The following is a 144,179-nucleotide window of genomic DNA, read 5'->3' on the forward strand; positions in this document are numbered from 1 at the left end:
CGTGTTGAATAATCAGTGCATAAACATTGCAAGGCACTGATGCATGAACTTCGGGGTGAAAAGAAAATAGCTCGATCCTCACTGATGGATGTGGAGATACCGGTGATGGACTGGGTTGGACAAATGTCAAGACTCTGATAACACCAGGTCATAGTCCAACAGCTTTATTAGAATCACAAACTTGTGATTCCAATAAAGCTTTTCGACTATAACCTAATGTTGTAAGACTCCTCACTGATTGAATCTGCGAACTCCCCACCAACAGGGAGAGCGAGATGTAACCAGACCGCTTCACGAACAGCTCAGGATCCCCACTCTCGAATCCAGCTGCTGCAAGCCGCTGTTTAACGGAGAAGCCACACGATGCCATGTCAAAAGCAACTGTTTCCGCAGTTTAGCGGTTATCACGTTCACCTCACATGTGAAAAGTCTCTGGTTTGATCGCAGGCGGGAACGTTATTTGGGAATATGCTCTTGTGAAAAGAGGGTGATAATTCGTTGTTCCTTTTAAATTTAGCAACGGCTGCACCACTTTCCTGGTGTCATAAACACTGAACATTTTAACCAGACTCTTAAAACACAGTATTTAAAATGAGAACGGATGAAAGTTCATCACATGCAAAACACAATAACTTACTCACGTGTCACTGTCCCTCGGAAACCGTGTTAGTATTTTCGTCAGCCAGTTTGCAGAACGTTATCGCTTCATTCATAGCGATTACAACAATTATTTATCTTTCACAGGGTTTCATCAGTTTCGTGCATTCATTTCATAAAGTTCATCACTGTTCTGTGAAAATTATTTTTCTGACCGGGAATCGACCCACACCGCGGCGGTAAAAGCCCCGAATCCAAACCACCAGATGCCGCGCAATGGGTCGACACGAAGAACAAATTAAAAAGCAGAAACAGAAAATGTTGAGAACTCTCAGCAGGTCAGACAGCATCTGTGGAGAGAGAAACAGAGGGAACCTTTCAGGTCGGTGACCTTTCATCAGAACTCGCACCACAGATGCTGCCTGACCGGCTGAGTGTATCCAACATTTTCTGTTTATATTTCAGATTTCCAGCACATTGCTTTTGAAATTAAAGTGTAGCCCAAGTTGATGAAAGTTGCACCAGTGAAAATCCTGGGTGGAGATTTAGAAGATGCGACATTGGGAAGGGCTGGACTGCGATTCGAACAGTCCTCCACCCAAAGCTCGGGGAAGTCATTGAAATTTCAAAGAGGACTTGGGACGGAAAGGAACGAGAGGCTCACGTGATCGGTCGTTGGTATTCGGAATGTCCAAAATGCAGTCCCCACTGCTCTGATTACCCGAATCAGACAAATAGTAATTCACAACACAGGACAAATCCATTTGATTTTAGTTTTGGAAAACATTTCACGACAGCAGCTGTCCACCATCAGTTTACTTTTCCAAACTAAAGGGTGTGAAGCTGGCACGAGTGATGATCTGTGCTGTATTATTTCTGAGCAGCAGACTCATCTTGTCCATGAATGCCTACTTGATGGAAGGCGCAGTCCCAATTGGTAGAGGGGATCGGTTTCTCGAGCTGTGATTCATCATCATCTATTTCAGTAATATTCCGGTTTGATGAAATTGAGATGAAATGAAACGAGCAGGTCCAACGAGCCCGTCTGTAACACTACACGGCATTTCGAAAGTTGTCTCTTGCACTTACAGTGAAGCGGACGGCAGTTTTCAATCTTAAACCAGCAGGTTAGGTGGCGCAGTAAATAGTGCAGATGGGAGCAGAAAGTAGTGAAGGGACATTGATGATTAAATGAGAGGGAAAAAGTATGACAGATGGAGTTCAATGTGGAGAAGTGTGATATAATCCACTTGGAATCTTAAAAAGATCTGAATCAGAGTATTTTCTATATGACGAGAAACTAGGAACTAAGGAGGGGCATAGAGGTTCAGGGGTCAATATCATTAAAGCACTAAAAACTAGCAGACAAGTACAAAAAATAATTGATGGAATGTGAGCCTTCATCTCAAGGGGCTGGAATAAAAAGCGTGGAAGTTATGCTACGGATGCATTAAGCTATGGTTAGACCACATCTGGAGTGCAGCATTCAGTTCAGGGCACCGTACCCCAGGAGGGACATATTGGCCTTGAATGGGGTGTAGAATAGATTCACCAGAATGATACTGGGGCTAAAAGGGTTAAATTATGAGGACAGGTCGTGCAGACGAGACGTGTCGTTTCTTGATTATAGGCGATTAAGGGGTGATCTAATTGTAATGTTTAAAAAGATAGGGTGGGGAGAGAGAGGCAATTTCCTTCCGTGGTGTCTAGAACAAGGGGGCTTAACCTTAAAATTAGAGCAGGGCCTTTCAGGGGTGATGTCAGTGAACACTTCTTCACAGGAAGGGTAGCGGGACTCCCACACGCTGTGCAGGGCTCAGGCTGTTTTTGGTCAGTGTGCTGAGTCCCACACACCCTGGGGGATTGGCTCAGTTACACATCTCCGAGCTCTCTGAAATGTTTCACTCATCTCAAATCTCCGCGGTCAGACTGCCGATTGTTTATTGATCAGGAAGATGGCTGGTAATAATCTGAGAGACAGTGAAGAGGTGAGAACAGAGCAGCAGGGAATGATCCCAGAACAATAGGAGCCAGCAGCTCACCGTCTGGTCCCTGTGTCAGGGACAATACACAACACCTCAGCTCCTGACCAGGAACAGAGAGCTGCTGTTAACGTGGCCCAGTCCTCGCAAACTGCTGGAATTGTCGGATGGAAAACAGGCTTTTCGTCTCGGAGGCTGCTTTTGGGGCTCAGTGGCTCATCGAAAGAATGATTTCTATTGAAGAGCAGGGCTCTTCTCCATCGCAGACTGATACTGTACAGTGCATGGCAGACTAAAGCTCCCTCTACACTGTGCCATCAAACACTCCGGGGGCAGGTGCAACAAGGGTCAGATCAAGATTAAATCTCCCTCTATACAGTCACAGAGGATGTCATTTGTGACTTTGGTAAGGGCCGTTTCAGATCTGTGGCAGGGGTGGAAACCTGATTGGACGGATGTGTGGGAAAGATGGACACGGATTTGTGAGGTGACAACACGTTCAAGGACTTGAGAGGAAAGTGAGGTTGGAGATGATGTGGTAGTTTGCATGGTCAGATGGTCAAGGTGCGTCTTTGAGAAGGAGGGTGATGACAGCAGATTTGATAGGGAGGAGGACAGTCCCTGAGGAGAGCGAACCGTTATCAGTGTCAGCTAACATGGGGCCAGGAAGGGAGGTTGGGTTTCCAACAGTTTGGTGGAAATAAGTTCGAAGCATCAGGAGGTGGGTCTCATGTTCAAAATGAGCTCAGAGAGGGCATGAGGAGAGAGAGGAGATAAACTTTGTGGGCTCGGGGAAGGGAGGGAAGTGGCAGAGGCAGCTGTACTGATGGTCTCAATCGTAGTGACAAAGAAGTCTCTGAGCTTCTCGCACTCACTTCGTTGAAGAAAATCTCTCCTCATCCCCCCGTGACTGTTTTCCAATTTATCTTAGATGTGTGTCATCTGGTTATTGAAGCTCCCATTACTGGAAACAGTTTCTCCTTATTTACTCTATCAAAACCTTTCATAGTTGTGAACAGCTCCATTAAATCGCACCATAACCTTCTTGGTATAGTCTCAGTGCCGTTCCTGGTGGCTTTTTCATCGGTTCTCATATTGTATACCGGTTCGGGCTCCTTGTTGGTATACAATTAACGCGATTTCGACTCCAGGTGTTGGATTAGTCAACTTTTCGCCTCAGCCTTCCAATTTGCCTGCAGTGTGGGCTGTGGCTGCTTTTTCCTCCCTCGCTTCTGTGTCTGTCCCACAATCACACTCAGAAATGAGGCAGACCACAGCTATTAAAGTGACCAAAAACCCAAAACCAAAAGCTGAATGAAGCATCAGTTCATGGCCAAGTGTTTGACCACAATCCTTTTATCATTTACTGTAAAATCTGAGTCTCAGTGAAACACTCTGCCAGTCGGGCCCCATCTGTGGAGAGAACGGACCAATCAACTGAGAGCCTCAATGTGACGAGGAACGAGACACGGCCCCCTGTGAGAAAAAAAGACCTTGCATTTGCACAGGACCTTTCACATCCTCAGGGCATCCCAACTCACTTCACTGGAAGTTCAATCATTATCGTTTTATAAGAGAACGCAGCAGCCTCGTTGTGTACAGCAAGATCCCATAAACCGTGATGAGATATTGAGCAGACCTCCTGTTTGTTGGGTGTTGATGGTTGAGGGAAGAATGTTGGCCAGGAAACCGGTAGAATTCTCTGATCTTCTCAAATTGACACGGGACCTTTACACCTCGGAGCAGAAAGAAGGGACCCACATTAAACACCTCATTCAAATGACAGCACCTCTCACAATGCAGCTCACTCTCAGCACGACACAGTCAGCCTGGATCACATATCCCAGAGCTGGAACTGGAGCTGGAACCCACACCCTACCAAACACCAGCCTGACTCCCTGGTATTACTCTCACCCCTGGCTAGTCATGAACCAGACTGTGCCACCCCCAGAGTAACTGATGACCACAGACTCAGCTCCGGGTCCCGGTCTGCACCATTGACGCAGCCTGTTATCGCTCATAGAAAGTGGCGTGGGATTCCTGCTTTCATTCTGTGATGTGCATTGGGGCAGTGGGACGAGGTGGATTGCTCTGGAACAGAGCCGGTGCTGACTCGATGAGCCAAATGACATCCTTCCGTGCTGTGACCCTTCTATGATTCTATGATTCCATGTGGGTGGAGAGGGATACATGGAAGTATTCAGAGATGGCCTTATCCATGATTGACACGATCAGTAGTAGAGAGGCCACGTGAGATGGCAAGGTCGAAGGGGTGGCCGCGAATATGCGTCGGGGAGTTTCTATGCAGGGAGAGATTAAGTGAGGATAAAGTATCACACAATAGACCTGTTAGCTAAATTGAAGCCCATGGGATTAATGGTCAATGGCAGCGTGGATACAAAATTGGCTAAGGGGCAGAAAACGGAGAGTAGTGGTGAACGGTTGCTTTTCAGACTGGCGGCAAGTATACAGTGGTGTCCCCCAGGGCTCGGAATTAGGACCACTGCTCTTTTTGACATATATTAAACGTGGATGATAGTGAAGGACTTCAGTAATACATGGACAGACTGGCGAAATGGGTAGACACATGGCACATGAAATTTAATGCTTAGAATTGTGAAATTATACATTATGGTAGGAAGAATGAGGGGAGGCAATATAAACTAAATGGTGCAATTTTAAAGGGAGTGCTGGAATAGCGAGACCTGGGGTGCATGTACACAAATCTTTGAAGGTGGCAGGACAAGTTGAGAAGTCTGTTAAAGAAGCAAATGGGGTCCTTCTCTTTCTTAATTGAGGCATAGGATACAAAAGCAAGGAATAATACTAAACCTTGATAAAACACTGGATAGGCCTCAGCTGGAGTATTCTATTCAATTCTGGGCACCAAACATTAGGAATGATGTCAAGGCCTTAGAGAGGATGCAGAGGAGATTTACTAGAGTGGTGCCATGGATGAGGGACTTCAGTTGTATGGAGAAACTGAAGAATTGGGGTTGTTCTCCTCAGATCAATGAAGGTTAAGGGGAGGTTTGGTCGAGGTGTTCAAAATGATGAAGCGTTTTGATAGAGTAAATAAGGAGAAACTTTCCAGTTAAAGTAGGGCAGTGACATCCAGGGTTGGATCCAGAGCAAAGCTGCTCTGCACTGTGACATCAAACGGTGCCAGTGCAGCTACAGCACAGGTTCGATACAGATTAAAGCTCCTATCAAAATGTCCCATCAAACACTCTCAGGGCAGGCACAGCACGGGATAGGTACAGATTAATTTTAACTCTGAACTGCCCCATTGAACATTCCCAGAGAAGGTACAGCACGGGTTATATGCAGAATGAAGCTCCCTCCACATTGTCAAATCAAACATTCCCAGGGCAGGTACAACACAGGTGAGATACACAAAATGCTTCCTCTCCTTGAGTGTGTGGAAGGCCCGACCAGAGAGGCGGCAAACCTTGACCTCCTCTTGGGAAATAAGGAAGAGCAGGTGACAGAAGTATTAGTAAGGGATCATTTTGGGACCAGTGCTCATAATTCCATTAGTTTTAAGATAGCTATGGAGAATGATAGGTCTGGCCCAAAAGTTAAATTCTAAATTGGGGAAAGGCCAATTTTGATGGTATTAGACAGGAACTTTCAGAAATTGATTGGGAGAGTCGGTTGGCAGGCAAAGGGACGTCTGGTAAGTGGGAGGCCTTCAAAAGTGTGTTAACCAGGGTTCAGGGTAAGCACATTCGTTATAAAGTGAAGGGCAAGGCTGGTAGAAGTAGGGAACCTTGGATGACTCGGGAGATTGAGGCCCTAGTCAGAAAGAAGAAGGAGGCATATGACATGCATAGGCAGCTGGGATCAAGTGGATCCCTTGAAGAGTATAGTGATAGCCGGATTAGAGTTAAGAGAGAAATCAGGAGGGCAAAAAAGGGACATGAGATTGCTTTGGCAGATAAGGCAATGGTGAATCCAAAGAGCTTCTACAAATACATGAAGGGCAAAAGAGTAACTAGGGAGAGAGTAGGGCCTCTTAAGGCTCAACAAGGTCATCTATGTGCGGAACCACAAGAGATGGGTGAGATCCAAAATGAATATTTCGCATCGGTATTTACGATTGAGAAAGGCATGGATGTTACGGAACTTGGGGAAATAAATAGTGATATCTTGCGGAGTGTATATATTACAGCGAGGGAGGTGCTGGAAGTCTTAATGCGCTTCAAGGTAGATAAATCTCCGGGACCTGATGAAATGTATCCCAGGACGTTATGGGAGGTTAGGGAGGAAATTGCTGGTCCCCTAGCAGAGATATTTGAATCATCGACAGCTACAGGTGAGGTGCCTGAAGATTGAGAAGATTGTTTAAGAAGAGCGGCAGGGAAAAGCCTGGGAACTACAGACCGGTGAGCCTGACATATGTAGTGGGTAAGTTGTTGGAGGGTATTCTGAGAGACAGGATCTACGGGCATTTGGAGAGGCAGGGACAGATTGGGAACAGTCAGCATGGTTTTGTGAGAGGAAAATCATGTCTCACAAATTTGATTGAGTTTCTTGAAGGGGTAACCAAGAAGATAGATGAGGGCTGTGCAGTAGACGTGGTCTACATGGACTTTAACAAAGCCTTTGAGAAGGTTGTTACATAAGGTTAGATCTCACGGGATCCAAGGTGAGGTAGCCAATTGGTTACAAAATTGGTTTGACGACAGAAGACAGAGGGTGGTTGTGGAGGGTTGTTTTTCAAACTGGAGGCCTGTGACCAGCGGTGTGCCTCAGGGATCGGTGCTCGGTCCGCTGTTATTTGTTATTTATATTAATGATTTGGATGACAATTTAGGAGGCATGTTTAGTAAGTTTGCAGATGACACCAAGATTGGTGGCATTGTGGACAGTGAAGAAGTTTATCAAGGATTGCAACGGGATCTTGATAAATTGGGCCAGTGGGCCGATGAATGGCAGATGGAGTTTAATTTAGTTAACTGTGAGGTGATGCATTTTGCTAGATCGAATCGGGCTAGGACCTACTCCGTTAATGGTAGGGCGTTGGGGAGAGTTTTCGAACAAAGAGATCTAGGAGTACAGGTTCATAGCTCCTTGAAAGTGGAGTCACAGGTGGATAGGGTGGTGAAGAAGGCATTCAGCATGCTTGGTTTCATTGGTCAGAACATTGAATACAGGAGTTGGGATGTCTTGTTGAAGTTGTACAAGACATTAGTTAGGCCACACTTGGAATACCGTGTACAGTTCTGGTCATCCTATTATAGAAAGGATATTATTAAACTAGAAAGAGTGCAGAAAAGATTTACTAGAATGCTACCGGGACTTGATGGTTTGACTTATAGGCAGAGGTTGGAGAAACTGAGACTTTTCTCCCTGGAGAGTAGGAGATTTAGGGGTGATCTTATAGAAGTCTATAAAATAATGAGGGGCATAGATAAGGTAGATAGTCAAAATCTTTTCCCAAAGTTCGGGGAGTCAATAACGAGGGGGCATAAATTTAAGGTGAGAGGGGAGAGATACAAAAGGGTCCAGAGGGGCAATTTTTTCACTCAAAGGGTGGTGAGTGTCTGGAACGAGCTGCCAGAGGCAGTAGTAGAGGCGCGTACAATTTTGTCTTTTAAAAAGCATTTGGACACTTACATTTGTAAGAGGGATATAGAGGGATATGGGCCAAGTGCAGGCAAATGGGACTAGCTTAGTGGTTGAAACTGGGCGAGATGGACATGTTGGGCCGAAGGGCCTGTTTCCATGTTGTAAACTTCTCTGATTCTATGATTCTACTTCTACTCTGTGCAGATTACATCTCGCCAAATATTCCTGATGCACGGTGGCTTTGCTGGACACTCTGCTGATGTCTCTCCATATCTCGGCATTGAGTTGGACCGCTCACAATCGCCGTATCCTGGTGTCTCTGCATCTCTGTACTCAGTTACACCGCTCTCTATCTCCCTCTGCTGGTGTCTCTCTGTGTCACGCGATCCGCTCTGTTCTGTGTGATCCAACTGGACAATGAGACGGCTGATTAATAACATGTGGGACAGTGACTCACACGGACAGAGAGAGACTGAGGCTTACTGAAGCACAGGGACATGCACACAGGCTGCAGACTGCACGGCGTTACAAGGCGACATGGGAATCGGTGGAAATCTGGGGATTTTCAAAGGAATGGGGCAGATGGGGAGAAAAGAGCAGAACAGATGGGGAGCATGGGGTGAAATCATCGGAAGACAGGTTAAAAAATAGACACGCAACTGAAATACAAACAGCAGGTTAAAATGAAGAAAATAAACTTATGAAATAGGACAATGGACGTGGTTGGATGAAAGGATGATCCGAAAGATATTGAGTTGTCTCAAAAACAGCTTTTTATTTTTTCTCGCCTTTCCGCTCAGCTCAGGTGTGTGGGATGGAAGCGCAGCCAGGTTGACACTTCACTGCCCTCTGGAGTGTCCGAAGGGCAGCCAATCGGATCAAAAGAGCGATTCTTTTAATTGGAGTCCGGTGACTGCAGGTTGTGCATAAAAGTTGCTGGTCGGAGGGTAAAGTGAGAATTGAGTTGTTTAGTATCATGGGGGATTTTGTAGTGAGAGGTTTGTTCTTGTTGCTGGTGTTAGTTGGAGCGTTTTGTTGCTCTGATATTTGGCAACACTTTCGCAGCAAGAGATGGAGGTGCAGTGCGTGGTGCAGTTGGTATGATACGCCACTTGACAGTTGCACTCACTCACCTTGCCGACTCATGTCAAAGCATTCAACTTGTTCTTGCACTACATCCAGATGCTGTGCGCTAAAATCGACTTTCTCTCCCGCTGCCTCCCACAGCCTTTGGATATGAGTGTGGAGGGCCCCGTGCTCCCCCCAAACCACTCTGCGGATATCGGTAGTGCCCCCTTCTGTCCCCCTCTTGCACCAAGGTCTGTGGTGCATCAGCAGAGAATCTTGTTGCATGCACTCTCGCAGGCCTGGTACCAACACAGATCGGCAGATTGGTGAGGTCTGGCGTGCAGATTGGAAGATGTGGGATTTAGTTGTGCGCAACCTTGATTCTATGTTTTAACATACCTCATCAATGTGTAAACAAACGGATGGGACCTGCATCTGTGTTTTAAGTGTGCGATGTCTGATCTCCATTCGCACTCCTTGCACACAGTAGACTGTTATTTTCATGAAACAACAGGGACCAGCTACCTTTAAGAGATTTCTGAGAAACATCCTCCCTTTCTGAGGTTCAGCTTTCTGCTGGTGGTGGAAAGTGTGAATTGCATTGATTCCCGGTGCAAGGCCCGGAACGGAACGTTGATTGCAGGTGAGTCCTGGGGTGGGCAGAAACTTGCATCCTGCCTGCGCAGGGCTCATTGGGCGTTGGGTAATAGCACATCACGATACCCCCGGCCAAAACCGAACCCGATCCTATTTTTCCCCCAGGTGTTTTATTCCCGCTATGCTATCTCTCTGGCAGATTGCTGATAAATGTTTAACTCGCGGCCTGTTCCCGTTTATGGTCACAAGCAGTAACAGACAGACAGAGCGTTGGATGTGGAAATGGCATCAGTTTAGGACAAATGCATCAAATCAAATGTTCATCGGGCACCGAGAGAAACAAAACTGTGAGAAAGGCAGAAAGAAACAGAGAAATAAAAGATAAATATAGACATTCTTGATGTCTCTCTATTCCATCCCCAACCGTTCAGTGTCGGGTAAAAATGTCAGTGCAAGTAAATGTTCGAGAATCGGCCAAAAGAACAAATAAAATAATCCAAAGCTGCTGAAACCCGGAATCGAACCAGAGACCTTGAAATTTTCAGACCAATGCTCTCTCAATTGAACTATTTCGGACCCAGTGGAAAGCGTATTTTTGGTCATCCTGTTGGAATAAAATATAACTCCGGGTGGACTTGCCCCTCCCGCTCATTCCTCACTTCGGGATAATGAGACCGACCATCAAGGGGAGATTTTCTGATAGTGTCGTTTAATCTCATTTATGTTAAACATTCCTTGAACTCTCTGCCGGGGGGATTCAGACCTGGGGTTCGCCATGAACCAGTTTCCTCTCAGTTCCCAGCTTTATCAGTGAATCGATCAACAAACGCTCGACAGAGCTCAGGTTATATTAATAATAAAAAACAGAAAATACGGGAAACACTCAGCAGGTCAGGTAGCATCCAGCATTTTCTGTTTTTACTTCAGATTTCCAGCATCTGCAGTATTTTGTTTTTGTTTTACAGCTTGTATTAATGTTCTCCTGATGATATCTTAATTTTTCTTGTTTTTGGGCCACTTTAATTTGGTTCATGGACAAATTCTTCCATCATCCCTTCTTCCACATCGCTTCTCACTCTCATTCATTCTTTTCTCCTTTCATTCCAGAAGAGGGCGGGAATCACAGCTCACCCCCCGAACCTTCCACACACAGACCCTCGCCTGACAGTCCGTGTGATCCAAGAGACAATTCAATACATTACACTCCATATAAACACAGGGAAGACAGCACGTTTCTGGACACGGAGTGAAATAAACTGAAATGTTTTCAAAAAGCTACAGATTACAACACGTGTCTCTCTCTCTCTCCGCCATCCCGGCCTGTGCTGAGTGAGCTGATTCAATGTGTTACTGGTAATTTTCATCAACATCTTTGAATGTGGCAGCACAATTTGGTGAAGTTGTTAAATCAGCATATGTTCTTTGGCTTAATAATACAGAAATTGAGGGCAAAAACAAGGAAGTTATGTTGAAAGTTGATAAATCATTGTTCAGGCCCCTTCTGAAGTATTGTGTTTTAATTATGGGCATTATAATTTATTAAGGAGGTCAAGGTCTTGGAGAGGATGCAGAGGAGCTTTACCAGAATTATACCAGGGATGGGTTTAGTTATGCAGAGAGACTCGAGAACCTGAGATTGTTCTGCTTCGAGCAATGAAGTTTAAGGGTAGAAGTAATCCACGTGTTCAAAATTAAGAGGGGTTTTGATAGAGTAAATAAGGAGAAACTTCACCCACTGGCGGGAGGGTCGGCAACCAACGGACGCAGATTTAAGATAATTGGCAAAAGAACTAGAAGGGAAATAAGGAGTTTATTTTAAACAGCGAATTGTTATGATCTACAACGCACTGCCTTAACGGATGGTGGAGCTCGATTCAATCGTAACTTTAAAAGGAGAATCGAATAAATATTTGAGTATCTCTCCACAGATACTGCCTGACCTGCTGAGTGTTGCCAGTCGTTTCTGGGTTTACGTTTGAGCTTTCACCATTGCAGTTTTTCGGACAACCTGAAACTTGCTTCATGGGCGCAGCTTCAAGCACAACTTTCTTGTGCTCTTATCACACACAAAATCGCACTTTACTTTCCCACACACGTGCTTCAAAGTCTGTCTTTTCTGCACACAGCGTCCTGCGCCACGAAAATTTGAAAGGCCTCCCGCTCATCGTTTGTCAGTGCTCCTTTTTCGCCACAGCCGCACTTGACTTTCATCCTCGACTCGATCCAATCACAAGTTTCAACAGACCTAACCAGCCAAATGTGCACCTTTCAACCGCCATTCGCAGCTCTGCAGCGCTGCCCGTCGCTCACGGACCTCAACTGTTCAGAGAAAAGAGCCAACAAGCATCAAAACAAAAACCAATTCTTCTGTTACCATCCCCTGGATCACAAGATTCTCCAAGTAAATTTCGTGAACAATCGGGCGGCTGTCTTTCCAGAGACCAGCCCTGCTTTCGTCGTCCTGTCTGTCGAGCGATCACGCAGATCTCAATGTATCGACTGGTTCCAAGGCACAAATAAACATTGGTGAGAATGGGACATGTGCCCAATAGAAACAGCGGTCGGAGCAGAACAAACTTAAAGGCGTGATATCGTGAAAGTGAATGTTAGAGTCGGCAATGCAGCAGGAAAGTATCCATGAAATGGAAGGAGGAAAGTAAAGGCGGCCTATTGACTGTGGAAGGAATAAAAAACCGGGAGAAGGGGCGGGTTTGAACTGTGGAACATCAAGTACAGGCATGTGAGAGTGATAGCGTTTGAAGGAATGAATAGGTTTTCGCCACCAACAAAAAAATATTTCTTGTCTATATTAAAGATTCATCTGTTGCTGCATTCTTTTCGCATGTGTGGCAGAAGACAAAGAAGATTAGAAAATCATGTCCTGATGTGGATTCGAATCGATGTTGCTGTGATAACAACGCAAAGTATTGATTACGAGACGATCTCGGCGCCACACCTTCGTTCGCAACCTTGGTCCTGGTGCATTCCGGATCCGAACCTCTCGCAGTGTAAAAACGTTTTTCCTCATGTCACCATTGGTTCTTTTGTCAATCACCTTAAATCTATGCCCTCTGGTGCTTGACCCTTCTGCCAATTGGAGCAGTTTCTCTCTATCTACTCTGTCTAGACCTGTAATGATTTTGAATAGCCCTTTCAAATCTACTCGCATTCTTCTCTGTTCCAAGCAGAACTACTCCAGCTTCTCCATTCTTTCCATGCAACTAAAGTCCCTCATCCCTGGAATCATTTTTGTAAATCTCTTTTGCACTGTCTCAAAGGCCATCCGATCTTTCCTGAAGTGCGGTGCCAGGAACTGGACACAATACTCCAGTTGTGGCCGAACGAGTGTTTTTTAAAGGTTCATCATGGCTTCCATAATGATTTACTCTCTGCACTTATTAATAAACCCCTGGATCCCGTAAGCTTTTTTATCGACTTTCTCAACCTGCCGTGTCACCTTCCACGTTTTGTGCACATATACCCACAGATATCTCTGTTCCTGTACCTCTTTTTGAGTTGTGCCCTCTGGATTATTCAGCCTTTCCTCGTTCTTCCCACCGAAATGAATCACTTCACATTTTTCTGCGTCAAATTCCATGTGCCTCCTGTCCGCCCATGCCACCAGCCTGTCTATATCCTCTTGAAGTCTGTCACTATCCTCCTCACTGTTTACCACCTTTCCACGTTTTGTGTCATCTGCAAATTTTGAAATTGTGCCCTGCACACCCAAGTCCAAGTCATTAATACATACCAAGAAAAGCAGTGGTACCAGCACCGACTACACGGCATCTACAAAGTTGTCCAACGCCCCTAGATTGAAGCGGGATCACTTATCCCTCGTAAACCAGCAACCCTGATGTTAAAATCATCTGCCAGAGAAAGCCGCGATTTCAACGCGGAGACACTGGGCCAGAGTAAAGTTCAGTTAATGTGATTTCCGAGTGGCAAGGGAGTGAAAGGAAATGGGGAAAAGGCGGAACAGTGGAGTTGAGGTAAAAATCAGATCCGCCATGATCTCATTAAATGGCGGGGCTCAAAGGGCCAAATGGCCAACTCCTGCTCCAATCTCGTATGGTCTTATCGTCGTCTGGTGGCGAGAGGGTGGATTTGGAACTCCTGTGCGGCAGCTTTGCGCAGGTAACACGACTGGTTACAAACTAAACCATTAATTCACCGAGCTGAAGTTTGAGGTTGCAGCGACAAGAACCTGATGATATTAATTACAGAAATCTAATGAAACTCTTTGAAAGATGAATAATTGTTGTAATCGCCATTGATCATCCGATAACTTTCTGCTGCAGACTGACAGAAACACTGACATGGACACTGGGTGACAGTGAAATTTTAATCAGTTTCAACAACTACAAATACAACGCGCATTTATATCGCGCATTTAATGTAGCAAAACGTCCCAAGGCGCTTCACAGGAACTTTATTAAACAACATTTGACACCGAGCCACATAAGGAGATATTAGAAGCAAAATACTGCGGATGCCGGAAATCTGAAATAAAAATAGAAAATGCTGAAAAGACTCCACAAGTCAGGCTGCGCCTGTGAAAGGAGAGAAACAGAGTTAACGTTAAGGTCGATGACCCGTCGTCAGAAATGGAAAAAGTTGAAGACTACATGGTTTCTAAGCAACTGCAGTGCCAGGAACAGGGATGGGGGTGGAGGGGGCGGGGAGGAAAGAACAAAAGGGAAGGTCCCTGATAGGGTGGAGGGCAGGGGTGATTCAAAAATAAAAGGGGTCATGGTGCAAGAAGGGTAGTATTGGGAAAATTAAAGAAACAAATGATGGGTCTCTTGGAGCTGTAAATGGGAACATTAGAACCAACACTTGCTCTCCGAAAGAAATGGGAGCAATGGTTATGATCTCAAATTATTGAAATCAGTGTTGACTTCAGAAGGTTGGAAAGAGACGAATCGAAAGGTGAGGTGCTGTTTCTCGAACTTCCGTTCAGCTTCATTGGAGTCGTGTCTGAGGCCGAGGACAGAGATGTCAGAGTGGGAGTGGGACGGAGAATTAAAATGGCAAACGACCAGCAGGTCAGGGTCTAGCTTGCGGACCGAGCAGAAGTGTTCAGCAAAACGGCCACCCAATCTGCGTTTGGTCGCCCCAATGTAGATGTGGCCGCATTGCGAGCAGCGAATACCTGATAGTAAATTGAAAGAAGTAAAAGTAAATCACTGTTTCACCTAGAAGGAATGTTTGAGGCCGTGATAGGTGGGAAAGGAGGAGGTGAACAGAAGAACATAAGAATTAGCAGCAGGAGTAGGCCAATCGGCCACTCGAGCCTGCTCCGCCATTCAATAAGATCATGGCTGATCTGATCCTAACCTCAAATTTAAATTCATGTCCAATTTCCTGCCCGCTCCCCGTAACCCCGAATTCCATTTACTTCTTGGAAACTGTCTGTTTCTGTTTTAAATTTATTTAACGATTTCGCTTCCACAACTTCCTGGGGCAGCAAATTGCACAGACCTACTACCCTCAGAGTGAAGAAGTTTCTCCTCATCTCAGTTTTGAAAGAGCAGCCCCTTATTCTAAGATTATGGCCACTGCTTCCAGTTTCACCCATCCTTGGGAACATCCTTACCGCATTCACCCGATCAAGCCCCTTCACAATCTTATATGTTTCAATAAGATCACCTCTCATTTTTCTGAACTCCAATGAGTTGAGTCCAAAATCAACTCAACCTCTCCTCATAAGTCAGCCCCCTCATGCCCGGGATTAACCGAGTGAACCTTCTTTGTACTGCCTCGAGAGCAAGTATGTCTTTTCGAAAGTATGGACACCAAAACTGTATGCAGCATTCCAGGTGCGGACTCACCAATACCTTATATAACTGCAGCAATACCTCCCTGTTTTTATATTCTATCCCCCTAGCAATAAAAGCCAACATTCCGTTGGCCATCTTGATCACCTGCTGCACCTGCATACTTACTTTTGGATTTTCTTGCACTACGACCCCCAGATCCCTTTGTACTGCAGTACTTTCAAGTTTCTTGCCATTAAGATAATAACTTGCTTTCTGATTTTTACTGCCAAAGTGCATAACCTCACATTTTCCAATATTGTATTGCATCTGCCAAATCTCCACCCACTCACCCTGCCTGTCTACATCCCCTTGTAGGTTTTTTATGTCCTCCTCACTCTCTACTTTCCCTCCCATCTATGTATCATCTGCAAACTTTGATATGTTACACTCGGCCCCCTCCTCCAAATCGTTAATATAGATTGTAAAGAGTTGGGGACCCAGCACCGACCCCTGCGGAACACCACTGGCTACTGGTTACCAGTCCGAGAATGAACCATTTATCCCAACTCTCTGCTTCCTGTTAGATAACCAATCCTCCACCCATGCCAGAATATTACCCCCAATCCAGTGATTCTTTATCTTGAGCAATAATCTTTTATGTGTCACCTTGTCGAATGCCTTCTGGAAGTCGAAATACACTACGTCCACTGGTTCCCCTTTATCAACCCTGGACGTTATGTCCTCAAAGAACTCAAGCAAATTTGTCAGACATGACTTGCCCTTCATAAAGCCATGCTGACTTTGTCCTATTAAATTATGTTTATCCAAATGTTCCGCAACTATCTCCTTAATAATAGACTCCAAAATTTTACCCACCACGGATGTGAGGCGAAATGGTCTATAATTTCCAGCCTTCTGCCTGCTACCCTTTTTAAATAAGGGAGTTACATTAGCAGTTTTCCAATCTGCCGCGACCTTTGCCGAGTGCAGAGAATTTTGGAAAATTATTACCAAAGCAGCAACAATCCCCACTGCCACTTCCCTCAAGACCCTAGGATGTAAGCTATCAGGTCCAGGGGATTTATCCGCCTTGAGTCCCATTAATTTACTGAGTAACAATTCCTTAGTGATTTTAATCGTAGTTAGCTCCTCCCCCCGAGAGCCCCCTATTTGTCCAGTGTTCGGATATTCTTTGTGTCCTCTACCGTAAAGACTGAAACAAAATATTTGTTCAGCATTTTTGCCATCTCCATGTTTCCCACCATTCATTTCTCGGTCACATCCTCTACGTTTGCCTTAGCCACCCTTTTTCTTTTCATATAACGTTAGAAACTCTTGCCATCTGTTTTTATATTATTTGCTAATTTATTTTCATAATCTATCTTCCCTTTCTTAATCAATCCTTCAATTATGTTTTGCTGTCTTTTGAAGACGTCCCAATCTTCTGTCCTCCCATTAAGTTTGGCTACCTTATATGTCCTTGTTTTTAGTCGGATACTATCCTTAATTTCTTCACTTAGCCACGGATGGCTGTTATTTCTTTTACGACCTTTTTTCCTCAGTGGAATATATTTGTTTTGAAAGTTGTAAAATAACCCCTTAAATGAACACCACTGCTCATGTACCGTCTTACCCTTTAATCTATTTTCCCACTCCACTTTAATCATTTCCGCTCTCATACCATCATAGTCTCCTTTATTCAAGATCAGTACGCTTGTTTGAGAACCAACCTTCTCAATCTAATTGGATATGGAATGTTACCATGTTATGGTCACTCATTCCAAGGGGATTCTTAACTCGGACATTATTAATTAATCCAAGCTCATTACACAGGACCAGTTCCAAGGTTGCTTGCCCACTTGTAGGATCAGTAACATACTGCTCAAGAAATCCATCCCTAATACACCCAATAAACTCTTCCTCAAGGCTGCCCTGCCCAATTAGATTTGTCCAGTTAATATGATAGTTAAAATCCCCCATAATTATAGCTGTTCCCTTATTACATGCCCCGACTATTTCCTGATTAATACTTCTTCCAGCAGAGTTGCAATTATTAGGAGGCCTATATACTACGCACAATAATGTTCTTTTCCACTTATTATTCCTTATCTCTACCCAAACAGTTTCATTGTCCGGATCCTTTGTCCCAATATCATTTCTCTGTATTACAGTATTACAGTGATTTCTTCCCTTATTAACATAGCCACCCCACCTGCCCTTCCATCCTGCCTGTCTTTCCTGATAGTTAAATCCCCTGGCATATTTGATTCCCAGTCGTTGTCACCCTGCAGCCATGTTTCTGTAATGGCCACAAGATCATACCCAAATGTAGTTATTTGTGCCGTTAACTCGTCCATTTTGTTACGAATGCTACGTGCATTCAGATAAAGAACTTTCAAATATGTTTTGTACACATAGTTCCTGCTTTTTCCTTTTTTAACACTTTACCTTTTACTCCATACCTTCTGTCCCTTCCTGACGCGATTTCCTCTGTCTCCCTGCTTAGGTTCCAACCCGCTGCCACAGCTTTGATGCTGTGTTATTCGCCTTACGCCTTCTAGTTTTCACTTTATCTGTCGTGCCTTAAGTACACTTACTTTCCGCTGCTCCACGCTTTTCCCTTTCACTTGTTCTTGAACAACTGTTTGTACTATTTGTATTGTAGATTTCCCCTGGGTCTTCCCCTCTCTTGCTGCTCTCAAATTTATTCTCTTCTGACTCCCCGCTCACGTTCCCATCCCCCTGCCACTCGAGTTTAAACCTTCCCCAACAGCACTGACAAACACCCCCGCGAGCACATTGGTCCCGGTCCTGCTCGGGTGTAACCCGTCACGCTTGTACAGGTCCCACCTTCCCCAGAACCGGCCCCAATGTCCCAGGAAACCAAATCCCTCCCTCCTACACCATCCCTGCAGCCACGCATTCATCCTGTCTATTCTCCTGTTTCTCTTCTCACTTGCACGTGGCACCGGTAACAATCCTGAGATCACGACCTTTGAAATCCTGCTTTTTAATTTATCTCCTAACTCCTTAAATTCACCTTGCAGGACCTCATCCCTTTTTTTTACAAATGTCGTTGGTACCAATATGGACCACGACTACTGTCTGTTCACCCTCCCCCTCCAGAATGCCCTGCAGCCGCTCCGTGACATCCTTGACCCTAGCACCAGAGAGGCAATATACCATCCTTCAGTCACGTTTCCGGCCTCAGAAACGCCCACCTGTTCCCCTTACAATTGAATCCCCAATCACTATAGCCCTGCCACTCTTCTTCCTCCCTTCCTGTTGCATCTCCTGCACTTGCATGGAAAGGTGCTGTGGGAGGAGAACAGGTTTTGGGGGTGATGGAAGAGTGGACCAGCGTGTCGAGGAGAGAGCAGTCGCTTGAGATTGTTGAAAGGAGAGTGGAGGAGACGATGTGGTTGGTGGTGGGATTGTGCTGCAGGTGGTTGAAATGGGGGAGGATGGTACGTTGAATGTGGAGGCTGGTGGTGTGGAAAGGAAGGACAAGAGGAACCCTATCATGGTTCTGGGAGGGAGAGGGTGAGGGCAGCAGTGGAGGAACTGGGACGGACACGGTCAAGGTCCTGTTAACTTGAGTGGAGGGGAATTATCGGTTGAGGAAAAAGGAAGGTATTTCGGAAGCACTCGTGTGGAAGGTCGCATCGTGAGAACAGATGTGAAGGAGACGGAGAAACTGGGAGAAGGGAAAAGAGTCCTTAGAGGAAGCGGGGTGGGTGGATGTGTAATCAAGGTAGCTGTGAGGGTCGGTTGGCTTTTATTTGACAGTGGTTGACAGTCTATCCCCGGAAATGTAGACAGAGAAGTCGAGGAAGGGAAGGGACGATTCTGAGATGGATCGTGAGAAGGCGAGTGAAGGGTGGAAATTGGATGCAATCTACATGACATTTCCCAGTTCGGGGTGAGAGCAGGAACCGGCATCGAAACAGTCATCAATGTACCAGAAAAAGAGGTGAGGGAGGGGACCTGAGTATCACTGTAACAAAGGATGTTCCTCATATCCAACAAAAACGGAAGGAATAGCTAGGATCCATAGGGGAGCCCATAGTAACACCTTTTATTTGGAGGAAATGAGTGGAATCAAAGGAGACGTTGTTCAACGTAAGAACAAGTTCAGCCAGGCGGAAGGTGGTGCTGGATGGGGATCGGTTGGGTCTTCGTTTATGGAAAAGGCGGACGGCCCAGAGGCCGTCCTGGTTGCAGGTGGATGTGTGAACGGACTGAACATCCATGGTAAAAAGGAGAAAGTTAGGTCTGTGGAAAAGAAACTGTTTAAGTGGTGGAGGGTGTCGGAGGAGTCGCAGATGTTGGTCGGAATAGACTGGATGAGTTGAGAGAAAATAGAATCGGAATAGGAAGAAATTGATTCCGTGGGACAAGAACCGGCTGAGACAATGGATCCACCAGGTCAGTCCTGTTTGTATATGTTCGGAAGGAGGAAGAAGTGGGCTTTGCGGGGTTGGGGGGCTGTGAGGTTGGAGGCCGTGGGGGGAAGATCTCCAGAGGAGATGAGGAAAGTGACGGTGTGGGAAACTATGGCTTGATGTTCGGTGGTGGGGTCACGGTCCAGGGGAAGGTCCGAGGAGGTATGAGAGAGTTGGCGTTCAGCCTCCGCAAGGTCGAGGTCTGTTCGCCTCATAACGAAAATAGCGCCACCCTTGTCAGCAGGTTGAATGCCAATGTCAGGGTTGGAACTGAGAGAACGGAGTGTGGCAAGTTCAGAGGGAAGTCGATCAGATTTAGTGAGGGAACCAGAGAAATTTAGACTGCCGATGTATTACCTGCAGTTCCCAATGATAAGATCAAGTGAGGGTAAGAGGATAGAGGGAGGGGACCAGGTGCACCGAGAATTCTGGAGATGGGAGCAAGGGTCCGCTGTGCGGAGGGAAGACTCCTAGCCAAAGAAATGGGCGCGTATGTGAAGGCCACCGAAGAAGAGCTCAGCATAATATCTTGCTCGAAACTCATTGAGGTGGGGGCGTATGAGGATGACGCAGAGGCTTTTACTGAGGACTGACGTTCGGTTTCAGAGAGGGGAAGATCAGAGGGAAGAATCAAAATACGACAAAGAGATTGGAGGGAGGGATGGGGTCAGAGGAAATGGAAGGGGAAGAAGAATCAGGAGGGGTGTGAATCGCATGTTTCAACAGAACTATTAAGATCAAGGCGGAACACTTCCGATCTGACTGCGCCGCCCCAACTTGCCAAATGTGCACCTCTCAACCGCCATTCACAGCTCTGTCGCGCTGCCCGTCGGTCACGCAACTCAACTGCTGAAAGAAAAAAGCCAAAAAGCATCAAAACAAAAACCAGTTCTTCAGTTACCATCACCTGGATCACAAGATTCGACAAGTAAAATTCGTAAAGAATCGGGCGGCTGTCTTTCCCGAGGCCAGCCCTGCTTTCGTCGTGTTTGTCTGTCGAGCGGTCACGCAGATCGAAATGTATCGACCGGTTTCTTGGCGCAAATGAACATTGGTGCGAATCGGACATCTGCCCAATAGAAACAGCGGTCGTCGCAGAGCAAACTTGAAGGCGTGAGATCATGAAAGTGAATGTTAGAGTCGGTAATGTGTTGGAAAGTTTCCATGAAATGGAAGGAAGAAAGAAAAGGAGGCCTATTGACTGTGGAAGGAAGAAAAAGTGGGGACAACAGGGGAGTTTGAACTGTGGAGCATCAATTACAGGCATGTGAGAGTGTTGGATTTGAAGGAATGGATAGGTTTTCGCCAGCAACAAATAATATTTTTTCTTGTGAAAAATATTGATTTCTTGCTGCATTCTATCAGTGTATGTGGCAGAGAACATAAGAGGGAAACGAAACTATACTATAGCTCGTATTCAAACCGAACTGACTGCGAACTCAACGCAGAGCATGGACCAGAACACGATCAAGGCAACGCGCATCAGGTGGGGCAGTCATGCCCGAACAACAGCAACGTCGCGCAAGGTGCTGCTTGGAAAAGAAGGATGTTTGGTCATGAGGAAAAAATAGCAATTTCTTGAAATGCTAGTAGGGGTGGAATTCGAACCTACGCTCCCACAGAAACTGGAAACCAAATCCAGTGTTATGACACCGCTCGGCCACGCTACCACCTGCCAAACGGTTCCGTTCAGAATCTGATATCTGGTGATTGAAATGTGGTTTTCTTGCATTTTGACCTTTCGCTCTTGGCCTGCAATCGCTCCTTTTTCGCCACAGGCGCTCTTTACATTTATCCTCTACTCGATTCAATCCCATGTTTAAACAGAACTATTAAGATCAAGGCGGAACACTTCCGATCTTCCTGGGCCGCCCCAACTTGCCAAATGTGCACCTCTCAAACGCCACTCGCAGCTCTGTTGCGCTGCCCGTCGGTGACGCAACTCAACTGCTGAAAGAAAAAATCCAAAAAGCATCAAAACAAAATCCAGTTCTTCAGTTACCATCACCTGGATCACAAGATTCGACAAGTAAAATTCGTGAACAATCGGGCGGCTGTCTTTCCAGAGGCCAGCCCTGCTTTCATCGTGTTTGTCTGTCGAGCGGTCACGCAGATCGAAATGTATCGACTGGTTTCAAGGCGCAAATGAACATTGGTGCGAATCGGACATCTGCCCAATAGAAACAGTGGTCGCAGCAGAACAAACTTAAAGGCGTGAGATCATGAAAGTGAATGCTGGAGTCGGCAATGCCGCAGGAAAGTTTCCATGGAGTGGAAGGAAGAAAGGAAAGGCGGCATATTGGCTGTGGAAGGAAGAAAAAGTAGGGAAAACAGGCCAGTTTGAACTGTGGAGCATCAAGTACAGGCATGTGAGAGTGCTGGATTTGAAGGAATGGTTAGGTTTTTGGCAGCAACAAAAAATATTTATTTTTTGTGCAAAAGATTGATTTCTTGCTGCATTCTATTAGTGTATGTGGGAGAGAACAAAAGAGGTAATCGAAACTATACTGCAGCTCGTATTCAAACCGAACAAACTGCGACCTCAACGCAGAGCATGGACGAGGATACGATCAAGGCGAAGCGCATCAGGTGGGGCAGTCATGCCCGAACAACAGCAATGTCGCGCCCGGTGCTGCTTCGAAAAGAAGGATGTTTGGTGATGAGGAAAAAATAGCAAGCACTTTACACGCTGGCAGCGGTGGGATTCGAACCCACGCCCCCGCAGAGACTGGAGCCTAAATCCAGCGCCTTAGACCGCTCGGCCACGCTACCACCTGCCAGAAGTTTGCGTTCAGAATCTGATATCTGGTGATTGAAATGTGGTTTTCTTGCATTTTGACCTTTGAGTCGAGGATTTTCCACTGAAAAAATCAAATAAATGGGCTTTCTGAGCAATATTCATGCGACGAGATGGCCGAGTGTTTGAGGTGATGGATTCATAATCCATTGTACTCTGCACGCATGGTTTTGTATCTCATCCGCGCCATTATTGCATTTACCGTTTGATGTGTTGGTTCCTTCCTCATATTCAACCAGAAGTCTTGCGACTCGCTCCAATCCGAAGCTACGGTGGATGAATTTTGCGTTGCTCGCTGAACTCTGTTCAAATCAGCAAGGTCCTGATTGGCACACGGAGCTGTTGCGAGTGTCAGATGTGAAGAACGTGAAGTCTCAATAAAGTGCACAACGACGCCCCGATAAATCGAATATCTGTCCACAGATAATACCTGACCTGCTGAGTGTTGCCAACAGTTTGTGGATTTATTTTTGAGCTATCAGTGTAGCCGTTTTCCTGACAACCTGAAACTTTCCTCAAGGGCTCTGCTTCAAGCACAACTTTCTTGAGCTCTTCTCACACACAACATCGCTCTTTACTTTCCGACACACTCGCTTTAAAATCTGGCTTATCCGCACACAGCTTCCTGCGCCACGAAAATTTGAAAGACCTTTTGCTCTTGGCCTGTAATCGCGACATTTTCGCCACAGGCGCTCTTTACATTTATCCTCTACTCGATTCAATCGCATGTTTCAACAGAACTATTAAGATCAAGGCGGAACACTTCCGATCTTCCTGGGCCGCCCCAACTTGCCAAATGTGCACCTCTCAACCGCCACTCGCAGCTCTGTCGCGCTGCCCGTCGCTCACGCAACTCAACTGCTGAAAGAAAAAAAGCCAAATAGCATCAAAACAAAAAACAGTTCTTCAGTTACCATCACCTGGATCACAAGATTCGACAAGTAAAATTCGTGAACAATCGGGCGGCTGTCTTTCCCGAGGCCAGCCCTGCTTTCGTCGTGTTTGTCTGTCGAGCGGTCACGCAGATCGAAATGTATCGACTGGTTTCAAGGCGCAAATGAACATTGGTGCGAATCGGACATCTGCCCAATAGAAACAGCGGTCGTCGCAGAGCAAACTTGAAGGCGTGAGATCATGAAAGTGAATGTTAGATTCGGCAATGCCGCAGGAAAGTTTCCATGAAATGGAAGGAAGAAAGGAAAGGCGGCCGATTGACTGTGGAAGGAAACAAAAGTGGGGAAAACAGGCGAGTTTGAACTGTGGAGCATCAAGTACAGGCATGTGAGAGTGCTGGATTTGAAGTAATAGACAGGTTTTTGCCAGCAACAAAAAATATTTCTTTCTTGTGCAAAAGATTGATTTCTTGCTGTATTCTATTAGTGTATGTGGCAGAGAACAAAAGAGGTAAACGAAACTATACTGTAGCTCGTATTCAAACCAAACTTGCTGCGACCACAACGCAGAGTATGGACCAGGATACGATCAAGGCGACGCGCAACAGGTGGGGCAGTCATGCCCGAACAACAGCAATCGCGCCAGGGACTGCTTGGAAAAGAAGGATGTTTGGTGCTGAGGAAAAAAATAGCAAGAACTTTAATTGCTGGCAGCGGTGGGAGCACCGACCTGTGGGGAACATTACTGCACACCTCCCTCCAATCCGAAAAACAACCGTTCATCACTCCTCTCTGGTTCCTGTTACTGAGGCAATTTTGTATTCATGTTGCTACTGCTCCTTTTATTCTATGGGTATCAACCTTGATGACAAGAATATCATAAGGCACTTTATCAAACGCCTTTTGAAAGTTTATATGCACCACATCAATCGCATTGCCCTCAGCATCCTTCTCCGTTATCTCATCAAAAATTCAATCAAGTTATTTCAAAACGGTTTGCCTTTAACAAAAGGCCAAATTTATACAAGGAGCTCGAGCCTCATTGATTGAGGCTGGGAACTGCCCACGAACAGGGATGGGATTCCAGGTGCCTTTTATTCGTTTCCCCAACAGTTACAAACGAAAGGGACAAAAGTTCGAATTCCTCCTAGATTTGAATTCGAATCGCTACATTTAAAGTCCAGAGTGCTCAACATTACAACATGGAGCCCATTGATTAAAACAAGTGGCCCCCTCCATTCAAAGATATTGGGCTCCTTTATCAGCATCGCCATGGCGCTGCATCATTGACTTCACGAGGCTAATGGCAAATCTCTGCCATCAGCAAAACTGCAAGCACTGGTCAAACCCAACCTGCCATTTTGGCTCCGCTCTTTCTCATCCACACTTTCAGCTTCCCCACGTTACCCTCTGATAAGAATAGATGATTCTCCAATCACACAGCTAATGTCAAATCCATCGGTTCCCTCGTTGCTGCTTCTGTTTCACACTGCTCTGCGCAGCTCGACTTGTTGGTTAATCAGTGCATAAACATTGCAAGGCACTGATGCATGAAGTTCGGGGTGAAATGAAAAGAGCTCGATCCTCACTGATTGAAGCTGCGAACTCCCCACCAACAGCGATTGGATTCCAAGTGCTTTTTCCTTGTTTGCCCTCAATTTGGAAATGAATTGGACAAACTTCGAGGTTTAATAGATAGTTGAATTTGGATCGCTGGAATCCAAGTCCAGAATGCTTACCATTGCACGATGGAAATTAACTCACATCTTTAATTGGAACCCACCAGTCAAAGACACTTGGCTCTTTTCTTAGCACTGCCATCATGCCACATCACTGACACCTCGAGGCTACCGACAAACCTCTCCCATCATGAAAACTGCAACTTCTTGCAAAGAAAATGTAAACATTGCCCGAGGACATGATCCAAGCAATGCCTGCCTTTCAAGAAACAATGCTTTCAATTTCGACATGCTTGACTACTGAATTCAGATCACAAAGAAAAGTACACAAAACACCATTCTTTGGTGCAGTGAAACTCAGCATTAAACAAAATACAACTTTATCTTCTGCTGATTTGCGAAAGCAAAAGTCCGGTTGAGCTTATGAAAAGAAACCGATTGAAGCAACTGGAACCTCACTGATAGAGATGCAACTTCCCACCAGCAGGGAGTGGTTTCCAGCTGCATTTTATTTTTTCGCCCTGCAGTTGCAAACGAATGGAACAAAAACGAATCAGGTTCTACCGAGATTCGAACTCGGATCACTAGATTCAGTGTCGAGAGTGCTCACCATTACAACATGGAACCAATTTGTTAATAAAAGCCGCACCCTCCATCCAAAGACATTTGGCTCTTTTCTGAGCACTGCCATGTCGCTCCATCACTGACTTCTCGAGATTGTTGCCAACTATCTCCCATCAGCAAAACTGCAAGAACTGGACAATTCCAAACTGCCACTTTGACTCGGCCCTTTCTCATCTCTTCCTTCAGTTTCGACCGTTTTCCGTCTGCTTCGTATCGATGCTCAGCCAATCACACAGCTATGAGTCAAACCTGTCGCTTCCCTCGTCACTGCTTCTCTTTCAATCTGCTCAGCGCAGCTCCTATTACAGTCTTGCCGGATAATCTGTGAATAAATATTGCAAGGCACTGATGCATGAAGATTGGCGTAAATCAAAATGTAACCTTTGGGCGAGGACACGATCCAAGCAATGCCTGCATTTCAAGAGACAGTGCTTTGAATTTCCACATTTTTCCTGCTGAATGCAGATTGCAAAGAAAAAATCAGCAAACTCCGTTTTTTGGTGCAGTGAAGCGCAGCGTTGCACATAATGCAACTTTGTCTTCTGAAGATTTAGGAAAGCAAAAGACAGGCTGAGCTTACAGACTCATAGAAAGGTGACAGCACGGAAGTCAGCCGTTCGGCCCATCGAGTCCTGCCAGCTCTGTGCAAAAGCAATCCAGCCAATCCCACAATGTTGGAGGGGAGTTCACAGATTCAATCAGTGAGGAGTCTTACAAAACCAGATTCCAGTCGAACAGCTTTATTGGATTCACAAGCTTGGTGTTGTCAGACTCCTCACATTTGTCCACCCCAGTCCATCACCGGCATCTCCACATCAATCAGTGAGGATCGAGCTATTTTCTTTTCACCCCGAACTTCATGCATCAGTGCCTTGCATTGTTTATGCACTGATTATCCAACAAGACGAGCTGCGTTGAGCAGTGTGAAACAGAAGCAGCAACGAGGGAACCGATGCATTTGACAGTAGCTGTGTGATTGGCTAATCATCGACACTTATCAGAGGGGAAAGTGGGGAACCTGAAAGTATGGATGAGAAAGGGCGGAGCCAAAATGGCAGGTTGCGATTGACCAGTGCTTGCAGTTTTGCTGATGGCAGAGGTTTGCCTGTTGCCTCGTGCAGTCAATGATGCAGCGCCATGGCGATGCTGATAAAGGATCCCAGTATCTTTGAATGGAGGGCACGCCTATTTTAATGAATGGGTTCCATGTTGTAATGGTGAGCACTTCGGACTTTTAATCCAGCGATCCGAGTTCAAATCTCGGTGGAACCTCAACTTTTGTCCCATTTGTTTGTCACTTTTGCGGAAACAAATTTCAAACACCTGGAATCCCATCCCTTTTTGTGGGCAGTTCGCAGCCTCAATCAATGAGGCTCGAGCTCCTTGTATAAATTTCGCATTTTGTTAAAGGCAAATCGTATTGAATTTACTTGATAGAGTATTTGATGAGTTGACGGAGAGGGTTGATGAGGGCAATGCGATTGATGTGATGTATATAAACTTTGAAAAGGCGTTTGATAAAGTGCCTTTTCATCGCCTTGTCATCAAGATTGATACCCATAGAATAAAAGGAGCAGTAGCAACATGGATACAAAATTGCCTCAGTAAGAGGAACCAGAGAGGAGTGATGAACGGTTGTTTTTTTCGGATTGGAGGGAGGTGTACAGTAATGTTCCCCACAGGTCGGTGCTCGCACCATTGCCCCTTTTTGATAATTATTGATGACTTGGACTTGGGTGTACAGGGAACAATTTCCAAATTTGCAGATGACACAAACCTTGGAAGTATAGTGAACATTGAGGTGGATAGTGACAGACTTCTAGAGGACGTAGAAATTTAACGCAGAAAAATGCAAGGTGATACATCTCGGTCGGAAGAACGAGGAGAAGCAATATAAATTAGAGGGCTCAATTCGAAAATGCGTGCAGGAACAGAGCGGTTTGGGGGTCTATGTGCACAAATCGTTGAATGTAAGCGAGGCATGCTGAAAACGCGGTTCAAAAAAGCATACGGAATCCTGGGCTTTATAAATAGAGACATAGTGTACTAAAGCACGGAATTCATGATGAACCTTTATAAAACATCAGTTCGACCACAACTGGAGTATTGTGTCCAGACCTGGGCACCGCACTTTTGGAAAAATGTGAAGGCCTAAGAGAGGGTGCAGAAAAGATGAACGAGAATGATTCCAGGGATGAGGGACTTTAGTTACGTGGACAGACTGGACAAGCTGGGGTTATTTTTCTTGGAACAGAGAAGATTGAGAGGAGATTTGATAGAGGTATTTAAAATCATGAGGGCTATTGACAGAATAGGTGGAGACAAACTGTTCCGATTGGCGGAAAGGTCAAGAACCAGAGGACATAGATTTAAGGTGACTGGCAAAAGAATCAAAGGTGAATTGAGGGAAAACCATTTTTTACACAGTGAGTGTTTAGGATCTGGAATGCATTGCCAGGGGTCGTGGTGGAGGCAGATTCAATCGTTGCTTTCAAGAGGGAACTGCAGAAATAATTTAAAGGAAAACATGCCGAGGGCGACGGGAATAGGGCGAGGGAGTGGGATTGGCTGGATTGCTTTTGCATAGAGCTGGCAGGACTCGAAGGGCCGAACGGCCTACTTCGGTGCCGTAACCTTTCTATGAGTCTATTTGCTCAGGCTGTCTTTTGCTTTCCTAAATCTGTAGAAGACAAAGTTGCTTTGTGTGCAATGCTGCGCTTCACTGCACCAAAAAATGGTGTTTGCTGAACATTTCTTTGCAATCTGCATACAGCAGGCAAACTTGCAGAAATCCAAAGCACTGTCTCTTGAAATGCAGGGCTTGCTTGGATCGTGCCCTCGCACAAAGTTTACATTTTGTTTTACGCCAATCTTCACGCACATACCAAGAAAAACAGTGGTACCAGCACCAACTACACGGCATCGACAACGTTGTCCAACGCCCCTCGATTAAAGCGGGATCACTTTTCCCTCGTAAACCAGCAACCCTGATGTTAAAATCATCTGCCAGAGGAAGCCGCGATTTCAACACGGAGACACTGGGCCAGAGTAAAGTTCAGTTAATGTGATTGCCGAGGGGCAACGGAGTCAAAGGAAATGGGGAAAAGGCGGAACAGTGGAGTTGAGGTAAAAATCAGATCCGCCATGATCTCATTAAATGGCGGGGCTCAAAGGGCCAAATGGCCAACTCCTGCTCCAATCTCGTATGGTCTTATCGTCGCATGGTGATGGGAGGGTGGATTTGGAACTCCTGTGCGGCTGGTTTGCGCAGGTAACACGACTGGTTACAAACTAAACCATTAATTCACCGAGCTAAAGTTTGAGGTTGCAGCGACAAGAACCTGATGACATTAATTAAAGAAAACTAATGAAACCCTGTGAAAGATGAATAATTGTTGTAATCGCCATTGATCAACCGATAACTTTCTGCTGCAGACTGACAGAAACACTGACATGGACACTGGGTGACAGTGAAATTTTAATCAGTTTCAACAACTACAAATACATCGCGCATTTATATCGCGCATTTAGTGTAGCAAAACGTCCCAAGGCGCTTCACAGGAACTTTATTGAACAACATTTGACACCGAGCCACATCAGGAGATATTAGAAGCAAAATACTGCGGATGCTGGAAATCTGAAATAAAAATAGAAAATGCTGAAAAGACTCCACATGTCAGGCAGCGTCTGTCGAGAGAGAAACAGAGTTAACGTTAAGGTCGATGACCCTTCGTCAGAAATGGAAAAAGTTGAAGATTACATCGTTTTTAAGCAACTACAGAGCCAGGAACAGGGCTGGGGGTGGAGGGAGAGGGGAGGAAAGAACATAAGGGAAGGTCCCTGATAGGGTGGAGGGCAGGGGTGATTCAAAAATAAAAGGGGTCATGGTGCAAGAAGGGTAGTATTGGGAAAATTAAAGAAACAAATGATGGGTCTCTTGGAGCTGTAAATGGCACCATTAGAAACAACACTTGCTCTGCGAAAAAAATAGGAGCAATGGTTATGAGCTCAAATTATTGAAATCAGTGTTGACTTCAGAAGGTTGTAAAGAGACTAATCGAAAGATTAGGTGCTGTTTGTCGATCTTCCGTTGAGCTTCATTGGAGCAGTGACTGAGGCCGAGGACAGAGATGTCAGAGTGGGAGTGAGACGGGGAATAAAAATGGCAAACGACCAGCAGGTGTGGGTCAAGCTTGCGGACCGAGCAGAAGTGTTCAGCAAAACGGTCAGCCAATCTGCGTTTGGTCGACCCACTGTAGAGGTGGCCGCATTGCGAGCAGCAAATACAGTATAGTAAATTGAAAGAAGTAAAAGTAAATCACTGTTTCACCGAGAAGAAATGTTTGGGGCCGTGATAGGTGGGGAAGGAGGAGGTGAACATAAGAACATAAGAAAAAGCAGCAGGAGTAGGCCAATCGGCCCCTCGAGCCTGTTCCGCCATTCAATAAGATCATGGCTGATCTGATCCTAACCTCAAATTTAAATTCATGTCCAATTTCCTGCCCGCTCCCCTTAACCCCTAATTCCCTTTACTTCTAGAAAACTGTCTATTTCTGTTTTAAATTTATTTAACGATGTAGCTTCCACAGCTTCCTGGGGCAGAAAATTCCACCGACCTACCACCCTCTGAGTGAAGAAGTTTCTCCTCATCTCAGTTTTGAAAGAGCAGCCCCTTATTCTAAGATTATGCCCACTAGTTCTAGTTTCACCCATCCTTGGGAACATCCTTACCGCATCCACCCGATCAAGCTCCTTCGCAATCTTAGATGTTTCAATAAGATCGCCTCTCATTCTTCTGAACTCCAATGAGTAGAGTCCCAATCTACTCAACCTCTCCTCATATGTTCGCCCCCTCATCCCCGGGATTAACCGAGTGAACCTTCTTTGTACTGCCTCGAGAGCAAGTATGTCTTTTCTTAAGTATGGACACCAAAACTGTATGCAGTATTCCAGGTGTGGTCTCACTAATACCTTATATAGCTGCAGCAATGCCTCCCTGTTTTTATATTCTTTCCCTCTAGCAATAAAAGCCAACATTCCGTTGGCCTTCTTGATCACCTGCTGCACCTGCATACTTACTTTTTGATTGTCTTGCACGAGGACCCCCAGATCCCTTTGTGCTGCAGTACTTTCCAGTTTATTGCCATTAAGATAATAAGTTGCTTTCTGATATTTACTGCTAAAGTGCATAACCTCACATTTTTCAAAATTGTATTGAATCTGCCAAATCTCCACCCACTCACCCAGTCTGTCTACATTGCCTTGCAGGTTTTTTTGTCCTCCTCACTCTCTACTTTAACTCCCATCTTTATATCATCTGCAAACTTTGATATGTTATACTCGGTCCCCTCCTCCAAATCGTTAATATAGATTGGATAGAGTTGGGGACCCAGCACCGACCCCTGCGGAACAACACTGGCTACTGGTTACCAGTCCGAGAATCCGCACACAGCTTCCTGCGCCACGAAAATTTGAAACACCTTTCGCTCTTTGCCTGCAATCGCTCCTTTTTCGCCACAGGCGCTCTTTACATTTATCCTCTACTCGATTCAATCCCATGTTTAAACAGAACTATTAAGATCAAGGCGGAACACTTCCGATCTTCCTGGGCCGCCCCAACTTGCCAAATGTGCACCTCTCAACCGCCACTCGCAGCTCTGCAGCGCTGCCCGTCGGTCACGCAACTCAACTGCTGAAAGAAAAAATCCAAAAAGCATCAAAACAAAATCCAGTTCTTCAGTTACCATCACCTGGATCACAAGATTCGACAAGTAAAATTCGTGAACAATCGGGCGGCTGTCTTTGCAGAGGCCAACCCTGCTTTCATCGTGTTTGTCTGTCGAGCGGTCACGCAGATCGAAATGTATCGACTGGTTTCAAGGCGCAAATGAACATTGGTGGGAATCGGACATCTGCCCAATAGAAACAGTGGTCGCAGCAGAACAAACTTAAAGGCGTGAGATCATGACAGTGAATGCTGGAGTCGGCAATCACGCAGGAAAGTTTCCATGGAGTGGAAGGAAGAAAGGAAAGGCGGCATATTGGCTGTGGAAGGAAGAAAAAGTGGGGAAAACAGACCAGTTTGAACTGTGGAGCATCAAGTACTGGCATGTGAGAGTGCTGGATTTGAAGGAATGGTTAGGTTTTTGTCAGCAACAAAAAATATTTCTTTTTTGTGCAAAAGATTGATTTCTTGCTGCATTCTATTAGTTTATGTGGTAGAGAACAAAAGAGGTAATCGAAACTATACTGTAGCTCGTATTCAAACCGAACAAACTGCGACCTCAACGCAGAGCATGGACGAGGATACGATCAAGGCGAAGCGCATCAGGTGGGGCAGTCATGCCCGAACAACAGCAATGTCGCGCCCGGTGCTGCTTGGAAAAGAAGGATGTTTGGTGATGAGGAAAAAATAGCAAGCACTTTACACGCTGGCAGCGGTGGGATTCGAACCCACGCCCCCGAAGAGACTGGAGCCTTAATCCAGCGCCTTACACCGCCCGGCCACGCTACCACCTGTCAAATTTCTGCCTTCAGAATCTGATATCTGGTGATTGAAATGTGGTTTTCTTGCATTTTGACCTTTGAGTCGAGGATTTTCCATTGAACGAATCAAATAAATGGGCTTTCTGAGCAATATTCATGCGACGAGGTGGCCGAGTGTTTGAGGTGATGGATTCCTAATCCATTGTGCTCTGCACGCATGGTTTTGTATCTCATCCGCGCCATTATTGCATTTACCGTTTGATGTGTCGGTTCCTTCCTGAAATTCAACCAGAGGTCTTGGGCCTCGCTCCAATCCGAAGCCACGGTGGATGAATTTTACATTGCTCGCTGATCACTGCTCAAATCAGCAAGGTCCTGATTGGTGCACGGAGGTGTCGCGAGTGTTCGATGTGAATAACGTGAAGTATCAAGAAAGTGCACAATGACGCCCGGGTAAAGCGAGTATCTGTCCACAGATAATACCTGACCTGCTGAGTGTTGCCAGCAGTTTCTGGATTTATTTTTGAGCTTTCACGATAGCCCTTTTCCTGACAACTTGAAACTTTCCTCAAGGGCGCAGCTTCAAGCACAACTTTCTTGAGCTCTACTCACACACAAAATCGCTCTTTACTTTCCGACACACTCGCTTTAAAATCTGGCTTATCCGCACACAGCGTCCTGCGCCACGAAAATTTGAAACACCTTTCGCTCTTGGCCTGCAATCGCTCCCTTTTCGCCACAGGCGCTCTTTACATTTATCCTCTACTCGATTCAATCCCATGTTTAAACAGAACTATTAAGATCAAGGCGGAACACTTCCGATCTTCCTGGGCCGCCCCAACTTGTCAAATGTGCACCTCTCAACCGCCACTCGCAGCTCTATAGCGCTGCCCGTCGGTCACGCAACTCAACTGCTGAAATAAAAAATCCAAAAAGCATCAAAACAAAATCCAGTTCTTCAGTTACCATCACCTGGATCACAAGATTCGACAAGTAAAATTCGTGAACAATCGGGCGGCTGTCTTTCCAGAGGCCAGCCCTGCTTTCATCGTGTTTGTCTGTCGAGCGGTCACGCGGATCGAAATGTATCGACTGGTTTCAAGGCGCAAATGAACATTGGTGCGAATCGGACATCTGCCCAATAGAAACAGTGGTCGCAGCAGAACAAACTTAAAGGCGTGAGATCATGACAGTGAATGCTGGAGTCGGCAATGCCGCAGGAAAGTTTCCATGGAGTGGAAGGAAGAAAGGAAAGGCGGCATATTGGCTGTGGAAGGAAGAAAAAGTGGGGAAAACAGGCCAGTTTGAACTGTGGAGCATCAAGTACAGGCATGTGAGAGTGCTGGATTTGAAGGAATGGTTAGGTTTTAGCCAGCAACAAAAAAATCTTTCTTTTTTGTGCAAAAGATTGATTTCTTGCTGCATTCTATTAGTGTATGTGGTAGAGAACAAAAGAGGGAATCGAAACTATACTGTAGCTCGTATTCAAACCGAACAAACTGCGACCTCAACGCAGAGCATGGACGAGGATCCGATCAAGGCGAAGCGCATCAGGTGGGGCAGTCATGCCCGAACAACAGCAATGTCGCGCCCGGTGCTGCTTGGAAAAGAAGGATGTTTGGTGATGAGGAAAAAATCGCAAGCACTTTACACGCTGGCAGCGGTGGGATTCGAACCCACGCCCCCGAAGAGACTGGAGCCTTAAACCGCTCGGCCACGCTACCACCTGTCAAAGCTCTGCCTTCACAATCTGATATCTGGTGATTGAAATGTGGTTTTCTTGCATTTTGACCTTTGAGTCGAGGATTTTCCATTGAACGAATCAAATAAATGGGCTTTCTGAGCAATATTCATGCGACGAGGTGGCCGAGTGTTTGAGGTGATGGATTCTTAATCCATTGTGCTCTGCACGCATGGTTTTGTAGCTCATCCGCGCCATTATTGCATTTACTGTTTGATGTGTCGGTTCCTTCCTGAAATTCAACCAGAAGTCTTGGGCCTCGCTTCAATCCGAAGCCACGGTGGATGAATTTTGCATTGCTCGCTGATCTCTGCTCAAATCAGCAAGGTCCTGATTGGTGCACGGAGATGTTGCGAGTGTTAGATGTGAATAACGTGAAGTATCAAGAACGTGCACAATGACGCCCCGGGAAAGCGAGTATCTGTCCACAGATAATACCTGACCTGCTGAGTGTTGCCAGCAGTTTCTGGATTTATTTTTGAGCTTTCACGATAGACCTTTTCCAGACAACTTGAAACTTTACTCAAGGGCGCAGCTTCAAGCACAACTTTCTTGAGCTCTCCTCACACACAACATCGCTCTTTACTTTCCCACACACTCGCTTTAAAATCTGGCTTATCCGCACACAGCTTCCTGCGCCACGAAAATTTGAAACACCTTTCGCTCTTGGCCTGCAATCGCTCCTTTTTCGCCACAGGCGCTCTTTACATTTATCCTCTACTCGATTCAATCCCATGTTTAAACAGAACTATTAAGATCAAGGCGGAACACTTCCGAGCTTCCTGGGCCGCCCCAACTTGCCAAATGTGCATCTCTCAACCGCCACTCGCAGCTCTGCAGCGCTGCCCGTCGGTCACGCAACTCAACTGCTGAAATAAAAAATCCAAAAAGCATCAAAACAAAATCCAGTTCTTCAGTTACCATCACCTGGATCACAAGATTCGACAAGTAAAATTCGTGAACAATCGGGCGGCTGTCTTTCCACAGGCCAGCCCTGCTTTCATCGTGTTTGTCTGTCGAGCGGTCACGCAGATCGAAATGTATCGACTGGTTTCAAGGCGCAAATGAACATTGGTGCGAATCGGACATCTGCCCAATAGAAACAGTGGTCGCAGCAGAACAAACTGAAAGGCGTGAGATCATGACAGTGAATGCTGGAGTCGGCAATGCCGCAGGAAAGTTTCCATGGAGTGGAAGGAAGAAAGGAAAGGCGGCATATTGGCTGTAGAAGGAAGAAAAAGTGGGGAAAACAGGCCAGTTTGAACTGTGGAGCATCAAGTACAGGCATGTGAGAGTGCTGGATTTGAAGGAATGGTTAGGTTTTGGCCAGCAACAAAAAAATATTTCTTTTTTGTGCAAAAGATTGATTTCTTGCTGCATTCTATTAGTGTATGCGGTAGAGAACAAAAGAGGTAATCGAAACTATACTGTAGCTCGTATTCAAACCGAACAAACTGCGACCTCAACGCAGAGCATGGACGAGGATACGATCAAGGCGAAGCGCATCAGGTGGGGCAGTCATGCCCGAACAACAGCAATGTCGCGCCCGGTGCTGCTTGGAAAAGAAGGATGTTTGGTGATGAGGAAAAAATAGCAAGCACTTTAAACGCTGGCAGCGGTGGGATTCGAACCCACGCCCCCGAAGAGACTGGAGCCTTAATCCAGCCCCTTAGACCGCTCGGCCACGCTACCACCTGTCAAAGCTCTGCCTTCACAATCTGATATCTGGTGATTTAAATGTGGTTTTCTTGCATTTTGACCTTTGAGTCGAGGATTTTCCATTGAACGAATCAAATAAATGGGCTTTCTGAGCAATATGCATGCGACGAGGTTGCCGAGTGTTTGAGGTGATGGATTCTTAATCCATTGTGCTCTGCACGCATGGTTTTGTATCTCATCCGCGCCATTATTGCATTTACCGTTTGATGTGTCGGTTCCTTCCTGAAATTCAACCAGAAGTCTTGGGCCTCGCTTCAATCCGAAGCCACGGTGGATGAATTTTGCATTGCTCGCTGATCTCTGCTCAAATCAGCAAGGTCCTGATTGGTGCACGGAGATGTTGCGAGTGTTAGATGTGAATAACGTGAAGTATCAAGAAAGTGCACAATGACGCCCCGGGAAAGCGAGTATCTGTCCACAGATAATACCTGACCTGCTGAGTGTTGCCAGCAGTTTCTGGATTTCTTTTTGAGATTTCACGATAGCCCTTTACCTGACAACTTGAAACTTTACTCAAGGGCGCAGCTTCAAGCACAACTTTCTTGAGCTCTACTCACACACAACATCGCTCTTTACTTTCCGACACACTCGCTTTAAAATCTGGCTTATCCGCACACAGCTTCCTGCGCCACGAAAATTTGAAACACCTTTCGCTCTTGGCCTGCAATCGCTCCTTTTTCGCCACAGGCGCTCTTTACATTTATCCTCTACTCGATTCAATCCCATGTTTAAACAGAACTATTAAGATCAAGGCGGAACACTTCCGAGCTTCCTGGGCCGCCCCAACTTGCCAAATGTGCATCTCTCAACCGCCACTCGCAGCTCTGCAGCGCTGCCCGTCGGTCACGCAACTCAACTGCTGAAAGAAAAAATCCAAAAAGCATCAAAACAAAATCCAGTTCTTCAGTTGCCATCACCTGGATCACAAGATTCGACAAGTAAAATTCGTGAACAATCGGGCGGCTGTCTTTCCAGAGGCCAGCCCTGCTTTCATCGTGTTTGTCTGTCGAGCGGTCACGCAGATCGAAATGTATCGACTGGTTTCAAGGCGCAAATGAACATTGGTGCGAATCGGACATCTGCCCAATAGAAACAGTGGTCGCAGCAGAACAAACTGAAAGGCGTGAGATCATGACAGTGAATGCTGGAGTCGGCAATGCCGCAGGAAAGTTTCCATGGAGTGGAAGGAAGAAAGGAAAGGCGGCATATTGGCTGTAGAAGGAAGAAAAAGTGGGGAAAACAGGCCAGTTTGAACTGTGGAGCAACAAATACAGGCATGTGAGAGTGCTGGATTTGAAGGAATGGTTAGCTTTTAGCCAGCAACAAAAAAATATTTCTTTTTTGTGCAAAAGATTGATTTCTTGCTGCATTCTATTAGTGTATGTGGTAGAGAACAAAAGAGGTAATCGAAACTATACTGTAGCTCGTATTCAAACCGAACAAACTGCGACCTCAACGCAGAGCATGGACGAGGATACGATCAAGGCGAAGCGCATCAGGTGGGGCAGTCATGCCCGAACAACAGCAATGTCGCGCCCGGTGCTGCTTGGAAAAGAATGATGTTTGGTGATGAGGAAAAAATAGCAAGCACTTTACACGCTGGCAGCGGTGGGATTCGAACCCACGCCCCCGAAGAGACTGGAGCCTTAATCCAGCGCCTTAGACCGCTCGGCCACGCTACCACCTGTCAAAGCTCTGCCTTCACAATCTGATATCTGGTGATTTAAATGTGGTTTTCTTGCATTTTGACCTTTGAGTCGAGGATTTTCCATTGAACGAATCAAATAAATGGGCTTTCTGAGTAATATTCATGCGACGAGGTTGCCGAGTGTTTGAGGTGATGGATTCTTAATCCATTGTGCTCTGCACGCATGGTTTTGTATCTCATCCGCGCCATTATTGCATTTACCGTTTGATGTGTCGGTTCCTTCCTGAAATTCAACCAGAAGTCTTGGGCCTCGCTCCAATCCGAAGCCACGGTGGATGAATTTTGCATTGCTCGCTGATCTCTGCTCAAATCAGCAAGGTCCTGATTGGTGCACGGAGGTGTTGCGAGTGTTCGATGTGAATAAGGTGAAGTATCAAGAAAGTGCACAATGACGCCCCGGTAAAGCGAGTATCTGTCCACAGATAATACCTGACCTGCTGAGTGTTGCCAGCAGTTTCTGGATTTATTTTTGAGCTTTCACGATAGACCTTTTCCAGACAACTTGAAACTTTACTCAAGGGCGCAGCTTCAAGCACAACTTTCTTGAGCTCTACTCACACACAACATCGCTCTTTACTTTCCGACACACTCGCTTTAAAATCTGGCTTATCCGCACACAGCTTCCTGCGCCACGAAAATTTGAAACACCTTTCGCTCTTGGCCTGCAATCGCTCCTTTTTCGCCACAGGCGCTCTTTACATTTATCCTCTACTCGATTCAATCCCATGTTTAAACAGAACTATTAAGATCAAGGCGGAACACTTCCGATCTTCCTGGGCCGCCCCAACTTGCCAAATGTGCACCTCTCAACCGCCACTCGCAGCTCTGTAGCGCTGCCCGTCGGTCACGCAACTCAACTGCTGAAAGAAAAAATCCAAAAAGCTTCAAAACAAAATCCAGTTCTTCAGTTACCATCACCTGGATCACAAGATTCGACAAGTAAAATTCGTGAACAATCGGGCGGCTGTCTTTCCAGAGCCCAGCCCTGCTTTCATCGTGTTTGTCTGTCGAGCGGTCACGCGGATCGAAATGTATCGACTGGTTTCAAGGCGCAAATGAACATTGGTGCGAATCGGACATCTGCCCAATAGAAACAGGGTCGCAGCAGAACAAACTTAAAGGCGTGAGATCATGACAGTGAATGCTGGAGTCGGCAATGCCGCAGGAAAGTTTCCATGGAGTGGAAGGAAGAAAGGAAAGGCGGCATATTGGCTGTGGAAGGAAGAAAAAGTGGGGAAAACAGGCCAGTTTGAACTGTGGAGCATCAAGTACAGGCATGTGAGAGTGCTGGATTTGAAGGAATGGTTAGGTTTTAGCCAGCAACAAAAAAATATTTCTTTTTTGTGCAAAAGATTGATTTCTTGCTGCATTCTATTAGTGTATGTGGTAGAGAACAAAAGAGGGAATCGAAACTATACTGTAGCTTGTATTCAAACCGAACAAACTGCGACCTCAACGCAGAGCATGGACGAGGATACGATCAAGGCGAAGCGCATCAGGTGGGGCAGTCATGCCCGAACAACAGCAATGTCGCGCCCGGTGCTGCTTGGAAAAGAAGGATGTTTGGTGATGAGGAAAAAATAGCAAGCACTTTACACGCTGGCAGCGGTGGGATTCGAACCCACGCCCCCGAAGAGACTGGAGCCTTAAACCGCTCGGCCACGCTACCACCTGTCAAAGCTCTGCCTTCACAATCTGATATCTGGTGATTGAAATGTGGTTTTCTTGCATTTTGACCTTTGAGTCGAGGATTTTCCATTGAACGAATCAAATAAATGGGCTTTCTGAGCAATATTCATGCGACGAGGTGGCCGAGTGTTTGAGGTGATGGATTCTTAATCCATTGTGCTCTGCACGCATGGTTTTGTAGCTCATCCGCGCCATTATTGCATTTACTGTTTGATGTGTCGGTTCCTTCCTGAAATTCAACCAGAAGTCTTGGGCCTCGCTTCAATCCGAAGCCACGGTGGATGAATTTTGCATTGCTCGCTGATCTCTGCTCAAATCAGCAAGGTCCTGATTGGTGCACGGAGATGTTGCGAGTGTTAGATGTGAATAACGTGAAGTATCAAGAAAGTGCACAATGACGCCCCGGGAAAGCGAGTATCTGTCCACAGATAATACCTGACCTGCTGAGTGTTGCCAGCAGTTTCTGGATTTCTTCTTGAGATTTCACGATAGCCCTTTACCTGACAACTTGAAACTTTACTCAAGGGCGCAGCTTCAAGCACAACTTTCTTGAGCTCTACTCACACACAACATCGCTCTTTACTTTCCGACACACTCGCTTTAAAATCTGGCTTATCCGCACACAGCTTCCTGCGCCACGAAAATTTGAAACACCTTTCGCTCTTGGCCTGCAATCGCTCCTTTTTCGCCACAGGCGCTCTTTACATTTATCCTCTACTCGATTCAATCCCATGTTTAAACAGAACTATTAAGATCAAGGCGGAACACTTCCGAGCTTCCTGGGCCGCCCCAACTTGCCAAATGTGCATCTCTCAACCGCCACTCGCAGCTCTGCAGCGCTGCCCGTCGGTCACGCAACTCAACTGCTGAAATAAAAAATCCAAAAAGCATCAAAACAAAATCCAGTTCTTCAGTTACCATCACCTGGATCACAAGATTCGACAAGTAAAATTCGTGAACAATCGGGCGGCTGTCTTTCCAGAGGCCAGCCCTGCTTTCATCGTGTTTGTCTGTCGAGCGGTCACGCAGATCGAAATGTATCGACTGGTTTCAAGGCGCAAATGAACATTGGTGCGAATCGGACATCTGCCCAAATAGAAACAGTGGTCGCAGCAGAACAAAAAGAAAGGCGTGAGATCATGACAGTGAATGCTGGAGTCGGCAATGCCGCAGGAAAGTTTCCATGGAGTGGAAGGAAGAAAGGAAAGGCGGCATATTGGCTGTAGAAGGAAGAAAAAGTGGGGAAAACAGGCCAGTTTGAACTGTGGAGCATCAAGTACAGGCATGTGAGAGTGCTGGATTTGAAGGAATGGTTAGGTTTTGGCCAGCAACAAAAAAATATTTCTTTTTTGTGCAAAAGATTGATTTCTTGCTGCATTCTATTAGTGTATGCGGTAGAGAACAAAAGAGGTAATCGAAACTATACTGTAGCTCGTATTCAAACCGAACAAACTGCGACCTCAACGCAGAGCATGGACGAGGATACGATCAAGGCGAAGCGCATCAGGTGGGGCAGTCATGCCCGAACAACAGCAATGTCGCGCCCGGTGCTGCTTGGAAAAGAAGGATGTTTGGTGATGAGGAAAAAATAGCAAGCACTTTACACGCTGGCAGCGGTGGGATTCGAACCCACGCCCCCGAAGAGACTGGAGCCTTAATCCAGCGCCTTAGACCGCTCGGCCACGCTACCACCTGTCAAAGCTCTGCTTTCACAATCTGATATCTGGTGATTTAAATGTGGTTTTCTTGCATTTTGACCTTTGAGTCGAGGATTTTCCATTGAACGAATCAAATAAATGGGCTTTCTGAGCAATATGCATGCGACGAGGTTGCCGAGTGTTTGAGGTGATGGATTCTTAATCCATTGTGCTCTGCACGCATGGTTTTGTATCTCATCCGCGCCATTATTGCATTTACCGTTTGATGTGTCGGTTCCTTCCTGAAATTCAACCAGAAGTCTTGGGCCTCGCTTCAATCCGAAGCCACGGTGGATGAATTTTGCATTGCTCGCTGATCTCTGCTCAAATCAGCAAGGTCCTGATTGGTGCACGGAGGTGTTGCGAGTGTTCGATGTGAATAACGTGAAGTATCAAGAAAGTGCACAATGACGCCCCGGTAAAGCGAGTATCTGTCCACAGATAATACCTGACCTGCTGAGTGTTGCCAGCAGTTTCTGGATTTATTTTTGAGCTTTCACGATAGACCTTTTCCAGACAACTTGAAACTTTACTCAAGGGCGCAGCTTCAAGCACAACTTTCTTGAGCTCTACTCACACACAACATCGCTCTTTACTTTCCGACACACTCGCTTTAAAATCTGGCTTATCCGCACACAGCTTCCTGCGCCACGAAAATTTGAAACACCTTTCGCTCTTGGCCTGCAATCGCTCCTTTTTCGCCACAGGCGCTCTTTACATTTATCCTCTACTCGATTCAATCCCATGTTTAAACAGAACTATTAAGATCAAGGCGGAACACTTCCGATCTTCCTGGGCCGCCCCAACTTGCCAAATGTGCACCTCTCAACCGCCACTCGCAGCTCTGTAGCGCTGCCCGTCGGTCACGCAACTCAACTGCTGAAAGAAAAAATCCAAAAAGCTTCAAAACAAAATCCAGTTCTTCAGTTACCATCACCTGGATCACAAGATTCGACAAGTAAAATTCGTGAACAATCGGGCGGCTGTCTTTCCAGAGCCCAGCCCTGCTTTCATCGTGTTTGTCTGTCGAGCGGTCACGCGGATCGAAATGTATCGACTGGTTTCAAGGCGCAAATGAACATTGGTGCGAATCGGACATCTGCCCAATAGAAACAGGGTCGCAGCAGAACAAACTTAAAGGCGTGAGATCATGACAGTGAATGCTGGAGTCGGCAATGCCGCAGGAAAGTTTCCATGGAGTGGAAGGAAGAAAGGAAAGGCGGCATATTGGCTGTGGAAGGAAGAAAAAGTGGGGAAAACAGGCCAGTTTGAACTGTGGAGCATCAAGTACAGGCATGTGAGAGTGCTGGATTTGAAGGAATGGTTAGGTTTTAGCCAGCAACAAAAAAATATTTCTTTTTTGTGCAAAAGATTGATTTCTTGCTGCATTCTATTAGTGTATGTGGTAGAGAACAAAAGAGGTAATCGAAACTATACTGTAGCTCGTATTCAAACCGAACAAACTGCGACCTCAACGCAGAGCATGGACGAGGATACGATCAAGGCGAAGCGCATCAGGTGGGGCAGTCATGCCCGAACAACAGCAATGTCGCGCCCGGTGCTGCTTGGAAAAGAAGGATGTTTGGTGATGAGGAAGAAATAGCAAGCACTTTACACGCTGGCAGCGGTGGGATTCGAACCCACGCCCCCGAAGAGACTGGAGCCTTAATCCAGCGCCTTAGACCGCTCGTCCACGCTACCACGTGTCAAAGCTCTGCCTTCACAATCTGATATCTGGTGATTGAAATGTGGTTTTCTTGCATTTTGACCTTTGAGTCGAGGATTTTCCATTGAACGAATCAAATAAATGGGCTTTCTGAGCAATATTCATGCGACGAGGTGGCCGAGTGTTTGAGGTGATGGATTCTTAATCCATTGTGCTCTGCACGCATGGTTTTGTAGCTCATCCGCGCCATTATTGCATTTACTGTTTGATGTGTCGGTTCCTTCCTGAAATTCAACCAGAAGTCTTGGGCCTCGCTTCAATCCGAAGCCACGGTGGATGAATTTTGCATTGCTCGCTGATCTCTGCTCAAATCAGCAAGGTCCTGATTGGTGCACGGAGATGTTGCGAGTGTTAGATGTGAATAACGTGAAGTATCAAGAAAGTGCACAATGACGCCCCGGGAAAGCGAGTATCTGTCCACAGATAATACCTGACCTGCTGAGTGTTGCCAGCAGTTTCTGGATTTCTTCTTGAGATTTCACGATAGCCCTTTACCTGACAACTTGAAACTTTACTCAAGGGCGCAGCTTCAAGCACAACTTTCTTGAGCTCTACTCACACACAACATCGCTCTTTACTTTCCGACACACTCGCTTTAAAATCTGGCTTATCCGCACACAGCTTCCTGCGCCACGAAAATTTGAAACACCTTTCGCTCTTGGCCTGCAATCGCTCCTTTTTCGCCACAGGCGCTCTTTACATTTATCCTCTACTCGATTCAATCCCATGTTTAAACAGAACTATTAAGATCAAGGCGGAACACTTCCGAGCTTCCTGGGCCGCCCCAACTTGCCAAATGTGCATCTCTCAACCGCCACTCGCAGCTCTGCAGCGCTGCCCGTCGGTCACGCAACTCAACTGCTGAAATAAAAAATCCAAAAAGCATCAAAACAAAATCCAGTTCTTCAGTTACCATCACCTGGATCACAAGATTCGACAAGTAAAATTCGTGAACAATCGGGCGGCTGTCTTTCCAGAGGCCAGCCCTGCTTTCATCGTGTTTGTCTGTCGAGCGGTCACGCAGATCGAAATGTATCGACTGGTTTCAAGGCGCAAATGAACATTGGTGCGAATCGGACATCTGCCCAATAGAAACAGTGGTCGCAGCAGAACAAAAAGAAAGGCGTGAGATCATGACAGTGAATGCTGGAGTCGGCAATGCCGCAGGAAAGTTTCCATGGAGTGGAAGGAAGAAAGGAAAGGCGGCATATTGGCTGTAGAAGGAAGAAAAAGTGGGGAAAACAGGCCAGTTTGAACTGTGGAGCATCAAGTACAGGCATGTGAGAGTGCTGGATTTGAAGGAATGGTTAGGTTTTGGCCAGCAACAAAAAAATATTTCTTTTTTGTGCAAAAGATTGATTTCTTGCTGCATTCTATTAGTGTATGCGGTAGAGAACAAAAGAGGTAATCGAAACTATACTGTAGCTCGTATTCAAACCGAACAAACTGCGACCTCAACGCAGAGCATGGACGAGGATACGATCAAGGCGAAGCGCATCAGGTGGGGCAGTCATGCCCGAACAACAGCAATGTCGCGCCCGGTGCTGCTTGGAAAAGAAGGATGTTTGGTGATGAGGAAAAAATAGCAAGCACTTTACACGCTGGCAGCGGTGGGATTCGAACCCACGCCCCCGAAGAGACTGGAGCCTTAATCCAGCGCCTTAGACCGCTCGGCCACGCTACCACCTGTCAAAGCTCTGCCTTCACAATCTGATATCTGGTGATTTAAATGTGGCTTTCTTGCATTTTGACCTTTGAGTCGAGGATTTTCCATTGAACGAATCAAATAAATGGGCTTTCTGAGCAATATTCATGCGACGAGGTGGCCGAGTGTTTGAGGTGATGGATTCTTAATCCATTGTGCTCTGCACGCATGGTTTTGTAGCTCATGCGCGCCATTATTGCATTTACTGTTTGATGTGTCGGTTCCTTCCTGAAATTCAACCAGAAGTCTTGGGCCTCGCTTCAATCCGAAGCCACGGTGGATGAATTTTGCATTGCTCGCTGATCTCTGCTCAAATCAGCAAGGTCCTGATTGGTGCACGGAGATGTTGCGAGTGTTAGATGTGAATAACGTGAAGTATCAAGAAAGTGCACAATGACGCCCCGGGAAAGCGAGTATCTGTCCACAGATAATACCTGACCTGCTGAGTGTTGCCAGCAGTTTCTGGATTTCTTTTTGAGATTTCACGATAGCCCTTTACCTGACAACTTGAAACTTTACTCAAGGGCGCAGCTTCAAGCACAACTTTCTTGAGCTCTACTCACACACAACATCGCTCTTTACTTTCCGACACACTCGCTTTAAAATCTGGCTTATCCGCACACAGCTTCCTGCGCCACGAAAATTTGAAACACCTTTCGCTCTTGGCCTGCAATCGCTCCTTTTTCGCCACAGGCGCTCTTTACATTTATCCTCTACTCGATTCAATCCCATGTTTAAACAGAACTATTAAGATCAAGGCGGAACACTTCCGAGCTTCCTGGGCCGCCCCAACTTGCCAAATGTGCATCTCTCAACCGCCACTCGCAGCTCTGCAGCGCTGCCCGTCGGTCACGCAACTCAACTGCTGAAAGAAAAAATCCAAAAAGCATCAAAACAAAATCCAGTTCTTCAGTTACCATCACCTGGATCACAAGATTCGACAAGTAAAATTCGTGAACAATCGGGCGGCTGTCTTTACAGAGGCCAGCCCTGCTTTCATCGTGTTTGTCTGTCGAGCGGTCACGCAGATCGAAATGTATCGACTGGTTTCAAGGCGCAAATGAACATTGGTGCGAATCGGACATCTGCCCAATAGAAACAGTGGTCGCAGCAGAACAAACTTAAAGGCGTGATATCTTGAAAGTGAATGCTGGAGTCGGCAATGCCGCAGGAAAGTTTCCATGAAGTGGAAGGAAGAAAGGAAAGGCGGCATATTGGCTGTAGAAGGAAGAAAAAGTGGGGAAAACAGGCCAGTTTGAAATGTGGAGCATCAAGTACAGGCATGTGAGAGTGCTGGATTTGAAGGAATGGTTAGGTTTTTGCCAGCAACAAAAATATTTCTTTTTTGTGCAAAAGATTGATTTCTTGCTGCATTCGATTAGTGTATGAGGTAGAGAAAAAAAGAGGTAATCGAAACTATACTGTAGCTCGTATTCAAACCGAACAAACTGCGACCTCAACGCAGAGCATGGACGAGGATACGATCAAGGCGAAGCGCATCAGGTGGGGCAGTCATGCCCGAACAACAGCAATGTCGCGCCCGGTGCTGCTTGGAAAAGAAGGATGTTTGGTGATGAGGAACAAATAGCAAGCACTTTACACGCTGGCAGCGGTGGGATTCGAACCCACGCCCCCGAAGAGACTGGAGCCTTAATCCAGCGCCTTAGACCGCTCGGCCACGCTACCACCTGTCAAAGCTCTGCCTTCACAATCTGATATCTGGTGATTGAAATGTGGTTTTCTTGCATTTTGACCTTTGAGTCGAGGATTTTCCATTGAACGAATCAAATAAATGGGCTTTCTGAGCAATATTCATGCGACGAGGTGGCCGAGTGTTTGAGGTGATGGATTCTTAATCCATTGTGCTCTGCACGCATGGTTTTGTAGCTCATCCGCGCCATTATTGCATTTACCGTTTGATGTGTCGGTTCCTTCCTGAAATTCAACCAGAAGTCTTGGGCCTCGCTTCAATCCGAAGCCACGGTGGATGAATTTTGCATTGCTCGCTGATCTCTGCTCAAATCAGCAAGGTCCTGATTGGTGCACGGAGATGTTGCGAGTGTTAGATGTGAATAACGTGAAGTATCAAGAAAGTGCACAATGACGCCCCGAGAAAGCGAGTATCTGTCCACAGATAATACCTGACCTGCTGAGTGTTGCCAGCAGTTTCTGGATTTCTTTTTGAGATTTCACGATAGCCCTTTACCTGACAACTTGAAACTTTACTCAAGGGCGCAGCTTCAAGCACAACTTTCTTGAGCTCTACTCACACACAACATCGCTCTTTACTTTCCGACACACTCGCTTTAAAATCTGGCTTATCCGCACACAGCTTCCTGCGCAACGAAAATTTGAAACACCTTTCGCTCTTGGCCTGCAATCGCTCCTTTTTCGCCACAGGCGCTCTTTACATTTATCCTCTACTCGATTCAATCCCATGTTTAAACAGAACTATTAAGATCAAGGCGGAACACTTCCGAGCTCCTGGGCCGCCCCAACTTGCCAAATGTGCATCTCTCAACCGCCACTCGCAGCTCTGCAGCGCTGCCCGTCGGTCACGCAACTCAACTGCTGAAAGAAAAAATCCAAAAAGCATCAAAACAAAATCCAGTTCTTCAGTTACCATCACCTGGATCACAAGATTCGACAAGTAAAATTCGTGAACAATCGGGCGGCTGTCTTTCCAGAGGCCAGCCCTGCTTTTATCGTGTTTGTCTGTCGAGCGGTCACGCAGATCGAAATGTATCGACTGGTTTCAAGGCGCAAATGAACATTGGTGCGAATCGGACATCTGCCCAATAGAAACAGTGGTCGCAGCAGAACAAACTGAAAGGCGTGAGATCATGACAGTGAATGCTGGAGTCGGCAATGCCGCAGGAAAGTTTCCATGGAGTGGAAGGAAGAAAGGAAAGGCGGCATATTGGCTGTGGAAGGAAGAAAAAGTGGGGAAAACAGGCCAGTTTGAACTGTGGAGCATCAAGTACAGGCATGTGAGAGTGCTGGATTTGAAGGAATGGTTAGGTTTTTGCCAGCAACAAAAAATATTTCTTTTTTGTGCAAAAGATTGATTTCTTGCTGAATTCTATTAGTGTATGTGGTAGAGAACAAAAGAGGTAATCGAAACTATACTGTAGCTCGTATTCAAACCGAACAAACTGCGACCTCAACGCAGAGCATGGACGAGGATACGATCAAGGCGAAGCGCATCAGGTGGGGCAGTCATGCCCGAACAACAGCAATGTCGCGCCCGGTGCTGCTTGGAAAAGAAGGATGTTTGGTGATGAGGAAAAAATAGCAAGCACTTTACACGCTGGCAGCGGTGGGATTCGAACCCACGCCCCCGAAGAGACTGGAGCCTGAATCCAGCGCCTTAGACCGCTCGGCCACGCTACCACCTGTCGAAGCCCTGCCTTCAGAATCTGATATCTGGTGATTGAAATGTGGTTTTCTTGCATTTTGACCTTTGAGTCGAGGATTTTCCATTGAACGAATCAAATAAATGGGCTTTCTGAGCAATATTCATGAGACGAGGTGGCCGAGTGTTTGAGGTGATGGATTCTTAATCCATTGTGCTCTGCACGCATGGTTTTGTATCTCATCCGCGCCATTATTGCATTTACCGTTTGATGTGTCGGTTCCTTCCTGAAATTCAACCAGAAGTCTTGGGCCTCGCTCCAATCCGAAGCCACGGTGGATGAATTTTGCATTGCTCGCTGATCTCTGCTCAAATCAGCAAGGTCCTGATTGGTGCACGGAGGTGTTGCGAGTGTTAGATGTGAATAACGTGAAGTATCAAGAAAGTGCACAATGACGCCCCGGGAAAGCGAGTATCTGTCCACAGATAATACCTGACCTGCTGAGTGTTGCCAGCAGTTTCTGGATTTATTTTTGAGCTTTCACGATAGCCCTTTTCCAGACAACTGAAAACTTTACTCAAGGGCGCAGCTTCAAGCACAACTTTCTTGAGCTCTACTCACACACAACATCCCTCTTTACTTTCCGACACACTCGCTTTAAAATCTGGCTTATCCGCACAGAGCTTCCTGCGCCACGAAAATTTGAAACACCTTTCGCTCTTGGCCTGCAATCGCTCCTTTTTCTCCACAGGCGCTCTTTACATTTATCCTCTACTCGATTCAATCCCATGTTTAAACAGAACTATTAAGATCAAGGCGGAACACTTCCGACCTTCCTGGGCCGCCCCAACTTGCCAAATGTGCATCTCTCAACCGCCACTCGCAGCTCTGTAGCGCTGCCCGTCGGTCACGCAACTCAACTGCTGAAAGAAAAAATTCAAAAAGCATCAAAACAAAATCCAGTTCTTCAGTTACCATCACCTGGATCACAAGATTCGACAAGTAAAATTCGTGAACAATCGGGCGGCTGTCTTTCCAGAGGCCAGCCCTGCTTTCATCGTGTTTGTCTGTCGAGCGGTCACGCAGATCGAAATGTATCGACTGGTTTCAAGGCGCAAATGAACATTGGTGCGAATCTGACATCTGCCAATAGAAACAGTGGTCGCAGCAGAACAAACTTAAGGGCGTGAGAGCATGACAGTGAATGCTGGAGTCGGCAATGCCGCAGGAAAGTTTCCATGGAGTGGAAGGAAGAAAGGAAAGGCGGCATATTGGCTGTGGAAGGAAGAAAAAGTAGGGAAAACAGGCCAGTTTGAACTGTGGAGCATCAAGTACAGGCATGTGAGAGTGCTGGATTTGAAGGAATGGTTAGGTTTTAGCCAGCAACAAAAAAATATTTCTTTTTTGTGCAAAAGATTGATTTCTTGCTGCATTCTATTAGTGTATGTGGTCGAGAACAACAGAGGAAATCGAAACTATACTGTCGCTCGTATTCAAACCGAACAAACTGCGACCTCAACGCAGAGCATGGACGAGGAGACGAGCAAGACGAAGCGCATCAGGTGGGGCAGTCATGCCCAAACAACAGCAATGTCGCGCCCGGTGCTCCTTGGAAAAGAAGGATGTCTGGCAGCGGTGGGATACGAACCCACGCCCCCGAAGAGACTGGAGCCTTAATCCAGCGCCTTAGACCGCTCGGCCACGCTACCACCTGTCAAAGCTCCGCCTTCACAATCTGATATCTGGTGATTTAAATGTGGTTTTCTTGCATTTTGACCTTTGAGTCGAGGATTTTCCATTGAACGAATCAAATAAATGGGCTTTCTGAGCAATATGCATGCGACGAGGTGGCCGAGTGTTTGAGGTGATGGATTCTGAATCCATTGTGCTCTGCACGCATGGTTTTGTATCTCATCCGCGCCATTATTGCATTTACCGTTTGATGTGTCGGTTCCTTCCTGAAATTCAACCAGAAGTCTTGGGCCTCGCTCCAATCCGAAGCCACGGTGGATGAATTTTGCATTGCTCGCTGATCTCTGCTCAAATCAGCAAGGTCCTGATTGGTGCACGGAGGTGTTGCGAGTGTTCGATGTGAATAACGTGAAGTATCAAGAAAGTGCACAATGACGCCCCGGTAAAGCGAGTATCTGTCCACAGATAATACCTGACCTGCTGAGTGTTGCCAGCAGTTTCTGGATTTATTTTTGAGCTTTCACGATAGACCTTTTCCAGACAACTTGAAACTTTACTCAAGGGCGCAGCTTCAAGCACAACTTTCTTGAGCTCTACTCACACACAACATCGCTCTTTACTTTCCGACACACTCGCTTTAAAATCTGGCTTATCCGCACACAGCTTCCTGCGCCACGAAAATTTGAAACACCTTTCGCTCTTGGCCTGCAATCGCTCCTTTTTCGCCACAGGCGCTCTTTACATTTATCCTCTACTCGATTCAATCCCATGTTTAAACAGAACTATTAAGATCAAGGCGGAACACTTCCGATCTTCCTGGGCCGCCCCAACTTGCCAAATGTGCACCTCTCAACCGCCACTCGCAGCTCTACAGCGCTGCTCGTCGGTCACGCAACTCAACTGCTGAAAGAAAAAATCCAAAAAGCATCAAAACAAAATCCAGTTCTTCAGTTACCATCACCTGGATCACAAGATTCGACAAGTAAAATTCGTGAACAATCGGGCGGCTGTCTTTCCAGAGGCCAGCGCTGCTTTCATCGTGTTTGTCTGTCGAGCGGTCACGCAGATCGAAATGTATCGACTGGTTTCAAGGCGCAAATGAACATTGGTGCGAATCGGACATCTGCCCAATAGAAACAGTGGTCGCAGCAGAACAAACTGAAAGGCGTGAGATCATGACAGTGAATGCTGGAGTCGGCAATGCCGCAGGAAAGTTTCCATGGAGTGGAAGGAAGAAAGGAAAGGCGGCATATTGGCTGTAGAAGGAAGAAAAAGTGGGGAAAACGGGCCAGTTTGAACTGTGGAGCATCAAGTACAGGCATGTGAGAGTGCTGGATTTGAAGGAATGGTTAGGTTTTTGCCAGCAACAAAAAATATTTATTTTTTGTGCAAAAGATTGATTTCTTGCTGAATTCTATTAGTGTATGTGGTAGAGAACAAAAGAGGTAATCGAAACTATACTGTAGCTCGTATTCAAACCGAACAAACTGCGACCTCAACGCAGAGCATGGACGAGGATCCGATCAAGGCGAAGCGCATCAGGTGGGGCAGTCATGCCCGAACAACAGCAATGTCGCGCCCGGTGCTGCTTGGAAAAGAAGGATGTTTGGTGATGAGGAAAAAATAGCAAGCACTTTACACGCTGGCAGCGGTGGGATTCGAACCCACGCCCCCGAAGAGACTAGAGCCTGAATCCAGCGCCTTAGACCGCTCGGCCACGCTACCACCTGCCAGAAGATTGCGTTCTGAATCTGATATCTGGTGATTGAAATGTGGTTTTCTTGCATTTTGACCTTTGAGTCGAGGATTTTCCATTGAACGAATCAAATAAATGGGCTTTCTGAGCAATATGCTGCGACGAGGTTGCCGAGTGTTTGAGGTGATGGATTCTTAATCCATTGTGCTCTGCACGCATGGTTTTGTATCTCATCCGCGCCATTATTGCATTTACCGTTTGATGTGTCGGTTCCTTCCTGAAATTCAACCAGAAGTCTTGGGCCTCGCTTCAATCCGAAGCCACGGTGGATGAATTTTGCATTGCTCGCTGATCTCTGCTCAAATCAGCAAGGTCCTGATTGGTGCACGGAGATGTTGCGAGTGTTAGATGTGAATAACGTGAAGTATCAAGAAAGTGCACAATGACGCCCCGGGAAAGCGAGTATCTGTCCACAGATAATACCTGACCTGCTGAGTGTTGCCAGCAGTTTCTGGATTTCTTTTTGAGATTTCACGATAGCCCTTTACCTGACAACTTGAAACTTTACTCAAGGGCGCAGCTTCAAGCACAACTTTCTTGAGCTCTACTCACACACAACATCGCTCTTTACTTTCCGACACACTCGCTTTAAAATCTGGCTTATCCGCACAGAGCTTCCTGCGCAACGAAAATTTGAAACACCTTTCGCTCTTGGCCTGCAATCGCTCCTTTTTCGCCACAGGCGCTCTTTACATTTATCCTCTACTCGATTCAATCCCATGTTTAAACAGAACTATTAAGATCAAGGCGGAACACTTCCGAGCTCCTGGGCCGCCCCAACTTGCCAAATGTGCATCTCTCAACCGCCACTCGCAGCTCTGCAGCGCTGCCCGTCGGTCACGCAACTCAACTGCTGAAAGAAAAAATCCAAAAAGCATCAAAACAAAATCCAGTTCTTCAGTTACCATCACCTGGATCACAAGATTCGACAAGTAAAATTCGTGAACAATCGGGCGGCTGTCTTTCCAGAGGCCAGCCCTGCTTTTATCGTGTTTGTCTGTCGAGCGGTCACGCAGATCGAAATGTATCGACTGGTTTCAAGGCGCAAATGAACATTGGTGCGAATCGGACATCTGCCCAATAGAAACAGTGGTCGCAGCAGAACAAACTGAAAGGCGTGAGATCATGACAGTGAATGCTGGAGTCGGCAATGCCGCAGGAAAGTTTCCATGGAGTGGAAGGAAGAAAGGAAAGGCGGCATATTGGCTGTGGAAGGAAGAAAAAGTGGGGAAAACAGGCCAGTTTGAACTGTGGAGCATCAAGTACAGGCATGTGAGAGTGCTGGATTTGAAGGAATGGTTAGGTTTTTGCCAGCAACAAAAAATATTTCTTTTTTGTGCAAAAGATTGATTTCTTGCTGAATTCTATTAGTGTATGTGGTAGAGAACAAAAGAGGTAATCGAAACTATACTGTAGCTCGTATTCAAACCGAACAAACTGCGACCTCAACGCAGAGCATGGACGAGGATACGATCAAGGCGAAGCGCATCAGGTGGGGCAGTCATGCCCGAACAACAGCAATGTCGCGCCCGGTGCTGCTTGGAAAAGAAGGATGTTTGGTGATGAGGAAAAAATAGCAAGCACTTTACACGCTGGCAGCGGTGGGATTCGAACCCACGCCCCCGAAGAGACTGGAGCCTGAATCCAGCGCCTTAGACCGCTCGGCCACGCTACCACCTGTCGAAGCCCTGCCTTCAGAATCTGATATCTGGTGATTGAAATGTGGTTTTCTTGCATTTTGACCTTTGAGTCGAGGATTTTCCATTGAACGAATCAAATAAATGGACTTTCTGAACAATATTCATGCGACGAGGTGGCCGAGTGTTTGAGGTGATGGATTCCTAATCCATTGTGCTCTGCACGCATGGTTTTGTATCTCATTCGCGCCATTATTGCATTTACCGTTTGATGTGTCGCTTCCTTCCTGAAATTCAACCAGATGTCTTGGGCCTCGCTCCAATCCGAAGCCACGGTGGATGAATTTTGCATTGCTCGCTGATCTCTGCTCAAATCAGCAAGGAAAATTGGTGCACGGAGGTGTTGCGAGTGTAAGATGTGAATAACGTGAAGGATCAAGAAAGTGCACAATTACGCCCCGGTAAAGCGAGTATCTATCCACAGATAATACCTGACCTGCTGAGTGTTGCCAGCAGTTTCTGGATTTATTTTTGAGCTTTCACTATAGCCGTTTTCCTGACAACTTGAAACTTTACTCAAGGGCGCAGCTTCAAGCACAACTTTCTTGAGCTCTACTCACACACAACATCGCTCTTTACTTTCCGACACACTCGCTTTAAAATCTGGCTTATCCGCACACAGCTTCCTGCGCCACGAAAATTTGAAACACCTTTCGCTCTTGGCCTGCAATCGCTCCTTTTTCGCCACAGGCGCTCTTTACATTTATCGTCTACTCGATTCAATCCCATGTTTAAACAGAACTATTAAGATCAAGGCGGAATACTTCCGATCTTCCTGGGCCGCCCCAACTTGCCAAATGTGCACCTCTCAACCGCCACTCGCAGCTCTGTAGCGCTGCCCGTCGGTCACGCAACTCAACAGCTGAAAGAAAAAATCCAAAAAGCATCAAAACAAAATCCAGTTCTTCAGTTACCATCACCTGGATCACAAGATTCGACAAGTAAAATTCGTGAACAATCGGGCGGCTGTCTTTCCAGAGGCCAGCCCTGCTTTCATCGTGTTTGTCTGTCAAGCGGTCACGCAGATCGAAATGTGTCGACTGGTTTCAAGGCGCAAATGAACATTGGTGCGAATCGGACATCTGCCCAATAGAAACAGTGGTCACAGCAGAACAAATTTAAACGCGTGAGATCATGAAAGTGAATGCTGGAGTCGGCAATGCCGCAGGATAGTTTCCATGAAGTGGAAGGAAGAAAGGAAAGGCGGCATATTGGCTGTGGAAGGAAGAAAAAGTGGGGAAAACAGGCCAGTTTGAACTGTGGAGCATCAAGTACAGGCATGTGAGAGTGCTGGATTTGAAGGAATGGTTAGGTTTTTGCCAGCAACAAAAAATATTTCTTTTTTGTGCAAAAAATTGATTTCTTGCTGCATTCTATTAGTGTATGTGGTAGAGAACAAAAGAGGTAATCGAAACTATACTGTAGCTCGTATTCAAACCGAACAAACTGCGACCTCAACGCAGAGCATGGACGAGGATACGATCAAGGCGAAGCGCATCAGGTGGGGCAGTCATGCCCGAACAACAGCAATGTCGCGCCCGGTGCTGCTTGGAAAAGAAGGATGTTTGGTGATGACGAAAAAATAGCAAGCACTTTACATGTTGGAGCGGTGGGATTCGAACCCACGCCCCCGAAGAGACTGGAGCCTAAATCCAGCGCCTTAGACCGCTCGGCCACGCTACCACGTGTCAAAGCTCTGCCTTCAGAATCTGATATCTGGTGATTGAAATGTGGTTTTCTTGCATTTTGACCTTTGAGTCGAGGATTTTCCATTGAACGAATCAAATAAATGGACTTTCTGAACAATATTCATGCGACGAGGTGGCCGAGTGTTTGAGGTGATGGATTCCTAATCCATTGTGCTCTGCACGCATGGTTTTGTATCTCATTCGCGCCATTATTGCATTTACCGTTTGATGTGTCGCTTCCTTCCTGAAATTCAACCAGATGTCTTGGGCCTCGCTCCAATCCGAAGCCACGGTGGATGAATTTTGCATTGCTCGCTGATCTCTGCTCAAATCAGCAAGGAAAATTGGTGCACGGAGGTGTTGCGAGTGTAAGATGTGAATAACGTGAAGGATCAAGAAAGTGCACAATTACGCCCCGGTAAAGCGAGTATCTATCCACAGATAATACCTGACCTGCAGAGTGTTGCCAGCAGTTTCTGGATTTATTTTTGAGCTTTCACTATCGCCGTTTTCCTGACAACTTGAAACTTTACTCAAGGGCGCAGCTTCAAGCACAACTTTCTTGAGCTCTACTCACACACAACATCGCTCTTTACTTTCCGACACACTCGCTTTAAAATCTGGCTTATCCGCACACAGCTTCCTGCGCCACGAAAATTTGAAACACCTTTCGCTCTTGGCCTGCAATCGCTCCTTTTTCGCCACAGGCGCTCTTTACATTTATCCTCTACTCGATTCAATCCCATGTTTAAACAGAACTATTAAGATCAAGGCGGAATACTTCCGATCTTCCTGGGCCGCCCCAACTTGCCAAATGTGCACCTCTCAACCGCCACTCGCAGCTCTGCAGCGCTGCCCGTCGGTCACGCAACTCAACTGCTGAAAGAAAAAATCCAAAAAGCATCAAAACAAAATCCAGTTCTTCAGTTACCATCACCTGGATCACAAGATTCGACAAGTAAAATTCGTGAACAATCGGGCGGCTGTCTTTCCAGAGGCCAGCCCTGCTTTCATCGTGTTTGTCTGTCAAGCGGTCACGCAGATCGAAATGTGTCGACTGGTTTCAAGGCGCAAATGAACATTGGTGCGAATCGGACATCTGCCCAATAGAAACAGTGGTCACAGCAGAACAAATTTAAACGCGTGAGATCATGAAAGTGAATGCTGGAGTCGGCAATGCCGCAGGATAGTTTCCATGAAGTGGAAGGAAGAAAGGAAAGGCGGCATATTGGCTGTGGAAGGAAGAAAAAGTTGGGAAAACAGGCCAGTTTGAACTGTGGAGCATCAAGTACAGGCATGTGAGAGTGCTGGATTTGAAGGAATGGTTAGGTTTTTGCCAGAAACAAAAAATATTTCTTTTTTGTGCAAAAAATTGATTTCTTGCTGCATTCTATTAGTGTATGTGGTAGAGAACAAAAGAGGTAATCGAAACTATACTGTAGCTCGTATTCAAATCGAACAAACTGCGACCTCAACGCAGAGCATGGACGAGGATACGATCAAGGCGAAGCGCATCAGGTGGGGCAGTCATGCCCGAACAACAGCAATGTCGCGCCCGGTGCTGCTTGGAAAAGAAGGATGTTTGGTGATGACGAAAAAATAGCAAGCACTTTACATGTTGGAGCGGTGGGATTCGAACCCACGCCTCCGAAGAGACTGGAGCCTAAATCCAGCGCCTTAGACCGCTCGGCCACGCTACCACGTGTCAAAGCTCTGCCTTCAGAATCTGATATCTGGTGATTGAAATGTGGTTTTCTTGCATTTTGACCTTTGAGTCGAGGATTTTCCATTGAACGAATCAAATAAATGGTCTTTCTGAGCAATATTCATGCGACGAGGTGGCCGAGTGTTTGAGGTGATGGATTCCTAATCCATTGTGCTCTGCACGCATGGTTTTGTATCTCATCCGCGCCATTATTGCATTTACCGTTTGATGTGTCGCTTCCTTCCTGAAATTCAACCAGATGTCTTGGGCCTCGCTCCAATCCGAAGCCACGGTGGATGAATTTTGCATTGCTCGCTGATCTCTGCTCAAATCAGCAAGGAAAATTGGTGCACGGAGGTGTTGCGAGTGTAAGATGTGAATAACGTGAAGGATCAAGAAAGTGCACAATTACGCCCCGGTAAAGCGAGTATCTATCCACAGATAATACCTGACCTGCTGAGTGTTGCCAGCAGTTTCTGGATTTATTTTTGAGCTTTCACTAAAGCCGTTTTCCTGACAACTTGAAACTTTACTCAAGGGCGCAGCTTCAAGCACAACTTTCTTGAGCTCTACTCACACACAACATCGCTCTTTACTTTCCGACACACTCGCTTTAAAATCTGGCTTATCCGCACACAGCTTCCTGCGCCACGAAAATTTGAAACACCTTTCGCTCTTGGCCTGCAATCGCTCCTTTTTCGCCACAGGCGCTCTTTACATTTATCCTCTACTCGATTCAATCCCATGTTTAAACAGAACTATTAAGATCAAGGCGGAATACTTCCGATCTTCCTGGGCCGCCCCAACTTGCCAAATGTGCACCTCTCAACCGCCACTCGCAGCTCTGTAGCGCTGCCCGTCGGTCACGCAACTCAACTGCTGAAAGAAAAAATCCAAAAAGCATCAAAACAAAATCCAGTTCTTCAGTTACCATCACCTGGATCACAAGATTCGACAAGTAAAATTCGTGAACAATCGGGCGGCTGTCTTTCCAGAGGCCAGCCCTGCTTTCATCGTGTTTGTCTGTCGAGCGGTCACGCAGATCGAAATGTGTCGACTGGTTTCAAGGCGCAAATGAACATTGGTGCGAATCGGACATCTGCCCAATAGAAACAGTGGTCACAGCAGAACAAATTTAAACGCGTGAGATCATGAAAGTGAATGCTGGAGTCGGCAATGCCGCAGGATAGTTTCCATGAAGTGGAAGGAAGAAAGGAAAGGCGGCATATTGGCTGTGGAAGGAAGAAAAAGTGGGGAAAACAGGCCAGTTTGAACTGTGGAGCATCAAGTACAGGCATGTGAGAGTGCTGGATTTGAAGGAATGGTTAGGTTTTTGCCAGCAACAAAAAATATTTCTTTTTTGTGCAAAAGATTGATTTCTTGCTGCATTCTATTAGTGTATGTGGTGGAGAACAAAAGAGGTAATCGAAACTATACTGTAGCTCGTATTCAAACCGAACAAACTGCGACCTCAACGCAGAGCATGGACGAGGATCCGATCAAGGCGAAGCGCATCAGGTGGGGCAGTCATGCCCGAACAACAGCAATGTCGCGCCCGGTGCTGCTTGGAAAAGAAGGATGTTTGGTGATGAGGAAAAAATAGTAAGCACTTTACACGTTGGCAGCGGTGGGATTCGAACACACGCCCCCGAAGAGACTGGAGCCTTAATCCAGCGCCTTAGATCGCTCGGCCACGCTACCACCTGTCAAAGCTCTGCCTTCAGAATCTGATATCTGGTGATTGAAATGTGGTTTTCTTGCATTTTGACCTTTGAGTCGAAGATTTTCCATTGAACGAATCAAATAAATGGGCTTTCTGAGCAATATTCATGCGACGAGGTGGCCGAGTGTTTGAGGTGATGGATTCCTAATCCATTGTGCTCTGCACGCATGGTTTTGTATCTCATCCGCGCCATTATTGCATTTACCGTTTGATGTGTCGCTTCCTTCCTGAAATTCAACCAGATGTCTTGGGCCTCGCTCCAATCCGAAGCCACGGTGGATGAATTTTGCATTGCTCGCTGATCTCTGCAAGGAAAAATTGGTGCACGGAGGTGTTGCGAGTGTAAGATGTGAATAACGTGAAGGATCAAGAAAGTGCACAATGACGCCCCGGTAAAGCGAGTATCTATCCACAGATAATACCTGACCTGCTGAGTGTTGCCAGCAGTTTCTGGATTTATTTTTGAGCTTTCACTATCGCCGTTTTCCTGACAACTTGAAACTTTACTCAAGGGCGCAGCTTCAAGCACAACTTTCTTGAGCTCTACTCACACACAACATCGCTCTTTACTTTCCGACACACTCGCTTTAAAATCTGGCTTATCCGCACACAGCTTCCTGCGCCACGAAAATTTGAAACACCTTTCGCTCTTTGCCTGCAATCGCTCCTTTTTCGCCACAGGCGCTCTTTACATTTATCCTCTACTCGATTCAATCCCATGTTTAAACAGAACTATTAAGATCAAGGCGGAATACTTCCGATCTTCCTGGGCCGCCCCAACTTGCCAAATGTGCACCTCTCAACCGCCACTCGCAGCTCTGTCGCGCTGCCCGTCGGTCACGCAACTCAACTGCTGAAAGAAAAAATCCAAAAAGCATCAAAACAAAATCCAGTTCTTCAGTTACCATCACCTGGATCACAAGATTCGACAAGTAAAATTCGTGAACAATCGGGCGGCTGTCTTTCCAGAGGCCAGCCCTGCTTTCATCGTGTTTGTCTGTCGAGCGGTCACGCAGATCGAAATGTGTCGACTGGTTTCAAGGCGCAAATGAACATTGGTGCGAATCGGACATCTGCCCAATAGAAACAGTGGTCACAGCAGGACAAATTTAAACGCGTGAGATCATGAAAGTGAATGCTGGAGTCGGCAATGCCACAGGATAGTTTCCATCAAGTGGAAGGAAGAAAGGAAAGGCGGCATATTGGCTGTGGAAGGAAAAAAAAGTGGGGAAAACAGGCCAGTTTGAACTGTGGAGCATCAAGTACAGGCATGTGAGAGTGCTGGATTTGAAGGAATGGTTCGGTTTTTTGTGCAAAAGATTGATTTCTTGCTGCATTCTATTAGTGTATGTGGTAGAGAACAAAAGAGGTAATCGAAACTATACTGTAGCTCGTATTCAAACCGAACAAACTGCGACCTCAACGCAGAGCATGGACGAGGATACGATCAAGGCGAAGCGCATCAGGTGGGGCAGTCATGCCCGAACAACAGCAATGTCGCGCCCGGTGCTGCTTGGAAAAGAAGGATGTTTGGTGATGAGGAAAAAATAGCAAGCACTTCACACGCTGGCAGCGGTGGGATTCGAACCCACGCCCCCGAAGAGACTGGAGCCTGAATCCAGGGCCTTAGACCGCTCGGCCACGCTACCACCTGTCAAAGCTCTGCCTTCAGAATCTGATATCTGGTGATTGAAATGTGGTTTTCTTGCATTTTGACCTTTGAGTCGAGGATTTTCCATTGAACGAATCAAATAAATGGAATTTCTGAGCAATATTCATGCGACGAGGTGGCCGAGTGTTTGAGGTGATGGATTCCTAATCCATTGTGCTCTGCACGCATGGTTTTGTATCTCATCCGCGCCATTATTGCATTTACCGTTTGATGTGTCGCTTCCTTCCTGAAATTCAACCAGATGTCTTGGGCCTCGCTCCAATCCGAAGCCACGGTGGATGAATTTTACATTGCTCGCTGATCTCTGCTCAAATCAGCAAGGAAAAATTGGTGCACGGAAGTGTTGCGAGTGTAAGATGTGAATAACGTGAAGGATCAAGAAAGTGCACAATGACGCCCCGGTGAAGCGAGTATCTGTCCACAGATAATACCTGACCTGCTGAGTGTTGCCAGCAGTTTCTGGATTTATTTTTGAGCTTTCACTATAGCCGTTTTCCTGACAACTTGAAACTTTACTCAAGGGCGCAGCTTCAAGCACAACTTTCTTGAGCTCTACTCACACACAACATCGCTCTTTACTTTCCGACACACTCGCTTTAAAATCTGGCTTATCCGCACACAGCTTCCTGCGCCACGAAAATTTGAAACACCTTTCGCTCTTGGCCTGCAATCGCTCCTTTTTCGCCACAGGCGCTCTTTACAGTTATCGTCTACTCGATTCAATCCCATGTTTAAACAGAACTATTAAGATCAAGGCGGAATACTTCCGATCTTCCTGGGCCGCCCCAACTTGCCAAATGTGCACCTCTCAACCGCCACTCGCAGCTCTGTAGCGCTGCCCGTCGGTCACGCAACTCAACTGCTGAAAGAAAAAATCCAAAAAGCATCAAAACAAAATCCAGTTGTTCAGTTACCATCACCTGGATCACAAGATTCGACAAGTAAAATTCGTGAACAATCGGGCGGCTGTCTTTCCAGAGGCCAGCCCTGCTTTCATCGTGTTTGTCTGTCAAGCGGTCACGCAGATCGAAATGTGTCGACTGGTTTCAAGGCGCAAATGAACATTGGTGCGAATCGGACATCTGCCCAATAGAAACAGTGGTCACAGCAGAACAAATTTAAACGCGTGAGATCATGAAAGTGAATGCTGGAGTCGGCAATGCCGCAGGATAGTTTCCATGAAGTGGAAGAAAGAAAGGAAAGGCGGCATATTGGCTGTGGAAGGAAGAAAAAGTTGGGAAAACAGGCCAGTTTGAACTGTGGAGCATCAAGTACAGGCATGTGAGAGTGCTGGATTTGAAGGAATGGTTAGGTTTTTGCCAGCAACAAAACATATTTATTTTTTGTGCAAAAGATTGATTTCTTGCTGCATTCTATTAGTGTATGTGGTAGAGAACAAAAGAGGTAATCGAAACCATACTGTAGCTCGTATTCAAACCGAACAAACTGCGACCTCAACGCAGAGCATGGACGAGGATACGATCAAGGCGAAGCGCATCAGGTGGGGCAGTCATGCCCGAACAACAGCAATGTCGCGCCCGGTGCTGCTTGGAAAAGAAGGATGTTTGGTGATGAGGAAAAAATAGCAACCCCTAACACGCTGGCAGCGGTGGGATTCGAACCCACGCCACCGAAGAGACTGGAGCCTTAATCCAGCGCCTTAGACCGCTCGGACACGCTACCACCTGTCAAACCTCTGCCTTCAGAATCTGATATCTGGTGATTGAAAAGTGGTTTTCTTGCATTTTGACCTTTGAGTCGAGGATTTTCCATTGAACGAATCTAATAAATGGGCTTTCTGAGCAATATTCATGCGACGAGGTGGCCGAGTGTTTGAGGTGATGGATTCCTAATCCATTGTACTCTGCACGCATGGTTTTGTATCTCATCCGCGCCATTATTGCATTTACCGTTTGATGTGTCGCTTCCTTCCTGAAATTCAACCAGATGTCTTGGGCCTCGCTCCAATCCGAAGCCACGGTGGATGAATTTTGCATTGCTCGCTGATCTCTGCTCAAATCAGCAAGGAAAAATTGGTGCACGGAGGTGTTGCGAGTGTAAGATGTGAATAACTTGAAGGATCAAGAAAGTGCACAATGACGCCCCGGTAAAGCGAGTTTCTGTCCACAGATAATACCTGACCTGCTGAGTGTTGCCAGCAGTTTCTGGATTTATTTTTGAGCTTTCACTATAGCCGTTTTCCTGACAACTTGAAACTTTACTCAAGGGCGCAGCTTCAAGCACAACTTTCTTGAGCTCTACTCACACACAACATCGCTCTTTACTTTCCGACACACTCGCTTTAAAATCTGGCTTATCCGCACACAGCTTCCTGCGCCACGAAAATTTGAAACACCTTTCGCTCTTGGCCTGCAATCGCTCCTTTTTCGCCACAGGCGCTCTTTACATTTATCCTCTACTCGATTCAATCCCATGTTTAAACAGAACTATTAAGATCAAGGCGGAATACTTCCGATCTTCCTGGGCAGCCCCAACTTATCAAATGTGCACCCCTCAACCGCCAATCGCAGCTCTGGAGCGCTGCCCGTCGGTCACGCAACTCAACTGCTGAAAGAAAAAATCCAAAAAGCATCAAAACAAAATCCAGTTCTTCAGTTACCATCACCTGGATCACAAGATTCGACAAGTAAAATTCGTGAACAATCGGGCGGCTGTCTTTCCAGAGGCCAGCCCTGCTTTCATCGTGTTTGTCTGTCGAGTGGTCACGCATATCGAAATGTATCGACTGGTTTCAAGGCGCAAATGAACATTGGTGCGAATCGGACTTCTGCCCAATAGAAACAGTGGTCACAGCAGAACAAATTTAAACGCGTGAGATCATGAAAGTGAATGCTGGAGTCGGCAATGCCGCAGGATAGTTTCCATGAAGTGGAAGGAAGAAAGGAAAGGCGGCATATTGGCTGTGGAAGGAAGAAAAAGTTGGGAAAACAGGCCAGTTTGAACTGTGGAGCATCAAGTACAGGCATGTGAGAGTGCTGGATTTGAAGGAATGGTTAGGTTTTTGCCAGCAACAAAAAATATTTCTTTTTTGTGCAAAAGATTGATTTCTTGCTGCATTCTATTAGTGTATGTGGTAGAGAACAAAAGAGGTAATCGAAACTATACTGCAGCTCGTATTCAAACCGAACAAACTGCGACCTCAACGCAGAGCATGGACGAGGATACGATCAAGGCGAAGCGCATCAGGTGGGGCAGTCATGCCCGAACAACAGCAATGTCGCGCCCGGTGCTGCTTGGAAAAGAAGGATGTTTGGTGATGAGGAAAAAACAGCAAACACTTTACACGCTGGAAGCGGTGGGATTCGAACCCACGCCCCCGAAGAGACTGTAGCCTTAATCATGCGTCCGTACCGCTCGGCCACGCTACCACCTGTCAAAGCTCTGCCTTCAGAATCTGATATCTGGTGATTGAAATGTGTTTTTCTTGCATTTTGACCTTTGAGTCGAGGATTTTCCATTGAACGAATCAAATAAATGGGCTTTCTGAGCAATATTCATGCGACGAGGTGGCCGAGTGTTTGAGGTGATGGATTCCTAATCCATTGTACTCTGCACGCATGGTTTTGTATCTCATCCGCGCCATTATTGCATTTACCGTTTGATGTGTCGCTTCCTTCCTGAAATTCAACCAGATGTCTTGGGCCTCGCTCCAATCCGAAGCCACGGTGGATGAATTTTGCATTGCTCGCTGATCTCTGCTCAAATCAGCAAGGAAAAATTGGTGCACGGAGGTGTTGCGAGTGTAAGATGTGAATAACTTGAAGGATCAATAAAGTGCACAATGACGCCCCGGTAAAGCGAGTTTCTGTCCACAGATAATACCTGACCTGCTGAGTGTTGCCAGCAGTTTCTGGATTTATTTTTGAGCTTTCACTATAGCCGTTTTCCTGACAACTTGAAACTTTACTCAAGGGCGCAGCTTCAAGCACAACTTTCTTGAGCTCTACTCACACACAACATCGCTCTTTACTTTCCGACACACTCGCTTTAAAATCTGGCTTATCCGCACACAGCTTCCTGCGCCACGAAAATTTGAAACACCTTTCGCTCTTGGCCTGCAATCGCTCCTTTTTCGCCACAGGCGCTCTTTACATTTATCCTCTACTCGATTCAATCCCATGTTTAAACAGAACTATTAAGATCAAGGCGGAATACTTCCGATCTTCCTGGGCAGCCCCAACTTATCAAATGTGCACCCCTCAACCGCCAATCGCAGCTCTGGAGCGCTGCCCGTCGGTCACGCAACTCAACTGCTGAAAGAAAAAATCCAAAAAGCATCAAAACAAAATCCAGTTCTTCAGTTACCATCACCTGGATCACAAGATTCGACAAGTAAAATTCGTGAACAATCGGGCGGCTGTCTTTCCAGAGGCCAGCCCTGCTTTCATCGTGTTTGTCTGTCGAGTGGTCACGCATATCGAAATGTATCGACTGGTTTCAAGGCGCAAATGAACATTGGTGCGAATCGGACTTCTGCCCAATAGAAACAGTGGTCACAGCAGAACAAATTTAAACGCGTGAGGTCATGAAAGTGAATGCTGGAGTCGGCAATGCCGCAGGATAGTTTCCATGAAGTGGAAGGAAGAAAGGAAAGGCGGCATATTGGCTGTGGAAGGAAGAAAAAGTTGGGAAAACAGGCCAGTTTGAACTGTGGAGCATCAAGTACAGGCATGTGAGAGTGCTGGATTTGAAGGAATGGTTAGGTTTTTGCCAGCAACAAAAAATATTTCTTTTTTGTGCAAAAGATTGATTTCTTGCTGCATTCTATTAGTGTATGTGGTAGAGAACAAAAGAGGTAATCGAAACTATACTGCAGCTCGTATTCAAACCGAACAAACTGCGACCTCAACGCAGAGCATGGACGAGGATACGATCAAGGCGAAGTGCATCAGGTGGGGCAGTCATGCCCGAACAACAGCAATGTCGCGCCCGGTGCTGCTTGGAAAAGAAGGATGTTTGGTGATGAGGAAAAAATGGCAAGCACTTTACACGTTGGCATTTAAACCACGCCCCCAAAGAGACTGTAGCCTTAATCCAGCGTCCGTACCGCTCGGCCACGCTACCACCTGTCAAAGCTCTGCCTTCAGAATCTGATATCTGGTGATTGAAATGTGTTTTTCTTGCATTTTGACCTTTGAGTCGAGGATTTTCCATTGAACGAATCAAATAAATGGGCTTTCTGAGCAATATTCATGCGACGAGGTGGCCGAGTGTTTGAGGTGATGGATTCCTAATCCATTGTGCTCTGCACGCATGGTTTTGTATCTCATCCGCGCCATTATTGCATTTACCGTTTGATGTGTCGCTTCCTTCCTGCAATTCAACCAGATGTCTTGGGCCTCGCTCCAATCCGAAGCCACGGTGGATGAATTTTGCATTGCTCGCTGATCTCTGCTCAAATCAGCAAGGAAAAATTGGTGCACGGAGGTGTTGCGAGTGTAAGATGTGAATAACTTGAAGGATCAAGAAAGTGCACAATGACGCCCCGGTAAAGCGAGTATCTGTCCACAGATAATACCTGACCTGCTGAGTGTTGCCAGCAGTTTCTGGATTTATTTTTGAGCTTTCACTATAGCCGTTTTCCTGACAACTTGAAACTTTACTCAAGGGCGCAGCTTCAAGCACAACTTTCTTGAGCTCTACTCACACACAACATAGCTCTTTACTTTCCGACACACTCGCTTTAAAATCTGGCTTATCCGCACACAGCTTCCTGCGCCACGAAAATTTGAAACACCTTTCGCTCTTGGCCTGCAATCGCTCCTTTTTCGCCACAGGCGCTCTTTACATTTATCCTCTACTCGATTCAATCCCATGTTTAAACAGAACTATTAAGATCAAGGCGGAATACTTCCGATCTTCCTGGGCAGCCCCAACTTCCCAAATGTGCACCCCTCAACCGCCAATCGCAGCTCTGGAGCGCTGCCCGTCGGTCACGCAACTCAACTGCTGAAAGAAAAAATCCAAAAAGCATCAAAACAAAATCCAGTTCTTCAGTTACCATCACCTGGATCACAAGATTCGACAAGTAAAATTCGTGAACAATCGGGCGGCTGTCTTTCCAGAGGCCAGCCCTGCTTTCATCGTGTTTGTCTGTCGAGCGGTCACGCAGATCGAAATGTATCGACTGGTTTCAAGGCGCAAATGAACATTGGTGCGAATCGGACATCTGCCCAATCGAAACAGTGGTCACAGCAGAACAAATTTAAACGCGTGAGGTCATGAAAGTGAATGCTGGAGTCGGCAATGCCGCAGGATAGTTTCCATGAAGTGGAAGGAAGAAAGGAAAGGCGGCATATTGGCAGTGGAGGGAAGAAAAAGTGGGGAAAACAGGCCAGTTTGAACTGTGGAGCATCAAGTACAGGCATGTGAGAGTGCTGGATTCGAAGGAATGGTTAGGTTTTTGCCAGCAACAAAAAATATTTCTTTTTTGTGCAAAAGATTGATTTCTTGCTGCATTCTATTCGTGTATGTGGAAGAGAACAAAAGAGGTAATCGAAACTATACTGTAGCTCGTATTGAAACCGAACAAACTGCGACCTCAACGCAGAGCATGGACGAGGAGACGATCAAGGCGAAGCGCATCAGGTGGGGCAGTCATGCCCGAACAACAGCAATGTCGCGCCCGGTGCTGCTTGGAAAAGAAGGATGTTTGGTGATGAGGAAAAAATGGCAAGCACTTTACACGTTGGCATTTAAACCACGCCCCCAAAGAGACAAGAGCCTTAATCCAGCGCCTTGGACCGCTCGGCCACGGTACCAGCTATCAAAGCTCTGCCTTCAGAATCTGATATCTGGTGATTGAAATGTGGTTTTCTTGCATTTTGAACTTTGCGTCGAGGATTTTCCATTGAACGAATGGAATGAATGGGCTTTCTGAGCAATATTCATGCGACGAGGTGGCCGAGTGTTTGAGGTGATGGATTCCTAATCCATTGTGCTCTGCACGCATGGTTTTGTATCTCATCCGCGCCATTATTGCATTTACCGTTTGATGTGTTGTTTCCTTCCTGCAATTCAACCAGATGTCTTGGGCCTCGCTCCAATCCGAAGCCACGGTGGATGAATTTTGCATTGCTCGCTGATCTCTGCTCAAATCAGCAAGGAAAAATTGGTGCACGGAGGTGTTGCGAGTGTAAGATGTGAATAACTTGAAGGATCAAGAAAGTGCACAATGACGCCCCGGTAAAGCGAGTATCTGTCCACAGATAATACCTGACCTGCTGAGTGTTGCCAGCAGTTTCTGGATTTATTTTTGAGCTTTCACTATAGCCGTTTTCCTGACAACTTGAAACTTTACTCAAGGGCGCAGCTTCAAGCAGAACTTTCTTGAGCTCTACTCACACACAACATAGCTCTTTACTTTCCGACACACTCGCTTTAAAATCTGGCTTATCCGCACACAGCTTCCTGCGCCACGAAAATTTGAAACACCTTTCGCTCTTGGCCTGCAATCGCTCCTTTTTCGCCACAGGCGCTCTTTACATTTATCCTCTACTCGATTCAATCCCATGTTTAAACAGAACTATTAAGATCAAGGCGGAATACTTCCGATCTTCCTGGGCAGCCCCAACTTACCAAATGTGCACCCCTCAACCGCCAATCGCAGCTCTGGAGCGCTGCCCGTCGGTCACGCAACTCAACTGCTGAAAGAAAAAATCCAAAAAGCATCAAAACAAAATCCAGTTCTTCAGTTACCATCACCTGGATCACAAGATTCGACAAGTAAAATTCGTGAACAATCGGGCGGCTGTCTTTCCAGAGGCCAGCCCTGCTTTCATCGTGTTTGTCTGTCGAGCGGTCACGCAGATCGAAATGTATCGACTGGTTTCAAGGCGCAAATGAACATTGGTGCGAATCGGACATCTGCCCAATCGAAACAGTGGTCACAGCAGAACAAATTTAAACGCGTGAGGTCATGAAAGTGAATGTTGGAGTCGGCAATGCCGCAGGATAGTTTCCATGAAGTGGAAGGAAGAAAGGAAAGGCGGCATATTGGCTGTGGAAGGAAGAAAAAGTGGGGAAAACAGGCCAGTTTGAACTGTGGAGCATCAAGTACAGGCATGTGAGAGTGCTGGATTCGAAGGAATGGTTAGGTTTTTGCCAGCAACAAAAAATATTTCTTTTTTGTGCAAAAGATTGATTTCTTGCTGCATTCTATTCGTGTATGTGGAAGAGAACAAAAGAGGTAATCGAAACTATACTGTAGCTCGTATTGAAACCGTACAAACTGCGACCTCAACGCAGAGCATGGACGAGGAGACGATCAAGGCGAAGCGCATCAGGTGGGGCAGTCATGCCCGAACAACAGCAATGTCGCGCCCGGTGCTGCTTGGAAAAGAAGGATGTTTGGTGATGAGGAAAAAATGGCAAGCACTTTACACGTTGGCATTTAAACCACGCCCCCAAAGAGACAAGAGCCTTAATCCAGCGCCTTGGACCGCTCGGCCACGGTACCAGCTATCAAAGCTCTGCCTTCAGAATCTGATATCTGGTGATTGAAATGTGGTTTTCTTGCATTTTGACCTTTGCGTCGAGGATTTTCCATTGAACGAATGGAATGAATGGGCTTTCTGAGCAATATTCATGCGACGAGGTGGCCGAGTGTTTGAGGTGATGGATTCCTAATCCATTGTGCTCTGCACGCATGGTTTTGTATCTCATCCGCGCCATTATTGCATTTACCGTTTGATGTGTTGTTTCCTTCCTGCAATTCAACCAGATGTCTTGGGCCTCGCTCCAATCCGAAGCCACGGTGGATGAATTTTGCATTGCTCGCTGATCTCTGCTCAAATCAGCAAGGAAAAATTGGTGCACGGAGGTGTTGCGAGTGTAAGATGTGAATAACTTGAAGGATCAAGAAAGTGCACAATGACGCCCCGGTAAAGCGAGTATCTGTCCACAGATAATACCTGACCTGCTGAGTGTTGCCAGCAGTTTCTGGATTTATTTTTGAGCTTTCACTATAGCCGTTTTCCTGACAACTTGAAACTTTACTCAAGGGCGCAGCTTCAAGCACAACTTTCTTGAGCTCTACTCACACACAACATAGCTCTTTACTTTCCGACACACTCGCTTTAAAATCTGGCTTATCCGCACACAGCTTCCTGCGCCACGAAAATTTGAAACACCTTTCGCTCTTGGCCTGCAATCGCTCCTTTTTCGCCACAGGCGCTCTTTACATTTATCCTCTACTCGATTCAATCCCATGTTTAAACAGAACTATTAAGATCAAGGCGGAATACTTCCGATCTTCCTGGGCAGCCCCAACTTACCAAATGTGCACCCCTCAACCGCCAATCGCAGCTCTGGAGCGCTGCCCGTCGGTCACGCAACTCAACTGCTGAAAGAAAAAAATCCAAAAAGCATCAAAACAAAATCCAGTTCTTCAGTTACCATCACCTGGATCACAAGATTCGACAAGTAAAATTCGTGAACAATCGGGCGGCTGTCTTTCCAGCGGCCAGCCCTGCTTTCATCGTGTTTGTCTGTCGAGCGGTCACGCAGATCGAAATGTATCGACTGGTTTCAAGGCGCAAATGAACATTGGTGCGAATCGGACATCTGCCCAATCGAAACAGTGGTCACAGCAGAACAAATTTAAACGCGTGAGGTCATGAAAGTGAATGCTGGAGTCGGCAATGCCGCAGGATAGTTTCCATGAAGTGGAAGGAAGAAAGGAAAGGCGGCATATTGGCTGTGGAAGGAAGAAAAAGTGGGGAAAACAGGCCAGTTTGAACTGTGGAGCATCAAGTACAGGCATGTGAGAGTGCTGGATTCGAAGGAATGGTTAGGTTTTTGCCAGCAACAAAAAATATTTCTTTTTTGTGCAAAAGATTGATTTCTTGCTGCATTCTATTCGTGTATGTGGAAGAGAACAAAAGAGGTAATCGAAACTATACTGTAGCTCGTATTGAAACCGAACAAACTGCGACCTCAACGCAGAGCATGGACGAGGAGACGATCAAGGCGAAGCGCATCAGGTGGGGCAGTCATGCCCGAACAACAGCAATGTCGCGCCCGGTGCTGCTTGGAAAAGAAGGATGTTTGGTGATGAGGAAAAAATGGCAAGCACTTTACACGTTGGCATTTAAACCACGCCCCCAAAGAGACAAGAGCCTTAATCCAGCGCCTTGGACCGCTCGGCCACGGTACCAGCTATCAAAGCTCTGCCTTCAGAATCTGATATCTGGTGATTGAAATGTGGTTTTCTTGCATTTTGACCTTTGCGTCGAGGATTTTCCATTGAACGAATGGAATGAATGGGCTTTCTGAGCAATATTCATGCGACGAGGTGGCCGAGTGTTTGAGGTGATGGATTCCTAATCCATTGTGCTCTGCACGCATGGTTTTGTATCTCATCCGCGCCATTATTGCATTTACCGTTTGATGTGTTGTTTCCTTCCTGAAATTCAACCAGAAGTCTTGGGCCTCGCTCCAATCCGAAGCCACGGTGGATGAATTTGGCATTGTTCGCGAGTATCTGACGCGTATCTGTCCACAGATAATACCTGACCTGCTGAGTGTTGCCAGCAGTTTCTGGATTTATTTTTGAGCTTTCACTGTAGCCGTTTTCCTGACAACCTGAAACTTTCCTCAAGGGCGCAGCTTCAAGCACAACTTTCTTGTGCTCTTCGCACACACAACATCGCACTTTACTTTCCGACACACGTTTTAAAATCTGCCCAATCCTCACACAGTGTCGTGCAGCACAATAATTTGAAAAACTTTCGCTCATGGCCTGTAGCTCTCTTTACATTTATCCTCTGCTTGATTCAATCGCATGTTTGAACAGAACTATTAAGACCAAGGCGGAACACTTCCGATCTTGCTGCGCCGCCCCAACTTGCCAAATGTGCACCTGTCAACCGCCATTCACAGCTCTGCAGCGCTGCCCGTCTGTCACGCAACTCAACTGCTGAAAGAAACAAGCCAAAAGCTTCAAAACAAAAACCAGTTCTTCAGTGACCATCACCTGGATCACAAGATTCGACAAGTAACTTTTGGACTGAATCCGATTGAAACAACTGGAACCTAATTGAGGCAGCAACTTCATACCAGCAGTGAGTGGATTCCAGCTGCATTTTGTTTTTTCGTCCTGCAGTTTCAAACAAAAGAACCAAAAACATAACAATCTCCACCAAAATTCGAACTCGGTTCGCTAGATTCAGAATTTAATGTGTTTCACTTTACACCATGGAACCCATTCATGAAAATATGCCGCAACCTCCATCCAAAGACACTTCACTCTTTTCTCAGCACGGCCATGTCGCTGCATCACTGACTGTTGCTGAACCTCTCCCATCAGCAAAACTGCAAGAAGTGGACAATTTCAAACTGCCACTTTGACTCGGCCCGTTCTCATCGATACCTTCAGCTTCCACCCTTTCCCTTCTGCTTCGTTCCGAAGCTCTGCGAATCACACAGCTGCTCGTCAAACCCATTGCTTCCCTCGTGACTGTTTCTGGTTCAATCTGCTCAGCGCAGATTCTGCTCCTATTACAATCTTGCCGGATAATCTGTGAATAAATATTGCAAGGCACTGATGCATGAACATTGGCGTAAAATAAAATGCAAACTTTGCCCGAGGACACGATCCAAGCAATGCCTGCATTTCAAGAGACAGTGCTTTGAATTTCGACATGTTTGCCTGCTGAATGCAGATTGCAAAGAAAAATTCAGCAAACTCCATTCTTTGGTGCAGTGACGCGCAGCGTTGCACATGAAGCAACTTTCTCTTCTGAAGATTTGGGAAAGCAAAAGATAGGCTGAGCTGAGAGACTCATAGAAAGGTTACAGCACGGAAGGAGGCCGATCGATACATCGAGTCCTGCCAACTCTGTGCAAAAGCAATGCAGCCAATCCCACTTCCTCGCCCTGTCCCCCTGGCCCAGCACATGTTTTCCTTTCAAGTATTTTTCAGTTCCCCTTTGAAAGCCACGATTGAATCTGCCTCCACCACGCCCCCTGGCAGTGCATTCCTGATCCGAACCACTCACTGACTAAAAAAGCTTTTTCCTCAAGTCAGCTTTGGTTCTTTTGCCAGTCACCGAAATCGATGTCCTCTGGTTCTTGACACTTCCGCCAATGGGAAAAGTTTGTCTCCATCTATTCTGTCAACACCGCTCATGATTTTAAATACCTCTCTCAAATCTCCTCTCAATCTTCTCTGTTCCAAGAAGAACAACCCCAGCTTCTCCAGTCTATCCACGTAACTAAAGTCCCTCATCCCTGGAATCATTCTCGTTCATCTTTTCTGCACCCTCTCTTAGGCCTTCACATTTTTCCAAAAGTGCGGTGACCAGAATTGGACACAATACTCCAGTTGTGGTCGAACTCATGTTTTATAAAGGTTCATCATGAATTACGTGCTTTCGTACTCTATGCCTCTATTTATAAAGCCCAGGATCCCGTCTGCTTTTCTGAACCGCTTTCTCAGCCTGCCTCGCTACATTCAACGATTTGTGCACATAAACCACCAGATCTCTCTTTTCCAGCACCCCTCTTCGATTTGAGCACTCTAATTTATGTTGCTTCTCCTCCTTCTTCCGACCAAGGTGTATCACCTTGCATTTTTCTGGGTGAAATACCTATATCCACTTGCAGTCTATCACTATCCTCCTCACTGTTCACTATACTTCCAAGATTTGTCTCATCTGCAAATTTGGAAATTGTGCCCTGTACACCCAAGTCCAAGTCATTAATAAATGTCAAAAGCGGCAGTGGTGCGAGTACCGACCTGTGGGAAACATTACTGTACACCTCCTTCCAATCCGAAAAACAACCGATCATCAATCCTCTCTGGTTCCTGTTACTGAAGCAATTTTGTATCCATGTTGCCACTGCTCCTTTTATTCTATGGGTATCAATCTTGATGACAAGCCTATTATGAGGCAATTTATCAAACGCCTTTTGAAAGTTAAAAAACACCACATTAATCGCATTGCCCTCATCAACCCACTCCGTTGCCTCATCAAAAACTCTATCAAGTTAGTTCAATACGATTTGCTTTGAACAAAAGGCCAAATTTATACAAGGAGCTCGAGCCTCATTGATTGAGGTTCCACCGAAATTTGAATTCGGATCGCTGGATTCAAAATACAGAATGCTCACCATTACACCATCAAACCCATTTATTAAAACAGGCGGCCACCTTCCTTCAAAGATACTGGGCTCGTTTATCAGCATCGCCATGGCGCTGCATCGTTGACTGCACGAGGGCACTGGCAAACCTCTGCCATAAAAAAAACTGCAAGCCCTGGTCAATCCCAACCTGCCACTTCGGCTCCGCCCTTTCTCATCCAGACGTTCAGCTTCCCCACTTTACCCTTTGATAAGTGTCGATGCTTTGCCAATCACACAGCTGCTGTCAAATCCATCGCTTCGCTCGTTGCTGCTTCTGTTTCACACTGCTCAGCGCAGCTCGTCTTGTTGGATAATCAGTGCATAAACATTGCAAGGCACTGATGCATGAAGTTCGGGGTAAAAAGAAAAGAGCTCGATCCTCACGGATTGAAGCTGCGATATCCCCACCAACAGGGATTGGATTTCAAGTGCGTTTGACTTATTCTGCCCTAAACTTGCAAACGAATCGGACAAAATTCGAGGTTTAAATTTGGATCGCTGGAGCCCAAGTCCAGAAGGCTCAACATTGCACGATGGAATCCAACTGATTACTTCTGCCGGCACCCACCAGTCAAAGACACTTGGCTCTTTTCTTAGCACTGCCATAATGCCATATCACTGACACCTCGAGGCTACCGACAAACCTCTCCCATCAGCAAAACTGCAACTTCTTGCAAAGAAAATGTAAACTTTGCCCGAGGACATGATCCAAGCAATGCCTGCCTTTCAAGAAACAATGCTTTGAATTTCCACATGCTTGACTGCTGAATGCAGATTACAAAGAATAGCTCAGCAAACACCATTCTTTGGTGAAGTGAAACTTAGCATCAAAGAAAAAACAACGTTCTCTTCTGCTGATTTGGGAAAGCAAAAGTCCGGTTGAGCTTTTGAACTGAAATCGATAGAAGCAACTGAAACGTCATTGATTGAGGCAGCAAATTCCAAACAGCAGGGAGTGCATTCCAGCTGCGTTTTGTTTTTGCGCCCTGCAGTTGCAAACGAATGGGACAAAAACAAATCAGATTCCACCGAGATTCGAACTCAGATCGCTAGATTCAAAGTCCAGAGTGCGCACCATTACACCATGGAACCCATTCCGTAAGAAATGTCGCACCCTCCATCCAAAGATACTTGGCTCTTTTCCAGAACTCGGGGACGTCGTCGATAAATTGGAGCCAGCGCTTTCAGGAGTGAAGTTGGCAACAAATCTGCACGAAAACGTTTGGTTAAGGTAGGCTCTTTCTTCTGCAAATGACAGTTAATGCTAGCGCCATTGTTAATTTTAAATCTGTGATTTGGAGATGCAGTTGATGGACTGGGGTTGACAAACGTAAGGAATCTTACAACACCAGGTTTTCGTCCAACTGTTTTATTTGAAAATCACAAGCTTTCGGAGGCTTTCTCATTCGTCAGGTGAGCGAGTATGGGATTCCATGGAAGGTTACCGTATTTACAGTCAGAGAACAATACCTGGTGATTACAGATAATCTTTCCAACTGCCCGTTGTCAAGGCAATCAAAGTGTTGAGACAGAGTGATGTGACCTGCAGCACGACCGAATACACAAACGGCCAGAACAAGAGACAGACAGAGAGAGAGAAACATCCGAAAGGTAGAGAAAGACAGAGAATGAACCGTTGTGTTAAAAACAGATAACTTTCTTTCGCTGGTGGAGTTACCTGTAGCGTGACATGAACCCAAGATCCCGGTTGAGGCCGTCCTCATGGTTGCGGAAATTGGCTATCAATTTCTGTTCGACGATTTTGCGTTGTTGTGTGTCTCGAAGCCCGCCTTGGAGAACGCTTACCCAAAGATCGGTGGCTGAATGTCCTTGACTGCTGAAGTGTTCCCCGACTGGGAGTGAACCGTCCTGTCTGGGGACTGTTGCGCGGTGTCCGTTCATCCGTTGTCGCAGTGTCTGCATGGTCTCGCCAATGTACCATGCTCTGGGGCATCCTTTCCTGCAACGTATGAGGTAGACAACGTTGGCCGAGACACAGGAGTGTGAACCATGTACCTGGTGGGTGGTGTCCTCTCGTGTGATGGTGGTGTCTGTGTCGATGACCTGGTATGTCTTGCAGAGGTTGCCGTGGCAGGGTTGTGTGGTGTCGTGGACGCTGTTCTCGTGAAAGCTGGGTAATTTGCTGCGAACGATGGTCTGTTTGAGGTTGGGTGGCTGTTTGAAGGCGAATAGTGGAGGTGTGGGGATGGCCTTAGCGAAATGTCCGTCGTCATCGATGATATGTTGAAGCCTGCGGAGAACATGGCCAAGTTTCTCCGCTCCGGGGAAGTACTGGACGACGAAGGGTACTCTGTTGGTTGCGTCCCGTGTTAGTCTTCTGAGGAAGTGTCTGCGATTTTTCGCTGTGGCCCGTCGGAACTGTCGATCGACGAGTCGAGCGTCATATCCCGTTCTTACGAGGGCGTCTTTCAGCATCTGTAGGTGACCATCGCGTTACTCCTCGTCTGAGCAGACCCTGTGTATTCGTAGGGCCTGTCCATAGGGGATGGCATCTTTGACGTGGTTAGGGTGGGAGCTGGAAAAGTGGAGCATCGTGAGGTTGTCCGTGGGCTTGCGTTAGAGTGAGGTGCTGAGGTGCCCGTCTTTGATGGAGATTCGTGTGTCCAAGAAAGAAACCGATTCTGAGGAGTGGTCCATGGTGAGCTTGATGGTGGGATGGAACTTGTTGATGTTATCGTGCCCTCTCTTCAGTGATTCTTCGCCATGGGTCCATAGGAAGAAAATGTCATCGATGTATCTGGTGTATAGCGTTGGTTGGAGGTCCTGTGCAGTGAAGAAGTCGTGCTCGAACTTATGCATGAAAACTTTGGCGTATTGGGGTGAGAATTTGGTCCCCATGGCTGTTCCTTGTGTTTGGGTAAAGAACTGATTGTCGAAGGTGAAGACATTGTGATCCAGGATGAAGCGGATGAGTTGTACGATGGCGTCTGGGGATTGGCTGTTGTTGGTGTTGAGTACTGATGCTGTTGCAGCGATGCCGTCATCGTGGGGGATACTGGTGTAGAGTGCCGAGACGTCCATCGTGGTGAGAAGTGTTCCTGATTCAACTGGTCCGTGGGTGCTGAATTTTTCTTGGAAGTCTGTAGTGTCGCGACAGAAGCTGGGGGTTCCCTATACGATGGGTTTCAGGATGCCCTCGACGTATCCAGAGAGGTTATCACACAGGGTTCCGTTGCCTGATACGATAGGCCGTCCGGGTGTGTTGGCTTTGTGTATCTTTGGGAGGCAGTAGAAGTCTCCAACGCAGGGAGTACGTGGGATGAGAGCGCGTAGGATGTTTTGAAGGTCTGTATCGAAGGTCTTGATCAGTTTGTTGAGGTGGTGGGTGTGTTCCTTCTTTGGATCTGCGGGTAACCGTCTGTCGTGTACCTCGTTGTCCAGTTGTCGGTATGCTTCCGTTCATCCCACTAAATATTTTTTGCCTCTTCTCGAATGCCTCTATGTCCTTTTTTTATAATATGGAGACCAGAACTTTTCCCAATACTCCAAGTATGGTCCAAACAAGGTTCTACACAAATTTAATATAACTTCTCTGCTTTTCAATTCCATCCCTCTAGAAATAAACCCCGATTCTTGGTTTGCTCTTTTATCGCCTTACGAACCAACTTCGCTAATTTAATCATCTGTACGCCCAGATCACTCTGCTCCTCTATCCTTTTTTTATTCCTTCATGGGATGGGGGCGTTCGATGGCGAGGCCGGCATTTATTGACCATACCTAATTGCCCTTGAGAATGTGGTGGTGAGCCGCCTTCTTGAACCGCTGCAGTCCGTGTGGTGAAAGTTCCCCCACAGTGCTGTTAAGTGGGGAGTTCCAGGATTTTGACCCAGCGAGGATGAAGGAATGGGGATATATTTCCAAGTCGGGATGGCATGTGACTTGGAGGGGAACGTGCAAGTGGTGTTGTTCCCAAGTGCCTGCTGCTCTTGTCCTTCTAGGTGGTAGAGGTCGCGGGTTTGGGAGGTACCCTCAAAGAAGCCTTGACTGGTTGCTGCAGTGCATCCTGTGGATGGTACACACTGCAGCCACAGTGCGCCGGTGGTGAAGGGAGTGAATGTGTAGGGTGGTGGATGGGGTGCCAATCAAGAAGGCTGATTTGTCCTGGATGGTGTCGAGCTTCTTGAGTGTTGTTGGAGCTGCACTATTCCAAGCAAGTGGAGAGTATTCAATCCACTCCTAACTTGTGCCTTATCGATGGTGGAAAGGCTTTGGTGAGTCAGGAGGTGAGTCACTCGCCGCAGAATACCCAGCCTCTGACCATTTAGACTCTTATTATCCAAGCAGTATGTAGCCCCTTATTATTTATAACGAAATGTAATATCTCACACTTATCTATATTGAAATTTATTTGCCAATTACTTGCCCATTCTGCAACTTTATTAATGTCCTCCCGCATTTTGTTGCAGTCCTCCTTTATATTAACGATAACAGCCCCGCCCACCCCCCAAAAAATATGATGTCATCTGAAAATTTTAAAACTGTGCTTCCGATTCCCGAGTACAATTCGTTTATTTAACTGGTGCACATCAGTGGTCCCAGCACCCATCCCTTCGGAACACCACTTCCCACCTTTTGCCAACCTGAGTAACTACCTTTAACCCTTCTCTCTGCTTTCTGTCGCCAGCTTGCTACCCTTTTTGCTACTTGTGCCCTGACTCCACATGCTCTGACATTAGTCATGATTCTACTATGCAGTACCTTATCGAAGGCATTTTGAAAATCCAAATACTTTTCATCGTCGACGTTATCCTTGTCTACCCTTTCTGTCACTTCTTCAAAGAATTCATTAACGTTGGTCAAAGGTGACCTTCCTTTTTGCAATCCTTGCTGACTATTCTTTTTTTATATTTTAAGTTCCTGATGTTTTTCTATTACATCTTTGAATAAAAGATTCGATTATCTTTACTACCATCAAAGTTAAGCTAATTGTTCTATAGTTCCCTGGACTGCTTCTATTTCCATCTTTAAATTTAGCAATCACATTAGCTGTCTGCCAGTCCTCTGACAATATACACTGTTCTAATGATTTGTTCAATATATATGTAATAGCTCCTCTGCTATTGCTTGCCTTGCTTCTTTTACGATGCACGGATGAAATCCACCTGGAACAGGGATTGTATCCTCTCTAGGTTTGGTTAGTTTTTCAATTAACTCCCCCCTTTCTATCTTAAATGTCTTTTTACATTTTTATTTATGCTTCTAATATCATCCTTACCATGTTAGTCTCCCTGGTAAAAACTGAGGCAAAGTAATTATTTCATGTTTCTGCCATATTGCTGTCATTACCTGTGAGTTGATCGTGTGTATACCTTAGTCCCCCTATGTCTATCCGATTTTTCTTTTGCCAGTTGTGTGTCCGTAGAATACTTAATTATTTCTTTTTATATTGCTTAATAATTCAATTTTGTAGATTCTCTTTGCCTTCCTGCTTGTTATTATTACCCTTTCCCTGACTGTTTCGTAATCCGTTTTGTCATCCTCTCCTTTGTTGTCTATGTATTTCGTGTATTCCTTTTTTAGTTTCAGTTGAGCACTTATTCCTTTCTTCTTCCATGGTGTATCATTACTGGCTGGTTTTTCTTGTTTTTCAGCAGGATATATTTCTCCTGGACTCCATATATCACCATTTTTAAACATTTTCCACTTCTGTTCGTTTTGTTTTGTTTATCAGTATTTTTTACAGGTTATTTTTCCCATTTCCATTCTCATCCCCTGAAAACGTGCGTTCTTCCAATTCATCATGTTGGTCTTTGACTTACTTATGTGCTTCACAATCTTTACTTAGACCTTATTATGTTGTGATCGCTATTGCCTGGATGCACCCGGAAACTTACTTCTATTTTCTGTTCTTGTTCGTTTCCCATTACTAGACCCAGCAGTGCATCCTCTCTTGTTGGGCTGTTTACAGACTGGGTAAGAAAGGAGTCCAGCACACATTGTAAAAACTCCATTCCGTGTATGACTTCACCGACCTCTTCTTGCCAGTTCATCTGGGGATTGTTAAAATCTCTCATCATTATTATTCTATGTCCTTTACTCGTTTCACAAATGTGCTTGCATATTTCTTCCTTCACCTCCTTTCCGCGATAAGGTGGTCTGTCGTATACCCCTATTAGCATGATCGATCCCTTCTTACCTCTTGTTTCAATCCATATGGATTCTGTTTCTAGCCTTCAGTTAGTTATATATATATATATATATATATAAAGCAATGGCCCTAGTAACGACACCTGGGGAATGTAGAATCATAGAATATTTCCGGCGCCAGCCGAAAGTGAGCCACGCAGCTTAGTCCCACTTTCCAGCACTTGGTTGATAGCCTTGTCGGTCGCTGCACTTCAGGTGCACATCCACGTATTATAAATGAGCTGATGGTTTCTGCTTCTACCATCCGTTCACACGCCACTGTCTACCGTCCTCCAGTCCGAAAAAAAACTGTTCACCACAATGTCTGTTTCCAATCACTTAGCTAATTTCGATCCATGCTGCCACTGCCCCTTTTATTCCACGGGCTTCAATTTTGCTTACAAGCCTATTAAGTGGCACTTTATCAAACGCGTTTTAAAAGTCCATAACACAACATCAACCGCATTGCCCTCATCAACCCTCCAGTTTGCCTTATCAAAATACGCAATCAAGTTTAGCAAACCCATGCTGGTTTTCCTTTAATAATCCACACTTGTCCAAACGACTATTAACTTTGTCCCACATTCTCGTTTCTAAAAGCTTCATGCACCTATTATTAATTTGCTTGTATCATTTTGATGCTTTTTATAGCTCCCCCATTCCACTTTTCCTGTATTTGTGTAAGACTTTTCTTTTAGCTCGATGCTGCCTCTTAATTCATCCGTTGGTCATGGTTGCTTAACTACACAAGGAGAGTTTTTGCATTTTATCAGTGTGTATTGGTTTTGAATTATACAAATAATCAAATGAATACTTACTACCTTGGTCTGCATGGTTCCCCTTTAACAGCGCAGTCCAGTTTACTCTGGACAAGTTATTTCTTATCCCCTCGATGATTGCCATATTTAAATTTAAAGATGGCAGTTTTAAGATGGCTCCTCGGCTGTTAGCTCCATGGAGAGCTCCTTTGCTGTTCAACACGATGCTTGGCCATCCTTTGCCATCCGAATCCCTTTCTCCCCAAATCTCCTCTCTTACCCTGTTTAACGTTCACTGGCTCTTCTGGTGGGCATGATGTGGAGATGCCGGTGATGGACTGGGGTGGACAAATGTAAGGAATCTTACAACACCAGGTTATAGTCCAACAAATTTATTTTAAAATCACAAGCTTTCGGAAATTATCTCCTTCATCAGATGAATGAATGAAAAGGTTCTCAAATCGCACATCTTATACTATGTTGGGACTGCATCACACCAATCAAAAGGTGTCGTTGTTATTCAAACAGGCCAGTCACGGAGAACAGCACGTCCCAGTACACTAGATATACATTGTGTCTATTACACAGGCAGGCAGAAAGAAACTCAAAATGGCAGAGAGAGAGAGAGAGAGTATTTTAAAAAACATATAAATTGTTTCCCCTTTTTTGCTGGTGGGGTTACGTGTAGCGTGACATGAACCCAAGATCCCGGTTGAGGCCGTCCTCATGGGTGCGGAACTTGGCTATCAACTTCTGCTCGACGATTTTGCGTTGTCGTGTGTCTCGAAGGCCGCCTTGGAGAACGCTTACCTGAAGATCGGTGGCTGAATGTCCTTGACTGCTAAAGTGTTCCCCGACTGGGAGGGAACCCTCCTGTTTGGCGATTGTTGCGCGGTGTCCGTTCATCCGTTGTCGCAGCGTCTGCATGGTCTCGCCAATGTACCATGCTCCGGGGCATCCTTTCCTGCAACGTATGAGGTAAACAACGTTGGCCGAGTCACAGGAGTATGAACCATGTACCTGGTGGGTGGTGTCCTCTCGTGTGATGGTGGTATCCGTGTCGATGATCTGGCATGTCTTGCAGAGGTTGCCGTGGCAGGGTTGTGTGGTGTCGTGGACGCTGTTCTCCTGAAAACTGGGTAACTTGCTGCGAACGATGGTCTGTTTGAGGTTGGGTGGCTGTTTGAAGGCGAGCAGTGGAGGCGTGGGGATGGCCTTAGCGAGGTGTTCGTCGTCATCGATGACATGTTGAAGGCTGCGGAGAACATGGTGTAGTTTCTCCGCTCCAGGGAAGTACTGGACGACGAAGGGTATTCTGTTGGTTGCGTCCCGTGTTTGTCTTCTGAGGAGGTCTATGCGATTCTTCGCTGTGGCCCGTCGGAACTGTCGATCGACAAGTCGAGCGTCATATCCCGTTCTTACGAGGGCGTCTTTCAGCGTCTGTAGGTGTCCATCGCGTTCCTCCTCGTCTGAGCAGATCCTGTGTATTCGTAGGGCCTGTCCATAGGGGATGGCCTCTTTGACGTGGTTGGGGTGGAAGCTGGAAAAGTGGAGCATCGTGAGGTTGTCCGTGGGCTTGCGGTAGAGTGAGGTGCTGAGGTGCCCGTCTTTGATGGAGATTCGTGTGTCCAAGAAAGAAACCGATTCTGAGGAGTAGTCCATGGTGAGTTTGATGGTGGGTGCATTTTAGCCCGAACTTCAAGTTGAAGCTGCAACTATAAAGTTACCTGGGCCCACTCCCCGACCATGTCTGCTCTTTGTTTTAATCAGTGAGCACTGGTTCTTTGCTCAACTTTGGCTTCCAAATTCCTGGAATTTCCTGGACTTCAAGACGACGCCACTCCACTGGACTGCACTTGAATGCACTGGATTGTATTGTTACCCTTAGCTGTTGTGATTGATGCCCACCTTCCACCACTGCTAATAGCTGCTGAGCTTATGACTATCCTACTGGTCCTACTATTATTTTTTATCTTTATTTTGCTTCAGTTCCTGGTTCTTGGTTATAAATTCAGTCCCTGGGCCACATTCAATTTCTCCGCCGTTTCTTCATCTTCTAATGACCTTCAATTTCCCCACTGTTTTTCTGCCCGTGATTCGTTGTGCACACCTCCTCGCTCTTCATTCGCACAGAAATACCTCCAGCAATGCCCCCTCTGTTACTCTTCCCTTCAAATAACTTCTGGGCTCACTCGCTCTCCCCACCTGCCTCCGAAACTGGACATCAGTTCGTCGATGCTCCACGATGACTCCACCATACCTACATCAAATTTACCCTGCTCCGGTACTTCTGGCTTTAAATTTGGACTCCCGCCTATTGTCTCATTGTCTCCTCTCTATTCCCCATTTATTAGCAGGACATTTAGGGATGGACAATAAATGTTGGCCTTGCCAGCGACTCCCACATCCCATGAATGAATACAAAATATCCACTTATATCGTCCAAATGGAATACCAGAAGGTATTTGATAAGGTTCCTCTCAAGAGATTGGTAGCGAAATTTAAAGTGCATGGAATTGTAGGTAAGCTTGTGAAATATGTTCGTAATTGGTTAAAAGGTAGGAGACAGAGAGTCGGTGTATATAGACGAAAGAAGGAGGGGCCGTTCTCTTGGAGCAGAGAAGGTAAAGGGAAGATTTAATGGAGGTGTTCTTAATCATGAAGTGTTTTGATAGAGCAAATAAGGAGAAACTTTATCCAGAGGCAGAAGGGCCTGTAACCAGAGGACGCAGATTGATAGTATTGGCAAAAGAACCAGAGGCGAGGTGAGGAGAACTTGTTTTTAAAACAGCGAGTTGTTATGATCTGCAACGCAGTGCATGAAAGGGTGGTGGAAGCAGATTCACTAATAACTTTCAGAAGAGAATTGGATAAATATTTGACGAGCGAAAATTTGTGGACAGGACAGGGGAATGAGACGAATTGGACACTTTTCAAAGAGCCGGTTCAGGCACGAAGACCGAATGGCCTCCTTCTGTGCTGTATCAGTCTATGATGCTATGATTCTATGAATGCATTCTGATTGGCAGAATGTGGCAAATGGCGGTGAACGAAGGAATAGAGAGTTATATATCCAAATTTTCACGTAACACTAAATTAGGAGGCATGGTAACGTGTGTAGATTGGAGCAGGAAGTTACGAACGGACATTGCCAGACAAAGAGAGTGGGCAAAAATATGGCAGATGGAGCTTAATTTGAGGAAGTGTGAGGTCATCCACTTTGGATCCAAGAAAGAAAAATCTAAATATTTTCTTTGTGGCGAGAGACTAGGAAGTGTGTAGGAGTAAAGATATTCGTGTGTCAAGGAACACAAATCATTAAAAGCTGCTATAGAGGTACAAAAAGCAATCAAAAAGGCTAATGAAGTGAAAGCCTTTATCTTAAGTCGGCTGGAAAACAAAAGTGAGGAAATGATGCTTCAGATGAACAGATCCTTGTTCATATTCCATCTGGAGAACTTCGTTCAGTGTTGGGCACTGCAACTCAGGAAGGGTTGGAGGGAGTGCAGCACAGATTCAACTGAATACGTGGGCATAAAAGGGGAAATTATGTGGACAGGTTGCATAAAGCTGACTTGTATTCCCTTGAGTTTATACGGTGGGAGGGCCATTTAATTGGCGTTTAAACTGGTGAAGAGATTCGATAGGGTAGTTACATATAAACCATTAGCTCTGGTGCAGCGATATAGAACAAGTGAGCAAATTCTTACAATTAGAGCTCGGCCGTTCAGGAGTGATATCAGGAAGCACGTTGGACACACAAATGGCAGTGAAAATCAGTGGATGCTGGCTCAATTGAAATGTTCAAGAATGCGATAAATTGAGATTTGTTTGGTAAGAGTATCAAGGGAAATGGCTTGAAAACGTCTAAATGGAGTTCAGGTGCAGATCAGCCATTATATGATTGAATGACGGAACAGGCCAGAGGGACTGCATGGCGTCCTCCTGTCACTGTGATCCTGTGTAAGTAACTGAGTTTGTAAAATCACTTCTCCATCGGAGGATACTCGACACACGTCGTCGACTCATTCCCTGAGATAAAAACAGGAAATGCAGGAAATACTCAACGGGTCAGGCAGCATCTGTGAAAGGAGGAAGGTAGAATAATTTTTCAATCGATTATCTTTCGCCGGAAGGTTATCCCACGTTCGTCTCCACACAGACGTTCTCTGACCTGATGAGTTTTTCCAGCAGTTTCTATTATTATTTCAGATTTCCAGCATCTTACTTCATACATTCTGTCCGCACATTAAAGGTGCAGTTTGGCACCGCTGTATTTGATGAATTCCGAAGAATCTCAAAGCCCTCGCTTAAAAGTCTCAAATAGGGAAATGGAACCAAGGTGAAAAGAATGAGATCCCCCTGGGATTTGATGCCAGGAACTCCTGCTCATTAGACAGGCTTTTTAAGCAACTAAGGCATGGAGCCCTGAAGTACATCCGAGACACCGCATCCGGTCATGACAAACGCTAGCAGCCTCTTGTTGCTGTCTTTTAGGGTTTAAGTCAAGTTTTTGTCATCAAATCGCTTTGTCCTTCTCTTTCTCTTTTCTATTTCCACGTGTTTCGAAACACTGCCTGTATCTCGGCTCTGTTTAACCCTGTGACCATCTCTGGTTAATTCTGGGTCAATCCGTGTGTCTGGGTTTGTTTCTGAGTGAGCCGGAGGCTTTAAGAAATGTTCTCAAACTTCACCAATGAATCACTCAGAGGTGACAAATTTACCCTAGATTTTTCTACCGTAATTAGCAGAGCAGATCAGACACTTCACTCCCTTAAACTGGGAAAAGAATGGGCCGAAACTTCAGACAATGTTCCGTGTACCGGGAGGCAGCAGATAAAGCATTCGGTCTCGAATCATTAGTCTGACGATACCGGATTCTTTACTCTTAGTCTGGTTCAGCAAAAACTGAAAGCGAATACACTTGAAAGTTTTAACACAATTTTATTAGCTGCAGCTGACCCATCTATAGAATTGATTTCAACTCTTGACAGAGTCTGGTCAATCTCATAGAACAGGCAAATTACACAGTCAAAGTTCACACAATGATGCATTTTCAGAGTGGGGAGGGACATGAGTAGCAAGGGGTTAAAACCAATCATAAGCTGAGTCTGGGCAAGCCATACTAACTGACATCATGACCGACCACTCACAGGTGATACCTGTTCATACGTAGGTCACAGGAAAGGGAGTCTCACTTATCTCAGGCCTGGCATGTTTTTCGACCTTGTCCGAAATAAGGATCCATTCATTCGGTAGCTGCAAAACAACACTCCCTACACCTCCTTACCCCAGAATTCAGCTTATCATATCGCTTTGCTTGATTCATAATAAAGCATACATTTTCATACAGGAAATTAATAACATAAACGAATGGTCAAGGATAAGCTCATTTGAAAAGCTCATTGTTCTAATTCTAGCTAGCAAAATGGGCCACTTATATTAACCCTTGGTTTACCATACTGCCATTTTGTTATGGAGGCATCTTATTGAGCTACTGAAAGCTTACGACATATGCATTTCATTGGAGGGGCACCTCGTAGGTATTCTCATTCCCCCCTTTTATCATTTATGATAACTAATCTTTGCTCAATCAACAGTTCTGATTGGTCAAGGCTCTATACTCGGATTTGGTTGATGGCTATCTTGCAGACAATTTTGATGCTAAGAACGGTTATGGCGAAAATGAGTATTGCTGCAATTAGGATAACCAATCCATGCACTAGATGCGCTCCCCATGAGGTACCGAAAAGCCAGTCTAACCAACCCTCCCTTGGGGTTTGGCGTAATTTCTTTACTTCGTCCCGTATGTGCTTAGCCAGATTAGTTATATTTTCTGAGTTATCTGGTATGCAGGTGCTGCACTCTGATCCAATCAGCGCACACGTTCCCCCTTTTTCGGCCAACAGATAGTCTAGAGCCATGCGATTTTGCAAGGCCACTGTACGCATGGCTATCATTTCGGCGTTAATGTCCTGCAGTGCGTCTGCTGTTTCATTAGCTACCTGTTCTAAGACGGAAGCGATAAGCCGAATTTCCTTGATTGTCCTGCCCACCCCATACCCAGGGAACAAAATAGCGAAGTATCGTTCTGTCTCTGTGATTTCCCTTTTGAGTCGGTAATGGCGATGATCTTCTAGGGAGGGCAAGTGATGGATGTATGGTACCACATATCCCAAAAAGCAGGACCCAGTCCATTTCTGAGGCAACCATGGGTATGCCTTATGGCCGCATATGAAATACGTACCATTGTAGGCTATCAGATGTGAGGGCAATTCCGTGAATGGGGGCACCCCGTCAGGTCCCAGAGGTTGTTCCCCACCCCCCGGAGTCTGTGCTGCAATACTGACCCATTTCCGCAGCCGGTCCATTGGATGGTACTGGGGCTGGCGTATATTGTCACATTGATGTATTGAGTACATCTGCTCCATCCCATTACCTGTCCACCCGTGGTGTTTTTAGACAGGCATATTACCCCCTGAGGCCTTGACGTGTTGGTGAGCATCAGGAATGGGGGCTTATAGGTACGATTGTAATTGGGTTGGTATCACCCCTTAAATTTGATCCCACACTTGGTGTGGTTGGTGTATTTTCTCCATTGCTCCCCCACTGGAACTGGCACTGTTAAATCGTATGCTCGTACATAGCCATTGTCTCTAATACCGTTCCCGTCAGTTTCATTCCGATTTATCACCCATTCTGCAATTTCTGGGGAAGTTAGGGGAATCGGCCTTCGAGGGATACCTCCCTTGGAATGGGTAGGGATATGGGAGCACACCCAGCAGGAGGACATGTTTAAGCTTTGGGCATAGAGATGAGACATACAGAGAAAAATATTCAAATACAGTCCCCGAGACACCCGAGTCACGGAGCGCCTGATCCCTCCTTTACAGCATGGATCTGGGGCTGGGAATTCACTTTCGTTTCGGTGGCAAACAAAATCAAATTTGCATTTAGTCCGATAACATGGTAAGTGACTGTTCCTTTGTTGTGCTCCCAATATCAGCGTCCGGTAGGGCTGCCGCAAGAGCCCGGTAGAGGCGTCCACCTGGGTGACGTTCCATATTCCGAATCCATCTGGGTCGTTGCATCGAAGTACGTCTCCTGAGCATAGGTGGTATATGCGTTCAGGCTGGTCGCGCTGACATGTATCCTGTTTGTTCACTCCCAGGGTGTAGCAGAGTAGAATAGAGGAGATCCGTAGTAAGGCTTTCATGGCTGGTCACGACACCTGTATAGGAAAGATTTCTTGAAAGAAAAGAGAAGTTAGCATTTTAAATTTAAAACGTGGGACTGATAGTTTTACAGTGGTGGAGGTGAACCCAAGCACTCTTCCCCTCTACTTTCACAGCGGTAGGGGTGGTGAGTAAGACTTGATAGGGCCCCTCCCAACGAGGTTCCATTCCTTTCCTTGTCCAATTCCTGATTAACACATACATTCCCGGTTCGAATTTAGATGGACTGGTTATAGGAGGAAGTTCGATGTAGGCAGCTCGTACCCGAGAGTGAAGGCTTCTCAATGCCTTAGTTAATGACAAAACATAGTTAGTCATTTCTGTTGTCTGTTGTCAATTGGTGAAAATGGACAGTCTTCAGAACGTTTTGATTCCACGGGGTCTTGAGGGGTCTACCGTATATAATTTCAGCAGGACTTAACCGCATTGCCCCAGCCGGGGTAGTACGTGTCTGAAATAAGGCTATAGGAAGAAGTTTGAGCCAAGTAGTACCAGTCTCAGCCTGCAGCTTGGCCAGTTTATTTTTCAAAGTCTGGTTAGCACGTTCAACCAACCCAGCGGCCTGTGGCCTGTAGGCACAATGTAGCTGTTGTTTGATGCCCATCTGGGTGCAGAATTCCTTATTCACCTGGCCTACAAAATGAGGGCCGTTATCTGAACTCAATTGATTTGGGATTCCGTATCTAGGAATGATCTCTTTCATCAGAACTTTTACAACAGTGGAGGCTTTATTATCCGTTGTCGGATGGGACTCTATCCTTTTACGAAATACATCAACAATAACTAAAACATATTTATAACCCTGACATCTTTGCAGCTCAATGTAGTCCATTTGGAGGGTCTCAAAGGGACCTTCAGGTAAAGGGGTTTTTCCCTTTTCGCAAGACACTGCCTTTCCAAGGTTGTGTTTCTGACAAATAAGGCAACGACTGCTGATGCCCTGGGCTAGGGCTTGCAACCTAGGATGACACCAAGTGGCCAGCAGTGTATCGCTTGCAGCTTTGGCCCCACAATGAGTTGCAAAGTGTACACATTCAATAACCCATCCTGCTAATTCATCCGACATACAAGTCTGCCCCGCAGGGGTGACCCACAATTTAGATACACAGTCATAAGTACAACCAAGTTGTTCCCACAATTGCTTGTCACAGCCAGGAGCGTCCACCTGTAATTTAATGACGTCTTGGATGGTTAGCATTTGTTTATCAGAGGGAGACTTGCTCTTGTTTGAGCTTTTAGTCTGACTCATCATTCTAGGGACAACCACCCTCTGTGTCTGGGACGCTTCCTTTGCTTCCCGATCAGCATATCTATTCCCTATATCTACTGAGGTCTGTCCTGTCGTGTGGGCGGAGCATTTCATAACCGAGATCTGTCTTGGTAGCATAAGGGCTTGTAATAAATCTGAGACTAACTTCTGATGGGAAATCTGCGTACCTGCATAAGTCAGAAATCCCCTGTTTTTCCATAATTGTCCAAAATAGTGATCTACCCCGAAAGCGTATCTCGAATCTGTATAGATGTTCACTCTCAAGTTTTTTCCTAAAATGCAGGCTCTTATTAATGCAAACAGTTCCGCTTGTTGGGCAGAATATGGAAATTCAAAAGCAGCAGATTCAATAGTTTCACGGTATTGATTCACGACTGCATAGCCCGAAAGTTTCTCCCCAAAGGAACCAACAGAGGCACTCCCTTCTACATACATAGTTAAGTCTGGATCCTTTATTGGGACATCAGACAGATCGTCTCTGACAGAGGTGTCTTCCTTAATCAAAGATAAACAATCGTGTCCTGGATCAGTCTGTTCAAGGGGTGGCTCTGTGAGAAAACATGCTGGATTGATGGTAGTACAATGTTTAAATTGCAGCTTAGGATTATTCAGCAGATATATCCCATACTTATTCTGTCGAGCCATGGTAAGATGTTGAGTCTGCAGCTGGCCTAATAATGCAGTTACCGAGTGTGAACTGTATACAGTGATGTCCTGTTGTAAAGTCAGATTAGCAGCCGACTGCAGGCTATTGTAAATGGCCGTTAAAATCTGAGTACAAACTGGATGTCCCAGTGCTACCGGGTCTAGGTTCGAAGAGTAGTACGCCACCGGTCTATGCTTGTCTCCATGTTTTTGAGTCAGAACAGCAGTCGAGCAATCAGTGAAGATAGTACAGTACAACTGAAAGGGTCTGTCGTACAGGGGTCTCCCCAATGCGGGTGCTTGTGACAAAGCTGCCTTTAATCTCTTGAATGCCTCTAAAGCTTCGGAATCTTGTTGAAATTCGCCCTCTTTGTTGGGATATGGCGTTAATAATTTAGTGTCCAAGGCAATATTCGGGATCCACTGTCTGCAATAGTTTACCATTCCCATCCACTGCCGTACCTCCTTTGCAGTGCGAGGTACAGGGAATTGACAGATTGGTTCAATCCTGCTTCTTTCTAAGCCTCGCTCAATTGCTGAGAGCAAGACGCCAAGAAACTTAACCCTCTGTTGGGCCACCAGTACTTTCGACTGGGATACTATGTACCTCAGCGAGGATAAGTGATTTAGCAGTTGGGCAGTGTCTTCCCGGTTACTCTGCTCATCAGGGCTGGCTATCAACAGATCGTCCACATACTGGACTAGTGCAGACCCTTGTTTTAAAGTCAATGTCTGTAATTGCTCCTGTAGGCATCTAGAAAACAACGTTGGGGAGTTAACGAAGCCTTGTGGCAGTCGGGTCCACGTATATTGCTGTCCCTTGTAAGTGAAGGCAAAAAGATACTGGCTAGATGGGTCTAGCGGCAAGGCGAAAAAGGCATGTTGGAGATCAACTACTGCAAAGATTTTAGCTGCTGCCGGGACTTGAGCCAGAATATGGGCCGGATTGGGTACAAGTGCGTGTAGCGATTGTACAATAGCATTAATAGATCGTAAGTCCTGTATTAATCTGTACTGGTCTGGTTTCGCTGGCTTCGGAACTGCAAGGATGGGCGTGTTACACGGGGACTGACATTTAATCAAAATCCCTTGCTTTAATAATCCAGCGATCAGTTTGTCAATGCTTGGTATTGCCTGTTGCTTTAGTGGATATTGTCGAATAGAGGGTAATGCAACATTGTCCTGCAGGGCCACATGAATAGGAGTCATCTTAACGCATCCTACCAGTGTGGGGTCCTCTGCCCACACTTGCGGATTGACATATTCTGGTTTTTCTTTGCCCACATGGTGGTGCAATTGTGCCCTTTTAACCTTTGGTGTCTGATAAAACAGAATAGTCCGGCCATTTGACAGGATCTGCTTCTGCCGGTTATTTGGATCAGCTTGTTTGACTGCCCGATTTACCATGGGTCCTAGATTCCTCGCATGGTGCGGGTAATTCACCTCCCGGGTGATATGTGGGGCTCCTTTTATTTCAAAGTATCCTGGATCCCATCCCATTGTTTTTGCAGCACGTCGAGCGATGTAACCTGTAATAGGTGCTTCCTTCCATAACTCTGAGGGGATCTCAACATACTCTGCTCTCCCTTCTGGTCCTGTAACCATAGCTCGACGGATAACTTCCCATTCCGTTCCTACATAGCTTCGGTAAAAGTACTCCAATTCCTTATTCTTCCCACTCATATCGTAAGCCAAGTTTACATGAAGGGGACCCTCATCCTTAAAATCTAGAGCCCACCATTGTGGGGTGATAGAAACATAAAACTGCCTTTTGGGAGCCCATGGTTTCACAGTCAGTCCTTCGTCCCCGCACTCAATGCTCAGGCGAAATGTACAGAGCAAGTCTCTCGCCATGAGGTTACAGTCTGGTCCATTTGTGATTATAAATTGGTGTTTTACTGAGTCATTTCCAAAATATACTTCCACTGGTTTACATATCGGGTATTGGTTCACTTGTCCCTGGAAACCAGACAGACTCTGTCTTTCCCCGGACTCAGGGAGATTGAGCTCCGATCGGACAGATGACATAATTGCTCCGGTGTCTACCAAGAATGTATGTGGGTTTCCTTCGATCATTAATGACAGAACGGGCTCCTGTTCTGACTGGATCCCGTTCACCACAAGGTTAGCTCGTCAATACTGGGGGTAGGGATTATTTTGGGAAAAGTCCGTAGATCTTCCTCGTCCTTGACTCCCTTGCCAACCTCCTCTTCGCTGCCCCTGCATCTGTTCCCCTCTTTGTTGTCTACGGGAGGGACATTCCTTGCTCCAGTGGCCCCGCTGACCACAATTGAAACAGGCATCTGACCCTGTCTCTCTCCCTCCTCCTCTTCTCGGTTCAGAATTATGTCTCGGGGGAACATAGGGTGGGCCATAAATAGGGGCGGTTGGTCCGTTAGGATGTGTAACATATCCATTCCCTTCCCTGTCCACCCATCCTGGGACACAAGACTGAGGCTCCATCTGATATCCTGTTATGAGTTTTGACTCTTCCTTTTTCATCACATACTCAGTCTTGACCCTAACTTGGGCTTGACCTTCCTGGTGCTTATTATTCGTCCAGTCGTATTTTACTGCCCTATTCATCTGGGTGGGAGTATTCTCTGACCAGTTCATATTATTATTATTCTTAATTGCTTGAGCAACCTGACTCGGTAGGCAGTTCAATAGCATAGCGCAGTACTGTGGCGAGTCCTTTTTGTCACGGTATGCTACATCCCCTGAGTGATTCTGGTATATTTCAGAGAATATTTCCAAATATTCTTCTGCTCCCTCTCCCTTTTTAGGCTTGATGTCTAAGATCTTGGTTATGTCAACTGGTTTTTGTAGAATAGCACTAAGGGCAGCAAAAAGACGCTGCTGGCGGTGTTCATCATTTGCTACCTGTTCCACCAGTGCGGCATGATTCTGATAGGTCAACTTTGCTAGGAATTTAGTACGTTCAGCAGGGGTTAAAACTTGCTGTATTAGCGACCATAAGTCCCTTGATTCGGCATTAGAATCATAGAATCATAGAAGTTACAACATGGAAACAGGCCCTTCGGCCCAACATGTCCATGTCGCCCAGTTTATACCACTAAGCTAGTCCAAATTGCCTGCACTTGGCCCATGTCCCTCGATACCCATCTTCCCCATGTAACTGTCCAAATGCTTTTTAAAAGACAAAATTGTACCCGCCTCTACTACTGCCTCTGGCAGCTCGTTCCAGACACTCACCACCCTTTGAGTGAAAAAATTGCCCCTCTGGATCCTTTTGTATCTCTCCCCTCTCACCTTAAATCTGTGCCCCCTCGTTATAGACTCCCCTACCTTTGGGAAAAGATTTTGACTATCGACCTTATCTATGCCCCTCATTATTTTAATAGACGGAAATGGTAGTCCGAAGAAAGTCCACGAATGAGGTAGGTGCTTGTTTTCTATCCGGTAACCCGGTTAGAATGGCCATTATTTCGTGGGGTCTCCATGGACAGTACACATTTATCGTTTGGGGGTTGTCAGCGTCTCCGGCGTTAGCCGCGACATAGGCGGGGTTCGGCACCTGTCTCATTGGTAACTGACGAGGGGTCGGTTCATATCTAACTAGTGTCTCAGTATTACGTCTTGAGTCGAGTGATATCAAGTCGTCACCCGGCTCTCTGGTGTCTGTGGCTCTAAGTCCCTGACTGTCCAGTCTCAGCTGCTGTCCGGAACTAGGTGGGTTGGCTGAGGGTTTAAAAATTGGAGCCAATAAGCCCTTAGTTTGACTTCTGGTACGGGAGGAGACTGGGGAAACAATTTGAGGCGTTATGACAGCGGTTTGAACAACCGGTCTCGGAGCTGCTGAGGGATAGAGGCTTATGTATGCAGGAGGAGCACTAGGACCCTGGGGAGTTACATGGGACCTGAAGTTCCATTCATCGAATTCATCGTCTTCCCCGGTCAAAGCCATGCCAACCATTGGATGACGTAATCCACTCCTATCAAGTGTTTTGGACTCGACCGAAGTCTTTTCAGACTCCCGTTCTGCATGAGCACATTCTTTTTCTAGGAGTTCTACAGACTTAACTATTCCTCCTTCAGTGAGTCCTATTCCTAACTTTAACGCGTTATCTTGCCAGCTGGCTAATACTGACGCTCCTCTCAATTCCTGACAGTACTGTTTCCATAAAGCAATTAACCCTTTGGCTGGTTTACCTCCGTTATTTTTCCAAATTAGTTCCTCAGCCTTAGTGACGGCATCTAGGTTTTTACTGCCCCCCAATGGCCATTCCTCATTGCCCAGTCTTTTATTCAGCCCCCCAAACTGTCTTAATTGTTTTACCTTGTCTGGATATTTTTCGCACAAAATTTGTAAGGGACTTCCCGGTTCCGTAGTGACATCCAAACAATTACCCATCTTATCTTGTTTTGTTACCCTTAGTCGACCAGTTAACACAACTGTATTGGTCGCTACCCAGTCAAGTCAACTAGTTAACGCTACCGTATGTCGCCACCCAGTTACTTACTGGATTTAATGATGGTCCTGACTGCTTGTGCCTCACAATCCTAAGTGCCCTTTGTGCCTACACCCACTTCAGGGTCCTGACCTTCGCGTGGAGGATCTCCTCTCTTAACAGCCAGTCTAAGGCGGGGTGTGTGACAGGCACTTCCTTCTGTAGTCGATCAGCACAAGCAATCAGTTCCTGTTTGTATCCAATCCCCAAGGATTCAAAGTACTGGTTTATACCCAATCACCAGAGACTTGAAACCTAACCCTTAGTGATATTGATCACTGACCCACCGTGTTCAAAGGTCCTGTTTATATCCAATCACCAGGAACTCGAACCGAGTGATATTTTGATCACTAACGCACCGTATTCGCACTTCCTGTTTATTTTCAATGACCAGGAACGCGAACTGGACTCAGTGATGTTTGTTGATCACTGAACTACCGCTTCAGAGTTTCGGTTTATACTCAATCACCCGGAACTCAAAGCCTGACCCAGTGGTGTGTTGATTACCACTCCCTCAGTACGCCGACTGAACCTTAGTGATATTAATCACTAACCTATATCCGTGTATTCGCCAGACTAGTGTACTAAGCTGAATCGCGTAATGACGCCACGCAAGAGTTAGCGGTGGGACGATTCGTCGTCAGACGTGACAGATTTAGGAAAGCCTGAGTGGTAAAGAAGTGTTTACTCACCCGGGGCGCCCTCTCCTTCGTCCGTGTCCAAGACAATTCGTCTCTTACGCCGCGAACTCTCGGTGATCGACCGTTGAGATCCCGGACGAGCCCCCAAATGACGATACCGGATTCTTTACTCTTAGTCTGGTTCAGCAAAAACTGAAAGCGAATACACTTGAAAGTTTTAACACAATTTTATTAGCTGCAGCTGACCCATCTATAGAATTGATTTCAACTCTTGACAGAGTCTGGTCAATCTCATAGAACAGGCAAATTACACAGTCAAAGTTCACACAATTATACATTTTCAGAGTGGGGAGGGACATGAGTAGCAAGGGGTTAAAACCAATCATAAGCTGAGTCTGGGCAAGCCATACTCACTGACATAATGACCGACCACTCACAGGTGATACCTGTTCATACGTAGGTCACAGGAAAGGGAGTCTCACTTATCTCAGGCCTGGGATGTTTTTCGACCTTTTCCGAAATAAGGATCCATTCATTAGGTAGCTGCAAAACAACACTCCCTACACCTGCTTACCCCAGAATTCAGCTTATCATATCGCTTTGCTTGATTCATAATAAAGCATACATTTTCATACAGGAAATTCAGAACAGAAACGAATGGTCAAGAATAAGATCATTTGGAAAGCTCATTGTTCTAATTCTAGCGAGCAAAATGGGCCACTTGTATTAACCCTTGGTTTACCACACTGCCATTTTGTTATGGAGGCATCTTATTGAGCTACTGAAAGCTTACTACATATGCATTTCATTAGAGGGGCACCTCGTCGGTATTCTCAAGTCCATGCATGTTTTTTGTCATTTGAAGTAAGAAAGCTTCGGAACTTTTCACAAGAGGAGAACAATAAACATTGAACATTTTCATTTTAACCTTTGCACTCTGGGCCAGTGAGTTCTGGTCGGTATTTTCAGTTCTATTCTTGCCAGTTCTGTTTGAAGGCAGATTAAAACAGCTTTCAGATGTTTATTTTCGCTGCCTGAGATTGCTCACATCGGCTGTACGAATAAAAGCGTCCATTCTTTGCAAGACTCTAATGGGCATCAATCGGCCTGGAATGAAGTATCCAGCCTGAGAGGAATGGCACAGTGTGAGCACCAGCTGGCATTTGAAGAGAAATCATTTGACATTTTCCAATATTCTTCATCGGCAAAGATTCGACAGGAAAGGAAATCTGTCTTATACAGCGCTTCAACTGAACGAAAACCAGGTTCTGCTGCGCCTGTCACATGAAGCCCAGAAGAGCAGGAAGCTCAATGAGGGAAGAAAGAAAGAGAACAGAACAAGTCCAGATTATGAGCCGAGATGGATCCTTTCAACTTAAGAATTAACATTCACTGCAAGGAAAAATTCCGTCATTGCGCAATGCGCTGGACTAAAACTCCAATTACGTGGATTGCAGTAACTGCTCACGTGGCGGGAGGAATTTTGAATGTTGAAATCGAGAATCGACCTGTGTCCACATTGTAAAAAGTGTCTTCTTTGATATGGGAAACATAGAGATCGACTCAAAACAGGTGTCACAGAGATTTAAACGCGCATCACTGGATTCAAAGTCCACAGTGCTCACCATTACACCATGTAAAGAACGCAGGGATTGCGTTGAGCAAACACTATTCAAAGAATCCTGGCTCCTTTCTCAGCACCTGCACACATACACGCACACATACGCAGACATACGCACAGACATGCACACATACACACAGATGTGCACTCACAAGCAGGTACATAGACACACATACACACACAAACGCGTTCACATGCATGCTCTCACACCGAGACACAAAAACACGCATACACACATTCACGCATACATACATACGTGCCACACATACACACGCATCCACACAATCAAATTGGCACACACAAATGCTCACAGATACATGCACGCACAAGCACACACATACACACATGCGTATGCACACACACAAACTTGTGGAACTGCTCCCTGTGAGGAAACGTGCTCTTGAGATATATCTGCTGATATTCAAATGTGGTACATCAGAAGATAAGATGCCGAACTGCAGACTCATGGCCAAGGATCTGAGCATGTCGAGTCAGGGTACAGGTAGTAGAATGGAGAGCAAGCTGGCTACAAAACAGGAAACAGAGAAGAGAGGTTAAGGGTAGCTACTCACACAGGCAAAGGTGGGCAGTGGTGTTCCACAGGGATCGCTGGTGGGTCCATTGTTGTTCATAATTTACATTAACTATTTGGATTCGGGAATCAGAAGTAAAATTTCAAAATTTTCGGGCCGCAACAAATTGGGAGGGATAGTTAAAACAAAGGAAGATTGCATTAAAATTCAAGAGGAAATTAATAAACTTGCAGAATGGGCATGTAATTGGAAAATGAATTTCAATATGGATAAGTGTGAGATGTTGCATTTTGATAGGAAGATTAAGGAGGCCACATATTGCTTGATTTAGAATAGTCTAAATGGGATAACGGAATAAAGGGGTACTGATGCACAATTCACGGAAAGTAGCAACACAGATTAATAAGACCAGAAAAAGGGTAAATCAAGAATTGGGTTCATTTGTAGAGGGATAGAATTGAAAAGCAAAGAAGTTATGTTAAACTTCTACAGAACCTGGTTTAGGTCACACTTGGAGTACTGTGCACAGTTATGATCTCCATACTATAGAAAGGATATACAGGCATTGGAGAGGGCGCAAACAAGATTCACAAGGATGATGCCAAAAATGAGAGCACATCCTTATCAGGAAAGGCTGAACAGGTTGGTTCACTTTTCTCCAGAAATGAAAAGGTTGAGGGGTTCGGGTTTCTGAGCATGTCCAAAATTAGAGGTCATCAATAAAAAATAGTCGCGAATAAATCCAATCGGGAATTCAGGAGAAACTTCTTTACTCAAAGAATGGTAATAGTGTGGAACGCACGACCACAAGGAAGAGTTGAGCATATCGCACAGATGCATTTAAGGGGGAGCTCGATCAGCACATGAGGGAGAAAGGAATAGAAGCGTATCCTGATCGCGTTAGATGAAGTAAGGAGGGAGGAGGGTCGTGTGCATCATAAATAGACCAGTTGGGCTGAATGGCCTCTTCCTGTGTTGTAGTTTCGATGTCACTCGATACATGACTGAGAAGGACTCCGTGCTGAAAATGTCATAAAATGCCGTGACGAAGGACCAATATTGGGGATTGAGAATTGCCGCCGTCAAACTGGTCACAGTCTTGGCTCCATTTGATTTTCCGAATCCACATTCTCAGCAATCACTCTGAAGAAGCCGAAATTCCTCTTGTAGCTTATGGGCTACAATCGAAAAGTTTCCCTAAGATATGCTGTGCCTGACCAATTGATGCCGGAATTTGAAATTTTGATGAAAGTGAAGGGCTGCAAAATTTTGCGTTGAGTTTGATAGATGTTTGCTTCATAAATAGACGTGTGAGAAGTAAAAGAAAGAGTGGAAGCATTTGCATTTATACAGCGCCGAACACGACCTGAGGATATCTCAAAGCACTTTACAGACAATGAAACATTTTTGAAGTGAAGTCACGGTTGTAATGTTGGCAATACGGTATATGATGCTTATAATATATAATGTAGAAGTTCATTTAGTTGTTGAGTGTGACTGTTTTTAAGGTGCTTCTACTGAACTCAGTAAAAGTGGAAAAAAGAGAATCGCTGCAACTACACATTTAGCAGCTATTTTGCTTTTGCACCAATAGATAAATTCTTACTATTCCTTCCTATTTCGTTGCTGTCTCTAAGAGCAGACTTTCGGGAAAGTGAAGTGAACTTCAGTGGCCCTAAAATCACCCTGGCTTCGGGCTGAACAAGATGCAAATGGCGACACCCGTATCTGAGAGGCTGAAATGGTTAACATTGTTGCCGAGATTCAGTAAGTGACATGACGGAAAGATTTGTAGCGCTGAATGTCTCTGCATTATCTCACCCACCCGGATGGTGATTGAAGTGAGAATGTGGGTGTTAAAAAGTATCAGACTTGTGAGAAAAAAAAATCAGACCAAGCCAACCGAACTCAGTATAAACCATTCAATTGGCAAATTTCAAATACAAGTGGTCTTTCTAACAATCCAAATGTTTCTGGTAAAAGTGCTGATCAGAGAACAAAGCCATTTTCTCAGCTGCACACCAGAGTTGACAATGCAGCGTCTTGGCCGGACGGACAGAAATTGTCTGCTGTTTTATCACTCTCCTGAGGCTGAACCAGACTGTTCGCAATCTTGGCATGCTATTTGACTCTGAGCCGAGCTTCCGACCCCACATCCGCTCCACCACTGAGACTGCCGACTTCCAGCTTCATAATATCCTTGGCCGAGAGTCCTGCCTCAGCTGATCTGCTGCGGAAATCCTCATCCATGCCTTTGTTACCTTTAGACTCGGCTACTAAAATACTCTCCTCTCCGGCCTCCCACCTTTCACACTCCCTAAAATAGAGCTCATCCAAAACTCTTGCTGTCCGTATCTTAGCTCGCACCAAATCCCCTTCACCCATCACCCCTGTGCTCGCTGACCGACATTGGCTCCCTTTCCGGCAAAGCCTCAATTTTAAAATTCTCATAGTTGTTTTCAATTCCCTCGATGGCCTTGCCCGTCCCAACTCTGTAACCTCCTCCTACCCTACAACACTTCGAGATCTGTCAGTTCCTCCAAATCTCACCTCTTGTATATTCCCAATTCCCTTCGGTCCAGCACTGGTGACTTTCCTTCAGCTGCCTCGGCCATAAGTTCTGGAATTCCTTCCCTAAACATTTCCACCTCTCTCTCCTCCTCGATGACGCTCGTGAAAATCTATCACTTTCACCAAATTTTTGGTCACCTGTACTAACATCTCCTCATGTGTTCTGGTGTCAAATAATGTTTGATAATCGCTGCTGTGAAGCGCCATGGGACTTTTTACTACGTTATTGGCGCGATATACAAAAGCAAGTTATTGTTTTAAAGGACTTGAACCGAAGACTGTCAGTTCACTGCCTCGTTAATCATTTTACTTTGGAGACGGAGATATTTCAGCGCCACGTTTGCATAGAATGCACAGAATTTACAGCACAGAATCAGGCCACACGTCCTAACTGATTTATTCCAGCTTTTATGCTCAACACGAGCCTCCACACACCCATTCGAATTTTATCAAAACGCTTAATTTGTGGCCTCTTAATTTTCAGAGTCCAAATACACGTCAGGGACCCTTTTCAAATTTCCCAGAAACGTGTTCAGGAGAATCCTTGGTTCTGTTTCTGATGCAGGAAACTTGGACAGATAACCCATGAGTTCCACATCTTCTCATTTGTGACAAACATTTTCTCATTGTTTAAAACCAATTAAAAAGAACACTTTATCAAGTGGTTAAAACGCTAAACCTTTCCCACACGGGAACTGGAAAAGGCCGCTCGACCTTTCAGCGGATCATTAACTCTGAGCTGAGTAATTTCACCCGTTTACACCATGACACCAGGCAGCATCTTTCCCTTCCCAATTTCCCGACATGACAGTTCAAAGGGACGTATATCTGCTTCACGAATATAGAAATTGTGTATCTGGTTCTTCAGATTTCAAGACCTGTGGCCTGCCATTTCACCGAATCAATTGTCGCCAATCGCCCCACTCCCCCCGATAAACAAGTAACACAAAAACGCTGCGTTAAAACTCTCATCTGTTATTGTAACACCGTACGCTGGAGGAACCTAAGGGTCCACAGGGCAACAATAATAAATGGATTCATTTTGGAAAATACCAATTGTATTATCAACTGGAATGGTACCAGATATGAGGGACTCCAGTTATGTGGAGAGATAGAAAAGCTGGGATTGTTCTCCTGAGAGCATCGATGGTTAAGAGAAGGTTGATCAGATATGTTCACAATGATGAGGGATTGCGATAGACTAAATAAGGAGAAACTGTTTCCACCGGTAGGAGAGTTGGTAACTCGAGGACATAAATATAAGTTAAGTGCCAAAAAATCAATGGGGCAGATGAGGATTGTGGTCCACTGGAATATGATGTACCGCGAGACAGGAGTGCGCTAAACTGGGACATGGGAGTGTGGTGTACCGGGACAGAGGAGTGTGCTATACCGGGCCCCCCGTGTGTGATAAACCGGGACCTGGGAGTGTGTTATATTGGGACCCGGGACCATGCAGTTTGCCGGAAGGGGACTTGGGAGTGTGCTGTTTCTGGATCCGGGATCGTGCATACCAGGACTCTGGACTGTGCTCTCCATGGACCCTGCAGTGTGCTGTTCCGGAACCCGAGAATGTGCTGTACCGGGTCTGGGGAGAGTGCTTTTCCGGGTGCGGGGACTGTGCTGTGCAGGAAGCTGGGAGTGTACTATACTGGGAGCAAGGAGTATGCTTCACTGAAACCCGGGAGTTTGGTGCACCGGGGCCGGGGAGTTGCCGTAAGGCGACCCGGAAGTATCCTGTTCCTGGATCCGGGACCGTGCAGTACCAGGACTCTGGACTGTATTGTACCTGGACCCTGGAGTGTGCTGTTCTCGGACCTTGGTATTTGCTGTACCGGGGCACGGGATAATGCTTTTCCGGGAGCGGGGAGTATGCTGTACCGGAACCCGTGATTGAGCTGTACCTGGATCCAGGATTTTGCTGTCCCGGGACACGAGAGTATGCTGTACCTGGACCCAGGATTGTGCTGTCCCGGGAACCGGAAGTGTGCAACACAGGGACCCGGGAGTGTGCTGTGCCAGGACCGGGGAGTGTGCTGTACTGAGATGGTTCAGTGTCCAGTGCAGGGACACGGGAGTGTGCTTTAACGGGTCCCGGAAGTGGAGCAATATTGATTTGCGACCAATATCTTTGTCCTCTGGGCGAAATGTCTTTGAGATCCATTCACAATCTGCTTTATTCAACCACAGGGAAAAGATACAGATCACTAAACACGATTAAATACATTCGATGTAATCAGTTCAACATCCGCACGGAAACTGGTAAATAAATGTAACACACTTAGACTAAGGCGCACGGGTTGATTGGAAATAACGTAGAAACATTGATTATTTTTCTCTTTTTGTCCCAGTGACGTTGCACAGATTAATAACCTCCACAGTCTACCCGATGCCTTGACTGTTTTCTGGTGTCTATCTTGACATCCAAAAAGTCTTCCTTCCAACATTGGCAGAGATTAGAAAAACATATCAACACTGAGGTACTAAACATCCCCCGTCTGACCGGACATTGTTCACTTGGATTATTTTTGGGAAAGAATCACAACAAGGGGTCATTTCCAAAACACCCCAGACTGTGAGCTGAGCACAGGACTGTCGAAAGCAGTTAACCGCTCTTGGGCAAGTATATGGTAAAACCGTCCTCGACAGAGATCATGTCTGGATCCTATCTCGTGATGAATGGCTACATTAACCTACTTTTAAGACTGGACCAGATTGTGAAATGTTTCACGAAATATGAAGAGTTAAAGAAGCCCCACATTAGATTCGACAGAACATGAAACATAAATTACATGATAAAGTTAGAAAGTGTGAGGTCTTCTCATCTAATTAATTTGACCATCATTGCGAGGGGATATTTCACTCCATTCCTCAACTCCTCTCTGAATTTCCTTTGGGTCACTGCATAAATAAAAGTGTTCGTGCAGCAACTCTGGAGCTGGAGCATGAAGCCGATTTCTCGTACAAATGTGGGCAGGGGGGCAGGATATCCCAAATAATCCAACCGTTTCAATATAGAACACACCATGAACAACACCCACAACAGGATGAAATTCCCAGATATAACAAACAGTACAACGACCGATTTCCTTCGGTTCTCCATCTCTGGGTCACTGGAACTCTCCCCACTGCTCGGACCCCGGATTCTCCTGCGAGCTCTGCTGGCCACTAAAATGTGTCTGACCGTTAATATATTGAACAGTACAATCAAAAGAAATGAAATCAACGGGGTTAATATGTAATGGAATAATTCAATGACCGCCCAGGCCAGCGAACGAGATACTTCGGGTTTCACGCGGCAAAACCAGGGAGTATTAGAAAGCCAATACTCATTTGTATTCAGAAAATACCAGAAAATGTTCTTCAAGCCGCTCAGCACAGTCACTGTTCCGAGAACCACAGCCGCCGTCTTCTTGGTGCAGTATTTAGTTTTCAGCTTCTGACAATAAATGGCCACAAATCGATCAAAGGTGAAAGTGACCGTGAACCAGACAGAACAATCCGTGACTGCATAGAGCAGGACGGCGTGGATATTACACAGTCCAACGTGCCACAGAAACCTAAATTCGTCCCTATAAACAATCGGAACCTGCCTTAATATCAGATCCACGATAACGACCAGTCGATCTGCCGCTGCCATGGCCACCAGGTAGCGAGTGACACATTTGGAGAGACCGCACTTTCCCCGAGACAGGATCTCAATCGTCACCACGTTAACTGTAAACAAGACGTAAATAGGTAAATGATTTACCAGACTCAGGAAAAACACTAATTTGATGCGTTTCCAGTGGAATAAAGGAGCAGGTTACAGAACAGGGACATTAATGTTTTTCACAATAACCTGAAATGCCTATGAAATTTGCATCTTTGCTCTGCGTCCAGTGATGGAATCCGATTATTTTAACTATGACGGGCTTTGTAATCAGAACAATGAATCGGTAAATAAGCTAAGCAACGCGATCAAATTAAATATGGTTAAAAACAGAAACTTAGTTTCGAATGATTACAAAAGTAACCAAACGGAAAACAAGGGCCTCACCAACACCTGAGCCAGCTGGGGAAGGAAAAGGTGATATTTCTTGCATGTTTGAATTGCGGCGTGTGTGCGTCAGCTGCTGGAGTGATACCTGGATTTCATGCCCCGAGATGGGGAAGGGACAATAGGGCCCTGGGAGGAAGAAGATTGGTTTAATCGCTGGTGCCCTTTGAATGGAAAAGTGAGCTAACAACACCCATTGTCTGTGCTCATACATTGTCCATGGTCAATTGTTCATGGCATGAAGAACATCTGTACAATGACAGAAATCAATCACGCCCATCCAATGTTTCAATGTACATAAGAGATAGGAGTATAGGAACATAAGGATTGCTAGATCAAAAAACACCAAGCTCCATCGAGTGCAGCTTCTACCTTCCCGGTAGTCGCATGATACAACAATAATGGAGTCGGCGAAAAATCATAGCAATCAATCTCTATCAATTAATGTACACAGACCCAGACAGGAGGTGAGCAAAGCCCCAAGTTTGGAAAATTTTGAGAACCATATATCCAAAATCACCTTTACCCTCCCAAGCATGTTACACTGACCGTCTGTCATGTCTCTTATTACTCATCTACTGTACCCAAAATGTTATTTTCTGAAAGAAACCTCGCTGATGAATCAATGCTAACTGTTTCCACCGTCTCCCTACGGAGCATGTTCTGTAGATTGGCCATTCAAACACAGAAATATTTTTTTCTGCAGCTTAGTTTTGACTTTACCCCCCAACTAACCCTTCAATTACAGGCCTTGCCCTCTACTGTGCTATTGTTATGGACAAGGTGAAACAGAAACAGCCTGCCGTGCTCCACATTATCCAGTGTGGAGATAATTATTCCACCTTTCTGCTCCTGGTCTAAAATACTAAATATTTCAATCCATGTTTGTGTTATATATTACAAGTGAGAGTCAGTGAGATACTCTGCCCTCTGATTCCCAATGGTCAATCGTTGCATGAACGGAGTTACAGTCACGCTAAGCTCCATGCATGGTAATTCGATATTCAGGGTCATGTGTGATGCTCCGCACCAAGAATACAAAGGTCGAAAATGATAATATAATGTCGTTAATTTTGCAAGCAAGTTTTCTCATTACATTACAGGTCACACTTGCAACAACGATCATTTAATTTAAATCGTGGAATAATGTGACCGGTAATAAAATACACCATAGAATCATAGAAAGTTACGGCACAGGAGGTGGAGATTGGGCCAATCGTGTCCGTGCCGGTCGAACCGAGTTAACCAGCTTAATCTCACTCTCCAGCACTTGGTCCGTAGCCATGTCGGTTACGGCACTTCAAGTGCGCATCTATACTGTTTAAATCAGTTGAGGTTTCTGCCTCTACCACCCTTTCAGGCAGCGAGTTCTGGACTCACATCACCCTCTGGGTGAAAACAATTCTCCTCAGTTACCCTCTAATCCTTCAAACCAACTTGTGATTACAAATCCATCTGTATTCCAGTCAAATTCTGTTAATCTTGCTCTTTCTCGTCCGTAGTGCGAATTCTATAATTTCCAATTCATACAAGGATTAATGCACACTTCAATATGAAATGAGTTTCACTTTCAGAATATGACCATTGCATTGATTGTGGGCCCTGATGAGAGAACCGAAGAACTGTACCAGCCAGGCACGGGATTAGATTGTTAATGAAGATTCATTATTAGAACTGAAAACATGAAATGATCTGAATAAAATAAATAGTAGCTCACTGAACCATTCTAATTTAACCATTCAGAAACAGTGACACCAATGTAGACCACGAAGCGGTGGAAAGCGAGAGAGTTGAACCAGATTGGATCATCAATGCATTTGTCATTTATCTGGTCGGACTCATCTGTACAACTAAATAACTAAATATATCTGCCGAAATTGCAGACCGTGTGAGATAATAAAACGTTTCTCACTTGTCAGTCGGACTCAGTATTTACAGCAGAGTGCACACTTTTAATTAACAGAAAGATCCAGTCACATGACGTGTGCTGTCGTCTGAAAGAAGACCGGGATCTTAATAAGATCGCCTGAAATGATACTAAAAATGGCAACTAAGGGCACACTTTTCATTGAACTGACACCAATGAATGGGAATTCACATCAGTGGACCATGAGCCATTGTCAACAACACACAAGAGCAATGGAAAGAAAGAAAGCGCCTTTCACAACCTTAGAACCTCCCAAAGTGGTTCAGAACCAATAAAGTTGGCAGTGTAGTCACTGTTGTAATGTCGGGAGAGTAAAACAATAAATAGCTGGACAGGAGGACTAAAAGGCCACGTACAGATAAACTCAGCTTCCTGAAGTTCCAAGTGCAGATAGTAACTTACCCGGGACACCGAACGCAACCAGGATAGGATAGTAAATTTTTTGTAGATCATAAAGCGCCCTTCGAATCTGGAACTTGATCATAAAACTAAGAGACATTATTTCTCCTTCAGTTAGAAGCGATGATTCGATGGTTGGTCCTGATGGTGGGATCAATTCTCCGATTGAGACATTGAGCGGATTATCCTTAATTACAGCAGAGCGAATTCAACCGTTCGGAAAAAGAAGTCCCGCGCTGACTGGGTTTCATCACAGTCACTGAACAAACACGCTGTTTACACAGGAGCTACTTCAGAACTTGTCTTCCTGGAGACGTGAATGTCCCCTAAAAACCTAAAAATATTGGTTGGTGATACTGAGCAACCCCGGAAAACCGAGATATGCAGACTGGCGGTAACAACATACCCTGGTAAACCCAGATTTTTCAGCTGGTAATCCCAGTAAACCGCGATAAATACAGATGTACAGGATGGTGATCCTAGTAAACTCTGATCAACTCAGATATATTGGTTGGTGATCCCAGCACACCCTGATAAACCAGATATACATGTTGTTGATCTCAGTGAACGCCGATAGACTACTATATATAGGCTGGGATTGCAGGAAAACCTGATAAGCCTCGACACTAATATATCCAGATACGTGGGCTGGTGTGTCAGCAAACCGTGATAAACCCAGTGACACGAAACAGAGAGTAGTGGTGAACAGTTGTTTTTCGGACTGGAGGGAGATGTACATTGGTGTTCCCCAGGGGTCGGTACTGGGACCATTGCTTTTCTTCATATATATTAATACCTTGGACTTGGTTGTACAGGGCACAATTTCAAAATTTGCAGACTACAAAAAACTTGGAAAGGTTGTAAACAGTGATCGATTCAAGAAGTTATTGGCAGGCTGGTGGCATGGCCTACACGTGGCAGCTAAAATTTATCGCAGAATAATGCGAAGTAGTACTAATTGGTAGGAAGAACGAGGAAAGGCAATATAAACTAGACGGTCTCACTCTAATGTATATGTACACAAATCGTCGAAGGTGGCAGGGCAGGTTGAGAAAGCGGTTAAAAAATCAGACGGAATCCTGGGCTTTGTAAATAGAGGCATAGAGTACAAAAGTATGCAAGTCATGATGAACCTTTATAAAAGATTGGTTCGGCCACAACGGGAGTATTGTTTCCAGGTCTGGGCACCACACTTTAGGAAAGACGTGAAGGCCTTAGGGAGGGTGCAGAAAATATTTATCAGAATGATTCCAGGGGTTTTAGTTATATGGATAGACTGGAGAAGCTGGGGTTGTTCTCCTTGGAACAGAGACAGTTGCGAGAAGATCTGATATACGTATTCAAAATCACAGAGAGGGTAGACAGTATAGAGAGAGAGAAACTGTTCCCATTGACGGAAGGACCAAAAACCAGAGGACATAGATTTAATGTGATTGACAAAGAACCAAAGGTGACATGAGGAAAATCTTTTTTCACACAGCGAATCGTTGGGATCTGGAATGTACTGTCCAAGGAGGTGGTGGAGGCAGAATTTATCGTGGCCTTCTAAAGGAACTGGATGATTAATTGAAAGGGAAAAATGCAGGGCTACGGGGACAGGCCGTAGGACTCGGACTCGCTGAATTGTTCTTCCATCGAGCTGGCCCAGTTTCGATGAGCCAAATGGACTCCTTCCATGCTGTAATCTTTCTATGATTCTATGACTTGATGTCGATCACAGTAATCGGTAATAAATGACGATATACACGCTGGTGATCATAGTTAACCACAATCAATCTATATATTTATATATATGATGGTGACCCCCGCAAACCCTGATAATCCGATGTTAAAAGTCTGGTAATCCCAGTGAATCCAGTGATAAACCCAAATATATGGATCGATCATGTGAGAAAACCCAATGATGAAGCCAGATACATGGGCTGATCATTCCAGTAAATACGATAAGCCCAGATATATAAGCTGATGACCCAAGTAAACCCTGATAGACCCAGATACATAAGCTGGTGATCCCAGTAAACCCGATCAACCGAGATATATTGGCTGGTGATTCCAGTCAGCTGATCAACTGATCAACCCAAACTTATAGATTCTTGAACCCAGTAATCCCACATAAACCCAGATATGGAGTCTGGTGATCTCAGTAAACCCCGATAAACCGAGATATATCGGTTGGTAGTGCCAGTGAACCCGGATAAATGTAGATATATGATGATGATCCCAGTAAATCCCGAATGAACCCATATAAATAGGCTGGTGATCGCAGGAAACCGCCCATTTAAACACAGATATATCGGCTGGTTTTCCCAGCAAATGCCGATATACGCCAACATGTAGGCTGGTTATTGAAGGAATTGCCGATAAACCCCGATGTATTGTTTGGTGATACCAATAAATTGATCCGCTTACGCCCCCACCTCAATGAATTTCGATCTCGACACGTTGCGAAGTTCTTCTTTCGTCGCCTTTGCCTCCGCGCCCACTTCGTTGGACAGAAATCTTCCCCCCGAACAGCGGACCCTTTTTCCCCTCTTCAGAATTCAAGTTCCACCTGGACCCCTTCCTTTGGCTTCTAACCCTCTCGAACTTTTCCTTGGGAACTGCCGGAGTGACATCGGCCGTTTCAATTTCTATGCTCCCCACACACGCTCTAACCTACCTCCACCTGAAATTACAGCATTCCGTTCTGTCAGGTCCAACCCTGACATTGTCATTAAACCTGCTGAAAAGGGCAGCGCTGTTGTTGCGTGGCGAACAGACCTCCAACTTGAGGAGGCTGAACGACAAATCTCCGACACCTCCTCCTACCTCCCCCCGGTCCATGACCCCACCGCCCAACATCAAGCCATAGTTTACCAGACCGTCAATTACCTCATCTCCTCTCAGATCTTCCCCACACTTCATCTAACCTCATATTCCCCCAACCCGGCATAGCCCGCTTCTACCTCCTTCCCACGATCGACGAACAGGACTGCCCCGGGAGACGCGTCATTTCAGACTGTTCTTCCCACACGGAACTTATTTTTCCCAGCTCGACCCTAATTTTTCTGCCCTTGTTCAATCTCTTCCGACTTACATCTGCTTCTCCTCCGACGCCCGCCACCACATTAACAAATTTTATTTCCAAATCCCGAACCATCTCCTTTTCACCATGGAACTCCATCCCCCACCGTGGCGGCCTGCGGGACTTCCGCTTCTTCAATCCACCACCACCCTTCTCCGCCTGACTGAACTTGTCCTTATGTTGAACAACTTCTACTTTGACTCCACTCAGTTACTCCAAATAAAAGTTGTCGCAATGAGAACCCGTATGGATCCTAGCTCTGCCTGCCTTTTTGTGGGATACGTGGGACATTCCTTGTTCCAGTCTTAAGCAGGTCACCACCCTGAACACATTTGTCCCGCTGCATTGATGTCGATATCAGTGCCGTTTCCTGCTCTCGCTCGGAAATGGAAGATTTCATCAACTTTGCTTCCATCTTCCACACTTCCCTCGCCTTCAACGGTCCATCTCCGACTCTTCCCTTCCCTTCCTCGGCTTCTCCATCTCAATTTCCGGGGATAGGCCGTCAACCAATATATATTATAAGCTCACCGTTTCCAACAGCTACCATCATTACACTTCCCCTCACCCGGCTTCCTGGATGGATTCTACTCCCTTCTCCCAATTTCCCCATCTCAGTCGCACCTCTTCTGATGATGCCACCTTAAACACCGATGCTTCTGATATGTCTTCCTTTTTCCTCAACCGAGGACTCCCCTCCACTGTAGTTGACAGGGCCCTCGATCGTGTCCAACCCATTTCCTGCAATTCTGCTCTCACCCCTTCCCCTCCCTCCCAGAACCATGATAGTGTCCCCCTGTCCTCACCTTCGACCCCACCAGCCTCCACATTCAACGTATCATCCACCGCAATCCACATTCTGCGTGATCCCACTGCCAAATACATCTTCCCCTCCCCTTTCAGCATTCCAAGTGGACCTTTCCCTCCGTGACATCCTCGTCCACTCTTCCATCACCCCCAACACCCGCTCTCCTCCCCACGGCACCTTCCCGTGCGAGCGCAGGAGATGCAATGCCTGCCCTTTCTCACCGTCCAGGGCCCCAACCATTGCTTCCAAGTTCGTGTATTGTTTCGCTGCTCTCACTGCGGTCTCCTCTACACTGTGGAGAACAAACGCAGATTGTGTGATCGCTTTGCTGAACACCTCCGCTCTGTCAGCAAGCGTGACCCTGACCTGCCGGTCGCTTGCGAATTTAATCCCCCGTCCAACTCCCGCTCTGATCTCTCTGTCTACGGCCTCTTCCACTGTTCCAATGAAGCTCAACGGAAGCTCGAGGAACAGCACCTCGTCTTTAGTTTAGGCACTTTAAAACCTTCAGGACTCAACATTGATGACAATAATTTCAGACCATAACCACTGCTCCTATTTTTAAAATGTATATATATATATATATTTATTTATTGGACTGCAGCTGCTCATTATGTTGCTGCTGTTGCCATTTACAGCTACTCCATACCGATCTTCTGCTTCTTAACTTGTCCCATTAAAAGCGTCCTTGCCTTGCACCATCGTCTCTTTTATTATTTAATCACACTTGCCCTCTGACCTATCATAGACCTTCCCTTTTGTCCTTTCCTCCCCTCCTCTCCCTCCTCTCTTTCCCTTAATCTGTACTTGCTTAAAAGCTTTGACTCTTTGACATCTTTCTGTTCTGACCATCGGCCTTCAACATGAAAACTTCACTCTGTTTCTTTCTTCACGGATGCTGCCTCACTTGCTGAGCTTTTCCGCATTTTCTGTTTCTATTGCAGATTTCCAGCACACGATTTTTTTAAAAGGCACCTGGGATCCAATCCCTGTTGTTGGGCAGTTCGCTGCCTCAATCAATGCGGATCGAGCTCCTGATACAGATTTCAGTTCATTCGCTCAGCCAGTCTTTTCCTTTCCCGAATCAGCAGAAGAGAAAGATTTTTTTTGCAATGCTTCTATTCACTGCAACAAAGAATGTTGCTGCTGATTTTTTTCTTTCAATCTGCATTCAGCAGGCAAACATGTAAAAATTCAAAGCACCATTTATTGAAATGCAAGGACTTGCACAACACCAGGTTATAGTCCAACAGTTTTATTTTAAATCACAAGCTTTCGGAGCTGACCTCATTCGTCAGGTGAGTGAAGGGTTCTAAAAACGCATAGCATAGTCAGAGAACAATGACTGGTGATTACAGATAATCTTTCCAACTGCCCCCTATCAAATCTCGGCTGGGAGACAGTCACAGAAATCAATGGTGTCGTTGGTGTTCAGACAGGTCAGCCACGGAAAACATTACATCCCATAATACTGAATGCACACTGGGTCAGATTACAAAGACAGAGAGAGAAAGAGACCCGAAAGGAAGAGAGAGAGAGAGAATGTACAGTTGTATTAAAAACAGATAACTTTTTTCGCTGCTGGGGTAACATGCAGCGTTACTTGAACCCAAGATCCCGGTTGAGGCCGTCCTCATGGGTGCGGAACTTGGCTATCAATTTCTGCTCGTTGATTTTCCGTTGTCGTGGTATCTCGAAGGCCGCCTTGGAGAACGCTTACCCGAAGATCGGAGGCTGAATCTCCTTGACTGCTGAAGTGTTCGCTGACTGTGAGGGAACCCTCCATTAACTATACTGCAGCTCGTATTCAAACAGAACTTACTGCGACTTCAACGCAGAGGATGGACCACGATACGATCAAGGCGACACGCATCAGGTGGGGCAGTCATGCCCGAACAAAAGCAATGTCGCGCCCAGGACTGCTTGGAAAAGAAGGATGTTTGGTGATGAGGAAAAAATAGCAAGCACTTTAAATATTAACAGCGGTGGAATTCGAACCCACAGAAACTGGAGCCTTAACCCAACGTCTTCGACCGCTCGGCGAAGCTAACATCATGAAAGTGAATGTTAGAGTCGGCAATGCTGCAGGAAAGTTTCCATGAAATGGAAGGAAGAAAGGAAAGGCGGCCGATTGACTGTGGAAGGAAGAAAAAGTGGGGAAAACAGGCCAGTTTGAACTGTGGAGCATCAAGTACAGGCATGGGAGAGTGCTGGATTTTAAGGAATGGATAGGTTTTCGCAAGCAACAAAAAATATTTCATTCTTGTGCAAAAGATTGATTTCTTGCTGCATTCTATTCGTGTATGTGGCAGAGAACAAAAGAGGTAAACGAAACTATATTGTAGCTCGTATTCAAACCGAACTGACTGCGACCTCAACGCAGAGAATGGACCATGATCCGATCAAGGCGACGTGCATTTGGTGGGGCAGTCATGCCCGAACAACAGCAATTTCGCTCCCGGTGCTGCTTGGAAAAAAAGGATGTTTGGTGATGAGGAAAAAATAGCAGGCACTTTAAATTCTGGCAGAGGTGAGATTCGAACCCACGCCCCCGTACAGATTGGGGTCTATAATCCAGCGCTTCAGACCGCTCGGCCAGGCTAAGCCCGGGAAAAGGCTGGCGTTCTGAATCTGCTATCCGGTGATTGAAATGTAGTTTTCTTGCATTTTGAGCTCAGATTCCAATATTTTCCATTGAGCGAATCAAATAAATGGGCTTTCTGAGCAATATTCATGCGACGAGGTGGCCGAGTATTTGAGGTGATGTATTCCTAATCCATTGTGCTCTGCACGCATGGTTTTGTATCTCATCCGCGCCATTATTGCATTTACCGTTTGGTGTGTTGCTTCCTTCCTGAAATCCAAACAGAAGTCTTGGGCCTCGCTCCAATCCGAAGCCACGGTGGATGAATTTTGCATTGCTCGCTGAACCCTGCTCAAATCAGCAAGATCCTGATTGGCGCACGGAGATGTTGCGAGTGTAAGATGTGAATAATGTGAAGTATCAAGCAAGTGCACAATGAGGCCCCCGATAAAGCGAGTATCTGTCCACAGATACTACCTGGCCTGCTGAGTGTTGCCAGCAGTTTCTGGATTTGTTTCTGAGCTTTCACTATTGCCGTTTTCATGACAACCTGAAACTTTCCTCAAGGGCGCAGCTTCAAGCACAACTTTCTTGTGCTCTTCTCACACACAAGATCGCTCTTTACTTTCCCACACACGCGCATTAAAATCTGCCTTATCCGCACACAGCGTCCTGCGCCACGAGAATTTGAAAGACCTTTCGCTCATGGCCTGTAATTGCTACTTTTTCGCAACAGGCGCTCTTTACATTTATCCCCTACTCGATTCAATCGCATGTTTCAACAGAACTATTGAGATTAAAGCGGAACACTTCCGATCTTGCTGCGCCGCCCCAACTTGCGAAATGTGCATCTTTCAACCTCCATTCGTAGTTCTGTCTCGCTCGTCGCTCACGCAACTCATTGCTTGGAGAAGAGAGCCATCATGCTCACCACAGATACTCGGACTTATTTATTAATGCAAACGTAATTTGCGAAATGACCGAATGTATTTAATTATTTTCTGTACAGATAAGGAAAACCCCATTTTGATCATTTCCATTAACCAGTCAAGTACATAAATTACTTTGTCAAACTCAAAACAAATGCTGGGATTTGATGATTGAAAATTTCAATGGAAATCGATACCTTCACCAAGTATCGGAACAAATATACTCGCTCGGGTTTCGGGATTGTTACCGCTTTATTTATCTCACTGATTAACCCATTAAATACTCGGCGAAGGCGCAAATCTATCGATATGAGTCTGTGTTGGAGACGGAACACAGTAAAGTATCCAATTTAGTTACACTGTTTCCATGAACACTGCGCGCCACATCCCTTAAACGTTGATTCCTGTTTCTATATAAAACTAGAGAGGGTGAAAATAAAAAGTGCTGACACTCAGGATTTAATCAGGGATCTTTAGATATTTCGTCTACCGCTCTCCCAACTGAGCTATTTCAGTACCACCGCAAGTTGGACTTTGTGTCATCGTCTTGGATGAAAATGTAACCCCGGGAGGAATTGCCCCTCCCGTTCATTCCTCACTTCATTTATAAACATCGCACTCAAACACACCCCCCCACAGTTCATATATAAACGTCACACTCACATGTGCATTCCCATAGCTAATAAAACAACAGCGCACTCATACATACACACCCAGATTGTATCGACCAAAAGCCCTGTTTACAGTTCTAACTAATGTCTGAACACGGAAAGGTAACTGTTTTCCAGATACTGTCCATGCTGCTTTTTTATTTCCAGCATTAGATTTGCTGCAGTCCGGCAAAAGTATCTGCCCTGGTGGTGAATGCTGCTTCTGACTGATGTCTCGTTGTCGAGGAGTTGGCGGGAATTGGAAAGATTTTGTGTCACACGAAGTATCTGAAAGGCCCGTATACACACGAAGGTCATCAGTGCGCTGCCAACACCTTGTGCTGCATTGTTAGCTTGTCTGATATCAATTTAAAGGCTCCGTGTCTGAAACACGTTGGGGTTACAGTTCCTTTTTGTACATGAGTAAACCAAAATCATTCAAGATGGAATGTTTCCTTTGCTGCATCACAACGAACAATATCTTGTTATCAAGTTTGACTCCTTATTTCCCCAGTGTCAGAGGGAGAATTGTCTGATCCCCTCATTTGTTTCATGTAACAAACAAACAAACACAAACACACGTGTTCGTTCAGAAACAACCCACAGATTGACACAGAGAGATAATAACAGCGAGAGATACAGGCAGTATGGGTAAACACAGGGAAATAGACAAGAGGAGTAGAACAATACAAAACGGCCTCAAATTCCAACAGACAGTGACAGGTAGCTGATGGATATCAGTGAAAGCAGGGGACGCGATTGCTGCTTGATTTGGCTCCGTGCCTTAGCCTGTCTTGTCCAATAAACAGGAGATCCTGTGTCCGACTCCAAGCTGAGCCTTCTTTGTCCCAGTCTCCTGTGTGATATTCATCTCATTTGTGAGTTAATCAACAAGGAGCTTCACAGGGGCGATTTTCAAAAAACATTTCACACCGAGCCAAAAAAGGAGATAATTGTACAGGTGGCCAAAAGCTTGGTCAGAGAGGCAGGTTTTAAGGAAGGTCTTAAAGGAGGAGATGTTTCGGGAGGGAATCCCTGAACTCAGAGCCTGAAAGGGAGGACAACAGGACCTGAGGAGAGGGAACCGTTAACAATATCCGCTAACATGGAGGCCAGGAAATCAAATTGCGTGGTCAGCAGTTTAGTGGGAATCGGATCGACGGAGGAGGAGGTGGGTGTTCTGGTCAAGATGAGCTCGGAGAGAGCATGAGGGGAGGTAGGAGATAAAGATGCGAGTTCAGGGGGGAACCCTAAAGTGGTTGGCTGGAGGAAAGGAGGGAAGCGGCATCGGAACGGATGATCTCAATTTTAGTGACAAAGTAGTTCATGAGCCTCTCGCACTTTTTGCGGTAAGGGTGCAGGAGGCAGGATGTTCCTGGAATAGTGACCAGTTTTCTGTCTTTCTCTGTTCAGAGCTGGTGAATTCGCCCGGGTCTGTTCACAGCGCGATTCTGCGTTTTATTTGTTCCTCATTATTTTTGTTCTGACATCGAGGTGAAGAGTGAAGCAGAGAGTAGATTTTAAAACCGCTGGAATATCGGTGAAATTAAATCGTGGAAAGTCCGAGTCAGTTTTTCACTGTATTTCCCTCATCCAATATTGCAGATAAATGAGAGTGCAGCTTTCAATTCACCATCAGGGAATTGAACCCTGGCCGCCAGTGTGATGGTCGTTGATACTCATCACGATACTAACGAGGAACTGGTTCCGGGGGTGGATGCATGTTCACCACAGGTGCTTCATATTTTAGTGACTCAGTTTGAACTATTTATTTGATGAAAGTTTGTTCAACATTCCACGGACCACTGAGTAACCCCACCTATTACACAGGCGACAGGAGTGCAATTCCCTGATGGGGACGTTAAATTTTGGCCGCCTTTAGAAACTTTTTTCTCATTTATCTGCAATATTCAATGCGGAAAATATCGTGTAAATCTGACTCGGAGTTTCCCATTGCCTCAATTAAATGTAACTGATATTCCAGCGGTTTTAAAATCTGCTCTCAGCGTTACTCTTCACCTCGATGTTAGACTGGCTTCTGTAATGGTGGGGATGTCGGGAAGAGGCCGAGATGGTTCATCCACTCTGCACTTCTGACTCAAGATCGTTGCTAACGCTTTGCACTCAATTGCTAGGCTGTACCGTCATTGCGGATGGGAAAGTTCACGGAGACTCCACCCGTCAGTTGTTTGATTGTCCACTACAATTCACAACTGGGTGTGGCAGGATTGCAGAGCTTTGATCTGATCCGCTGGTTGTGGGATCGCTCAGCTCTCTCTCTTGCATGATTATACCACTGTTTGGCAAGTTGTCCTGTGTAACTTTAAAATTATTGGTGTGTGCATGTTTATGTGTATATGTCTGGGTGTGACTGTGCATGTAGCTATGAATGTGTGTGTATGTAGATAACAATTCCAAACTGCCACTTTGACTCGTCCCTTTTTCATCCACACCTTCAGCTTCCACCCTTTCCCTTCTGCTTCGTATCGACGCTCAGCCAATCACACAGCTCCGAGTCAAACCTATCGCTTCCCTCGTCATTGCTTCTGTTTCAATCTGCTCAGCGCAGCTCCTGTCAGTCTTGCCGGATAATCTGTGAATAAATATTGCAAGGCACTGATGCATGAAGATTGGCGTAAAACAAAATGTAAACTTAACCGGAGGATACGATCCAAGCAATGCCTGCATTTCAAGAGACAGTGCTTTCAATTTCTACATGTTTGCCTGATGAATGCAGATTGCAAAGAAAAATTCAGCAAACACCATTTTTTGGTGCAGTGAAGAGCAGCGTTGCACATAAAGCAACTTTCTCTTCTGAACATTTAGGAAAGCAAAAGACAGGCAGAGCTTGCAAACTCATAGAAAGGTAACATCACGGAAGGAGGCCGTTCGGCCCATCGAGTCCTGCCAGCTCAATGCAAAAGCAATCCAGCCAATCTCACTCCCTCGCCCCAGCTCCGTCGCCACGGGAATGTGTTCCTTTCAAGTATTTATACAGTTCCCTTTTGAAAGCCACGATTGAATCTGCCTCCACCACGACCCCTGGCAGTGCATTCCAGATCCTATCCACTCATGTCACCTTTGGTTCTTTTGCCAGTCACCTTAAATTGATGTCCTCTGGTTTTTGACCCTTGCTCCAATAGGAAGAGTTTATCTCCATCTATTCTGTCAACACCCCTCATGATTTTAAATACCTCTATCAAATCCCGTCTCAATCTTCTCTGTTCCAAATGTTAAGAATCTTACTACACCAGGTTATATTCCAACAATTTTATTTGAAAATCACAAGCTTTCGTAGATTATCTCCTTCATCAGGTGAGTGTGGGAATCCTTGAACGTTTCGCATTTATAGTCAGAGAACAATACCCGGTGATAACAGATAATCTTTCCAACTGCCCGTTGTCAAGGCAATCAAAGTGTTCAGACAGAGAGGTGTTACCTGCAGGACCACCGAATATACAAACGGCCAGAACAAAAGACAGAGAGAGAGAGAGGGAGGAACATCCGAACGGAAGAGAAAGACAGATAATGACTTTTATTTTATTAAAAACAGATAACTTTTATTCGCTAGTGGCGTCTCCACATCATTCTCTGTTCCAAGAAGAACAACCCCAGCTTCTCCAGTCTATCCACGTAACTGAAGACACTCATTCCTGGAACCATTCTCGTTCATCTTTTCTGCACCCTCTCTTAGGCCTTCACATTTTTCCTAAAGTGCGGTGCCCAGATCTGGACACAATACTCCAGCTGTTGTCGAACTCATGTTTCATGAAGGTTCATCATGAATTCCGTGCTTTAGTACTCTTTGCCTCTATTTATAAAGCCCAGGATCCAGTATGTTTTTTTTGAACCGCTTTCTCAACCTGCCTCGCTACATTCAATGATTTGTGCACATATACCCCCAGATCTCTCTGTTCCTGGACCCTTTTTCGAATTGAGCCCTCTAATATATTTTGCTTCTCCTCGTTCTTCCTACCGAGATGTATCACCTTGTATTTATCTGCGTTAAATTTCTATATCCTCTTGAAGTCAATATTGCAATACAATATTGGAAAATGTGAGGTTATGCACTTTGGCAGGAAAAATCAGAGAGCAAGTTATCATCTTAATGGCGAGAAACTGGAATGTACTGCAGTACAAACGGATCTGGGGGTCCGAGTGCAAGAAAATCAAAAAGTTAGTATGCAGGTGTAGCCGGTGATCAAGAAGGCCAACGGAATGTTGGCTTTTATGGCAAGGGGGATAGAATATAAAAACAGGGAGGTATTGCTGCAGTTATTTAAGGTATTGGTGAGACCCCACCTGGAATACTGCATACAATTTTGGTCTGCATACTTAAGAAAAGACGTACTTGCTCTCGTGGCAGTACAAAGAAGGTTCACTCGGTTAATCCCGGGGATGAGCGGGCGGAGACATGAGGAGAGGTTGAGTAGATTGGGACTCGACTCATTGGAGTTCAGAAGAATGAGAGGCGATCGTATTGAAACATATAAGATTGTGAAGGGGCTTGATCATGTGGATGCAGTAAGGATGTTCCCAAGGATGGGTGAAACTAGAACTAGGGGGTATAATCTTAGAATAAGGGGCTGCGCTTTCAAAACTGAGGTGAGGAGAAACTTGTTCACTCAGAGGGTAGTAGGTCTGTGGAATTTGCTGCCCCAGGAAGCTGTGGAAGCAACATCATTAAATACATTTAAAACAGAAATAGAAAGTTTCGTAGAAGTAAAGGGAATTAGAGCTTACGGGGAGCGGGCAGGAAATTGGCCATGAATTTAGATTTGAGGTTATGATCAGATCAGTCATGATCTTATAGAATGGCGCAGCATGCTCGAGGGGCCGATTGGCCGACTCCTGCTCCTATTTCTAATGTTCTGATGTTCAATCACTAACCTCCTCACAGTTCACTGCACTTCCTAGGTATGTTTCATCTGCAAATTTGGAAATTGTGCCCTGTAAACCCAAGTCCAAGTCATTAATAAATATCAAAAAGGGCAGTGGTGCGAGTACCGACCTGTGGGGAACATTACTGTACACCTCCCTCCAATCCGAAAAACAACCGTTGATCATTCCTCTCTGCTTCCTGTTACTGCGGCAATTTTGTATGCATGTTGCTACTGCTCCTTTTATTCTATGGGTATCAATCTTGATGACAAGGCTATCATAAGGCACTTTATCAAACGCCTTTTGAAAGTTTATATACACCACATCAATCGCATTGCCATCAGCAACCCTCTACGTTACCTCATCAAAAACTCTATCAAGTTAGTTCAGTACGATTTGCCTTTAACAAAAGGCCAAATTTATACAAGGAGCACGAGCCTCATTGATTGAGGCTGCGAACTGCCCACGAACATGGATGGGATTCAAGGTGCCTTTTATTTGTTTCCCCAAAAGTTTCAAACGAATGGGACAAAAGTTAAGGTTCCACCGAGATTTGAACTTGGATCGTCGGATTCAATGTTCAGTGTGCTCACCTTTATCACCATGGAAACTATTGATTAAAAAAAGCGGCCCGCTCCCTTCAAAGATACTGGGCTCCTTTATCAGCATCGCCATGGCGCTGCATCATTGACTGCACGAGGCGAATGGCAAACCTCCGCCATCAGCAAAACTGCAAGCACTGGTCAATCCCAACCTGCCATTTTGGCTCCGCGCTTTCTTATCCATACTTTCAGATTCCCCACTTTCCCCCCTGATAAGTCGAGATGCTCAGCCAATCACACAGCTACTGTCAAATCCATGGCTTCCCTCGTTGCTGTTTCTGTTTCACACTGCTCAGCGCAGCTCGTCTTGTTTGATAATCAGTGCATAAACATTGCAAGGCACTGATGCATGAAGTTCGGGGTGAAAAGAAAAGATCTCTATCCTCACTGATTGAAGCTGCGAACTCCCATCCAACTGGGATTGGATTCCAAGTGCTTTTTACTTGTTTGCCCTCCATTTGCAAACGAATAGGACAAAATTCAAGGTTTTATCAAGATTTGAATTTGGATCGCTGGAATCCAAGTCCAGAATGCTTACCATTGCATTATGGAAACCAACTGATTACTTCAGCTGGCACCCACGATTCAACGACACTTGGCTCTTTTCTTTGCACTGCCATAATGCCACATCACTGACACCCCGAGGCTACTGACAAACTTCTCCCATCATCAAAACTGCAACTTCTTGCAAAGAAAATGTAAACATTGCCCGAGGACATGATCCAAGCAATGCCTGCCTTTCAAGAAACAATGCTTTGAATTTCTACATGCTTGACTGCTGAATGCAGATTACAAAGAAAAGTTCAGCAAACACCATTCGTTGTTGCAGTGAAACGCAGCATTAAACAAAATACAACTTTCTCTTCTGCTGATTTGGGAATGCAAAAGTCCAGTTGAGCTTATGAACTGAAACCGAAAGAAGCAACCGGAACCTCATTGATTGAGGCAGCAACTTCCCACCAGCAGGGAGTGGATTCCAGCTGCATTTTGTTTTTTCGCCCTGTAGTTGCAAACGAATGGAACAAAAACAAATCAGTTTCCACCGAGATTCGAACTAGATTCAGAGTCGAGAGTGCTCACCATTACACCATGGAACCCATTCGTTAATAAAAGCCGCACCCTCCATCCAAAGACATTTGGCTCTTTGCTCAGCACGGCCATGTCGATGCATCACTGACTTCTCGAGGCTGTTGCCAACCCTCTCCCATCAGCAAAACTGCAAGAACTGGACAATTCTAAACCGCCATTTTGACTCGGCCCTTTCTCATCTCTTCCTTCAGCTTCCACTCATTTTCTTCTGCTTCGGATCGACGCTCAGCCAATCATACAGCGACTAGTCAAACCAATCGCTTCCCTCGTCACTGATTCTCTTTCAATCTGCTCAGCGGAGCTCCGATTGCAGTCTTGCCGGATAATATGTGAACAAATATTGCAAGGCACTGATGCACGAAGACTGGCGTAAAATAAAATGTAAACTTTGTGCGAGGACACGATCCAAGCAATGCCTGCATTTCAAGAGACAGTGCTTTGAATTTCTACATGTTTGGCTGCTTAATACAGATTGCAAAGAAAAATTCAGTAAACACCATTTTTTGATGTAGTGAAGCGCAGCGTTGCACATAAAGCAACTTTGTCTGCTGAAGATTTAGGAAAGCAAAAGACAGGCTGAGCTGATAGACTCATAGAAAGGTGACAGCACGGAAGTAGGCCGTTCGGTCCATCGAGTCCTGCGAGCTCCATGCAAAAGCAATCCAGCCAATCCAACTCACTCGCCCTATCCCAGTGGCCCTCGGCATGTTTTCCTTTCAAGTATTTGTACAGTTCCCTTTTGAAAGCCACGATTGAGTCTACCTCCACCACGACCCCTGACAGTGCATTCCAGATCCTAACCACTCACTGTGTTAAACATGGTTTTTCCTCATGACACCTTTGGTTCTTTTGCCAGTCACCTTAAATCTGTGTCCTCCTGTTCAAGACCTTTCCGCCGATACGAACAGTTTGTCTCCATCTATTCTGTCAATACCCCTCATTATTTTAAATACCTCTATCAAATCTCCTTTCAATCTTCTCTGTTCCAAGAAAAACAACCCCAGCTTCTCCAGTCTATCCACGGAAATAAAATCCCTCATCCCTGGAATCATTCTCGTTCATCTTTTCTTCACCTTCTCTTAGGCCTTCACATTTTCCCTAAAGTGCGGTGCCCAGATCTGGACACAATACTCCAGTTGTGGTCGAACTAATGTTTTATTAAGGTTCATCATGAATGTCGTGCTCTGTGCCTCGATTTATAAAGCACAGGATCCCATATGCTTTTTGAACCGCTTTCTCAACCTGCCTCGCTACATTCAATGATTTGTGCACATATACCTCCAGATCTCTCTGTTCCTGTACCCCTTTTCGAATTGAGCCCTCTAATTTATATTGCTTCTCCTCGTTCTTCCTACCGAGATGTATCACCTTGCATTTTTCTGCGTTAAATTTCTATATCCTCTTGAAGTCTATCACTATCCTACTCACTGTTCACAATACTTCCCAGTTTTGTGTCATCTGCAAATTTGCAAATTGTGCCCTGTACACCAAAGTCCAAGTCATTAATAAATATCAAATAGTGCAGTGGTGCGAGCACCGACCTGTGGGGAACATTACTGTACACCTCCCTCCAATCCGAAATACAACCGTTCATCACTCCTCTCTGGTTCCTGTTACTGCGGCAATTTTGTATGCATGTTGCTACTGCTCCTTTTATTCTGTGGGTATCAATGTTGATGACAAGGCTATCATCAGGCACTTTATCAAACACCTTTTGAAAGTTTATATGCACCACATCTATCGCATTGCCATCATCAAACCTCTCCGTCACCTCATCAAAAAATCTATCAAGTTCGTTCAATACGATTTGCCTTGAACAAAAGGCCAAATTGATACAAGGGGCTCGAGCCTCATTGATTGAGGCTGCGAACTGCCGGACAAAAGGGATGGGATTCCAGGTGCCTTTCATTTGTTTCCCCAAAAGTTACAAACGAATGGGACAAAAGTTGAGGTTCCACCGCGATTTGAACTCGAATCGTTGGATTTGAAGTACAGATTGCTCACCATTACACCATGAAACCAATTCATTAAAACATGCCGCCCCTTCCTTCAAAGATAGTGGGCTCCTTCATCAGCATCGCCATGGCGCTGCATCATTGACTGCACGAGGCAAATGGCAAACCTCTGCCATCAGCAAAACTGCAAGCACTGGTCAATTCCAACCTTCCATTTTGTCTGGGCCCTTTCTCATCCACACTTTCGGCTTCCCCACTTTCCCCTCTGATAAATATAGATGATCAGCCAATCACACAGCTACTATCAAATCGTTCCCTCTTTACTGCTTCTGTTTCACACTGCTCAGCGCAGCCCGTCTCGTTGGATAATCAGTGCATAAACATTGCAAGGCAATGATGCATGAAGTTCGTGGTGAAAAGAAAAGAGCTCGATCCTCACTGATTGAAGCTGCGAACTCCCCACCAACATGTGGAGATGCCGGTGATGGACTGGGTTGGACAAATGTAAGGAATCTTACAACACCCGGTTAAAGTCCAACAGTTTTATTTGAAAATCTCAAGCTTTCGGAGATTATCTCCTTCGTCAGGTGAGTGAGTGAATGAGAGGTTCTCAAATCGCATATCTTATATTAGGCTGAGACACCCTCACACCAATCAAAGGTGTCGTTGGTCTTCAGACAGGTTAGCCACGGAAAAAAGTCGGTCCCAGTATACTGAATACACAGACAAGAGAGAAAGAGACCGATAAGGCAGAGAGCGAGAGAGAGAGCAAGATTGCCCAGTTGTATTAAAAACAGATCACTTTTTTTCCCCAGCTGGTGAGGTGACATGTAGCGTGACAAGAACCCAAGATCCCTGTTGAGGCCGTCCTCATGGTTGCAGAACTTGGCTATCAATTTCTGCTCGACGATTTTGCGTTGTCGAGTGTCTCGAAGGCAGTCTTGGAGAATGCTTACCCGAAGATCGGTGGCTGAATGTCCTTGACTGCTGAAGTGTTCCCCGACTGGGAGCGAACCCTCCTGCCTGGCGATTGTTGTGCGGTGTCCGTTCATCCGTTGTCGCAGTGTCTGCATGGTCTCGCCAATGTACCATGCTCCGGGGCATCCTTTCCTGCAACGTATGAGGTTGACAACGTTGGCCGAGTCACAGGAGTATGAACCATGTACCTGGTGGGTGGTATCCTCTCGTGTGATGGTGGTATCCGTGTCGATGATCTGGTATGTCTTGCAGAGGTTGCCGTGGCAGGGTTGTGTGGTGTCGTGGACGCTGTTCTCCTGAAAGCTGGGTAATTTGCAGCGAACGATTGTCTGTTTGAGGTTAGGTGGCTGTTTGAAGGCGAGTATTGGAGGCATGGCGATGGCCTTAGCGAGGTGTTCGTCGTCATCGATGAAATGTTGAAGGCTGCGGAGAACATGGCGTAGTTTCTCCGCTCCGGGGAAGTACTGGACAACGAAGGGTACTCTGTTGGTTGCGTCCCATGTTTGTCTTCTGAGGAGGTCTGTGCGATTCTTCGCTGTGGCCGGTCGGAACTGCCGATATATGAATGCTGTCTTTTATTACACCAATAATCTTCACCGGAAACACCTCTCGCACCCGAGTCTCCAGGGTCAGGACCGCGATGACCAGGACCAGACCCAGGAGCCCTCCCCCTTCCGGTTTACACTCCACTTGGCTGGGGTGTACCCTTATCATGGTCCGAAATTGACAGGTAGTCATATTAAGGTTAGTCAAAAGGCGTTCGGGTGTACGCTTTCCAGCATGCCGTCGGGCCAATGTCCCCTTCAACTGCTGGTTGGTGATAGACAAGTGTACCTCCCCACCCTATATCTGTTCTAGGTTCTCTCGAGTCTGCTCAACCACCCAGTTACCATAGGTGCTGCAAGCATCGTTTGCCGCTGCCTGCTGTGAGGCGTTATATTCTTCTTTAACTATTTTATTTATTGTCTGGGCGTGTGTTTCTAACAAGGTAGCTATATCCTGGAGGTATATGGTTAACATCTCATTTTCCCTTGACTCCCGATACCCGTCGCTATTTTGTTGTCTGAGAATTGCTTTTAGTTGCGAGCTAAGACTGCGAATCTTCTGATCTACGGTGACCAGGTCGATAGTGTTAACAACTGAAGCGCCCGTATTAAAGATTGTGGCTGCGTCATTAAGCAAATCCCTCCTCCGTCGCCACACTCGCCTGCTCTTTTTGTTCTTTCCGACACCACTGCGGACCGCACCTTGTCTCAGCACCTGTGTTATGAGGCGTTGATACATTTGTTGGGTCTGTACCGAACAACGTGCGGGTAGGGCGGCGACGGTCAGGTTCAGGACTACTGAAACTAATTCATGTTGTATGTTGTCGAACAACACGTTTTCGGTCAAAGTGAATACCAGTCTGCTGGCGGGCCCCTCTTCCATAGCCGGACAGATCAATGGATCGAATGCCGGGGTGACAGCAATAGGTTGGGCCGGATCATGACCCCAATAACAGTGAATTATCGGTGGGATAGGACCGTTAGGCCCCTCTCTCGCTCTGTATTGTAAACACTCAACCCTGGTACGGTTACATGAGTGAGGCCAAATCCCTTGGCTGTTCTGGCAGCACATGGCCCTCCGCTCCCCGTATCGTAACTAACACATACCCCCCTCAATTATCATCCATATAGCACGTGTGTGGGCCAAACTCGTCCCCGCACCATTCTAACTCCGAGTCAGCAGCTGCCTGCCTTTAAACCAGCAGTCCCAACAATCCTATCATCCCTGATACAGACCAATTCATAATGTCAAAGTCACTACTATCCCAGGTTCAGGAACCAGTGCTGGGCCGGGGTAGGCGAAGAGGGATCCGATAAACCTGGGAAAAAGGGGAAATAAACAGAGAGGAGGAGAAGGAGAAGGGAAAACAAAATAAAAAGAATGACTTGAGCTCAAAATTTTAGGGGCATGTCCTGGGACGAGGTGGGGTTATATTCCAGCCGGGTAGCCAATAGCACGGAGCGTTGGAGAGTCGACATGTCCGGTTGCGGAGACAGGACTGGGACGAGCCCATATACCTGAAAGGAAGAGAGAGAGAGAGATACATAACATCCTGAACAATTGACTCGATCTTCTGACGTTGGTCCTGGAAAAACAAAAGAGCTGATTCGCATTATTCTTCACGATTTATCACGCATCTGTTAACACCTCCACACGTCATGTTCCAATCCAGTCCGATCCGTTCATGCTGCAGCAAGCCGCTTGAGGAGGGAGACGCTGACCTATAGAGAGATAGTGTACCGAGCAAAGGTTTTCTTTTCGGGATTAGGGGAACTCCCTTCCCCGGGTGCCATCACATGCTTAGTTTGGCTCCAGTGTCTCCACCTTACATCCAATTTCTCTTGCAAACTCACCGAGGTTCCCTTACTGAGGAGGACCTGGTACGGCCCATCCCATCGTGGCTCAAAAGTACCTCGAACCGGTCGGTGAACCATCACCCATTGGCCCACACAGGGAGGTGCTTTCCAAACCCTTTCCAATTCCTTCGCAGCCTGTGCCTCCTGTAAATGCTGAACCCGGAAATAATTAGCCTGGTTGGTCTCACTGAGCTGACGCAGGTATGTCAGGAGGGTGTTTTTGAACTGGGAGCTGCCCCTGTGCCCTGTGGGGGTGCGTCTTGGGGTAACAACATGGCCCGTCCAGTCATTAGTTCGAATCTTGTAAAGCCGGTGCTTTTGGCTGGCGTGGCCCGTAATCCCCAATGATTAGCGGGGAGGACGGTGTTCCACCCTTTACCGGTTTGCAGGATGGCTTTAGTGATGGATTGTTTTGGCGTGCGGTTCATTCGCTCGACCAATCCAGACGATTGAGGAAGGTCGGGGATGTGGAAACGCTGTCGGACCCCCAAAAGAGCCAAATCCTGTTTCATTGTCTTGCCGGTCAAATGAGTTCCCTGATCCGAATCTATCTGGTAGGGCACTCCCCAGCGAGGAATGACCTCCATGGCTAGGATTTTTGCTGCTGCTTCGGCCGTATTCCTCCTGGTAGGGAAAGCCTCCACCCTGCGAGTGAAAAGGTCGATGATGACAAAAGTATGGCTATACCGGCCACTGAGAGGGAGGGGACCAGTGAAATCTATCTGTAAATGTGTCCATGGTCCCCTGGGCCATCGGGTGTGTCCCATACGTTATCGCACGTGACCCCCAATTCCCGTTTGGAGACAGGGCAAACAGAAGACTCCGGACTCGTGGATTTCCCTGGCCATGCTGGGCCACCACCAGGTGTCAGCTATGAGGTAGTATAATTTGTACCCTCCCAGGTGTGCGGGTTCATGGTCGGATTGTATCAGTGCTCGTCGAAACGCTGTTGGGACCACATGCTGGGTCTCATGGCGCCAAAAACCCTGGGTGTCGAAATGATCAGAGGGTGAAGGGCTTCCCATGAGAATGTCGTCTACATACTGGAGACAGGCGGAGGTTTGCATGCGGGCATCCACCATTGCCGGTTGGAGAGCCTTTTCCAGACTCTCATGAAAAATAGTGTGGAAATTGTGGAATCCCTGGGGCAGCCGGGTCCAGGTATATTGAGTGGACCGCACAGTGAAGGGAAAACTTTCCAGGGACCCAGCGTCCAGAGGACAGGTCCAGAACGCGTTTTGGATGTCCAGTGCCGTAAATACGGACAGGCCTGGGTGGAGTCTGTTTAAAATGGTAGCGGGGTTTGATACTAAAGCGTGGAGTTTGTCTGTGACTTTGTTCAGGGCCTTATAGTCTGTGGTCAGCGTCCAGGACCCATCTGGCTTTTGCACAGGCCATACGGGGGATTTAGTCCGGGAACGGTTCTCAATCACTATCCCGGTTTCCAACAAATCTCCCACTATTGACTCAACGGCACGTTGGGCGTCCAGCCGAAGGGGATACTGCCGGTGAGCCTCGTGGTAGGGTCCGTGGACCCTGACAGGGTCCATCTGTGCCCTACCGCAATCAGCTTGTGGTTAGCCCATGCGAGAGGGTAAGCGGCGCAAACTTTCCCCCATAGCCCTTCCTCCGCCCAAGCACGCTCAATCGGTCGGAGGACCTGGACACTACATTGTCGGGTATTATCTGCTGAAAAGGGAAACCTCTCCCCTCACGCCCCCGCCCCCGCCCCTATTTGCAGTGAGTGGTCACTTAGAAGCAGGTTTGCCTCTATCTGGTGCAAGATGCCCATTCCCAAAATCAGACCCTCGTCACTGGGACGTACCCAGAGCGTGACCCACCAGGTTCGTTCTCCGGGGGTTAGCTGTAGTTGGATTGGAATGCTCTGGCGAAGGATTACGCTCTCCCCACTAAACCCGCTGATATGTAGGTTTTTTTTTACGGTAAGAAAATCTGAGTCGGTTATCGACAACGAGTCTCCCTTGTGTAAAAGAGCACAATACTGCCGGCTCCCTAACAGTACGTTTAGAAACGGGCGGGTGGCCCCCGGTCTTCCGACAAAGGAGGCCGGGGTGTCCTATCCTTGATGAGGGGAAGATGGGTGGAGGAGAGCTCGCAGTCCCTCCAATTTACGGTCGGATAAACCCCCGTTTGGTGGTCTCTGCGACCACTGAGTGGTCCCCCGGGGCCCCTGTCCTTCCCTTCAACGCCGACCCCCCTTTCCATAACAAATGGTTTGGCTATGCCCCGGGCGTCTACAATTGGTGCATGGTTTCCTTTTCATTGGGCAATCTCGATATAAATGGCCTGTTTCCTGGCAATTAGAGCCGACACGATCCTCTCGGGCTACTGCTACAGGACGGATGGGGTGTGGACCTGTCGGTGAGTGTGGATGTCTGTAAGATAGCACCGAAAAGCCGACTAGTCCATTCCTGAAGACCTGCCTCCGTGGCGTGTGGACTGGCCCCATCCTAAGCGCTGTTTGGTATGGTTTATCCAGTCCCCGAATTAAGCTATCTATAAATCTTGGATCTTTGCGGTTGGCGGGGATGACGTTGGTCTGTCCCCAATGTTCATATCGTTCAATTACCCGGTCAATATACGCATTGGGGTCTTCCGCCGGGTTTTGTCGCAGGGCCGTGAGTTCAGTCCAGGTGCCAGTGCCGTTCCCCATTCCATTTTGAACCCGGGTCCTTTGACCGTCAAATTAGGTGTTATACTCGGCCATAGTGGCTGGGACCTGCAAATCCCAAGGGGGCAACGTCCAAAAAAAAAATCGGAGGGGCACTTAACCTCAATGATGTCTTTTATATCCTGTATAGACAGATAAAAATGTCGGACTGCGCTTCGTATCTCTGCCCATACGTCGACATTGGGATTATGTCGCTTCAGATCGGGAATGAGAAGGATCACGCTGGACCTCTCCGGTGGTGTAAAAGGCTGAGATTCCCCCAGTGTGCCCTGCCTCGCATTTCCCCATTTGCTGCACCTGCGGCTGGGTTTGGATTTACTCGGACAGGTGCCATGGGTTTCTGCTCCCCATTTCAAGGTTGTACCGGTACCGAAGGGCAGATATTCAGGGGGGCACTCGGTCTGCGGAGTTTTGTGCTGCTGCTGAACCTCCATTGCCTTAAAAATTCCCCCCTCAATCCTTTAAATCGTCTAACTCCTCCGTTTCTGACACTTCCAGATCCAAAAGACTCAAAACTCGAACTTTAGACTCTTGTACTGGTCTCAAAAGGTCCTGGAGAGGAGACGGCCTCCCCCATTTTCCACGATTAAAGGTCCGGTCTGATATTCCCAACTGACGAGCAGAACGGTACGATAATTAACTTGTTTATCAGCCTTCTGTCCCGCCCACCACTTTATTTGATCAACTACTGGACTCGTCTCCTTCCATCCGTTCCTGGTCATTTCACTTTGATATTTTGAATTGGCCTCTTGGACTTGTTTTACAACAGCAACACTGGTGGGCACAGCCGGGACGTCCGGAGGAAGGGGTTTCCCCTCGTTGCTCATGTCAATCGTTACGTATATCCTTATGCTCTATCTTATACTTTAATTTATTTTACTCTAATCTTATACTTTCATCGGCACAAACGGATCTCCTTGTACTCTAATTTATACACACTCACTGGTCACGGGATCACAATCCTGTGGTGGTTGTATTTCCCTCTGCTGAGTTAATCCTGGCCGTCACGTGGGACTATGTCCTCTTAATTCAGGCTCAGACTTGGTGTTTGAGATAAACCACCACCCTTGTCCGTGTCGAGCACCACGTGACTCTCAAAATCCAATCTTATACTGTATCGGAATAACGGCATAAACTTATACTCGAAGCAAACAAGCACGTATACTCTATATCTTATACACCTACAGGTCGAGTCAATTCCGTCAATCCGTGGTCTCCGTGAGGAATTTTACTACGTGTATAATTTTAATACTGCGGCAAGTGCCACTGCCAATCCTGTCTCCAATGATGAGCCGAGCCCCTACCATAGACTACCGGCCTCACCCTCGAGGGCTTTATACAGGGGCACCACCCTGTCTCAAGCACAGGTCGAACCTGCCTCACTATACCACATACCCACCAATACAGGATCCGTTAGCCTACCTGCAGCGCAGTATCCCACTTCTGACACCAACTGTTAGACTCGAATTGTTGGAGCAAAACTGCTGACAAAGTTAAAGTTTATTAGAAAGCTTTGCGCACAAAGGGAGAGTGGGAAGCTTCCTCAAGCTCGCACCAAAACTCTCAAAGGAACATCAGCACTACAAGCATGTTTATAACTTTCAATAAGCAACATCCACCTGCTGTGAAAGGTGGGGGTACATGTTCACGTAACTACAGTGGGTTTCATTTTGTGGTATCGTCTGCCACTCACTTGTCAGGGGCTACCTTGGGTCGTCCCATGACATTAAACATCTCACATTCCTGAGGAGGACCCTTATCAGTTAACACATAAGTCCCAGACATGGAGACTACACGGAGGGTCTTCACAAGTCCTGATCAGCTCATCCCTTACTCCCTTTTGTGCTGGGGTGACCTTGGAGATATCCACCGCTCCTCCCTTAATCATCCGAAGTAAGCTGGTTAGGATAAACAATGTCAGCCTCGGCTTTGGGTAAACATTCCTTAATGTGTTCTGGAGATAAGCGAGGTGGTAGCCACAAATCCAACAAACCTGCCTTTGTCAGCTTTTACAGTGTGAGTCAGGAACTGTTCCCATAATGGTCAATTATCCCATCATGCTTTCCTGCCACCTAAATGCTACATGTACGATTTAACGACTTGTGTATGTGAGGATAGGAGTGGCTAATCATTCTTTAATACATATATGTATACATATATATCAGGTTAGGTGAGTGGAGGCTGGAGGTTTTGGATTTCTGTTCACAAGACTATTTTTCCAGTCTACCACAATTTATATGCCCATTGAAGGCTTTTGAATTCCCCTTTACATTGGCCGCCAGTCTATTCTCAAACTCTCTCTTTGTCCCTCTTATTTCATTTCTCGTTTCCTCTCTGAACTTTCTATATTCAGCCTGGTTCTCACTTGTATTATCAAACTGACATCTTTCATACGCCCCTTTTTTTCTGCTTCATCTTATCCGCTATCTCTTTTGTCATCCAGGGACGTATTGCTGCAGTTGCCCTACCTTTCACCCTGAAGGGAATGTGCCTAGACTCTACCCGAAATATCTCCTCTTCAAAGGCTGCCCGCTGTTCAATTATAGGTTTGCCTGCCAATCTCTGATTCCAATTTACCGGGCCAGATCCGTTCTCAACTCACTGAAATTGGCCCTCCTTCAATGGAGTATTTTTACTTTAGAGTGGTACATCTCCTTTCCCATAGCTATTCTGAACCTTATGACACTATGATCTCAGTTCTGTAAAAGTTCCCCAACTGACACTTGCTCCACCTGGCCCACCTCATTCCGCAGAATCAGATCCAAATCCCGCAATGCCTCCTTCCTCGTTGGGTCGAAAACATACTGGTCAAGAAAGTTCACCTGAACACACTTAAAAAAATCCTCCCCCTCTGTGTCCCTTACCAGCAAACCAGCAAAGAACGACCAAAAAATTAATAAAAAGGTATAAAATAGAAAATGAATGGAAACTAGCAAGAAATATATAAACAGATTGTAAGAGCTTCAACACGTATGTAAAAAGGAAGAGAGCAGCAAAAGTAAATGTTGGTTCACTTTGAGGTTGAGATAGTAGAAATTCGAATGGGGAATCAGGCAATAGCAGATGCATCAAACAAATATTTTGTATCTATCTTCACAGTAGAAAACACAAACGGCATACCAGAAATAATGGGGAACCAGGGGGCTGATGAGAGTAGAGATCTTAAAGTAATTACTATCAGTAGAGAAAAAAATGCTTGTGAAACTCCTGGGTCTAAAAGCTAATAAATCACCTGTACCTGATGGTCGACATCCGAGGGTTCTGAAAGAGATAGTGGATGCATTGGTTGTGGTCTAACAAAATTCCATACATTCTAGAACGGCCCCACGGGATTGGAAAGTAGCAAAAGTGACCCGCTATTCAAGAAAGGAGGGAACGACAGAACCGGGATCGACAGGCCAGTTAGTCTGATATCAGTCGTCGGGAAATTGGTGGAATCCATTATTAAGGAAGTGGCAACACGGCACTTAGAAAATCATGACATGATTAGGCAGAGTCAACAGGGTTTTATGAAAAGGCAATCGTGTTTGACAAATTTAGTCCAGTTTTTTGAGGATGTAACGAACAGGGTAGTTAAAGGTGAATCAGTGGATGTCGTATATTTGGATTTTCAAAAGGCATTCCGTTGGGTCAATTTCAGATTAACAGGTTGTAACTAATGGCGTACCGCAAGGATCGGTGCTTGGGCCTCAGCTAATTTCGATCTATATTAATGACTTCAATGAAGGGACCGAGTGTAATGTATCCAAGATTGCTGATGATACGAAGCTAGTTGGGAAAATAAGCTGTGAGGAGGACACAAAGGGTCTGCAAAGGGATATGGACAGGTTAAGTGAATAGGTAAGAAGGTGGCAGATGGAGTATAATGTGGGGAAATGTGAGGTTATTCACTTCGGTAGGAAAAATAGGAAAATAAAATATTTTTTTGAACACTTAGAAACTATTAAATGTTGGTGTTCACTGAGATCTGCTTGTCCTCGTACAATAAACGCAGAAAATTAGCATGCAGGTACAGCAAGCATTTAGGAAGTCAAATGTCATATTGGCCTTTATTGCAAGGGAGTTCGAGTACAAAAGTAAGGCAGTCTTACTACAATTGTACAGGGCTTTGGTGAGACCTCGCCTGCAATATTGTGTATAGTTTTGGTTTCCTTATCTAAGGAAGGATATACTTGCCTTAGAGGCGGTGCAACGAAGGCTCACAAGATTAATTTCTGGGATGAGAGGGGTCTCCTATGAGGAGAGATGGAGTAAAATGGGCCTATGCTCTCGGGAGTTTCGAAGAATGAGAGGTGATCTCATTGAAGCATATAAGATACTGAGGGGGCTTGATAGGGTAAGGGCTGAGAGGTTGTTTCCCCTGGCTGGAGAGTCTAGAACTCGGGCTCATAGTCTCAGGATAATGGGTCGGCCATTTAAGACTGAGATGACGAGGAATTTCTGCACTCTGCACTCAGAGGGTTGTGAATCTTTGGAATTCTCTACCCCAGAGCCCTTTGGGTGCTGAGTCATTGAATATATTCAAGGCTGAGATAGATAGTTTTCTGGACTCGCGGGGAATCAAGGGATTTGGGTATCAGACAGGAAAATGGAGTTGAGGTTGAAGATCAGCCATGATCTTATTGAATGGTGGAGCAGGCTGGAGGGGCCGAATGTCCTGCTCCTGCTTGTATTTCTTATGTTCTCATGTTCTGCGGCCGATTTGACCTTAATCTGACTTTCCAACCCGATGTCCTCTACATCACTATGACCGCCTACTGCAACCTCCTCAACCCCTGTCTCAACATGTCTGCTGCGGAAATCCTCATCCATGCCTTTGCCAACTCCATACTCATTTTTTTCCAATGCCCTCCTAATGGATCACGGCATGGAAGAGAATTCTTTGGTTTACTATGTCAAGAGACTGTAGAGAAAGCGAGGAGGTCAAGACAAGATCACGTCCCCTACACCCTCCATAAACCTCAGCTCATCCAAAGCTCCGCTGGCCTGATCCTAGCCCAGAGCAAGTCCCACCCACCCATCACTGACCTACATTGGCTCCCATTCTATCAATGCCCTCAATTCAACATTCTCATCTTCTTATTTAAATCTCATTTTGGCTCCACCCCTCCCAGTCTCTCTAAACTCCTCCGGCCTTAAACCCCTCCCACATAATTCCCCATCCTTTCGACTCTCGCCGCTTCTTGCTCTCCCTTCAGCTCACCATTGGAGGCCGTGCCTCCAGCTATCTAGGGCCCACACTCGTAGGCTTCCTCCCGCGTCTCCTCCACCTCTTCTTTTTCCGTTTTGGCCCTCATAAAAACATAGCTTCTTCACCAAGCTTTCGGTCACCCCGACAAGTATTCTACGGCCACGCATTTATTTTTGACTGATTACGCCTCTGTGCAGCACCTTAGGAAGTTTTCTTTCAACGTTAAAGGCGCAATAAGACTCTTCAATGTTTTGCTTTGTTGAGGCAATGTCCAAGTCAGACCCGATTGTTTTATTTGAATATATACAATTAAATCTAATTCGATTGCAACTCACGTATCTCTAGTAGCCACTTTCTTCGATGCAATGCAACTCTAATCATGCATTCTGGATGGCATTTGTTCCATTAATTGGAACTTAACATACAATGCAAACGGTATTGTTACCCCGGGTGTCGTACATTAATTCGATCTCGGAACACATTGCATTCACATTGCATTTGACGCTTTTTTCTTTATATTATCCACTTATTTACATGCAAATCACGGTGGTACATTACATTTCACCACTGTATTGCATTAATTACATATCAAAAGCAATGCATCAGCGTAGAATTTTCTTGCAGTTACAATGTTGCATGATCTACATTGTTAAATACAATTCGATGTTAAATGATGCATTTCAAGTTCGGTTTTGCTGCATGAGTCCATTGCGGTTTCAGCATGTAAAACTGTTCTGCATCTGCATTTTTTGCTGTTGTTCAATTTACAATTTTTCTCTATTTGCATTTTTAAATCAATACGTTCATAATTCATGCAATTGAAATCAGTATTTGCTATTCATATCTATTGCATTAATTATGTTTAAATATACTGCATGTCCATTGCATTTCCTGCGAAGGTGAATGCAAATCAACTTTGACTAATGCATCGCAGATTACAATTACGACATTGTTGTGTTCATTTTTAAAATTGATGCTTACAATTGTCCGTCCCCTTGCATGTTGCATGATTTGAATTTTCAAATGAAATGTATCAATTGGAGGCCTCTGTTTCAATCCAATGTAAATCAACTGCTCGAGTTTTGCACTTTAGGTGCCATTGTTTTTCTTTGTCACGCTCGAATTACACTTTGAACTTTATTTAATCGCTATTCCATTCGCAGCCTTTGTAAACCCGATCCATCTGTAATTGATGATTTCGAAATTCAATTGTACAATGATCTGGTTCAGTGTCACGGGGTTTACATACATAGACAACCATATCTCCTCCAATCGGGAGTTTACCTTTCTGAACGAATCATTTCGTCATACAATAGCCTAGTTCATTGTTCATCAAACTGAGACCCTTGGTTCTGTCTATTCAATGCTGAACTAGTCCACCTGCCCCGATATGCATTTCTCCTATCTTTTCAGCACAGGTTTTTAATTACTCTAATGAAACGTGGCGAATTGTAAATAAACTAGTTCGTTTAATTTATATTAAAAACATGAACTATTAGAATACAAGTTTCAGGGAAATTCGCTCTAATCCCGACTGCTCACCGTTTCATAAAACTATACAATTGACCAAAGTTGACTCCTGATACAGACAAAGAGTCACTTTTCAAGTTTCGACTGGTTGAATTGATTGACTCTAACCGACGAAAGATCGATTCCTCCCGCTGCGACTGTTTCACCATCCGACCAGGCTGCGTTCGTTCCAGCTGGACTCGAAGGTAATATTTGGACATCTCGCCTTCCCGGAGTTCCACATTGCTCAATTGAAAGATGCTGATTCAACCTGGTACCGTCCTCTTTAGTGTAGTTTCCAAAGAGGTTACCTCATGTTTCAACACGTCAGATGTGAATGTCACTACAATATATTAATAAATACTAACAAATCCAATAGTCACTAATAAACCCAACAGGGAATTCAGAAGAAACTTCTTCACCCAGAGAATGGTTAGTATGTGGAACTTGTTACCACAAGGAGTAGTTGAGGCGAATAGCATGGATATATTTAAGGAGAAGCTCGATAAACACACAAGGGAGAAAGGAATAGAAGGTTATGCTGATAGGGTGAGATGAAGAGGCGTGGAAGAAGACTGCTGTGGAGCATAATCACCAGCATATTCCAGTTGGGCCGAATGGCCTTTTTCTCCTCTATACATTCCATATAACTAATCAGCTTCACTGCCTCACACTGATATGGTATACAAGGCAGACGTTTCTGCCAGACAGATCCACTAGTCGAAGCGATTCGATCGGATACATTTTCTCAGATTGCTTCTGTGCTTTGAGCAGTCAACTCATTGTCTGTGGAACGTAATTTGACAGCGACCTTTCTGTTCAAGTGACACTGAAATTACTGCTGGGCAAAATATTCCGAATCATTGAAAGTCTCAGTTAAATTTTATGAATTATTCTGTTGCTTTAATTCTATTTTTTCATTCAGTGCAAATGCATTGTATTTCCATCAATTGAATTTTCCATTCATTGCATTTTAGAATGTGCTCCATTGGTATCGTTTGCCAAGCATTTATATTTTACGTCATATACTAATTAATTACTGCAACTAACATGTCTGCAGATTGCATCTTCATAACTAGATGTTGCCAGTGCTGCATTTCTGAACGTATTAATGGATTTATTTTTTATGTTTTATTAATCGCCTTTTCAAATGCACGGAAGCTGCATTTCATTTCGTCATTTGCATCAATTCCACTTTTCAGCCCATTATATCTGCCTTGCAATGTTTGCTTTCACATCTGATATAATTTGCAATAAAGAGCGGCATTACCGGCACATTGCTCTTGTGCATCACTTTTTCATTTGCCACTTTCATTGTCTGCATTTTTAGATGTAAATTACTTGTATTCATTACAGTTCAATATGATATTTCGTATTTAGCCTGGTGTATGAATTGATTTTTCATGATAAGCAACTCGGTTTAAGGCAACTCTGGATTGCATTTTCATTCTGCATGTTGTGCTACTGGTAGATTAGAGACATTTCTTCTGCTCTGTACTTCATAATCTTTAATTATTTGTATTCTTGAGCAACAGATTCGAAATGTTTGGCATCATTGAGTAATTGCACATTGAAATACAGCAAAACAGCATTACAGTTTGTATCTATTCTATTGAAATAATTGCACTTAAAATGCATTATATTAGTGCGTCATTTGAACGTGTATTTTGCATCATTTAGATGTTTAACTGCAATGAATGCATTTGCTGATGAATCTGCAGTAATATTTCCATTAATTGTATTTTAAAATATATCTTAGTTGTTTTGCATTTCATGCACGTTCTTGCAGCATTCGCTGCCAATTCAAATTGAATGAAATGAAGTTCAGTTAACGCAATCGTGGTTTATACTTTCGGCAGTAGTTTTATCAATCAATTATATTTTGAATGCAATTAACTTACTTCTTGCATTATCTTCACGGTTAAACCCGGTGTTTGTAAACTTTATGCAACTATGGACCGCATTTCTGAAACAGTCTGTTGCAATAATTCCACGAGTGCAAACAATGCATCAGCATTGCATTTTGAATAGTTGCATTAACTATAATGCAGGTTGAGACTGCATTACATTTCATGCATTTCCATATTGAGATATCTGTAATGCAATAGAAAATGTCCATAAATAATTCAAGAAAAATGTGTTTCCAGCATTATTTGCAACTACAGTGTATGTGCATTGCGTTTCTACATATCCAGTTTGCATTAACTGCATTTATCACTGTGGCCATGGTTATTGTACTTTGATATACATATTTATATATTATTCTACTGCATGGATTATATTTTAAGGCAAACATGGAAACATAGAAAATAGGAGCAGGTATAGGCCATTCGGCCCTTCGAGCCTGCTCCGCCATACAATATGATCATGGCTGATCCTTTATCACAATACCATATTCCTGCTTTCACCACATACCCCTTGATGCCTTTTGTGTCTAGAAATCTATCGAGCTCCTTCTTAAATATATTCAGTGACTTGGCCTCCACAGCCTTCTGAGGTAGAGAATTTCACACGTTTACCACCCTCTGAGTGACGAAATTTCTCCTCATCTCAGTCCTCAATGTCCCACCCCGTATCCTGAGACTGTGAACCCTCATTTTAGACCCCCCAGCCAGGGGAAACATCCTCCCTGCATCCAGTCCGTCTTGCCCTTTCAGAATTTGATACGTTTCAATGAGATCCCCTCTCATTCTTCTAAACTCGAGTGAATACAGGCCGAGTCGACCCAATCTCTCCTCATACGACAGTCCTGCCATCCCAGGAATCAGTCTGGTGAACCTTTGCTACACTTCCTCTATGGCAAGTATATCTTTTCTTAGGTAAGCAGACCAAAACTGCGCACAATACTGCAGGTGTGGTCTCACCAAGGCAATGTGCCGTGTTAAAATTGTTTTATTTGTACGATGGCCCAATGACATTTTAAAGTACATTGCATCTGCACTGTTCTGCTAATGGTATTGCATTTGCCTGTCACAGAATCATCAGCAGAATATTCAGTGTCAATGTCACTTTAATTAATACATTTATTCCGCGCTGAGCCACCACGTGTACGACCATCGGCCCAATCCTTTAACGCAGTCTCAATCAACAATATAATATGGGGACATGAGAGAATTCCGATGTTGCAAAGATTGCTGCACGACCTGGGAAAAGTATTAGGGTTCACATAGTTTATGCACTGCTTTAAACAAACATATTCATTGTAAGTAGATCTTTACTGATTCCATCAGGCATAATTTAATGCATACACCTCCCTTAGAAAACACATTAGACCCCATTTAATGTATGTTGCTTTTTGAAAAATACAGGAAGCTCCGTTTAAAGTAAGCCCACCTTTTCAGGATATAATCTGCCCCTTTTGTGTGTGTACCTCCTTAAAATTTTCCTGAGTGTATATTCCGTTTGTTTCTCGATATAAAAGACCGTGACTACCCTTGGAAGACCCGAAGTGAATATAAAGTCGGCAGCTCCTTGAAAGAGGCCATGTGTTAAATTATATGTAAATCCTTCAGTTCCCACTCGATGTATGAAACTCTATCAGGATAAAGGATCGCCGACCATACTTAATGTACGCAATCCTTTAAAAAAATCACAACCCTCAGTTAAATGTATTTTCGTCCTTCATAAAGCCCTGAAATCCCATTTGATATTTGTAGACTTTAAAAAGACCCCAGTTTTCATTGAATTTAGGCAGAAAACTCTGGAAGTGACTGACGCCCCATTGAATACATTCAACATAATGTTTTTAAAAACCCAACTGTAACTTAATGTATGTGGGACCCGAGGTTACAATTAAAGCATGTCGTTAGAAAGGTTCCAAGCTTAATAGGTAATGCAACTGGGTTCATCAGATACTGCAAGGTCCATGTGATTTCTTAATACAATATGACTCTCACAACCAGTCAAATTATACTCCTTGAGCACAAAGTTTGATGATTTCAGCAATGTATTTTTTTCCTTTTCTGTTGACTCACTAATACATGACTTGAGTTGTTGTATAATCATAGAAGTATTTCAACAATAACAACTTGCATTTATATAGCGCCTTTAACAAAGTAAAACGTCCCAAGGGGTTTCACAGGATCGATTATAAAACAAAATTTGACACCGAACCACATAAGGAGATATTAGGACAGGTGACCAAAAGCTCGGTCAAAGAGATAAGATTTATGGAGCGTCTTAAAGGAGGAGAGAGGGTGGCGCAGACGTTTAGGGAGGTAATTCCAGAGCTTTGGGCCTAGGCAGCTGAAGGCACAGCTGCCAATAGTGGACTGATGGAACATAGGAAGGTAGGAACAGGAGCAGGCCACTCAGCCCCTCGAGACTGTTACGCTATTCAATGAGATCATGGCTGATCTGGCATGATTAGAAAATTGGAGTTGTGCAAGGGGCCAGAATTGGAGGAACGGAGGGTTGTACAGATGGAGGAGGTCATTTCAGCAGTTAACCTTTGAATAGCGAAATTTGGTACCGTCCATCCGAATGTGGGCTTATCACAGGATAGGACTTCACTCATGGAGGGACCTGGGGGATGTGAAAGCACTTTCAGGGACACCTGGTGGTGTTACACTGGAACGACCAGCTCACTCTTCCAGGGAGACTGAAGAAACGCCTTAATACTTACATATTTGTTCGTGTTTACAATGGGTCTGGGCGATTATCTCAATGTTTACAGGTGAGGGTAAACAGTGTTTCAAGGGGATCTGGGAGTGTGCGATTGTGAAAGGATATTCGCCTAGTGTTTGTGTGTGTATTTGCAAGAGGAATGGAAAATATGCCCGTATTGACAAGAATTATTCCCTGGTATTTTTGCAGGAGAAACTTGATACTGACACTACTCACTCGCGGTCGCTCAGTACTGCACTGCTCTTACGGACACGGTGCTAATTTCAATTTGTTTGTATTCAACCTGCCTCTTGGGAGTTTCTCAGTGTTTACAAAGCTTTCTGCATCCCAATATTTACAATTGGTCCTCAGGAGTGTTTAATTATTTGCTGGGTGCCAGGGGCGTGTATCAGTAAATAGAGAGGGTTCTGGACAATGGACACTTTTTAAACAGACGATCTGTGGAGTTTTTCAGTTTTAGAGGTGATGAAATGTGATTGAATAAACATTTATAGTGGGTTCCAAGAATATACAGAAAGATCTCTGAGGCTGTGCCATTTCTTACAGGAAGTCTGTTGAGAAGCTTTATTATTCCCACGGGTTCTCCAAGTGCGTCGATATTTACTGAGGTCCCTGAGTGTGTGGCGATCTTGCAGCAATCCACGTGAGTATTCCTGTATTTAGAGGGGGGGGCGGGGGTCAACCAGGATCATGTGAGAATGTCCAGTGGATGCCCCTGAGTTCAGTAATATCGAAAGTAAGTCGCCCAATGATGTATCAGTATTGAGGGAACGTTTTATACAGCAGCTCCACATTCGCTGTGCTGTTTAATGGTTAATCAGTGGGGACAAGTTTCCTCTCCATCGCCCCGATGAGGCCTGATGCAGTAAAACCAAAGTACATGTTACGAAAGAGTCCTGAATCCCGGAGATTCCCAGCAACATACCCAGTGAGTACTCCACAGCTAAATGGTCAATATATCCTAAGTATTGTAGGGCACCCATAATGTAGACACAAGCCGGTAATCCACAGATCCTGGGGAAATGTGCAGCAGGTTCCCTGCTGATCTAATGGTGAAGGTGCTGAGCTTTCACCGCCCAGACCCGGAAACTTGACTTCATTGGTTCTGTTCTAACTGGCACCAACCAAATACTTCTCCTGTGAGGGATCTCTTGGCCTTGGAAAGTTTGCAATGCAGATTTACCGAAAGAGTTAATTTATAAGGGAAGGTTGCACGAAGCTGCTTTGTATACCCTTGAGTTCAGAATGTTAGGGCGTGACCGAATTGAAGTTTTATTCAGATGATTGATGAATTTGATTAAATACAGAATAAATATTTCCTCTGGTGTGGGATTTCAAAACAAAGGTGGGGGAACTAATCGTAAATTAGATCCAGGCCCTTCAAGACTGAAATGATGAAGAAATTCTTCACACAAAGGGGAGTTGAAATCTCGAACTCTCTCCCCCCCAAAAGGCTGTGAACGCTGGGGGTCAGTTGAAATTTTCAAGAATGAAATCGATATATTTTTGATATGGTGCAGAGGAAATTAAATGGTGTTGAGGTACAGATCAGCCATGACGTAAATTAAATGGCGGAATAGGCCCGAGTGACTGATTGGCCTGCTCATGGTCCGATATTTCTATGTTCACCTGGCAGCATTTGTGAGGATCCGAGGTGTGAGCGAATATTTTCAGGGGGTAACATGGAGTGTACACATTCCAGCAGCCCCAGGTTGTGGCAATCTTTAGCGAGGAATGCAACAACATTTTCAGGGAGTGCGGAGAGTTTACACATGCAGATAGTTCGACGACCACCTCCTTCCTTTAATGAGACAATATTTGATCTGCTGTCCGGTGGACTGTTTCAATATGTCCATTTGGCCTCCTGACCATGTTTGTCTTTACCGGAATCTTTGAAAGTGAAGCACGAGTTACTACGGAGTTCATGCATTCAGGTCGTCTGCAGACTACAGGAGGCGGGGTTTCTACAGGAGGGAGTCACAATTCTCAGGGGATTTGGGGGGAGTTTATCATTTTTACAGGTCGGTCCGTGAACATTTTAATATTCAGGTAGAATTCATAGGAGTCTTTTAATATCCAGTATTGTGTCAGTTTGTTCAGAGGTATGTACGAGTATTAATATTCCCCAGCAGTGTATCAGCATTTACATGGGATCTGTGATTGTGTCACAATTTTTACATGGAATATTGGAGACTTTACACATTCAGCCAGTTCCCAGACTTTGGCAGCATTTCCAGCGGTTTGTGGAAGTATGTCAGAGGAGTCTGTCAGTCCTTCCCCCACCGCCCCCCCAGGGAACCACCAGGTGGAGATCGAGGAATTAGTCCATTATTTGGTGCTGTCCGCGAGTGTGAGTCAATAATTGGAGGGAGTGTCATACAGTTCCCACTCCCACCAGTGTGATCGTCTTTACACGGATCGATGGCGGTCACGGCGTTCCCAGAATTATGCCTGTATTTACAGGCGGTAATCAGAACTGTGTCGCTTTCTCACAGAGGGTCCCCAGCAGTGTGTCCGTATTCAGGGGAATTCCATCAAACATCCCTTTATTTCCTGGGGCCGAGTCTATATTCAGAGGGTGGATCATGATATCTGGTCAATCTTTACAGCTTGTCCGTGGGACTGAGTCAATATTTGCACGATGCACGCAGGGGTGTGCTTTGCGATAATAATCTATAGCATTTTACAATATTTGCAGGGAGCACAGCGCCAATATTTATAGGCGAACCAGAGAATGGACAGGTCTTTCAGGGGATTGTAGGTGGTGTATCTTTATTTGGAGAGGTCATGGAACCATCATAGAAACGTACAGCATAGAAGGAGTCCACTCGGCCCATCGTGCTCGTGCCGGCTCTTTGAAAGAGCTGCCCAATTAGTCTCACTCCCTTGGTCTTTCCCCATAGACCTGCAATTGTCCCCCTTCGAGGCCCCTGAAAGTGTTAATATTTACAGAGGGTCCTAATATTTGCAAAAGATCGCGGGAACTGAGCGTGTTCCCGGGAATTTCCTCGGGATTCTTCCGATCGACTGGCGTAACACCAGGAGGATCAGGAGAAACCATACAGTTCAAGACCAGATATGGATGTAAACGGCGCCGGTATAAAGTAGTCCGGATTTCTCTCACATCATAGGATTCCATCACATCACATAAATAATCGCAAATAAGTGAACGAATCTGCTCTCACTTGTCATCTGGATTCTAAGACACGGAATTTCACAATGTCCTGTTTTTCCATCAATCATTCGAATAATCTTCTGGTGGTTTCCACTGACGTTAACATTACAAGCGATTAAGGGACTTTGTTCTATAAAAAGAGTCCGAGTGCAGGGGAATAGCTGAACCTGTTTGTTCAATGAGTGTAATTAATGTCAATCTCAATGGATCACAAGTGACTCACGGGAGGGTATTCCCAGTAATATAAGGAAGCAGACTCATCTCGCAATGTCAGTGGACTGTGTTTCTCATAGAAAGGGGGAACATGGATCGCAGTCAAATGCAAGGGATTCACAGATCGTCAGGTGTAAAACAAAGTAAAAAGTCAGGGTGGTCTTATTTGGCACTGCTCAAGATAATGTTTACTTTTCGGAAAATACTGAGGATTTACTATCCAATCCTGGCTGCTTTTGGTGTTCCTTGTAAGTTGGGCTATCCAGATATTATCTCTGTAATTCATGCTTTAGCCTATTACTGTTCGTGCCATTTATTGACCGATCCTCACTACTGTTGGTGAGCCAGGTAATTCATTCCATTAGCATCTATAAACCATGTTCATTTGAATAACTGTTCTTATCATTTGTTATCCCACATTCGCTGCTGTTAATGGACCACGTAAGTCACTAGATTCAGCTATGAGTTCGATAAACTAGCTTCGACTTTATATATGTTCGGATTATTTCTCTCACGATATCGGTGTTTACTTGTGTTAAGTATATTCAGTGTGTTGTATGGATATTAAGGTTCCATGTTCCCCTGACATGATTCTTTCCCAGTCGCTTATTCGCTGGCCTGAGATCTCAGTGTCTTCCATTTTCACTGCTTGTTTGATGTGGTGCAGTCTTATTAAGAATCAGGCTTTCTTTGAGTCTGTGACACCATGAGTATTGCTGGATGATTCATTGTGTTGAACAGATTATATTGTGCTGTCTGCATTGAGCACTCTCATCGAATTTGAAAGATGCCTTGCAGGATTTGATCATATCTGTACAGGTACTTTGTTATGCGGAGTGGGAGACCGAATTCAGATAGTCATATGGTCAGTCTTTGAAATGATTCAGCTCCCGTCACTATCTCACTCTCCCTTATTGTCCATCAGTCTCACTACGTTTGAATGTTTAGGTTACGATTTCTATAAATCATGTTTCATACTTTCGTTGTTCTTGTCATTAGGTCACTATTATCATGCATTATTTGAGAAATTGTTGAATTGGCGGTGTCGATTGTGTTACTGTATCCCCCTTTAATTGCTTTGACTATATTCCCCTTCTTGTGTGCATGATAATGCAGCCAGTTACGCTTGATATAACTGTACGGCTCCCTCTTGCGGCTTCAGTTCAACAAATGGTACATTTTCACTTTGAATTATTTAGTTCAGATCACAGATGCACTTTGAAATCTTTGCCACAATCCACTGATGATTGAATGCTCAGTTCTCTTATTTTGGACCACTAACATTCCTTGAAACTGCCACGTATTTCTGGGTGGTTCGGAAAGGGTTACAATTGTGTGTTTCTGGGTGGTTTGGAAAGTGTTACAATTGTGTGTTTCTGGGTGGTTCGGAAAGGGTTACGATTATGTGTTTCTGGGTGGTTTGTAAAGTGTTTCAATTGTGTGTTTCTGGGTGGTTCGGAAATTGTTACAATTGTGTATTTCTGGGTGGTTTGGAAAGGGTTACAATTGTATGTTTCTGGGTGGTTTGGAAAGGGTTACAATTGTGTACTTCTGGGTGGTTTGGAAAGGGTTACAATTGTGTATTTCTGGGTGGTTCGGAAAGGGATGAAATTGTATGTTTCTGGTTGGTTCGGAAAGGGATAAAATTG

At 45.6% G+C, this 144,179-nt stretch overlaps 17 non-coding genes across 17 annotated transcripts; all 17 read right to left on the reverse strand.

Annotated features, from left to right (window-relative positions):
• Positions 1-22,715: 22,715 nt before the first annotated feature.
• Positions 22,716-22,797, reverse strand: trnal-uag (transfer RNA leucine (anticodon UAG)). Its single transcript has one exon. It is a non-coding gene; the product is annotated as a tRNA-Leu (tRNA).
• Positions 22,798-32,450: 9,653 nt separating this feature from the next.
• On the reverse strand, positions 32,451-32,532 carry trnal-aag (transfer RNA leucine (anticodon AAG)). Its single transcript has one exon. It is a non-coding gene; the product is annotated as a tRNA-Leu (tRNA).
• Positions 32,533-35,855: 3,323 nt separating this feature from the next.
• Positions 35,856-35,937, reverse strand: trnal-aag (transfer RNA leucine (anticodon AAG)). Its single transcript has one exon. It is a non-coding gene; the product is annotated as a tRNA-Leu (tRNA).
• Positions 35,938-37,564: 1,627 nt separating this feature from the next.
• On the reverse strand, positions 37,565-37,646 carry trnal-aag (transfer RNA leucine (anticodon AAG)). The gene has a single exon. It is a non-coding gene; the product is annotated as a tRNA-Leu (tRNA).
• A 3,323-nt stretch (positions 37,647-40,969) lies between these two features.
• Positions 40,970-41,051, reverse strand: trnal-aag (transfer RNA leucine (anticodon AAG)). Its single transcript has one exon. It is a non-coding gene; the product is annotated as a tRNA-Leu (tRNA).
• Positions 41,052-42,677: 1,626 nt separating this feature from the next.
• trnal-aag (transfer RNA leucine (anticodon AAG)) lies at positions 42,678-42,759 on the reverse strand. The gene has a single exon. It is a non-coding gene; the product is annotated as a tRNA-Leu (tRNA).
• A 1,627-nt stretch (positions 42,760-44,386) lies between these two features.
• On the reverse strand, positions 44,387-44,468 carry trnal-aag (transfer RNA leucine (anticodon AAG)). The gene has a single exon. It is a non-coding gene; the product is annotated as a tRNA-Leu (tRNA).
• A 1,625-nt stretch (positions 44,469-46,093) lies between these two features.
• Positions 46,094-46,175, reverse strand: trnal-aag (transfer RNA leucine (anticodon AAG)). The gene has a single exon. It is a non-coding gene; the product is annotated as a tRNA-Leu (tRNA).
• A 1,625-nt stretch (positions 46,176-47,800) lies between these two features.
• On the reverse strand, positions 47,801-47,882 carry trnal-cag (transfer RNA leucine (anticodon CAG)). The gene has a single exon. It is a non-coding gene; the product is annotated as a tRNA-Leu (tRNA).
• Positions 47,883-49,472: 1,590 nt separating this feature from the next.
• trnal-aag (transfer RNA leucine (anticodon AAG)) lies at positions 49,473-49,554 on the reverse strand. The gene has a single exon. It is a non-coding gene; the product is annotated as a tRNA-Leu (tRNA).
• A 1,626-nt stretch (positions 49,555-51,180) lies between these two features.
• Positions 51,181-51,262, reverse strand: trnal-cag (transfer RNA leucine (anticodon CAG)). The gene has a single exon. It is a non-coding gene; the product is annotated as a tRNA-Leu (tRNA).
• A 1,624-nt stretch (positions 51,263-52,886) lies between these two features.
• trnal-cag (transfer RNA leucine (anticodon CAG)) lies at positions 52,887-52,968 on the reverse strand. The gene has a single exon. It is a non-coding gene; the product is annotated as a tRNA-Leu (tRNA).
• Positions 52,969-54,591: 1,623 nt separating this feature from the next.
• Positions 54,592-54,674, reverse strand: trnal-uag (transfer RNA leucine (anticodon UAG)). The gene has a single exon. It is a non-coding gene; the product is annotated as a tRNA-Leu (tRNA).
• Positions 54,675-56,296: 1,622 nt separating this feature from the next.
• Positions 56,297-56,379, reverse strand: trnal-uag (transfer RNA leucine (anticodon UAG)). Its single transcript has one exon. It is a non-coding gene; the product is annotated as a tRNA-Leu (tRNA).
• Positions 56,380-58,002: 1,623 nt separating this feature from the next.
• Positions 58,003-58,084, reverse strand: trnal-aag (transfer RNA leucine (anticodon AAG)). Its single transcript has one exon. It is a non-coding gene; the product is annotated as a tRNA-Leu (tRNA).
• Positions 58,085-59,673: 1,589 nt separating this feature from the next.
• Positions 59,674-59,755, reverse strand: trnal-cag (transfer RNA leucine (anticodon CAG)). The gene has a single exon. It is a non-coding gene; the product is annotated as a tRNA-Leu (tRNA).
• A 1,624-nt stretch (positions 59,756-61,379) lies between these two features.
• trnal-aag (transfer RNA leucine (anticodon AAG)) lies at positions 61,380-61,461 on the reverse strand. Its single transcript has one exon. It is a non-coding gene; the product is annotated as a tRNA-Leu (tRNA).
• Positions 61,462-144,179: the final 82,718 nt, after the last annotated feature.

The sequence above is a fragment of the Heptranchias perlo genome, chromosome 35, assembly GCF_035084215.1.
Source record: "Heptranchias perlo isolate sHepPer1 chromosome 35, sHepPer1.hap1, whole genome shotgun sequence".
In the NCBI taxonomy this organism is placed as follows: Eukaryota; Metazoa; Chordata; class Chondrichthyes; order Hexanchiformes; family Hexanchidae; genus Heptranchias; species Heptranchias perlo.